The 121,896-nt window shown below is 37.7% G+C and overlaps 12 protein-coding genes and 1 long non-coding RNA gene across 20 annotated transcripts; 8 read left to right on the forward strand and 5 right to left on the reverse strand.

Annotated features, from left to right (window-relative positions):
* Positions 1-40,595: 40,595 nt before the first annotated feature.
* On the forward strand, positions 40,596-77,300 carry LOC6639070. Of its 2 annotated transcripts, none has more exons than XM_047012036.1 (5): positions 40,596-41,190; positions 65,003-65,105; positions 70,265-70,293; positions 76,428-76,765; positions 76,851-77,300. In XM_047012036.1, exons 1-5 carry the CDS (start codon positions 40,704-40,706, stop codon positions 77,217-77,219), a joined length of 1,326 nt encoding a protein of 441 aa, XP_046867992.1. In that variant the 5' UTR covers positions 40,596-40,703; the 3' UTR covers positions 77,220-77,300. The 2 variants fall into 2 exon arrangements, with proteins under 2 accessions (XP_046867992.1, XP_023037395.1); XM_023181627.2 differs by having other exon boundaries at positions 70,265-70,287.
* A 1,127-nt stretch (positions 77,301-78,427) lies between these two features.
* LOC26529483 (kelch-like protein 40) lies at positions 78,428-79,673 on the reverse strand. The gene is made up of 2 exons (XM_023180417.2): positions 79,553-79,673; positions 78,428-79,482 (listed from the first exon to the last, which is right to left on the reverse strand). Exons 1-2 carry the CDS (start codon positions 79,561-79,563, stop codon positions 78,519-78,521), a joined length of 975 nt encoding a protein of 324 aa, XP_023036185.1. The 5' UTR covers positions 79,564-79,673; the 3' UTR covers positions 78,428-78,518.
* Positions 79,674-80,385: 712 nt separating this feature from the next.
* On the forward strand, positions 80,386-84,526 carry LOC6639069 (WASH complex subunit homolog 5). The gene is made up of 6 exons (XM_023181729.2): positions 80,386-80,641; positions 80,706-80,808; positions 80,875-82,350; positions 82,423-83,810; positions 83,877-84,248; positions 84,323-84,526. Exons 1-6 carry the CDS (start codon positions 80,520-80,522, stop codon positions 84,474-84,476), a joined length of 3,615 nt encoding a protein of 1,204 aa, XP_023037497.1. The 5' UTR covers positions 80,386-80,519; the 3' UTR covers positions 84,477-84,526.
* On the reverse strand, positions 84,484-86,928 carry LOC6639068 (phosphoglucomutase). Its single transcript, XM_002062031.4, has 4 exons — positions 86,740-86,928; positions 86,387-86,633; positions 84,850-86,068; positions 84,484-84,780 (listed from the first exon to the last, which is right to left on the reverse strand). Exons 1-4 carry the CDS (start codon positions 86,815-86,817, stop codon positions 84,642-84,644), a joined length of 1,683 nt encoding a protein of 560 aa, XP_002062067.1. The 5' UTR covers positions 86,818-86,928; the 3' UTR covers positions 84,484-84,641.
* A 974-nt stretch (positions 86,929-87,902) lies between these two features.
* LOC6639067 (translocon-associated protein subunit beta) lies at positions 87,903-89,102 on the forward strand. Its single transcript, XM_015179054.3, has 3 exons — positions 87,903-88,020; positions 88,233-88,610; positions 88,679-89,102. Exons 2-3 carry the CDS (start codon positions 88,236-88,238, stop codon positions 88,874-88,876), a joined length of 573 nt encoding a protein of 190 aa, XP_015034540.1. The 5' UTR covers positions 87,903-88,020; positions 88,233-88,235; the 3' UTR covers positions 88,877-89,102.
* On the reverse strand, positions 89,101-89,705 carry LOC6639066 (probable trafficking protein particle complex subunit 2). The gene is made up of 2 exons (XM_002062029.4): positions 89,524-89,705; positions 89,101-89,465 (listed from the first exon to the last, which is right to left on the reverse strand). The coding sequence occupies exons 1-2, from the start codon at positions 89,608-89,610 to the stop codon at positions 89,133-89,135; spliced, it is 420 nt and encodes a 139-aa protein (XP_002062065.1). The 5' UTR covers positions 89,611-89,705; the 3' UTR covers positions 89,101-89,132.
* A 259-nt stretch (positions 89,706-89,964) lies between these two features.
* On the forward strand, positions 89,965-91,077 carry LOC6638882 (THO complex protein 7). The gene is made up of 3 exons (XM_002062028.4): positions 89,965-90,041; positions 90,099-90,222; positions 90,283-91,077. The coding sequence occupies exons 1-3, from the start codon at positions 90,032-90,034 to the stop codon at positions 90,980-90,982; spliced, it is 834 nt and encodes a 277-aa protein (XP_002062064.1). The 5' UTR covers positions 89,965-90,031; the 3' UTR covers positions 90,983-91,077.
* Positions 91,078-91,612: 535 nt separating this feature from the next.
* LOC6638881 (serine/threonine-protein kinase PRP4 homolog) lies at positions 91,613-96,783 on the forward strand. 4 transcript variants are annotated; one of them, XR_002724299.2, is made up of 10 exons: positions 91,614-91,977; positions 92,147-92,533; positions 92,622-93,669; positions 93,744-93,986; positions 94,073-94,305; positions 94,439-94,547; positions 94,615-95,151; positions 95,243-95,518; positions 96,038-96,190; positions 96,671-96,783. XR_002724299.2 is itself a non-coding variant. In XM_023179116.2 (8 exons), the coding sequence occupies exons 1-8, from the start codon at positions 91,958-91,960 to the stop codon at positions 95,444-95,446; spliced, it is 2,781 nt and encodes a 926-aa protein (XP_023034884.1). In that variant the 5' UTR covers positions 91,614-91,957; the 3' UTR covers positions 95,447-95,825. The 4 variants fall into 4 exon arrangements, 1 of the variants encoding a protein (XP_023034884.1); XR_002724300.2 differs by lacking the exon at positions 96,671-96,783 and having other exon boundaries at positions 91,613-91,977; positions 92,159-92,533; positions 96,038-96,320; XR_002724298.2 differs by lacking the exon at positions 96,671-96,783 and having other exon boundaries at positions 96,038-96,320.
* Positions 96,784-97,825: 1,042 nt separating this feature from the next.
* Positions 97,826-101,898, forward strand: LOC6638879 (glycerol kinase). Its single transcript, XM_002062025.4, has 3 exons — positions 97,826-98,518; positions 100,295-101,425; positions 101,480-101,898. Exons 1-3 carry the CDS (start codon positions 98,255-98,257, stop codon positions 101,693-101,695), a joined length of 1,611 nt encoding a protein of 536 aa, XP_002062061.1. The 5' UTR covers positions 97,826-98,254; the 3' UTR covers positions 101,696-101,898.
* LOC6638880 (nitrilase and fragile histidine triad fusion protein NitFhit) lies at positions 98,520-100,161 on the reverse strand. The gene has a single exon (XM_002062026.4). It carries the CDS (start codon positions 100,028-100,030, stop codon positions 98,609-98,611), a length of 1,422 nt encoding a protein of 473 aa, XP_002062062.1. The 5' UTR covers positions 100,031-100,161; the 3' UTR covers positions 98,520-98,608.
* Positions 101,899-103,077: 1,179 nt separating the features above from the next.
* Positions 103,078-105,838, reverse strand: LOC6639431 (BTB/POZ domain-containing protein KCTD20). Its single transcript, XM_002062024.4, has 4 exons — positions 104,610-105,838; positions 104,181-104,378; positions 103,796-104,113; positions 103,078-103,612 (listed from the first exon to the last, which is right to left on the reverse strand). The coding sequence occupies exons 1-4, from the start codon at positions 105,304-105,306 to the stop codon at positions 103,389-103,391; spliced, it is 1,437 nt and encodes a 478-aa protein (XP_002062060.1). The 5' UTR covers positions 105,307-105,838; the 3' UTR covers positions 103,078-103,388.
* Positions 105,839-106,906: 1,068 nt separating this feature from the next.
* Positions 106,907-108,424, forward strand: LOC124460674. 4 transcript variants are annotated; one of them, XR_006954683.1, is made up of 3 exons: positions 106,907-107,032; positions 107,686-108,213; positions 108,325-108,424. It is a non-coding gene; the product is annotated as an uncharacterized LOC124460674 (long non-coding RNA). The 4 variants fall into 4 exon arrangements; XR_006954684.1 differs by having other exon boundaries at positions 107,734-108,213; XR_006954685.1 differs by having other exon boundaries at positions 106,907-106,984.
* A 41-nt stretch (positions 108,425-108,465) lies between these two features.
* LOC6639430 (PHD finger protein rhinoceros) lies at positions 108,466-121,438 on the forward strand. The gene is made up of 7 exons (XM_023181663.2): positions 108,466-109,100; positions 109,184-109,378; positions 109,456-109,672; positions 109,730-109,919; positions 109,990-110,696; positions 111,331-120,827; positions 120,906-121,438. Exons 1-7 carry the CDS (start codon positions 108,529-108,531, stop codon positions 121,006-121,008), a joined length of 11,481 nt encoding a protein of 3,826 aa, XP_023037431.1. The 5' UTR covers positions 108,466-108,528; the 3' UTR covers positions 121,009-121,438.
* Positions 121,439-121,896: the final 458 nt, after the last annotated feature.

Consider the following 121,896-nt stretch of genomic DNA (forward strand, 5'->3'; position numbering starts at 1 on the left):
TGCTTTTGCAGCTGTTTGAGTTGCCAGTGCTTAACTTTTGCTTGAGCTCATGTTAATTGCCAACTAAACGTGCTCATTGGCCAATTACATTATCGTTCCCCCCAACTTTTGCTCCCCTCCCCTCCTCACCGCCCCTCTCACTTACTTCGTACTTAAATTAGTTGCCTGATACTATTTATACCACATAATTAAGTTTAGTTGGGTTTGGTTTCGATTCAAGTGTAGCCCACAAAAACCTAAACTAAATTATAGTTTATCTTAACTTTGCAAGAAAAACTTTTCAGCATTTGATTATATGGGAAAAAAAATAACAAAAAGGTAACACAAAGTTCTATATGCTTCTCATATCTCAAAAATTATAGAAGCTTATATCCGAAAAATGAAACCAGTTGAGTTAAGGGAATATTAATATTTCCTGGTAAGTCAAAACACTATTTCTATAAAGTCAAGGACTTTATAGTCTTTAAGACATAGCTCAAAATGCTAAAAGAGGATTTACATAAAACATTTGACTTATCCCTTTTTATCTTCGAGCAAACAGCAAGTAAATTCAAAGGATAGTTCAGGATATCCTTTAATGCAAAGCATTTGTTTTAACTTCATCATTCTTCATAAAGAGAATACATTTTTTTCTAATCGAAAATTTTCAAGCCAGAATTTATTTTGGAATACATTTGTTTTAATTAAAATCAAAGTGAGATCTTTTAAATTGCATAAATTATACTATTAGTAGGCAATTATTCTCTAACCCCAGCCTAGGATTTCATTTCAACAAATTTACTGAATATTCATAATTTCATCTGACAGTTTTATAACCCATTTCCACAATCACTTCAACTAATCAAAAAATAAAAGAAACGAATACAAATAAAAGAATGCAAATTGGTAGAGTTCTCCTTCTTTTTTTTGTATTCTTGTTATCTAATCTAAAATGAGAGAACATTACTTACCAACAATATATGTTATGGGGAATGAAGACTTTGTTTAACCAATATGAGACACACACACAGGGAGAGCGAGAGAGAGAGAGAGAGAGAGGAGAAGAGCCGAAACACAGGGAGACAGACAAAAGGCAACAGACCATGGCCAAGACCGAATCCAAGTTCAAGACCAAGTTGCTCCTCAGAGTCTACGGAATTGGACGACAACAACTTTGATATGGGGGCTGATGATGAGCTCTAATTTTTGAAATTATACCAAATTATTGCGCCGGAGAGTTCTGTGAAGTGGATATGTCAGTTTTTCACGTTGGCTTTTGGCTCTTTTAGTTGGTTTCGTTCTTGTTTCGTTTGGTTTCTTTTTCATCGTCGTCGTCGTCGTCGTCTTGGCGTTTTGGCCACATAACAAGTTAATTTTCATGTAAATTTTCGATTCATCTTGGATGGGACAGATGAAAGATACCCCCGAAAAACGTATAAAAAAGAAAAAATAAAAATAAACGAAACGAAAACCGGTTAAAAACATAATCACTTCATTTTACTGATTATATGCGCGTATGCCGCCTGCTGCCTGCTTTGCTTGGCTTTTGGTCGATTGGATTTGTCGTTGTTGGCTCAAATGAAAGAGAAGTGTCAATATTATTAAGTGATGATGTTCAATATGTTTTCAAGTTTGATAAACGAGCTAAAAGAGATAGACACACACACACAAAAGAACCGACTGAAAGAAAACTAAACCTAAGCTGACTTGATAAATTGTGGCTAAAGTGTATTTATGTTTGAGCTACCAAAAACAACAAAAACACACACAAAACAATAAAAAGCTAAAAACTAAAAACCAGCAGCTTAGACAAGGGCAAAAAATGTGTAGAATGAAACACACAAAAAAAAAACATAAAACAAACAAACAAATAAACAAAAAAAAAACCAAGTAGCTACAAACAAATGTAGCTAAAGCAAAGCACAAAAAACACCAAAACAAAACAAAATCACAGAAAAATAAAACATTGCAAAACAAAAAAAAAAGACACACAGAGAAAAAAATTGAAACAAATGCTAAATTATTAGCACACAAATCGCTGGCAGCGCGTCGTGTTAGGTCAGAGAAAGACCTAAAAAGAGAGGTGAGGTAAAAGGGCGGGGGCGATTTGCAGTTCTAGTTATTATTTTATTTTGCTATTCATATTCTCTTCTCAAATTGGGTACATTCAATGCGCAAATCTTTGGCTTCTACTTATACTAAATCCATAATATTATCTTAGGTCTTTAGGTTTTAACTTCAATATTTGTAGAATCAAACTATTTTGTAATTTCAAAAGTTTCAATACTTCGGTCTAGTCCAACAAACCGAAAGGGTATATAAGCCAAGACTTAGTCTGATATTCTTACAACTTTTTTCTTGCCAAGTCATACTATAGTCACAATAAAAACAAGAACAAATTGAAGCAAAAAAGCACAAAAAAAAATTCATAATAAAAAAAACTTGCAAAAATAGCAACACGTGCAAAAAAGAACTAAAAAAAAAAACGACAGCAAGAAAATGGCATGAGGAATGAATGTGGGTGGGGGATGGCAGAGCATAGAGGAGAGGTAGACTGGCAAAAGGAAATAGAGAAAAACACTTGAAAATGACGAAAATAAAAACAAAAAATGAAAATGCAACCGCATATATATATATATACGAGTATAAGTACACAGGAACACTAGAAATATGCAGCAGCAACTAGCATCAAGCATTTTGCTCCCTTATGAATGACACAAAAGATGCGAAGGTTGCCACAAAAGTTGTCCAAACATAATGTATGACTTGATGAACAACTTAAATAAACTGTACATCTGATATAGAACTTCAAATCAATGAAAAGTTTTCATCTAATATCCTTTTTGGTTTCCTATGAAGTCTGTAAACTTCAGAAGCAACTCATTGGCCATACAATTACCCTTCTTCGCATGGCCAAATGCGTTCGTCTCCGTCTTCAACGCCGTCTGTTGCGTCTGCTGTTTGTGTAACCATGCATTTATGATGATTTTAAGCTCGGAGGCATCATCAGCAATGCAACCCAAAGCTAAAGCCAGCCAGCTAGCCAGCCAAACCAAGCAACCAGGCCAGGCAAAGAGCCCGAGCTAGCGTTAAAACCAAACTAACTATAAATAAAACCGAAAGGCAACAACAATAGCAAAAAACAAACAAGTTGAGGGCGGCCAAAGAGAGGGTCGGAGGACACACACACACACACACTCATGCACACATGCGATTCTACTGCATCAGGCATCAAGCATCAGCTGAGGAAGCAAAAAAAAAATAAAAAAACAAAAAAAACAACAAGGAAAAAATAATAATACAAATAACTATAGATGCATAGATACGACGCGAATTGTTAGATGGACGCGAGCAATGAACAAGAAGCAGCAGCAGCAACAAAGCGAAGAGAAGAAGGAGAGATGTAAGGTAAAGGAAAAAGAAGGAAGTGGAGCCCAGGAACTGATGGCAACACTAGGTACTACTAGTAGACTACAACATTGTGGTCGCTCATCATCATTCGAAACCTCATCATCTGGCTTATAGTAGACATACATACCTGGGCGATCGCCATAATTGAACGAACGTTACCCACCTGAAGAAGGCGACACATGAGAGAAGAATAGAAAAGTTGAGAGAGAAGTGCACAGATGCGAAGTATAGAAATCAAAAGGACTTTTCTGTAATTTTATTTACATTTCTTTACCAATTTAAATATGGATTAGAAGTGTGTTATAGCTTAATGATCTTATGGATTTCAACTTTAGCTTTAGTTCCATAATAAATCAAAGTCATTAGCTAAAAAACGTTTTTTTAGACAAACGTTTGTTCAGTTATTCAAAAGTTAGTTTGCTTAGCTGATATATTGAATATTTTTCGCTAACTTATCATGTGTTTTAAACCACTGTGCTGCTGACTGCTCTTTTTCTTAATGCCTATGCCTTAGCCTGGCTCCATGGGCTTTTACTCCCTTTTTTGCTCTATTCCAATCCAATGGCTAAAACCTGATTATGAGTGGCTCCAACTGTTTTGTGGTTGTTGGCTTACATGCTGTAGATTCTAACACGCTGCGGACGACGTCGTCGTCGTCGTCACCAGCATCAGCATCCTCTTCATCATCATCATCCTTTTCATCATCATCATTATCATCATCTTTGTCTTTTGCTTTTGCTTTTACTGGGCAAACAAAATGCGTCTTTAATGCAAACATGCAGCAGCAGCTTCCTTTGAAGTGCAGCCCATCCACATTGCATGTGCGTAGAAAACTTTAAACAGGAATTTTAACAACTTGCTTTGTACTTTTGCCTTGTTGTTGTCGAACCAGCTAACCAGAGACGGAGACAAACAGAGAGAGAGAGAGAGAGAGAGCGAAAGAGAGGGAGAGAGAAAGAAAATCAGCGAGTGAACGGACAAACGAACAACTTGCCTACAACAAAACTGATTTATAAAGAAAATTTTCTATAAGCCCAAAAAGGAAGTGCATGTCGTTGCCACATGGGGGAGTTTGTTGCGGTGCAGTGCGGCTGAGGTGAGGTTACGTTGCATAGGTAAAAATGCAATAACAACAACGACAACAACAATATACATACATATACAATATATATATATGTATAAACTGCATGCCAAACAACGTGCCAACAGAAACAGCAACAGCAGCAAAACAACAGACGACAATCCAACTAGCCAATTAGAAGATTTCATATTTATGCCCACAAAGCATTTCAATTAGCCAACAAAAACACAAAAAGACAGCAAAACGAACTCTACTTAACTTGCTAGAACCTTTGATTAAGTAAAATTAAATAAAAACTCAAAGAAAGTTTCAAGAGAAATCCATTAAATTGCTGACTTCTTAAATTGAAATGTAAATTCTACATTTTTCTTGTACAGTTTAGGGAAAAAGCTAGGGAGTAAAAGAGATGGGAGATATATTATCATATTTACATAATTAACCATTTATTTAAAACGGTTTACTATAACTAGTGTTGGAAAGCGCGAAAGAAAACAAAGTTTACAAGAACTTAGTCATGTTGTATGTATGTAAAATCATCTCAAATATATTTTAGAGTCTGTTTAGTCGATGTTTATATTTTCTACTAGTATCAAATATCAGTTTTGACATAAAACAAAAAAAACAAGATTTTTATTTTGTCTAATATAATGGACAATATTGATTGAATTTGACTTTTAATGGAATCGATAATCATCTGTTATCACTGCAATGATTTTTCGCTCGAAGTAAAAGGCAAACAAAATCGTCCATTTACCACCTTGATATGTCATCATCATCAGCGACAACATCATCAACACTTGAGCAGTAGCTAAGAGGCGATAGTTTTAACATCTCAATGTCTCTTTTTTGTGCGAAAAATATGAAACGCACTTATCGCAGAAATATAGTGTAACAGACTCTCGAAATGACTTTGATGTGGATGATGATGATGGTGATGATGATGATGACGATGATGCTTCGGCAGGCAGGCAAACTGTGGCCCAGCAAATGTGGAACAGCTGTCAAAAAAAAAGAAGAAAAAAGAGACGAAAACCAAAAAAATGTTGTGTTGTGCAGCAAAAGTTGTAATGGATGTCGTCTCCATCTCGATCGGCAGTCTCTGTCTCGAGCTTGAGCCTCAGGTCGATTCATCGTTGCTTGTAATGCACTTTTAATTTATAGCCATAGTCTTAGCCCTGACCTTGTTTTCATCATTTAGTTTTTGGCTTATGGTTTCGCATTCGCATAATTAAAATGTTTGCTGTAAGTAGCAATTTTTTTTTCGTATATAAAACTAAAAATATGCTGACCACCCGTTGTGAGCCACAGACAGACATCATCTCACAATAGACTGAGATACTTCGATGGTAGACAGAAAAAAATAAGAGCCAGAGAGAGAGAGAGCCAGAAAGAGCAACGGGGGGAAATTGATTCGAGTTTTAAATCTTCTTCGTTTTTTTCTTCTTTAGTTAATTATCGGAATTAAAACAATAAAGCAACACAACTGTTAACTGCTGTCTGAAAGATGCGTTACAGCTGCCATAAGTTTATCATTCATTATGAAACAGCTGATTTAATGGATGCTCTTTGATGTGAACCGTCATTATTGGCAGGTTTTAACCACATTCAAGTTATGATCCAAGTTATCCGGCATGCCTACAACTTAATGTGCGATTATTTCATCACTTTTGCCAATTGAAAGATGTATTTCCAAGGAGCAAAAACAGTTAAGAAACTTGAGCATCATAAAAGAAAATGTTGGTCCAAATTTTTGTTATTATGATATGAAAAGAATAAGAAGAAGTCAGTCACGTAATGGTTAAATAGACTTGATATGTAGGAAAGATATGATATAGAAAATGTCTATATAATATTCATGCATTTAACTTGTGTGTTTCTTGCACTTTGTCTCTGTCTCTCTCTCTTTCTCTCTCTCTTCGATATTCATGTTGAGAATTAAGCATTCTTTTCTTCGACAGCCATTTAACAATAATAAACAATAAACGTACCAATAAATGACATTAGTTTTATTAAAAATAAATCCAACGAAAATGAAAAATAAAATAAAATAAAAAGTAACCACTGCCAACAAAGTTGACAGGCAACAGGCAGCAGCAGCGGCAACTAAAGCCAATCGCAGTCGATTTCGTGCCTTTTGGCCACACTGCCCAATGGGGTCCCCCGCCCCCACCCCGCCCCTTCAGAAAGACATCGCGAGAGAGAGGGAGAGACACCTGTGCTCCAATGTCTGTTCCAATCTGCTAGTAGGAAACGTGTTCGCACGCTGGCTTTTACCTTGGCTAAGCTCAGCGGCAACAGCAACCTGACCTTTCCAACAATATTCCATATAGAAACTTTATTGTGACGGCTGTGACACCGACCCCCAACAGAAGACAACACACCCACCCAACATGTTGAGATATATAAAGAGAGAGGGAGATACACAGAGAGAGAGAGAGAGAGAAAGATGGATTGGAAGGTAGGGCGTAAAAGAAAGAGAGAGAGAGTGACTAGAGTAGAGATAGGTGGGGGGCACAGAGAAATTCTACTTGCTCATCAAATTCTCGCATGTTGCCTGTCAAACTCCAACTCCAGTGACAAACACACACAAACACACGACCATGATGATGATGATGATGATGATGACGACGACATCATCGTGGGGCAACGCCATCTGCAGCTGCAGCTTCAACTCAACTGGCTCCCATTCGGCTTTGACTCCGTCTCCCCTTTTCTGCTGCTGCCAATTCTTATGAACAAATTCCACCAGTTGCAAAAATGCATTGAAAGAAATTATCTGGTTAAAAGTAAAGCCAAGCAGTTTTAGTGAATTAAGAAACTAAAAGAAAAAAACTGTTTAAAGTTTTTCTGCATTATCCTTAAAATTGGTCATGATTGCATAGAGCAAAAGTTAGTTAAAATTAACACAATTTACTAAGTTTGGAATTACTTCAATGCAAATCATTTGTCTGTTTTCGTCAATGGAATGCAAAGTAATTAGCTTTCTGTTATTATCAATTGGCACCGTCTAAAGATTTTCTAATCTTTCTTTTAGATGTTGCGCACAATATTGTCCAAAATTAAATCAATTTAATGTAGTCCTTAATTTACAAGATATTTTTGTTAGAAATTGAATGTTCGTTTTTCCGTTAATAATAATTGCATTGTCTTTTTGGTTGGTTTCTGATTGTTTGCCATTAACGCGTCTTCTAGGATTCAGTCTTCTGTCTCTTTTGGACGAGTCCTAATCTAATGATATCTTACATAATAACTTTTTATACTAATGAAGTCCTTAGTCCTTATATATAGTATGGATATGGTAAGGAATCTTTTAAGATCTGATCTGAATATTTTTCGTTTTACAGTAGTTAAAGTTTAACTTCCAACTATTTCTCTTAGTGTTTTCATATAGATGCTTTTGTTTGTTTTTGCTCGCGCGCCTAACCATAATAATGTTTTTATGATGACCCAAGGCGCATCAGCCTACCCGCCTATCTACCTCCCTGCCCCTCACACCCGCTCCCCCCTTCCAAACATGTCCCTCACTCACACACTCTACTTAATCCTCTTTCACTGCATCTAAAAAAAAAAACTACAAAAAATTAAGCAGCACACACACACATACACAGTGAGAAAAAAAAATTGTTGTCTTTTATTTTTGCAACTCGACTGCAATTAGGTGCAGTTGGCTTGCAACTATTCTTGGCATCGGCATCGACGTCGACCTCAACATAGACAGGCAGCGGCGCACAGGGCAGACACTTTGGCGTTTTTCAAGCGTAAAATTAATTTTTTTTTTCGGTTTTACTTCTTTATTTTTTTGCTTCCCCTTCTCTCTTTTTTTTGTTGGTTTCGTTGTTTGTCCAATGAAATTTGAGCATTGACAGGGGCCACCAAAATACAAGCGAGAAATAAACCCGCTTATTGGACGCCAGCATTTTCGGACTACAGAAAGATCAGCTACGGCTACAGCTACAGCCACAGCTACAGCTTTAGCGTTTTTAGCCAGGTGCTCCTCTCCAGGTAGCTCCCAAGCATTTCAATTGCCGCATCGCGTTTAAGATTACCTCAACGATTAGCCAGGCAGCTGGAAAATGCCAACTCTTCTCATTCCCATTCCGAAACTTGTTTATTAGAGATCGACCCAGTCCAGTCACCAGTCGCCCAGTCGCCCAAGACGTCAGTCTTGGTCCAGGCACGTGCCCAACATTGCCTCGAACATAACTCACGTAGGCTCCGTATCTCTTTCTCTCTCTTTCTCTTGGTTATAGTAAGTAAGTACTCACACTTATCATATTACAAAAAATGCTTAATGTTTTGCTCTTGACTTTGGCCCACAAATCACAAATTAAAAATCAAAGTTAACTAACTACTGCTTACACACAAAAACAAAAACAAAAATTCATTTCATTGTCGAAAAAAAACAACAATTTCTTATACACATAAATGTTTATTAATATATGTATATATGTTTTTCTGTTGTTTTGAGTAAAATTTTATTAAAGTTTATTTTTACGTCAGCAAGAAAACTTTTCCATTTTTGCTTAAAGCAAAAACAAAAATCCAAAAAAAAAAAAACAAACTTTTTATTTGTGTTAATCAGAAAACACAAAAACACGACAAGTTGTACATATGGGAATGAAGTTGCCTCATGGGATGGATGATGGTGGCGGCGGTGGCCAAGACCAGTAAGAGGGGACTATGCCGGGGGATGGTGAGGGGTAGGGGGAGGTACCAGTAGCTGGTAATAAATGTAGGTAGCTGCTGCTGTTGCTGCTGCAATCAACTCGGAGACACAGACTGAGGGTAAACAAAACTGCAAAATACTAAAATACCGTAGCTGAAAAACAGCATAGCATCAATATGTGTGTGTGTGTGTGTGTAGTGTGTAGTGTGTAGTGTGTGTGTCATATGGCCAAGACACACACTCTACGACAATGGCTCTACCCTAAACATTTATCAAAAGATCATGTGTATCTACGATCTAAACGATCTTAGACAAGAAATCTACCATATCTTTTAATGATTTAAGTGAATATATTCAGATTCTAAAACTAAACTTGATGTGAGTATTACAGGGTATTTTAATTTTGTAGGGGCAAAACTCAGGATTCAAAACCCAGAAAAACAAACAGTTTTCAGTTGCAGTTTTTGTAGTCAAAGTTGACTCTTTTACGCATTTTTAAGCGTCTCCTCCTGAACGGACAGACGAACCAATAGACGGACGGACGGACTCTGGGCAACGCCCTCACCCACATGCTCATCCTTATGCTCGACTTGGCCACCCTCCCATCTCCCTTCATCTCTTGTTTGCTATAACCAACTATACGGTTGAATGTCTGGCTCAAAGTGTGGGAACTGGTGGGCGTGGCCATTGGACATTAAACGGTATATTTTGCAGCTTTTGCTCAAGCTGCTTTTGTTGTTGCTGTTGCTGTCCGTTGATTTCATTTGAGTTTGTGTTTACTCGTTTCTACTTCTCTGTATACCCTTTCCTTAAACAGCGAGAAAGTACATTTACTTTAACAAGCAATTGACGAGACTTTTGCGAGTGTTTCATGGGCTCTACTTGCTCTTCAACTATAATTATCTCTCTCTCTCTCTCTGTGTAAGTGCCACGACAAGGATTAGAATGCAAAGTAAGTAAGGGTATAAAAACTATGTTGCAGAATGTGTGTATTTTGTTCTCTCTCTGCTTTTGCAGCAATTAATTGAGGAAAGACCAAAAAAGAAAAAAAAAAAAGGAGAGAAGAGGGAGGAGGCAAACAAACAAACAGAGACGTCATCGTCATCATGTGAACTGTGCTTGTGCCTGGTGCCTGGGCTTGGGCTTGGGCCTGTCTCTGGGTTTGGGTTTGGAAAGTGTCTTTGTGTTTTATATATCCCCCATATCCTGTGAGCTTGTCCATTAATGGGCTCCCTAATCAACTTCAGCTTAACTCAGTCATGTCTGGCTGCTGCTGCCTCTACCCTTCTCTCCACCACCCCCTTTTAGCCCACCCTCAATACAGTCATAGTCGTCGTCGTCGTCGTCAACCCAGGCAAATTGATTCATTAGTCAAAGTGACTCTTATTTAGTCAAAGTCAGCAAATGCATTGGTTCATCGTAATTCCCATCGTTCTTTCTATCTTTTTCTCGATTTCTCTGTGTGTGTGTTTTATTTTTTGTACGAATTCGCATTTATTTATCGCATTGCATTTGATTTGCTAATTAAATATTCTATTTATGCTTATTAAGTCTATGGCTAACCGGTTTCTAGCCAATCTCAAATCGAGCCGCTTTCCCATACCCTATATCCCCGCCGATTACCAAGGGTATATTAGAGATTAAATCAGCATTAGAAACAGAATATGTCTTTATATATTAATACATATATCAAAGAAGAGGCTGTAAAATCTGATCTGATTTTTATTATTGAAAATTTATTCAAATATTTTCGGCAATATCGTTACAGGAAATTTCTAAGTCGACGTTGTGTTTTAAATATTTCGTATTAATAGTTTCTGATTGTGATACAACGAAATCGATTTAGGCCTATGAATTTATATTTGTATATTTTGTTAGCTCTTGTTTTTTTATTACCAATTTTAATGACAAATAAATGTTCGATTAGAGCGCGACAAAAAGCAGCAGGAGGTGGGACTTGGCCAAAACTTGAAACAAACTTGTTAACCCTTTGCCGGGTTGGTGAAACGCAAACTGGAGAACCAGAGACAAAGAGAGGGAAAAATCTCCCACGCCATGGTAAATCATTGGCCCGCCCGGACCGGCCTAGCCCCGGCTCCGGCCTAGCCATTTCGATGACTTCACCCCCTACGCAATTTATTTTGCCATTTTGGTTTCTTTTAGTTTTGATTTTAGCGCTTTTTATTTTTCGCTGCGTGTTGCGTGTAAAAATGATGAAGCTTAAAGATTGTTTGGCAAAGGAGGACGGGAGCAGGAAGCGGGGGGATGAGGTTGGCAGACAGGATGGGAGGGAGTTAGCTAAAAAGACTAATGACCAACATTGGCCAACTATAGGGAAAGGCCAATTAGTAGGATTGCGAAATGAAAGTTTTTCCCCTGGGGTGAGATAGAAAGAGACAGAGAGAAAGAGTCAACTAACAGAAAATGGCAAAAGACACAGACAATCCTAGTTTTTGCCTATATTTGTTGTTTTCCAATTCCTTGTTTGGTATTTGTAATTAAACACACACACAGACACATCTTGTGTGTGTGTGTGTGTGTGTTACTGCCATAAAATGTTTAAGCGTAAATTGGAAAAAAAAACGAATAATACAAGATCATCAATAAAAAAAAAGAAACAATTTGAAACAAAGCCTACACTTTGGCTTCAACTCTTGCCAAAAGGATTTAATTTGAAAATAAAAACCTTTGAAAGGGTTTGAAACTAAAAATACAATATTAAAGAAAGTTATCATCAACTTTGATACGATCTGATCACTTTCACTTTGCTTGCTTAAGCCTTTTGCCCAACTGTACCTTTATCTATATGGCCATCTATATACACTCTTATACATACAACAATAATAATAAAGCCTTCGCTCGCGTGGGGAGAGTGGGAAAAGGGTGGAAGGGGATTGTCTGGGCAAGTCAAAGTGTCACCTTTTGCGGTTCAATTCTCAGCGTCCGCTTGTCAGAGCGTAATTTTATACGATCAGCTTTCGATTTGCCTGCCTGCCTGCCTGTGTCTGAATCTGAGGTTAAAAATGAACATGGTCCAATGCGAAACATTGGCGATAAGTTGGTAGATTGGGGATTGGGGATTGCCAGCCAACGGAAAGGTCCCCCCCTCCGCCCAACTCAACTCAATGTAATTTTGTGGTTTTTCGTACCAAAAAAATAAAAAAAAGAAACGAAAATGAAAACAAAAACCCAAACGAAACGAAACATTGCAATTGATATGGCCAAGCAAAAAGGGGAGCGTATGCGGATTCGATTGTCAAAGCCAAATGGCAAAAATGCGTGTGTTTCTGTGAGTGTGTGTGTGTGTGTGTGTGTGTGTGTGTGTGTGAGGTTGTCAGTTGGCTGTATCTTCTCTCCCTTTGCTCCCTTCGCTTGATGCGATATGAATTACACAAGTTTCCTGGCAAGGTTTTATGGTCGTTTTCCTCTTTATTATTATGCAGCCTTCACAGTGTTGTTTATGTGTGTGTGTGTGTGTGTGTGCGATATAATATAATAATTAAACGAATTGCCAAAGTGTGTCCGCAACAGACGTGCGTCGTTCGTCAGACCCCCTCTAGCACTGTGTGTGTCCCCCTCTCTCAACCTTGTATAGCTCCCCTCCGCATTGTCCCTATCCAACTGCAGCGGAAAGAGCTAAAAGCGCTGGGACGTGTTCTGTATGCACATATTTGTAGCGTGTCTTAGAGATGGTAAACTAAAGAAGAATAAATAGCTCAAAGAGAACATTATACAATAGGATAATAATCCTCTACCATGAATGTGGAATCATCTTAAAAGTCTTGGGGACTAGATTTGGAGACTTGCCACTGAAACCTCCTTTGGACAGATCCCAAAACCAGGATGAAGTATAAGGAGTCGATTTCAGGGGAAAGAAAAGCCCATTGAATTGCCTTTCTTAGATCTTGGATTATCAATCAAAGAATTATCCTAATTGTTTCAATCATTCGATTACCTATAGAGTAGAAACAAATTCGATTACCTCACGTTGTCATCGCTAAAATAGAAGTGTGAATTGTCAGAGTGTGAATACGTTTGGGCTGAAAATAATATGAATAAGTATGTATATATATATTAACGTATATGTACATATACATATATAGAAAGCCCAGCAGGACATCATCACAGCAGAGCAAGTTTTTTTTCAAGCTGGCGAAAAAAACAAAAAAAAACACCAAGCAAAAGGGTTTAATTTTTTTTCCTGGCTTTATTTCACATCTCCCTCTTCATCTCTCTCTCTCTTTCTCACACTTGAGGTGTCAATTTCAACGCCCTTCTTTTGTTTGGCCAAAAAAGCAAAAAAAAAAGAGAGAAAAAACCATTGTACATGGTTCTCTATATATGAACAAATATGAATATTACCCTCGTTTTATTAATTTCTGCCAAATTATGCAAAAATGCTAAACAAAAAAAAAACAAAAACGACAAAATAAAAGGGGTAACATACACTGTACGAAATTCTCTCTTCCAGAGACGCCTACAAATGGATATTTAACATGCCTCACACACAAGGGCGATAAATTAAAATGCGAACATACAGAAATTGCCTTCTTTGACTTCTTGGGCTAGGGAGGGGCGTAGCAAATCAGCACCTCTTACATACATACATATGTATTTTTCCTATTTTTGGGTGTGTACATATGTCTATATAGTGGGCTGGTACGCAAAAGGGGGCGTGGCTTGTTGCATTTGCATCTAGTATGCATGTGTGTGTGGATGTGACATCATGTGGCTTGCTTGGATGCAACTGACAACTCAATAAAAACCGACTAAAACGATGAGAGGAGCAAAATGTCGCTATTTTAATTTCGCGCTCGCACGGATGTGGCTAGCAAACTGATGACGATGTCGACGATATTGATGATGGTGCTGATGATGATGATAGTGATGATTCAGTTGATGATGTGTATATTGCCATGTAGTATTAGTTTTTTTTTATAGCTTTTAATACCAAGAAAATGCAACTTTGTTGGATATTGTTTAGACCCATCGAGCCAAAAAAAAGTCTTAGAAAAAACGCTGAGTTTAGAAAATGATTTCCAATGTAAACAATTGACTCTGTTTTCTTTCGTTTCATTGAAATTGGCTAATGGCCACCTGAAATATCACAAAAATCAAAGCCATATCCCAGATAAAAGAGCTTGAACTCTCTAGAAAAATATATGATTCTCAAAAAAATGGCATTAAGTCTTGGAAAAGAAATTGTTAGAAAACTTTTCCGCCCATTTCAATTGAAAAGAAAATTTATCAGCTACTAAAAATCGAAAAATGAGTGTAATTAATAGCAGAAAAAGAACCAAAAAAAATGCATTCTCATCATTAACTCTAGCTACGTGTATAATTTACAGTCATTTACTTTTGGTCTAATGCATTTTCTTTTTTGGTTTTCGCATTCTATTTAATTAAACGTTTAAGTTTGAAATTAATTTTAATTACGAATAGATGACGATATCATCAATTTGATGGAAACAGCGGCACAGCGGCACACAGCGGAAGCAATTGCAACTGCAACTGCAACAGCAACTCGAAACGGAATGGCAACAACTGAAGCATTTCCATTTGGCAATTGAGCGCGATTTTTTTGTTTTCTGTTTCTTTTGGCTGGCTCTTTGGACTTTTTATATACCCTTTCTCCAAATAAAAAGAGAGTTCGGTCATTTCTGATTAAGCTTAATGGCTTTCTCATCATCAGCAAGTAATGGGTAGGGTAAGAGTATACAATTGTCGTTTCGATTTCGAATTTAGCTTGGTTCAATGGTTTCTTTGCCTGCCTTTTGGTTGGTTTGTGGTTGCACTTTTATGCATCCCTCCGCCTCCCTAGCCCACATCCTGCCTGCCTCTCCTTCACTGGCTTTGGCTGGTTGGCTGGTTGGTTGGTTGGCTGGCTGGCTGGCTGTCTGGGGGCCTGTGTTTTACTCAATATTAATGAAGTCATTAAGAAGCGACATCTTCCTTGAGATCGCGCGTAATGCGAGCGAATTATTATTAACAACGTTCCAAAAGCACGAAAACAAGCTCCGGTTCCGCCGCAATCGTCCCGGTCTACCTCCAATTCCCCCCCACACTCCGTCACGCAGTTCAACTTGAGCTCTCTCAAGTGGCGTGTTCACAAAACCCGCCAACGGCATCAATAAACAAAACCCAAAAACAAGAAAAAAACACACACACACACAAAACACAAAAAAGCAGAATTAATACACAAGTACCAACCAAAAAAAAAAATTCACAAAAAAGAAGCAAAATCAAGGAATATACGAGTACAAGGCGGCTTTCATAAATTTGCATGTCGCCCCTGTCGAGAGGCTGAGGCGAGGGCCTGAGTCTCTCTGTACGGGGGGCGTGACAACAAGTCAATTCGACAACTCTGTGGCTCAAAATGTGGCACAGCAAAACTCGAGCAAGACAACGGAAGAATTATGAAAAATGAACGACAAAAATACAAAAAAAAAAAACAAAAACAGAAAACAAAAATCTCGAATTTTGTGTTAACCTGGTATTAAGACAAGGCAATAAGATTTTCAGAGGATTTCTTTAAAATATTCATTATGTCTTTATACCTGAAGCGGATATAATTATTACAGCATTAGGTCCTTGCAATCTTTTCTAATACAATCTATTAGTCCTTTTCTCTTTGAACAAACTTCTATAGTTTGATGACTCATTGGCCATAATGTAAATTTAAAGAAAAATTGTTTAAGGATCCTTTGGTTTATTACAAGTCCATAATACCGCCCAAAGAAAAGAGTAAAACTTAGAAGTGCTGTTCGCTACATTAAAAGTAAACACCAAGATAGACACCAAAGAAAAAAGAGCTGAAAAAAAAAACAAAAAGGGATTTTTTTTTTTTGCTGCAAAAGCGCTAAAAATTTTTTGAACGCATTAGAAGATTGCTGCTGGCGGCTGTTTGTACAGAGCTGTGGGTTGGAGGGTGGGACACACAGAAAAAGGGAGTCAGAGTGGGTTTTTGGCTATCATCCGCCTTTGGACCTTACTGCTAATGCTGGTCCTGGGCCTTTGGACACCAAAGTGATTGCAATTTTTGCCAGATTGAGCAGATTTTCCTTTTTATTGGCATACAGAGAAAATAAGAAAAATAAGATGGCAAAATAATAAAAAAAAGAAAAGCGAAATGCAAATGCAAACACAAGACGAATAGAAGTAGTCGCCGAAGTAGAAGAAGGTTTACTTCTTTTTCATTTCTTTTTTTGTGCTTTTTTTTGGCGAAAAAAGGAAAAAACTGGGTTAATAAGATCGCCTAGTCATAGACATGCTGGTTGCTGGTGGATGGACGGTTGGTTGGTTAGCTTGGGTTGGCTAACATTAATAAATAGCTGCTTTTAGCTGAAACTAAAAGCGACTCATTTATTATGCATCAAAGATAAACCTTAACTGAGATTAATGTCTCACTTCAAAATGAACGACAGAGGCAATAGAGCAAAAATGTTGCCACCGTTTCAACATGGATGTGGGGGCTTGCTCTGAGGGGGGGAATGTGGGGTGTTGAGGCAATTGAGTATTAATCATCACACAAGCTTTAAATGCGAATTCTGAGAAATTGTTTATTGTATTTATATTCCCTACTCAATCGTTGGCAATTATGTCGACAAGTGATTCCCTATCCGGCTTGGTATCAATTCCAATTGCATTTAACTTTACTTTTTTGCCTCCCTTTTTTCATATCTGTGAGGCTGCAAGTGCAGCTGCAGAAATGTTGCAACACGCAAACCTCAAAAGTTGTTGAAATTGAGTTAACCTTGGCTCTTGTTTGGTTTTTTTTTGTTTTTTGCTAATTTGAATTAATTTTGTTGTCAACACATAGTCATATAAGGATGTGAACGCTTAGCACGACAATGCGAAAAGTAATTGAAGGCAATTTTCCAAGGGGACTACTCGTAAAGGTAAACTAGTGCTGGATCAGACTTACTTACTTTGAGTTGAACTGAAAAAAAAAGAAAAGAAACAAACAAAAAAAAAACCCTTACAAATATTTTTAAGAAATTGCATTTCATCAGTTTCTTCTGGTAATGAGAGTCAATTAAAACAGAAAAATATCAAAGGCAGTTCAATATGAACTTTAAATACTCTCTCTAAAAATATTAATCGAATAACACTTAAATAACAAGCAATATCGATATTACAACAAAACAAATAAGATAACTCACCTTCACCAGTCCATCTTCTTTTTTTCTCACACACATACAATTAAACGAAATTCACCTTGCTTACAACAACAAGAAAATTTTATAATTTTCTAATGCTTTCATTTTGAAAAGTACTCAACCGATATAAGTTTAATTAACACCAAAATAAAAACGCTAAACCGTTAATTTACTATTCTATTTACACAACTTCGATATTAACCGATTTTGAATGCGAATTAAAAAATATAAAACACGTGCAAAGTATTGGCGAACGCACTCGACAAGCGGCAAATTAGAACTATTTACGGCGAGAGGGCAAATATTTACGGCGAGCAGTATTAGAGAGAGTGTGAGTGGGGGGAGAGCATGCAACTGCGTGAGAGCTTAAGATCGAGAGAGCGGTATGTGTGTGTGCATATGCGTGGAAGGATAAAACAAAAGGTTTGCCATTCTTTACCTCATGACGTCACAATACCATGTTAATCAACAGGCAACGTAGCAAAACGTAAGCTTAATGTTATCTTCTCTCTGATTAAGCTTGAACACTTATCGATAATTTATATTTGTAAGTAATATTTCCCTATTTAAATTTTTAGTACATTATTTCATGAAAATAAAAAGTAATAAATAAAATATATATTAAATATGAATAAAAACAAAAATTAAAATTTGTAACTTTTTAAATGGGACATCAATGAGTTTTTCCAAGTTTCCAGTTGTAACAGTTTTCCAATATGTATCGCTTGACAATAATATCGGGTTTTTTTCAAATATCCGGTATCCGATTCCTTTTCATTCCTAAAATGGTCTTAAATGTATTATACAAAATTTAATTATCAAAGTTATAAACTAGTGGCAAGTTATATAAGGCTTTAAGGATTCGAAATCCTATTATCCGAAAATTGACTACAGATCTATCATCTTTCTATATGAAATTATAACCACTTAAACCATCAGCTTACTTTATTTCTGCTTTAAAACTAACACAAAATGCCAAAACTATTAGCATTGTTGCTCAAAACTTCAGGCAAAAAACAAAATAAACTGTATTTAGTCTCTATGTAGGTTGATCTCCTCCTACTCTCTCCTCCTGCCGCCACCGCCTCCGCTAGTTGATTTGATCAAGGCGTTAAATATATAGTATCATGATTTTTTCATAAATCAGGGGCATATTTCTCAACACTTTTAAACCTCTCATTAAAAACCATTAAGAAAAATATTCCAACTGCAAGAAATACATAACGAAAAAAAAAAAAGAAAAAAAATTATGGCGTAAATGATACCTCCCCAATTTTCCCACCTTCCTTTATTCCAATACCTGACTCAATAAGCGTTAAGAGCCAGATCGTTGTTTGGTGTTGTTGTTGTTGTTTTTGGTGTTGTTTTTTTCCTCCTTTTTGGCTCTTGGTTTCTATGTCATTTTCTTGTCTACAAGTCGAGTTTAAGCGTCAAATAAATTTTCGTCCACGAAACCAAAATTTGTGTTCTTTGCCTTAGCATTTGCAACAATTTGTTATTGGCCATTTAAGCCGTTTGTTGTTGGCCCCGTTGGCACTAGCTCTACAAAAATCTGTTGAGTGTTAATGACATTTTTATGTTTTAACGCTTGAAAAGTTTCCAGTTCCAGTTTTTCTCTCTCTCTCCCAGTCTCTGTCTATTTTGGGTGGCGTGGCCTAGGCCTGGCTTTGACTCCAGTTCTCTGGCCTCTGTGCGGGCTTAATGTTCGAATTGTTTTTTGTTTGTTTCAGAGAGAGAGAGAGAGAGAGGGAGTGAAACAGAATGGGAAAGCAAGTCCAATTGAAATGCTGGTACTTGCCCCAGCACTGGTGGCCACCATGTGCTCTAAAAAGAGATGAAAAAACCAAATGAAATAGTGCTGCTAGTTTGAGTTATTGGCCTATGTTTTTGGTTATGGGGGCATTTTGTGGTTTATTTTACGTTAACATAAAAGAAATGACAGGTGAGTGCCATGCCACATTCTATGCTATAGCCATGCTAGGTGTGAAACAAGGAAGGTGAACCCTATTTTGCAATGCTTTTGTGACCGGGTCAAGCATCGAGGCCTTAAATTCCCTGATGGGGAAAACTCTGTGAGAAAGGTGTAGGTTCCCAGTAAAAAGCGACTTCTTGTTAGGATAACAAATCGGATTTATTTAGCCAAACGCTAAATATATTATAGTTTCCATTCATCCATTCAAACACACAAACACTTTGCCACCTTTTGCCATTTCTGTCGCCGCTGCTAATTCAATTTTATTTCGGGTTGCGATGATGGAGTTTCGTTTTGTTTCTACTCCATTTTTTTCTTTTTTTTTATTCCACCAACTTGTGTCAACATTAATTAAATTTCTGCGCACATTTGCAAAACTTTGTGAGCAGCTAATTGGATTTCGGTTGCTGCATCACCAACAGCAACAAAAAATAAAAATTATAATACAAATACAAAAAAAAACTAAAGGAAATTCGCATGCAACCGCCGACTAATAACCGCTGAAGCAAAGCCAATTGAAGCCGCAAACAGGAGGAGACGGCAAAGCCGGAGACGAAGCCGCCAAAGTCGCGACGTACAGAAAGAAAAAAAAAAGCCTTTCAATTTTTGTATAAATTTGTCGACTTTTAAATATCCTATATAAATGTCTTATATATTGATGGTAATTTATAAGAGATTTATACTCAGTTCCACTCTTAGATACATTTATTTTAAAGGTTTTATATCCCAACAATCCAAGATCTATGAAACAAGAGCTCATGCAAACAATTATTATCAGACTTAAGTTATTTAGGGTCAAATTTATCAATCATTCGCTTTTAGTAGTTATAATTCCCAACTAGTTGGAGCACTGCTTTCTTAGAGTCGTTAGAGCAGTTTGTTATTTACAAAATATACCCTATAAATGTACAGGGTAAACCAATTCAAAAGCCAAAACGAAACGAAACCAGTTGGCTGTGCCAAGTTTCCTGCTGCCTTCCTTTAGAGTGAGGAAGTTTTGTTGAAGCGAACACAAAAAAAAAAAATACAAAACAAAAACCGAAGAAAAAAGGAAATGCTCCTATTAAATGTATTCCTTTGTTTTTTTTTTTGTTTTTTGGCTTCAGAGGCTGAAAAATTTTGTGTGTGCAAGAGAGTTTGGATAGGGGCAGGCAGGTGGTGTGACTGGTGGTTGTGCTGGTGGTGCAGTGCGTGAAATGTTTGCGAATATGTCAGCAATTAACAAGTGCAACGACTTTCTGCCATCTCTCACTTCTATGCACTTCCGTTTTTTTCTCGATAGTAAGAGCTCAGCAACTAATAACACTTAAGCTAAACCTACCCACCTAACAACCTCAAACCGCCCCCCCACAACGCAGCGAATGACAAAGACACAACATCGTGTGGTTGGCCCAAAAAACCGTTTGGCAAAACACAAAAACAAAAACCAACAGCTACTGAACGTTTCCTTTTCTGAGTCCTGAGCGAAGGATCCAAAGAATCAACTCCAACTGCAAGTGCATCAACATCCACAAAAGATGCAGTTGCCATTCCTCTACACTTACCATTTTTGTGCGTTTTTTTTTTGCAGTTTAATTTTCTTTTTTTTTTTTGTAGACTTCAGTCAATGCACTCTCTATGACGTCGTCGTCGTCTGACTGCACAAAATGAAAAAGTTTCAAAAAAAAAAAAAAAAACAAAAAAAAAATACAGCAAGGAGTAAAAAAAAATAATAAAATCCAAGACCCAAAAGGAAAAAAAAAACAAAAACAAACTTGAAACAACGAAATGTAGCCAAATCGTTGAGGATTTCATGTATACCCTGCACTAAAAACCAAAAACGAAATCAAAGGGAACATATTAAGAAATTAAAAAGAAAATATAAAATATTACAAGGTTAAAACATGTTTAAAATTTTACCATTATTAATATTTTAAAAGTGAAAACAAAAATGTTGCAGTTAGAAATTATTGGTAAGAAAACATTCCAAAGGAAAACTTGCAGTATTTTTATGATTTATTAATTGAAAATGCAATAGAAAGTATTTAAATCAAAAACTTTCTTTGACTTTCCTTAACATTCTGGCAATGTTTTCCATAGTCCATCGATGGCAGATGATCCATAGATCTATTTCTACATCAAAGCTATTCCCATTAGTTTCCTTATTGAAAATTGCAAGCAACTTTTGCAGCCTTTGCCATAGTTTTTGCAGGGTATTTAAGAACAGCAATTTCAGAACCAACAAAACAACACAAAAAAAAACCAAGCCTAGGAAAAAAAAATGGAAAAAAAGCTCGTTGCATTTTTGCAAAAAGTAGAAAAAAAACAAAAACAAAAAAAACACAGAAACATACAGAATGATTATTAACGCCTGTTGGGTATGCCACAGGACGATGTCTGCAACCGCCTACCGACTCCCGACTGTAGCACCTTCACCTTCCCAACTCCGTTATCCGTCCAAAACGACTCTGGGCTCCGACTCGCTCCCATCTCCTCAGCTAGGACCAGCAGCAAAGCAAAGCAAAGCAGAACAGACCAGACCAGACCAGAGCAGGCAGTGCTAGGCTACTGTGCAAACAGTTTTCGTCATGTTGTTGTCGTTGCATGTGTTTTTTTTTCCTCTCAGGTTTTTTTTTTTTTTTTTTGGGTGCATTCGCCTGCAGCAGCTTTTGGATGCAAAATGCAACCGGGCAAAAACAACGGCAAACATGTCGCAGCAATCTAGAGAAGGAGTCAAAGAAGGAGAAGATGACGATGATGATGACGACGACGACGGCGGAGTAGGAAGTCCAAGTCATGACTGCTGCTGCATCTCCATCTCCACTCATTAGGCGTTTGCTGCTGCTGCACTTGCTTCACGGTCTCCTCTCACTTCTGTCTGCACTTCATCCTGTTCCCTAAATGTGTGTGTGTCTGTGTGTGTGTAAGGAATTTTTTTTTGGGGCGGAGGGTAGCCAGTGCATCCTGAGGCGGACGTTACGTGTCTCAGGCAGTTGCAAATTACGCTCTCAGACTCAATTGTCTTGAGCCTTTGGGAGCTTTGCAATGTACCCCAAAAACAACAACAACTACAACAACAACAATAGCCTGCATTTAAACGCAATCTTTTGCAATGGCTAGACAGACAGGCCACAGACTCCCAATGACTCCCTTCCAACCCAGACGTTCCCTTGGGATGTGTTTTCGGTTAAACAGGGAGGCAGAGGGAAAGAGAGACGAACGTATATACATATAAATGGCATTTGGTAGGCGTGGCAGCAAGGTGTTCTAAACAAAAACAAAAAACGTCTAGTCATCGTCGCGACTTGCACTTCACTTCCAAGTGAAGAAAAACCTCTAAAAAAAAAACACATCAACAATTTTCGTGTATATGTGTTCATTAGAATTTTCATGATGCTGAATGCTTGAACGCCTTGAAGTAGGCAACACTTTTTACTGCTCCAATGTACTTATGAAAATTATGCTTACAACAAACACCACCCTCCCGCCCACCATGGTACAGTTGTGTGCGATCTTGATAAGATTTTCCAACCCCCCAAGGAAATCAGTAAAGTTAACATAAACCTGCAAAGTGCTAATCAATTTGGAATCATATTCCACTTAAGAAGCATTATAATTTATGACTTGTTGCCTGATGAAACAATTGAAACAATCGGTTTAACAGTCATTTATTACTTATCCTGCTTGATAAAACAATAGATTTTACCGTTCGTTTATTACTTATCCTGTGTTCAACTGGTCAAAAAACAAATAATCCTTTTAGATTGGAAACTTGATAAACGTATTCATATTCATTTATTACTTTTTGCATGCTTTATGTTTTTTTTTAGTTCTCTACAAAAAATGCTTGCTTTGAGAATTGTTTTTCACTCATAGGACATTTTAAAACATTTTCCAAATGTTTCAGAAAGCCTATTCTTGCATTGGTTATAGCATACTTTAGAGGGCAAATCTGGAACAACAATTCTAAGACTGCTTATTGCATACCTTAAAAGGTACAATTCAAACCATTTTATAGAAACCGATCTGCTTATGTGTTTTATATCACTAAAACTCTTACTGATCGAAAAATTAATTAATTATTTATTTATTGCAAATTATAACACATAAATAAAGTGTATTTTTTAATATGAAATACATTGTAGTAAGCAAAAGATAGAACTATGAAAAAATCCTGCCTAAAGTCTCTTAATATATTCAATTATTCTCCTCCTAAATTGCTTTTTGGTATTGATTGTAGCTAGAAAATGTTAATTTTTAGTATTTTTTTTAAGTGCTTCTAGTCATTAAATAATTTCATCATTGATCAATGTTGGCATTATATAGTTTAACTGATTATTATTATATTTTATGTTAATGTTTTCAGCATTCATTTTGAAAATTTTTATGTAATCGCAATCTTTTGCGTTTTTTCTTTCATTCAGATTAATCCCCATTTAATAGCTGTAAATAAATTTACATTAAAGCTATAAAAAACAAAAAAACCAAAAATAACAACAAAAAAGTATATAAATTTTAAATACGTTTTTAATGCTCTTTGTTTTTTTGTTTTTCTCTCGTATTTCAGAACTCGCCCATGGTTTTATGAGGTACGTTTGAAGTTTCGTAGCATTTTAAATAAGTATTTATCCATTCAACACAAAAAAAAAGCGGCTTACGATTATGAGCCAAGCCCCAGCCAACTACATACATATATATATATATATATATATATATAATCAACCTGCACAAAATAAAGGCAAATAAAATCATAAACGAATCTATTATGACAAGTGCGTGGGTTGTACAAAGCCTATAGAGGTTTTTTTTTTCTTCTTTCCTCTTTTGCGGTATTTCAACAAGAGCCAAAACGGAGGCTGATGAGCTGTCCAAATTATGTGAAGTGTGTTTGAAGTTTGGTGTGTGTGTGTGTGTGTGTGTCTGCCCCCATCATCATGTCAAACGGCAGCCACAACATACAAAAATAAGACAACAATACACAACAAAAAAACCCTAACGATAAAATTAATAATAAGACCAAACAAAAGCGCCAAAAAGCCTTATGCCGCAAAAGGGCCCAAAACAGCCACGCCCCGTAAGGCAAACTGAAGAATGTCTTATTAGAGTCTTTGCTTTTTGATTGACAACTATCTGTTGAAATATCAAATTATAATTTCATAAATTGACGAGGCAAAATTTGTGTAGAAGACGGGTAAAGAGGGAGACTCCTATATGTATATAAATCAGGTAATTGCCAGATCTATTAGGCTATGGGGCGGACAGAGATTTTTCAAGTTGGACCGACAGATTTGAAGGTCAATGACAACAGACATAATTGATTACATATTAAACTGTTAAAAGGTGGGGAGATACAGACCAAAAACAACGTTAAAATTCATTAACCAATATGGAGAAAACATGTTTTAATTTCATGCTTAAGATAATTCCTTAGACCCCAACCCCAACCCCAACCACAAACCCAAAAACCAAACCCCACCCGGAGAATTTTAATTGCCACAACCTTGGCTTGGCTTGTGTGTGTTTATCTGTGTGTGTGTGGTAGTTCATGAACCACCAACAACTGCAATATGCTATTGGACTTTGACTACTACATACATATGCTTGACTGGGTTTGGTTAGGTGCCACATAATTCTCCTGCATTGCTGCACGCGCCTCCAGCCAAAAGCATTTTCACACTACCAACCCCATATAAATCTATATAAACATATATATGTATATATATATATTTACTCACTCTTTCATTATATGATTCCGATATCCAAAGTGAGAGAAATCCAATCAATGCTTTGACCATTTTCAATTTGCTTATATGGGCATTTGGGGGAAACGGATATTTGGTTTGGGGGCGTAACTCCAATTTTTATTTATGCTCATATGTGGGATTACTTTCTCGCTAGAACTTCTCGAAATCAATGTAATAGAAGAAAAAAGAAAAAATGTAATTGGCTCAAACTATCAACTTGTTCTCTTTTTGGCACGTACGCGATTTAAAGTTGCCTTCAGATTAAAGGAGAAATCGAGGCGAAATTGGCGCCCAACGTGAGCATGGCAAACTGTGACTGAGAATGTAAACATTGAAGAGCTTCTCTTTTTGCAATAATTGACGCCCAACATGTGGGCTAAATTTATTGTATTGTGGAGTTAATCATTCAATAAGTGATTAAACAAAATCGCTGACGTTTGATGTTTCAGGTAGATAAATTTCAAATAGTTATGATCAATTTAAAGCAAATAAATATAATTGGCAAAACAAATTATATCAATTTAACTTAAATTAGCATTTCCATGCAAATGAAAAAAGAAACAAAAAATAAAGATAATAATTATTAAAAAAAAAAAAGAGGGGAAAATTAGAAACTTTAGAGGAAATCTGCTCGTAGATTTAACTATTTTCTGAGGTATGAACTGTGAAATTTATAGCGCAGTGGCAAGGAAAATCATTAAAAACTTCAATTTTTGTTGTTGTTTCTTTTCATTTTTACCTTTTTACAATTTCCTCTTTTAGTCTGTCATAAATCAATAAAAAAAAAAAAAAAAACTAATAATAATAATAATAATAAAGGGGGGGGAAACCTTTGTGAGATGGGCTGCTAAGACTCCTCCTTAAATGGTTTTGCCAAAGATAATGCTCCCTCTCACTCTCTCTCTCTCTCGTTTTGTCTCTGACTCCTTTTGTACATTCTTTCTCTGGGGCTTTTAATAATTATACGCAAAAAGCCAAGCTGCAAACTGTGCAGAATTTTTAGTTTACGAGCACATAAATGTAATTGGATGCGCAAAAATAGTGGCCATATATGACTAGATAGAGAAAGAGAGTGAGTGAATGAGTGCGGGAGAGAGAGAGAGAGAGAGAGCCAACGAGTATGTGTTTATAAATTTAACAGAGATGCCGCTTATACCAAGTGCCTTCGCCAAGTTCCCCCCGACCCTTTCGCTTCGCAACCTCCTGCACCAAATGCAATCTTCACTGTCATTTTGGTCTAGTGTGCAATTTGCCGAGGCAAAAACTTTGCGCATGGGCAAAGGCAAAACGTGTCATCATCGATTACGCAGAGCAGTTGGAGCAGCAGCAGTAGTCGCCAGCAGCAGAACAAGGAGCAGGAACAGGAACAGCACTAGGAGCCGCTGGCCTATCGCTTTGTGTTATCGTTGACGTTGGCAATCCCTCGGGCGCGTAACTCAAAGCGACATCACTTGACACTAATTAATACATACGCACCGACCTGGGAACTGGGTATGGGCTACCATCATACACTGCCACAAACTCTCCGACTGCCATCCAACTGCCACCCACTTGGTATGTCGACGCGCTCGTCGCATTTCAATCAAGACCATGTCAGTTAGTCAGTCAGTTGTGTCGAGTCGAGACGAGACGAGACCGAGAGTCGAGATTTTGACTTGATAAAGTTGTTTGAAAGTGTTGCAGGTTTGCACACACACACACACACATACTCACACTCACACACACGCACACACACTCACACCACTCATATAGTTGAGTGCCTAACTGGCACAGCTGCTTCTGCTTCTGAATCTGGTAGTGGCAAGAAGGAAGTGTGTGCCATTGTAACTAGGCGATGCTTATCAGTTTGTCGTCATCGCTGCCGTCGCGGTCGTCACACGCAGCCCCCATTGAGAATAGGAGAGCTTGTTGATAATGTTTACCGTTGCATTTCCTATGCCTGATTAAGGCTAGTTCACTTCGTGATGGTAATTGAAGAAATTGCTGGAAAACGAACAAACTGAAACTAAAGCAAAAACAGATGCTACACCACAGCACACTACATCACATTGGGCGCCACATATTTAAATGGATGCCTTTAGACCAGAAATATGTAAGAAAATGACTTCATGTGAAATCATGGCATTTTGCTTAGTTGTTTTTTTTTTTTTTGCCTACCATGCTAAGAGGCATGACAAATCGGACTTCCTTAACTGCGAAATGGGTATAAACTGTAGAAATTAGTTACAGTGGACTTAATATAGACGAATTCCCTGAAAATATCTAAGAATATGTATAACTGTGTTTGCCACGTTGGGCGCCACTTTGTTTATTGATTGTCTTGTGCTTTCACCTCTCTTATTGTTAGTGAAATTTTTACTTATGGATTTTTATTTCTCCATTCACCCAAAAAAAGAGGTGTTAACTTAAATCGAATGAATTTCATATGTAGATATTTATATTATCTATAGACACAAAATGGTCGTCACTTTATATTGTATGAGTGACAAGTTCTCTTTTCAATTTTATCTATACTCAATGAATTTTATCGATGAATTTAAATTTAAAATACAAAAAAATCAATTCAAAAGCAAGTTAGTGAAAATAAACACACCTCATTCAAAGAAAATTAGAATGTAAATTTTAGTAAATTTTTGGTTTTATATACCACGCATAAAATGTTGAACAAGTTATTGAGAGAGTGAGCGAGAGAAGCGTAACGAATTCTTAGCTTGGTTTTTCAATCAAGCACATTCCAATTGTCCCAACTGACAGTCACCTATTGGCCATTATTTCGATTTCTTTCGATATATGGAGGGAGCCGCAGCCAATTCTGGAGTCGAAATCGTGCCTTTAAAATCTAATCGCAATGGGAAAAACAATATCTATGCTAATCTTACTACAAGATCATTGACAATAAAATGGGAACAAGAACCTGTAAAACAACCATGGAACAACCAAAAACAAAAAAAAAAAAAAAAACAACGGCCAACAACAACAGAAACAACAACAAATAATGAGCCGTAATGAGCAATGGGCTATGGATGGTCTCTCTCACTCAGCCCCGAAATACACACAATTAGCCAAATTTTTTTTTGGTTTTTGCCAGCCTTTTTGGAGGGATTTCGGAACAAATTAAAACAAAAAACTTAACAAAAACAAAAAAAAAAAAATACACACGAAATTAAACACACATTGAGAAGGAGGAGGAGTTTTATATGGTGAGTGTTTTTTTTTTTTGGCTTTAGTTTTTGTTTTTTTTTTCGGTTTCTGCTGTAGTTGTTGGAAGACTAAATTGCTGGAAAATTACAAGAAAATCGTGCAACTCTTGTTTGCCACGATAAGTCTAGGTCCTAGGCTATCCCCCCACCCCCTTAGCCCCTTTGGCCCGCTTAAGCCTCAGCCGGCTGGCCATAAGCTCTCTTCATTACTCTCCTTTCTCTCTCATTGAACAAATTTAAACGTTACATGCGAGTAGATTTCAACGCGATCATCGATTGGGGCACCCACACACACACACACACACACACACAACGCCATGGGGCATGATGCAATGTGGCTGCAACATTTGCCCTCAGGTGTTTGCTCATTTTATTTTGTTTGGTTATTTTGGAAGCTTTTCACTTTTTTTTTTCTTCTTTTTTTTAACTTTTGAATGATTTTACTTTGAGCATTTCTGTTTTTTTTTTTTTTGTTTGTGTTTGTTTCGTTGATTTCAATCGATTGGATTTGGCGTAACGAAAACTCACACAAAATAACTGCAACTGTCATTTTCGATTCGCGGCGGCGACCTGCTGGGCTTGCCGCGAAACAACTGCAACAACTGCAACACTGGCAAACAGCAACATTTTCTTTACCTGTCAAGAGGCAAAATGTCAATTTGCGTTGTTTGCTTTTAACTTGAAATTTGTGTTGTTGTTGTTGTTGCTGTTGTTGCTGTTGTTTGGACTTTTTGGTGGAATTGCATTCGTTGCGCCTTCAATTGCCGCAATTTACCTCTTTCCCAGCATCCCGCCCCCTTCAATACCACCCCCCGCATCACTCCCTTCAACTGTCTTCTTAGTCAGAGTGAGCCTCACTTCTATAAGCACCTTTTGACTTGAGCTTTAGGCGCGCCTATTGAGTGTTAATTAAGCATTTATTCAACTTGAAGTGTCAAAGTTGGCTTTAAAGAGCCGAAAATTAATGCCATTGGCTTTTCCTTTGTTATCAATTGAAAATTTTGTTTTTTTTTTTGCTTTTTTTCTTATTCAATTCGATACGAATCGATTCGATTTTAGGCAATAGGGCATTAAAGTCCAAGGCGCGCTACTCGCCATCGATCATTGTGCGGACTGCCAAAGGGGGCCAAAGATCTCTTCAAAAAAGAAAAAAAAATATACAAAAAATTTCAAAATTTTTTCGATGAATCATTTTTACTTCTATACAAACAATATGAAGTTATTGTTGTCGTTGCTTATTTTGTTTAATTGGTTAATAAAAAATACAGAGGGAGAGAAAGAGAGAGAGAGAGAGAGACGGAAAAAAAACGAAAACGAATGTTAGCCTCTTTTAATAGCTGGCAATAATAAGAGGAGGAAATGCCAAACACAAAAAAAGACCGCAACACAATTTGCATATATTTATTGCCAGAAATTTGACAGTTAAAAATGGTTTATTAGTGTCTAAAAACCCTTAAAGCTCACTCAAAAATAACCCAAAAATAACTTTAAAAAAAAACTTGCTTAAACAGGAAAATCAAATTAGAAACAATTTACTACTTTATAAGCCGCAGAATCAGACTCGTTTATATGAGCCTTCTATGCTGAAGACAATCAAATAAATCATTAATTCTTGGCAAAAAGCTTTTTTGGGTGTTGGCGCCCAACGTGAGAGCACACTTTAATATTAGTCAATGCAAAGTATTTGATTTTTCTTAACAGTCTTAAGTTTCCAAAGTTTTCATCCATTGTGAGAGTTAACTTTAGTTTGAATAAAAACTAAAAAGTGTGTTCAAAATTTCAAAGTTTTTAGTAATCCTTAAGTCCTCAAAGAATCAATTTTTACTAAAAAAAACATATTTTTCCATTACTTTTAGCTGAAAAGTAATTTGATTACAAAAACAACAAAGCGAACCTGTTGGCATATTTACATAAATCTCTCTTTAATTTTGGCTTACAAGTGTTTTTTTTAGATGCAATTTTCAACTTGCAAACTAAACTATAGAGTAAAACTATTTTCAATTTCTTTTCGCTTTTTGTTCTTCTTCATCATTTCAGAATTGCACTAGCAAAAAGCGAAATTGCTCAATTTATAATCAACTGTCTGTCTGACTGTCTGTTAAATGTCTTTATGGCTTGAAAAACTTACTTTCCCACCTTGCACGTTTCGTTTTTCATAACTAAACTTTTCTTTTCTTTAGTTTAATCCGTTACGAAGCATCATAATTTTCTCACCTTCAGCCTTTCAACCTGATTCTTTCTCTTTCATCACACTTTCTAAGAGCCGCCACACTTCAAAAGGTGACAATTACTTTCAATTTTCCGCTAAACTTTCAACGAATCGCCACCAAAAAGCAAAAAAAAAAAACAAGAAAAGAAAAGAGATATCCATTTATATGTTTGTATCTATGTATTTCGTTCATCTTGAATTCTGCCAGAGCAAACGTGATGCAAAACAGATTTCAACTGCAACATCTTAGCTACGGATATTCCTGAGTTTCACCCCAAAACGATAGAGAGATGGAGATGGAGAAAAAATCTTTTTGCCACAGTCACAAATTTTTTGAACTCTTGCCCTTTATGTCGAGCATTTTGTGGCCTGCGGCTACAGCAAGCTGGATAGGCAGGCAGGCAGCAGGCAGCACACTCCATCGAACGGATTGCTTGAACCTGACTGCAATTCGAAATGTGCAGCAGCCGGCAGAAAGTGTGCAACATGATCAGAGTTGCACACAGACGGCCAAGACGACCAAGTCGACGACGACGATGATCGCCTCGCTTCGATTTGTATCGCTGGTGCCACCATCTATCTCTCTCTCTCTCGCTCTCTCTCTCCCCATTGCACCTCCTTCTCATCTACATCATCAGCATCTTTCACCCTCTTCCTGCCATGAGATTCCATTGTGGCTTGGTCCGTGCCGCATGCTTTATAGATTTGTAAGTCCATGCCGGCATCGTTTTACATTGAAGTTCCAATATTTCATAATAAGTAAGACTGAAACTCGACGAGAGGGAGATGGAAATGGCGACCTACAGCAGACCAGCTCAACTTTAGGGGGCCATTAAAAGCGAAAGTCATAAAATCATACACAACAAAAAAAATAAATATAAAGAAAAAAAAAACTTCAGAAATCCCCCCAAAGAAGAAGAAGAAGAAGCAAAGGCAAAGTTTGTCATATGCAAAATCCAAAAAAAGAAAAAAAAAAAATAACAAAATTTGTGTGTCGATTTGAAACAATGGCCAGCCTTAAAAACAAAGTTTTATGGCATCTTCCAATCACGCGAAAGGAATTACATTTCCAAATCACATATATAAACACACATACATACATACATACATATTTATTCATCGATATATGTTTATGAGGCAAAACTTTTCGCTAGGGCAAATCAAGTTTCATTTGAATTTGAATTTTATGTAATACTTTTTTTTGTTTTTAGAACTTTTGATTTTATTGGTCACACGAGGCGCATTATAAGCCCCATTGATTGGTCGTCAAAAGCATAAAGCCAAAAAGCGTTTCATACACGTATTTGGAATGTTGTTCACCCATCAACATATTAAACAAAATTCATCATTTGCCATGACTAACATTAGCTAAATTTACAATTCTCATTGAAATTTACCAGAAAATATATCACAGGATCTGCACAGAATTATGCTTAACGTTTAGAAAGTTTTTGTCATAAAGATTTAGTCTTTACCTAGGCTTAAAGTGGCACAATTTCGAGTCAATATTCAAAATTTTATATCTGTATTTTATGGCTAATTTGTAGAATATTAAATAACATAATTTCATGTGACTTTAAGAAGAATTCATTTTATTTTGAGAGATTTTACCCATCAAAAGGTATATTGGAAAAAATATTTCATCTGAATCTATATAAAATGTAATAGAAAATATATATTACCTTAAAAGTAACTTCAAAAGAGTCTTGAGGTCTCAAAGTTCATCCTTCGGATCATCCTTCGATGATCTTCTTCAGGGTTTTGTTATTACATGTTCGCGTCTTTTTACGTGGAGTTTTCAAACCTTAAAAACTGTAGAATAAAATTAAACCCAAAAGATCCCCGATAAAGATTTCTCTATGTTTGGAAACTATTTTTTTTAAAACACATTTCTTAAATCAAATCTAGAGCTTTTTAAATACAGTAGAATCCGGTTATAACGTCCTTTCGGTTATAGCGACTAAAATTTGATGAGTGATTGGTTGGTACCAATACAAACTTATATGAAAGGGCCTCCGGTTAGTACGTATGGCGGATATAAAAACGAAAATCGTCGGTCCCTTAAGCGTCGTTATAACCGGATTCTACTGTATACCATTGGTTCAATTAGTTTATTTACTATAAAAGTAAATTGTAGATTTTTTATGAAATTATTAGACAAAGAGAACTCATTTCGCTAGGATCAGAATAAAATATTAGAGAATGAAAACTTAGAAAAAGGCACAAAAAATGAATATTTTTATTGAAATTTCCAAGGACTATGGAATTTAAATTTGAAATTTTCTATTTAATAAAGAAAATTAAATTGCTTTTTGTTCAATTGTTTTTCTTATAATTTTTAAGTGACCTAAGTGAATTGTAAAAGTTACATTTCATTTTCTCCCACCACTTTTAAAACTAAAATAAATGAAGTAAGTAAGTCGTCTCGCCGACTTAGGTATACCATACACCAGTAAAGCAAATATTTCAACTTTATTAAACAAATGCATTTTCACATGCTTCTTACAAGCATATCTTAGTATCTCGCTCACTCAATCATACGAGCACCCTAGCGCCCCCACCAGCCAACGGCCAACTCCGGCCTTATGTAAAAACGTTTATATGCATAACTCGACTGTTTTTTGTCCGATTTTGATCAAATTTGGTATTTTGCTAGATATTAGTATTAAATTTAAGTGTGCCAAATTTGATTGCATACGGTAAAAAAATACGGGAGATAATCAAGTTTTTCAAATTACGGGGGCGGAGAAGGGCGTGGCAAAATTTGTATGCATTTAAAATGTGTGCATTTACTAAGCGAATATACATACCAAATATGGTGTCTCTAGCTGGAATAGTTTTTGAGATAAACGCTTTTTTTAAATTGCGGGGGCGGAAAGGGGCGTGGCAAAAATTTGAAATAAACTTGATCACTCTATATACTACACGAGTCTACATACCAAATTTGGTGACTCTAGCTCTTACAGTCTCCGAGATCTAGGTGTTCATACGGACAGACGGACGGACGGACGGACGGACGGACGGACGGACAGACGGACGGACGGACGGACGGACAGACGGACATGGCTAGATCGACTCGGTTGTTGATACTGATCAAGAATATATATACTTTGTGGGGTCGGAGATGCTTCCTTCTGCCTGTTACATACATTTTGGCGACTTTAATATACCATTTCACCCTATGGGTGTATGGTATAAAAATAAAATGAAATTTTTACAATCAATGCTGTTAAAATCCAAGACAAGGCACAAGCAATTAATTTTTTAACTGACTCTCTTGTGGCATTCACAACGATCTTAGCTCTTTCTTGAATAAAGACTTCAAAATCATACCAAAAGGTAACCCTCCCCCCCCCCCCCCCCACACACACACACACACACACACACACCGCACACACATACCAAATCGAGGCAGTCAGTCAAGCGGGTTTATGCCTCGATTGCTTGCAACATTTGCCAGAGTTAAGAGCATTACATGGCTGCACATTTTGCCAACGGGATGCAATGCCGGCAACAATAACAACAACAACAACAGCAAAAACAACAACATCTCGTCTCGTCTCGTCTCGTGCATGTGCAACACTTATAGCAACAAAATTAAAGGCAAATCGTAACCAATCACAAAGATTACCCCCATCCATACCCTCCCACACTCACACACACACACACAAAAGTTGAGGCGCCCCCGCTTTGGCAATCTAGGGAAATGTGGGATATATATATATATAAATAGAAAAGGAAAGACAGAGAGAGAGAGAGAGAGAGAGCGATGGGTTACCCAAAGGCGCCTGTTCCATTGGTATTTTAAACACTGCCAAGGCGCATAATCAAAACGCTTAAATTATAATAACTTTATTAAGTCTCGACTCTCTGACTATGTTGTTGTCTATGTGAGCATAGACCCAGGCATATCCCTCCTTTCTTTTCTGACAGTGGCGTAGATGTACCCAAGGGTTTTAGTTCATCTAAGTTAGACATTTAATTTAGTAGTTTAGCGTGAATTGGCAACAGAATTTCTTTATTTTTAGTGAAGGGAATTAGAAAAAAACTCTTTTTTATTAAACTAAGTAAACCTGAATTATTTATGTTTTACATATAGAGAAATCTATTTAGTTTTCATTTTCAATTTAAACATTTCATAAGCTTTTTTCATGCTTTTGTCTACTGTATAACTTAAGATTGTTTCTGTTAATTTGTCAATAGACATATGATAAAGTTATTACTATCAAAAACTTTGTCAAAGATTTATTTTCATTTGCACTTTAGGCGGATTTCAAACAATTTTCCCATCCTAACAAGCCAAAAAAAACACAGATAAGGTCAAGACCAAATTATTTGGTAACAACACTTGACTCAGGTTAACTAAAAAAGACGAAAAGTGCTTCAAGACCATAATATACTAAAAGGATTTCAATCAAAGCAAAGCTTAAGGTAAAGGAAAGCACTTTGGAAAATGTGATTGAGTAGGAGGCAAAGGATGTTTAAGCTTTAAAGATATTTCTTTGCGAGACATAACTACAAAATATTACTTGACAATGTTTTTGAATTGGTAACATTTTCCGTAATATGAAATAATTTATTATTAGTTGTTTTGCCCCCTAGACTATGTCCATGGTTGTTGTTCTTTTATTCGGTCCTGGTCTAGGCCTGTGAACAGGTGTAGTGGAAAATGAAAGCAACAACAACAACAACAACAATAGCAAACAGGTAAAAATTGTGAACAAAAACCCAAGCAATTGTCTGTTGATGGTTGCCGTTTTTTTCATCTTTTGGTTTTTTTTTTTTTGTTCCCCTTGCTTTTTTTTCGAGTGGATTTTACTTTGTACACACTCGAAGCTTTTGGTGTATCTAGTTGCTGTTGTTGTTGTTGCTGCTGCTGCTGCTGCTGCCTGCTGTTTATGATTGTTTTTTCATTTTCTCAAGTGATGAGTAGGATATCTGTCTGCTATGGCAACTACAACAACTCAACCAACCAGCCAAGAAAATCGACCGACCGACCGACCGACCGACCAAACCAAGCAACAACTCCAACAACGCCAACAACCGGCAACAACAATTCAAGCAACAAGCTATTTGCGACTCACGACTTTTCATGCAATTTTGAATTTAAAATTCTTCACACACTCTTTTCATTATGTGTTGTTGTTGCTGTTGTTGTTACTGTTGCTGGATTTTATTCCCTGAGCCTTCAGTCGGCTTGGCCCGCCATCGAAGTTGGGCCACAAAATAAGATGCTACTCTTGTGGCCATCTTTGAAGTGGTTGGTTTGCCTTGTAATGGGTGTGTGCGAGTGTATACATATATATATATATGTATATGTATGTGTGTGTGTGTGTGTGAGCTTAAGAGACGCCTCACGCGCCATTCAAGCCACTTACAGTGGTTATAGAGTCCAACGATGGCTCAATACCAAAAACATGTTCCACAGTAAAACATTTTGTTATCACACCATTTAAAGCCAAAAGTGACATAGCTTATCTCGAAAGAGTAACAAATTTTAAAGACATCTCTAAACTTAACTCTTAACTAATTCCCCCATTCATAACTCAGTAAACCGTTTTAGAGTCACAAGAGTAAATTATTTAAACGTTTCATATTCAAATCGTTAATCTTACAATGAGTCTTAGTAAGCCATTTAAACATCACATATATTACCAAAGTATTCAACGCAACGCAAGGAAACGCTGAAGGAATATACATATATCTAATGGGAAGATATTCATATGAGATATTCAACGATTTAATGAAACTTGTTGATGTTTTAAAATTTAAGTCTGACTAAAATTACGCGACCTTATGGTCTATAATTTCCCAAAATCATAGAATATTTTAAACTATAGCTATAAATTGTAGAGTAAACCTTATTAACGTCGCATATAGACTTAAGATAAGCATCACCTGCCAACCTATGTGATAGTTCACTTAAGCCTTTCAGGACAAGTGTTGTCCTTAGGCAACATCAACTAATCTGTTTGATTGTGCCAAGATTTCTCTAACTTTACATCTCACTCTCCACTATTCAGATATAAATTCAATAGATTAGCTATTCTTTAAGTAAAAATGATAACTCTAGAAGTATACCATACCCAAAGAGATAATCTTAAAGAACTTTTTCGAAAGAACTGCAACACAAGCAGAAGTTTTTCCTAGTACGAAATCGTCCATAAACTTCAAGATCAAGTATTTAAAACTAAAGATCAAACGATCAAAATGTCTTAAAGTTAGTTGAAAAACTTTAATCTTAAATATGAATGTTAAGTATATCGTTTAATTTGCTGTAGTTGATAAACATATTTTAGTCATATCTCAACTACTGTGCTCCATGCGTACCTACACACATACACACATACATATGTACGTACATTTTTCTGTCATTCTGAGAGAATTTTTTTTTGTGTTGGTGTTGGCCAAAAAGCATGACGATGACGATGACTGGCCGCTTGCCCAACTCTGATGGCTCACTGTGACTACGTCGATGTCTTGGTCTTGGTTTTGGTCTTGGTATACTGGGTACTGCCGTTTGCCACTTGGTGGTCCAATTCAACGAATTGACTATAATCAGTCTAGTGCCAAGTACATTTCAAGTGTCTACTCCATGCACTTCTCCTCTATGCATGCTGTGTGCGAGCGTGTGTGTGTGTGTGTGTGTGTGTGTTTGTGTGAAAAAGGAGGAGGTGCAGCCGGTCGGCAAGTTCCAAGTAGTTTGCTCTCATATGCAAATGGGCTCCCTGAACCACTTCACTCACTCACTCATTCACTCACTCGCCCGCTCGCTCATTCCACTTCACTCCACTGGCTGGCTCCACTCGAATACACGTCTTAAGAGTGCCGTGCGTCGGCGCACAAAATTAATTTATTACAATGCAACAAATTACATTACTCATTAATATATTTAAGCCAAGTTTACGCATACATAGGTGGTATGGTGGTGCAAGTGGCCAACAGTGCTGTGGAACGAGCTGTAGCAGGTTCCTTGGGCTCTGGGCGTCGTTCCCAATAAATCTGTAATTTGTAATTAATGTGAAAAATTGCCCAGCCAGACATCAAACAAGACTAAATTGTTATTCCAGTTGACCAACAGTGCAAAAACAGCAAAAACCTGCCCCTAAACTGAGCTTATGTGTCGCACTCGTTCTCATTTTCATTCATTTTCGGTCCACACACACCAACACACACACACACACACACCAATACACACTTGTGGGTCAAAGCCATAACTCTTCCACAAGTTCGGCAGTTCGACGTGTGTCGGTATGTTTCAAAAATATAAATTAAGTCACCTGACTAACGCAACATGCGTGTGCTTAAGTCTCCGCGAAACCAGAGAACCAAACAAACTAACAAAAAAGTAAATGTTGGTCAAGTCACCAAAGTACACGAAAAAAAACACATGTAATGAATGCACTTAGCGACCTCCAAAAAAGGTGTCGGATGGGTCAACATTTACAACTTTCAGAAAAGCGGTCATAGAAGAAAAGTTATAGCTTCAAAATTTCCTCCACTTAAAGAGCATTTCTTCCGAGGAATGTTCAATATGAGACGAGGCACGAAAAAAACTCTTTCAAGTGATCCAAATTATTATAACTCATAACTTTTCTTCAAAAAAATGACCTTAACAATTTTCAAGTATCCAACTTTAGAATCACATAAAACAGTCAAATGAAGCAGATCTTTAAAGGAGTTGATTTTGTATAGTTGTCAATTTAAAGATACTGTAAACTTGGTCAATCTTTTAGTTATAATTCCCAACTGGTTTATACTTAGCACTGCAAATATTGCAACTCTGATGTTATTTAGCAAAATCAGCTGATACTAGAACTAAACGGTTATATAGATTGTCTCCGATTCAGCTTAGACGAAAAGTTTAGGAAAAATAGCGACAAAATTCATTCAAAATTTTTAATTTTGTTTTCGATTCGAAAATACTCCTTCAAGTCCGCATTAGCTGATAGTCAAAACAATCGATTGAAATAATGACTTGAAGAAATCTCTAAAACATTTTCAATTATTCTAAATTGGATTTGTTAATAATATTTCTCATTCTGATCTTTATTTATTTACTACACTCAGTATTAATCGCAGAATATATATAATATTTAAGGCGTTTTTTTTTTTGGAAATGGAAGATATATGAAATGAAACTAGTTGTAAATTTTCGAAAAGTTTTGAAATTTCTTTTGTAAAGTTTTGTGTGATTTTCCCTCCCCCCCCTTGAGAGGGGAAACACAGTTTATCCATTAAGCAAATTTATGATGTTGTAAAACATTTGCTTCCGCCAACACAAAAATGGAGAGGAGGCGGATTCTGAAATGTCTGTCTTGATATGATTGATAATATTTCGGAAAGTTCAATAACTTTTTAGATATCTAAAGAAATCAAAATGACCGCAATTCGCAATATTTGTCCCCCAACCCAAAAAAATTCTCTGACCATATCTATCTATCTCTGTCTAACAATTCGCTGCGGTCAAAAGTTAGTTCAATTGCTACCACGGATCGTTTCAGTCAACAACAACAATTTTGTGTACCCTACAAACTAATGGGGAAAAGAAAAGGGTTATACTAGTTAAGTCAAAAGTCCATGTGATAAGCAGATATATATATTTTGATCTATAGAATGTCGAAGAATTTGCAACGCTTAATTGTTGCTTAGTTTATGAAAATTTTAAACGGTTTCTTCAACTTCCTCCCCCCTTCCCTTTTGGGTAGTGGGTATCTTTTAAGTCGTCGCCATGGGCTTAGATTATGGAATTTGCTTCACTTTTTTTTTTTTAATTTTTTTGTGTGGTTGCCCAAAAGGTAAAGAAAACACAGCTTGAGTGAGTGATTCAATGGAGCAAAACGTGAGTTAAGAGACGTGATACAACAACAACAACAAAGAAATCGCCGTTTATACGCCTGATGAGCGAAACTGAGCGAACGAACGATCGAAAGATTGAACAATCCAACGATCAGACGGTTCGGTTTGGCCTTTTTTGACCAAAAACGATATAACATTTTTGTGTGATATTTTTTTTTTTTGGTTTTTTCTTTGACGGTTTCTGTCTGTTGTTTAGCTTTTCTCAACGAATCAATCACAATGATTATGATAAATGATTTCGGTTATTCACTACATTCATTGTTTGATAGTTGAATAATTTTTTCTTCCCCCCATTGATTCAGTTTTTTCCGCTCTCTCTATCTAGAGGTGTATGTCTCGTTTTTTTGATTTCGCATTATTACACTGTATAATAGGCGATCAGCGGAGTGGGAGTCTGGTCTGTAATTGCTATTTGTGGGGGCGGAGGAACAGAAGGAGAAGAAGGAGGAGGAGTTTGCTTATAAATCACAATGGAAATGTATAATTTCTGTTAGACGATCATCTCCCTCTTTTGATTAGCACATTTGTCTGGCAAAAAAAAAAAAAAGAGTTTCACTTTTTTTCTTTCTCATTTTCGTAACGCTGACCCATTGAACTGTATGCGTTCAATTGTCCCTCTCTCTTTGTCTATGTCTCTCTGTCCCTCTCTTTTTCTTTGGCCATGTACTTGCCATTTCACGATAGTCTCTCTCATATCTCATAACTATCTGGTTTTTTTAAATTTATCTATTCGCCGTAATCTTGTTAGAAGGAAACTTCATTAGTGTCAGCTTCCTTTGGACATTTGATTAATGTTGTTTTTTTTTTTGTTGGCCCGATACTTCAGGGGGACGACCACCAGCAAGTGAGACAAACTTGATTTGCCACCAAGCCAAGCCAAGCCAAGCCAACTAACTGAACCACTGACTATGTTTGCATAGTGGGGCCACGCCCATTTCATAATTAAATTGCAATTTAAAGTCTTTATATAAAGTGATATTGATGGCAGATGGAAACAACAACAACAGCAACAGCAACATAGGCAAATTAAAAGTTGCCAGGATCAATCAATAGCAAAAGGGGTTCAATATTTTGTGTAAATTTTTAATGGCAATTTCTTAAAATTTGCTCATTAAAAGTTTTTTTTTGTTTTTCTTTATATTTAATAAACGATTTCCCAATTAAATATTCAATTGATATTCATATTTAATTAACATATAACGTAACATTTGTTTTGGGCAGGACAACTTTCGAAAATATTTCGAACTGGCTTTTGAAGTTGTTCGGCCAGCCAGCCATAATGTCATAATATTTTTCGAGATTTTAACCAGTTTGTTTTTCATTTTCTTGCAGATAGTTTTGGTTTTTGTTTTTATTGGTTTCGAGACGACGGCAATTGATGTGGCTGTTAAGTACCCAATTGGGCCAAAGGAGCTAATCGATAGAATTCGAGAATCCTTTGAAAATGTTTCCACGTCTGCCCGCTGTAAGCGGTGGGTCGGCAGACATTTATCAGGATGATGATGCCAGTACCACAATGCGTTCAGTATTCCCAAATTCACGACTCGATTCGCTGGCCACACATCATCAGAGTAGCGGGGATCCTTATAATCATCATCATCAGCAACATCATCAGGGCAGTTCGGCTGAGTCAGAGATGCCAGGACAAATGCCACCGCCGCCTTCACCGCCGCAAATGCCAGCGCTACCCGACTATAATCCCCTGCAGGATGATGATAATTGGTGGGCCAATGCCATCGAGGTGGACACATTCGATTCACCATTGGCTTTCGATGCCAGCGAGAATGGCCTGTGGAATGGACATTTTGTACCGCCGCCGCCACGTCCGCCCTTTTTGGATGAAAGCGTCGCCGCTGATGGCCTGACCACCTGTGATCTATGCACGTGGGCATGGCAAAGGAATGCCTACTCTTTGGATGGTTCATCGATAGGTGAGTTTCCCCTCTCTCTCTCTCTCTCTCTCTCTCTCTTGCATGTATTCTTTGTTTTTTTCAATTAAAAAAAACTTTACAAAAACCCAAATCCACTCCTTCATCGGATGCTTCTGCTGCTGCTGCTGCTGCTGAAGCTGCTGCTCCTTCTTCATTGTTGGCAAGACAATAATCTTTGTGGCTCGGTACATCGGATCGATCGCTGATATCAATTTATCAAACTGATGTTGGGGCGTGCGTGGCTCTCGATTGCTTTTCGGCAGGGAGCACCCCGTCTACCCCCCTTTCCGCTTCATCTCTTGGCTTTAAGCTTCAGCTCCTCCTACCACTTGCATTTGCAAATTTAATTTTTAACCATAACTCTTTGTGGCAGCCTTTTTGCGCCCCAAAGATCCACCATATCCGCAGCAGATCCCGATCATCGCCAGTCATTTGTCTCTGCGCAACGATGATGCCATGAAAATAAAGAAAAAAGGAGGCTCACTTCGCTTAGAAAACCACAAGAAAATATATAAACCAGTGGGCGTTGTCTCTCTCCCTCTCTCTCTCTCTCTCTCTATCTCCCTATCTCTCTCCGGTGGGGCTGGTGGTGCTCGCGGCTAGTGCTAGATAGCTATCGAAACATTACCAATGGGTTGCCCACTGGCTTTTTGCTGTTTTAATTTATTTTGTGTTAAAATGAAAGACTACAAACAATAGTAACTATTAAAAAAATACATATCAGTTTTAAAGCTTAACGACAAAAACAAAATAGATGTAGATTAAACTAAATTATAATCTTTGATGCAAAATTTATTACGAAACGAATCAAAGCTTTAATATTGTATTCCATTTTAAAATAATTAAGTGAAAAACTCATTATATATTTAATAACTTGTAACTTTAATAAGAATTCCTTGATCAAACAGTCAAATAATTTAGAAGAAGCTTTTTAATATATATATCTAGTAGTAGCAGGATCGAATTTAGGTTCGAGTCCTTGGGACTCCACAAGAAAGGGACCTCATAAAACGAAAACGACTGCCAACAGAAGGAGAAATCTTAAATGAAGATTTCTTAAAAGTTTCCAAAAAGTTTTAAAACCTCCAACCATTTTTTTAGCCTTGAAGTCTCCGTTTTTTTTCAGATTCGAGCCTGGATAGCAAAACATAACGGTTCCTTGTCTCTAAGAAGAATAACTTAACGTCAGGCATAAAAACTAACTTCATTTTAGATATTAATCTCAAACAATTTTAATAACTTTGAGAACTATGTTAAATATTTCCCATTTTGTAGTCTATACAAATGGCAAATTGATATATTTTTTTTATGGCTTAAAGAAAATCAGCAACGTTGGAAAATCTATTAAACAAATTGCCACAACCTCAAATCATTGGCTCATTCAATTCAATTAGCTTTCTCATTTTAATAGCTACCTTAAAATAAAAGTAGAAGAAGATGAAGAAGAAGGAGAAAAGAAAAGGAATATCAAAGAAAACGAAAAGAAAACAACTGTAGGCGATCTTAAAGCGACCTCCTGAATCTTATTGTCAGTTAAAACTGCCGCTTAAAACTACTGACCCAGTGCCAGTGCCATTGAAGAGACGATAAGTAAACCATGGAGCTTGCCTCCATTAACCAAAAACTCCTGCCATTCATTGTGTCGAGGTGAAATTAAATTAAAATGTAGGTGAAATCTAAACTTGGAAAATGGCAAATGGAATAACTGGCATTAAAAGACAAGAGTCGTGCTCATGCTCACCATCAATGACACCAACAGTCACACACACACACACATACAGGTGGACTTGGCAACGATTCAATGGTCAATTCAATGATGCCGACTAACTGGCTTCTTATACTCCTCCTCCACCACCTCCTCCTCCTGCTGCAAGGTATCAAGTAAAAGAAAGACATAAAACCAAAGGTAGATTGTTTAGTTTGGCAGAAGTTCCCTTCTTGGTTTACTTGGTCAAAGATCATAAAACCTTTTTTTATGAACTGACAACGACATTGATGACAATCCACTAAACAAAAACAAACAAAAAAAAGAAACCTCTCCGCCTGCCACTCTCTATAGAAGAAACTATAGTAAAACTAACCATCGCATCGTCCCCCATTTACCAAGGCGTCGTCTGTTTACTCTAACACCTAATGTTTAACTAATTTCAACTAGGCAGATACACATACATACATACATACATGTACACCTTCTATATAATATACTTTTACGACTCGGATACCATCGAAATGTGACTATTTACCTAACTGGCCTACCTGGTCAGGGGCCCCCAAGCGTTCGGTAATGAAGGTACCCCATGTCTTAGGTTTCGCTTCATAATTATTTTATGAGTCAAGCCAACAAACAAACATTGGACACATAGTCGTTTTCGTTGTCGTTGTCGTTCTACTGTTTAAATTTTGATTAAAACCCCGATGTGTCTCATAGATAAATGTCAGTGTAACTGTTTGCTGTTGACTCTTTCCGCCATGCACCATGATGACGACGACGACATAGATGATGATGATGTTGATGATGTTGATGATGGGATCGTGCCCCAAACTAGTTACATTTTGCATTTGCATAGGCATACACACACACACACACACACACACACATTAAGAGGGTACTTACACACACACTTAGATATGGATCAAGGGGAACACTAAAATACGTTTCTCATTTTAAAGTTCTTTTATTTTTCTTTCTTCTCTTTTTTTTACGATATTTATTTAATTTGGTCTTTATTATGGTGTGTGTGCGTGTGTGTTTGTAAAATGTTTAAGAAATTGTTGTTATGTGTATAAATATACTGTTAAAAAAGATCTCTTTAAGATAACATCAGAGATGAAACTATTTCAAATATTGTTGAAAAGATAGCAACTTTATTTCGATAATCAACCTGCTGAAGCCTAAATATTCCCCAAGTTGATTGCTTTAATTGCAACGAAACAAGAGAAGTTAAAGTAAAATCTATAAATATGTATAAATATCATAAATATTTGGAAAGGTATAACATATTAATTAAAGGAAACGAAAATTTTTATATATGCTTCTTAAGTCCTTCTTTTTGTTAGGATATTGGTTTCGGTTAAGTTGTGCCTACAAAAATTGAGAAATTTTGATTCGATATCCTTTTGGCAACTACTTAGTTTTACTTTTACCCATCCCCATTACACTATAATTTTCAAACAAATTTTTAAAAATTTTCTATGGTGAAAAATATGTTGCATTGTGGATTCATTAAGGAATCATGTTTCTAATATGGCATCTAAATTGTCACAAAATCATCAAACTTTTGTCTTAGTTTCTTTTACTTCAAAATTCTTAGTTGAACAAAATATATTCTTTAATATGTTAACTTAACCTGGTTGCTTTTGGGCTAAAGCAATTGATAAACTAATGCAATCAAGGAGAAATTGTAGAACTGATAAAATTGGGAACAAACATAATAAGTAGGCTAATGAAATGTTTGACTTGGTTTAAAATATTAGTTGGAATTGTAAACTTTTCTCCTAATTTAACCACAACATATTTTGAGTCTTAAGTAAAAATTTTACTTTAAGAAAAAAGTAGCCTGTCGAATGAGCACTATATCTTTACTTAAACACGACGTCTGTGAAATATTTTAAGACTTGAAAGGATTATTTAACATACAAATACGTTATATAGAGAGATATTTATTATGGCAACAAAGTTGGGGATAATTGACTAGGTTCTAGATACTCTTCTCTTATATCCAATCACTAAGGTGTAAGAATGAGAAGTTTTCGTCCATAGTTTGTCTTCCAACTTTTTTCCTTTCAACGATCCTCTGATCATCCAAATTTAGGTTCTTCTTTTGACCCATGCATCATGGAATTTAAAGTTTTCATTTGGCCATATAGAATTTAATGGCTATAAAATAAGTGACTTTAGCCCACTTAGAAGCTTTCTTTTCTAGCAGCTTGACTAAACCAAAATAATCATAAAATATTTATCTAAATTGTTTTGGCTTTATCATATACATATGTATGTATGTATGTGTATGAGAGCCTACTTATAGATACAATAGCTTGCCTTTCCACTTTTCCACCTTTTCACTGAGTCATGGCAAATGTCTGTATTTTTTTGTTTTTTTTTTACAACCCCTTTCCAAAGCTATTAAAAATAACAACAAAATATATATATATAAAAATGAAGTAAGTAAGTCGTCTCGCCGACTTAGGTATACCATACACCAGTAAAGCAAATATTTCAACTTTATTAAACAAATGCATTTTCACATGCTTCTTACAAGCATATCTTAGTATATCGCTCACTCACTCATACGAGCACCCTAGCGCCCCCACCAGCCAACGGCCAACTCCGGCCTTTTGGAAAAACGTTTATATGCATAACTCGACTGTTTTTTATCCGATTTTGATCAAATTTGGTATTTTGCTAGATATTAGTATTAAATTTAAGTGTGCCAAGTGTGATTGCATAAGGTAAAAAAATACGGGAGATAATCAAGTTTTCCAAATTACGGGGGCGGAAAAGGGCGTGGCAAAATTTTTACACATACAAAATGTGCGTGTTTACTAAACAAATATACATACCAAATATGGTGTCTCTAGCTGGAATAGTTTTTGAGATAAACGCTTTTTTTAAATTGCGGGGGCGGAAAGGGGCGTGGCAAAAATTTGAAATAAACTTGATCACTCTACATACTACACGAGTCTACGTACCAAATTTGGCGGCTCTAGCTCTTACAGTCTCCGAGATCTAGGTGTTCATACGGACAGACGGACAGACGGACGGACGGACAGACGGACAGACGGACGGACAGACGGACATGGCTAGATCGACTCGGTTTTTGATCCTGATCAAGAATATATATACTTTGTGGGGTCGGAGATGCTTCCTTCTGCCTGTTACATACATTTTGGCGACTTTAATATACCATTTCACCCTATGGGTGTATGGTATAAAAAGCAAAAAATAAGTAGAAGAGACAAAACATCTTTGAGCACATTTTGTGCTATATAAATTATCAGCTAGCTGTAAAGAGAACGAGATTTTCCATTTGGTCGATCTTGTGGGTAGCATTAAATCGAATGGAGGCGTGTCCACGCAATATATTAAAAATGTTGTTTTATATTTTTTCTTAAACGGCAATCCAGAAATAACAGAAGACGGGCTTTTTTTTATATTTTGTTTGAGGCTCATAAATTAAACATAAACTTTTTGGAATCATAAAAATTTTATATAAATATATATTTTTGTGTGAAGCTGTCATTTTTTGATACTCTGTAATCCATAGAGAGCAACTATCCTGCCCCTTTGGTTAGATGTTCATGAGAGAAGAATGCAGGGTATCACTTAGTCAGCATTGCGAAATGCCTTTGCATTGTTTTCGTCTTTATTATTGAAATTTCTGTGTTTGCGCTTCATTAAATTGAAAACGACTGAGAGAAGAAGAAATTTGTTTATTTTCTTTTATACTCAATTGGGTTTTCTTTTACACAAAAAGTTTCTGCCTAATTGCCTTAGTTCGCGACATTCAAAATTAGGGGCGTGGCACAAAAGATTTATGTTTGCACTTACTTACATACATACATATATTTGCTGTGAAAAGTTTTTGTTGTCGAAAACTAATTAAAATTCAACTTGAGCAAAAAGTTTTTGGCCTAAGCAATAAATATTGTAAAATATGTACAATAGGCCACACGCCCACGCCCATTAACCTCCCACCTACCCCCCGTAAACAAAATATAAAATCTTCTTGATTTCTTGAGAAAATGGCAAAGCATTTTCTTTCACTTTCCCATTTGTCATTTGAGTGCGAAAATTTCTAAAGAGATGGCATTGATATTTGGTTACTTATTTGCAAAACTTTTCAAATATTTGTCATGGCTGAAATGGTGGGAGATTTTTTGAAAAAAAGTTTTCACACAACCGAGACTAATTACCAGCTTAAGATTAAGTCAGTCTTCAAATTCAAACTGTGCCACTTTAATGGCAAAGCCAACTATAAAATGTAAAATGAATGGCCAGACATTTAAGCAAAGTCTGAAATAATGAGAATCTAGTTTCGAGTTTAGTTATTTTCCCCCTTTTTGGGAATCGGCGAAATCAAAGTGAAATTGCAGCGAAATTGTAACGAAAGTGTGATGAAATCCTATTGAAAGTTATGCAAATTTCGAACAAATCTTGATCAAAACCCAAACGAAACAAATTTCTAGAAATATCATCGAAGTGCTAAGAAAATTTCATTAGTTTTAAAAATCATTAGAAAAATTCCATCACAATTTACAGTGAAATTTCAAAGAAATCTTGGCGAAATGTTACCAATATCCTGATGGAATAGAAAGAAGGAAAAGAACCATATATAAATCTTTTCGTTTCCCATAATTAATATTTTTTACCTTCGACGTTAACTTTCGAAAAATTTATGATACTTAAATGAAAGTTTTTCTTTAACTTCTCTCGTTCTGTTGATATTGAATTTAATTTAATTTCACCTCTCAATTCGCCCCGATCATTTCCCTACTCCCTCATTTGTTAAAGAATATGATCAACAGCGCGCTAACAACAAACACCTGAATATTATGCCTACATAAACAATATGTGGAAAATGAGAGGGAGAAAGAGAAAGAGAGAGAGAGAGAGAGAGAGTCAAAGAAAAAGAAGCATTTATCATGGGGCATTAAAACTCGAAACAGGAACTGACTTGGCCTACCTGTTCTCCGTCTCAATGGGGTGCCCTCATCAGTGGAATTAGACGGGGGCTATAAAATGAAAGAGAGAAAAAGAGAAAAAGGACAAAAGGTGAAATGTTTGGACCAAGAAACGAGTGTGATAAACCTAATGAGCCTGGCATTTTGGCTGCTATATGCTCTGCTAATCAACATTTATACCCTGTAGAAATTCCGCTTAAAGTCATTCTTGATCAATTGTTAGTCAAGAATTTCTTAAAATTTCAGAAATACTTGCAAACTATTTGTGAGGAGTAAAAGTAATATAAAAACCGCAATTCATTCAATTACTCTTCCTTTTAATACTGGGTATCTTCAAGTCGTGGCTTTATTTGAATTTAAAGAATTTCTAACCATAGATAACAATCAAAAGAAACGAGCTACAGAAAGAAAGGGCAACATCATATAATAGTTAGCCGTGTGGCATATAAAACTGTTGTCACTTCATAGCTTCCAAGACTAGTCTAGGGCTGACATTTAAAATTCAATAGCAAAAGAAAAGAAAATTTCAATTTCCAACAGTCCAAAACAAAACAAAAAAACGAGACAATCTAAAAGGTTTTCCATACATTCCCCGTTGAGCCGAAAAATGATATCAAATTCAATTAAGACATTTCAACATTAAATGGGGCCGCTTCAGTTCGAGGTGACTCGATGAAATATCGAAGAAATATTTATAAGTCGAGTGGATGAAGAACTTAAAAACAAAAATTTCCAACTAAATAATTACATAAATGTTTAGTAGATAATTTGTTGGCATTGTTATGCAAATGCAGATTAACACGAAAGCTAGAAAGACAGAGAGAAAATGAAAAAAAAAACTAAACAAAGTTGTTCTTGTGTTTTCTCTCTCTCTCTTTGTCTCTCGTTAATTGAGACATTTTGCCGCTTTTTATTTTTTTTTTTTTTTCGAATTTAAATCGGTTTCGATTGTATGTAAATCTTCAAACCGTACCGAAAACTATTTCAATATGCAAAGAACTTTTGCATATTAAATGAGCTTACTATTCATAATTCTTTCTTTTTAAATACCCTAAACATAAATTTAGAGTATATGCATTTTGTTCTACAAATAAAAAGAAACTTTTTCGAGCATTTCGAATCAAAAATGAATACTTGAATAATTAAAAAAAAATCGAAGAACTAATACGAAGTATTCGTTATTGAAAGAAACTTGAATATTGTTAAATTTCTTTGATATTTAAACTCAATTAATGGCTAAAATTTAATTAAAATTTTAAGAGAAAAACATTATCTATATATAATTCATATATACATATATAGGTATATAGAAAGATGTTCTAGTTGTAAGTGTAGACTATTTGAGAGTATGAGAACTTCCTTATGACCAACACTTGATTGTTTTGTTAACTTGGTCGGTAGAGTAGTCGCGTTCTTTTTTTTTGTTTTTGACAAATGACTTGGGTTTCATTTCTTACCCCCAGCCCTCTTTCACCCACTCTCTAGTGGATAATTTTAATTTGCTTGAATTCTCAACAGTTCTCTTTGTGTTTTTTTTTTGATGATCCCTTATCGGACTCGGTTTAATGCCTAATTTATGTGGCATTCTTTGGAAAGTTGGTTGACTTTATATTATATGGCCCTCTAGCCGCAATTCTTATATTATATCATTATGATATTTTTGTTTGTAACCTAATTGTTTTTGGCAATTAATCAATGTTTATGTGGGAGCAAAGAAAAGTTTGTCTTACACATGCCATAAACAAATAAATAATAATTTACGTTGACATTACATTAATTCAATGCAATGTCTAGGCCAGAAAATACATACATACATGTACATGTGTGTATGTATGTATATTTGATTTGTTTTCTCCTACTTCTTGTTTCATAGAAATCACCTAAATTGAATTGAATTGTGTTTCCTTCCTCACTCTGTTTCTGTTTCTTTCTCTATGTCTCTGTCTCTGTCTTTTTGCATAATTGAATTTATTCTCAGTTGTGACAGTCAACAGATTTTGGCTTTTTACTTGACTTTGCTATGGCTGCCAATGGGCATCAAGCCAAATAAATCTGGAAGCCAAGAAAACAGAATCTTGCATATTGCGGAGAAGTGCACAAAGCACAACAAAAAAAAAACAACCAAAGAGGGCATAAAAAATCAATGCTAGTTTAAGAAGAAAAGGCATAGACCTTGATTTATCCTCCAATAAAAAGAAAATACAAAAAATGTAAATACAAATTTGTGTTAGAGTGAAAAGTTTACAACGATATTTTGTTGCAAGGGTTTCATTTCTGGCTTCTTTTCTTCATTGCTCTCTTTTTACTCTCTTCTGTTTCAATTCAATGCAATTATATTTTCTAGTCTATTGGTCGGTTCATCAAGAATATATAAACTAAAATTGCAATTGGCCAACCGAGGGTATCAAAATAAGGAAGGAGTAATCAAGTTTGGAGAGAAAAGAAAAAAAAACTTGGCAGACAGTTTTTTGGCATTCATTTTGGGGGAAAATTGAAAAAGTTTTTTTTTCTATATAAAATTTGGTTTAATTCTCAACCGATTTAGATTCAAATATTTGCTTCAAAGTATTCTAGTTGGGTTGAAGAATAGAAAATTTGTATAAAATTCAGTTTTCCTCTATCTCAGCTTGAAAATATAAAAACATTTAGCTAATATTTTATCAAAAACAAAATATATTTCAAAGAAAAGTTTCAGAAATTTCAAAAATTACATAATTTAAGTAAAAATTAAAAAAAAAAAACTTTCAATAAAGCCAACAAACAACTACAAATCTTAACAGATTTGTAAAATTTATAGCTATAATGCTGTAAGATTTAATATTTCCTCCATCCTCTCCTTTACCTGCCTGACTTTTGGGTCGTGGGCTAAAAAGAGCCCCGACCAGACGAGACATTTTCCCCCTCTAGTTTGTGTTTTTTTTTTTTAAGATATATATTTTTTTTCTCCAAGCATAAAAACCATTTAACCATGCCAGAAGAAGACGATGTAGCTAAGCCATTTCTCACCCACAAAATGCTCACAAAAATTTAATGCTGACTGATGTTCATAATTATCCGCGCATGGCTTTTCAATTAAGCGAAATTTATGTGCATTTTTTGAATGCTCACGGCTCATTAGTAAATTAGATTTCATAAATACATATACATACACAATGTATGGAGTGAAACTAAAAATATATATCTATCTATCTATCTACTATGTAATGGCAACACTTTGTAGTGCATTATAGGGGGAGGTCCCTCAACAGATCGTCCGCAGGCCGATTTGGCAGGCCATCAAAAGAATTTGTCGCCTCGATGCAAAATTTCGTAAGATGATGCCGACGCTAATGAGCTTTGCTGTCGAGAAACATTTTGAGTGACGAAAATAAATAAAAAATTGATTTTTAATTTTTCTTTTTTTTTTCTCAAGTGCAAAACAAATAGAGTTCTGCCACCTCTGTACCCCCCCTTCCTCATTTCAAACACCATCCAAATACTGTGTATATGTTTATGCTTGGGGTAAGAAAAACTGAGTCTACAATTTCCTTTGATGTGGCTGACTGAGACAATGTTTTCAGAGGTCTCTTTGATCTAGATAGATATTCTATACGGTTAGAGGAGCTTCCCCTTACACCGCCACCACCAAAGACCCCAAAGGCTTTAAGTAAATGAGGGTCTAAAATGGTGGAATGGGTAAGGAGGCTCTGCATAATTTATAATTAAAAAGTGAAACTATTTTAATCAGCATTTCAGCAATTCTATTAGCCCGCATCTTTAGTGTCTGTGCGTGTGGTCCACATTATGATTATTATTATTATTATTATTATTTCTCTCTGGCAGTTTTTGTTCTCCCCTTTTTCCCTTTTGGCTTAATTGATTACAAAAAAAAAAAAGGAACAAAAGATGAACAGACGACGCCACAATAAAAATGCGAAATGTAAACAAAGTTAAAAATATTATTACTAAGGAAACATCCCACACACACACACACATACACAGACAGATACTCACACACATATTGCAATATCTTACTAAATGCACTAACAAAGGAATGCACAAACATAATTTCTTTTAATCTCTTGCATTTAACTTTACTCTATAGAAGGAAAGTCAAGTTGAGATAACATTTTCTAAAGGTAAATTCTTCAAAATACAGTCAAATTGACTACCAAAAGTATGCTCAGGGTTTCTGAATTGAACTATTGATTTAACATATCACAAATAAATCGTTTAAATGTGCAAAACTATTTAGATTACACTTGATATTTCATTCATTTGTTTAACATAGAGAACTTGACTCCCAAAAGTATGCTATTGTACTTTTAAAACGTTGAAAATTTGCAGAATTCCGTAACTTGTCCATTTCATTCAAGTGGATTCCACTTGAGAGATGAGTCGTAGTAGTACTTGTTCTACGAAGGGTATGAAAACTGCGACTTGATTATTGCATTTTGTTTTCTTCTTCTTTTTTTTTTTTTTTGCGCATAACCACAGATGATTATGAAAAATTCCATGAAAATAGCTTAAGAAGTTTTTGTTTCCCCTGTATTTTTGTGTGTGTTTTGTTTTCTGCTGTTTACTTTCTATGGTCTTTGGGGGCCGAGTATAGAGTTAAAACGGAGAAAAAACCAGAGAGAAACACACACACACACACACACACACACACATATATATGCACACTTACACCAACAAAAGAAGAAGAAGAATTCCCCCATTTCCGCCTTATAATTTGAATATTTTCAAACAGACGCCTGACCCCATGATATTGTTGGTGGTAAGGGAAAGGCATAAAGATAAAGAAAATAAAACAATGCTGCGGTTATTTCCTTTTTTTTTTGTTTTTTGCCCAGTTTTATTTTGCATAAATTTTTCATATAATCGAGAGATTAGTCATGAATTTATATTGTATATATGTATATATATACAAATTGTGGCTAGGTGTTAACATAACAATTTCCCTTCAATCTGCTATCAGTTGGCCCACAAATGGGTAGGGGGCAGGGAGAGGGGAATGGGTTTTATTTTTTTTTGAGGGGCCTCATCTGCACAACATTTTTAGCAATTTCCCGTACGGTTTTGTCGTTTGGTAATAACTCTTCGAATTGCGTTTATAGCACATAAATCTGTCAATAAATATATTTATGGTGATTTTTTTTGGGGGGGGGGGGGGGGGGAAGTGGGTTTTTTTTTGTCGATTTTTATGCTCTATTTATGAGAGAACCTGCTTAACTTCCATTCTCATAGAATCAGCAACTTAAATTTATTTATTTGAATTTATTTCGCCACAACAATAAAAGAAGAAAAAGAGGAAAAAAAAACGAACCAAGTTAATGGAGGGAAGTGGTTGGCCAAAAGGGGATGGGTAGCTGAGGCGAGGGGTATCCACACATAATAAGGAACAGCTGCCTTTTGTCATTGTTTGTTTGTTTGTTGTTATTGCCATAAAACATTCACAAAGTCAAATACAAGTCCTTTTTGTTGCTGTTACTCTTGGTGTTCTTGTTGTTGTTGCTTGTTGTTTGGCCTTTCATTTTTATTGTGCTACAAATTGCTGTAAATATTTGCTGAATATTTATTTAGAATTGTTACCCTTTATGCTGTTGTTGCTGTTGTTGCTGTTGTTGCTGCTGGTCTCAATAATAACCAGTCGTTTTGTTTCAAATCACATCAAACCGAAGCAAATATACTCTACACACAAAATAACTTCTTGTTACTTCTTGTCTGAGACAACTTGAATTTATTATTTAATATATCTTAAAATTGTTTAACATCCCGATTTGTTGTCTATCGATAGGTCTATTAATCGATGATAAAGAAATAATATCGATCTTTGGGCCGATTTCTATTAAAAAGTTTCTAAATCAATGGTTAAATGTTTTCCACATCAGACCATTCGTTGTTCATCAATACTATGAATAACTCCATCGATCGATGATTAAACAAAATCATCTATAGATCGCCCGATTTGTTAAATATAGATAGCTTTAACCATCTAATAATGATTAATTGAATTGTTATCAATATCAAGAATATCGATAATTCAATAGATTCATAGTGAGAGAAAAGCATTAAGAAGTCAGTCCAAATGTTATCGATTATTATGATTTTACTTATATAACTTATTTTTTATATATGTATGTAAGTATTTTCTTTAATCAGTCACTAACACTTTATAGATCCTGGTACACTCTTCTAACCACAATGATTTGTAGGGTATGGAAATAGAAGTGGAAATTTGTTAGTATATGCGTCCAGGGTAGGGAGGAAAAAACATAAATTATATAAAATATGTTGTTGAAATAATCAAGCGGTTAACTTAATTTGCCATAAAAGAACAACAACCGACCGATAGAGATGGTCTCTTTGAAAAGGTTCTTTGAAAAACGGCAAAAAAAATAGAAACAACACTTGAAAAGAAAAGGGTTCAATTACTTGTAACTACTATCGTTGTAACATTACCCTATGAAATCAAAGTACATTGACCAAAAGGTTCATAGGTTAAATTTATTTCAAATCGAATACAAGAACACAACTGTTAACTATATTTTAACTATCAATATATAGAATGGCTATCGAGTAACTAAACCTAGAAGGAAAACCCCAAAGCGATTCCCTTCTAGACTGAAGCACTTAATTTGTGGCTTAAATGGCGCTTAAGTCGTTCAATGTATTTCAAAAGAAATCTAGGAAAATTTTTGTATATAATTAAGAGATTTAACCACAATTCATATCAGTCACGCTCTCATCGCCAGAGCTCAGTGGGTCGGTGCTGCAAAACTCATAATTAAGACATTCATTCCGGGTTGGGTTCAACCTTTTTTGGTTGGTTTCGTTATTTTTGGAACGAATTTTTCTCGTTAGAATTCCAAGAATTACCTTCGTTGGCACCCAGCAAATCAAGTCAAAAAAAAAAAAAAAAAAAAACCGAAAATGTGTCGTAGCAGCAAATGGAGACCATTTTGTTAGGTTGTTGGGTTAGCCGATTGGTTAATTCGGTTTGGCAACGTTTTTCCTTTAGCCTTTTGTCGAATTTTGCATGCCATTTGATTAATTGCCATGCAAATTATGGTGTAAATATAATAACATTTTATTCAGCTGTCAATTCTGCAGAACACAGAGGACTAGAGAGAACAGAAAACGAGAAAACCAGAAAACAAAAGCCTAGACATGGGCACGACGACGATGATGATGACGATGTCGACGACAACGACAACAACGACAACGACATGCAAAAACTCAATTTGCTTTTTGGGATGGATGGAATGAAGCGAAGTGAATGCCATTCGCTGCAGAATGAGAGAGAGACCCATTGCTGGGTATCTGGACAGGCACGACTTTGGGCGCTGACTAATCTGCCCTGAAACACCTAGGCACAAAATTAAGACATTAGTCAAAAAAGCACATATATTTTTTCATGTTGTTGTTGTTGCCGCTGCTAAATATGCTGCAGAGTTAATCCCTACAAAAACAAAAAGAAACAAACTAGAGCCATAAGCTTTAGCCGCAGGTAGTTCCAGGGAAATGACCAAACCGAGAGTGGAGACCATTTGAGTGTTGCAAATTAGTTGACACGTCGAGCGAGCAAGTTCCCAGTTCCCTTAATTCCCCCCCTCCCCTCCCCACACAGTCATTCATTGAAGTCGGCATGAATAAAGTCATTTATCCTATATATGAGACTGATGAAAAATGTTTGGCCCCTGCTTTCAGCTCCTCAATCCCCAATTCCCGATTCCCCGTACTCTTCTTTTTTTTTCTTTCTCTCTCTCCCCTCCACTTTGCCGCAATGTTCTCTCTGCTCTATAATTAGCCTAATAACGGCAGGCACCCAGACCCCTGTGGGACTTCTTTTCCTCCACCCCCACCCCTCGCCGTTCCCTCATATAGACCGATCTCTCGGTCTCCGTGTGTTCTTTACTATGTATAATGACTTCAATTTGCCCTGAAAGCGATTCCTGGAAATCAAATACAGCAAAACGGCAAAATGCCATGCCATCCTATAAACCAAAAAAAAAAAAAACTAAAAACTCCAACTCTAACTCATATATGTATATACATATAGTATGTTGGCATATGTGGCCATTCGCTTTGTGTTATTATTTTCAACGTATTTGGGTTATCGGGGTGAGTAAGTGAGTGAGTGAGTGAGTAAGTGAGTGTTTCTCTCCTCTAACCTTTGAGTAATTTGCATTTTTAAAGGAACTAATGAATAGAGTTGGGCTATTCACTGATTCACATACATTCATATGTACATACATATATCCAATTGCTATGAAAAAGTAATTAAAAGTAATTACACAAACAAAAAGAAACTACTAAAATTGCCAATCTACACTAGCAGTTATAGTTATCGAATGAGAATTCTATAGAAATTGAAAATTTAATTGCATTTACTACTTTTATTATTATGGACACGATTGAGTTTGATAAAAAGAATTGCACCTCAAGGCTTTATGAATAAATTTACTGATTTGTTTGAAATATTTAGATTAATGCCACAATATTTAGCATAGCAGATTTAAGTCGCCAAATCTATTAGAAAAACTCACAAAAATATGACATTCAGCATATTTTTATACCCTTGCAAAAAGGGTATTTTAATTTTGGTCAATATAAATAATATATCTGTTAATGACCGTGCCGAATTTGATCAAGATCGGGTGACTATATCATATAGTTGATCGGTGGTAAACAGTGACTTTGATCAATATCTTCGTAATTTCCTATGTTAAGATTCTAGCCGTCCTTTCGCAAACACTAGCCTTTTTACATAAAACGTTTTTCTACTTTGATGGCTAAGAGTAAGGAAAGAGTTACCAATAAAGTTGCAAGGGTATGCAAACTTTGACGCGGTCGAAGTTAGGCCCGGCCCTCTGGTTTTTTTTTTAATTTCTTATCTTAAAATAATTTTTATTGAATTGTCTTATTTTCTAATAACAAATAACTTATATTTTGGGAAGAAAAAAATACCCTTGCATATGGATCTTTTCTTTAATCGATTTCGACTACTTTTATATCCTATTTTTAGTATAGGGAAGAGTAATTTCTGAGTCTTCTGTCATTGGTCTTTATTCCCAACCTTTGATCCATACTAACTAGTTCTCACAGCTAGTTATGACTCAATTATGGGTAAAGTTTTCTTTTAAAAGCTGCTAGAATTTCCTTGCAGATGTTATTTTCAGGTTAAAGCTAAGTGAAAGTCTAGATAATCATTATATGCACCTGCTGTTTGTTAGTTAGTTATTTTTAAAAGCAAACATCAAATTTCCTAAACACCCTTCAGTAGGTAAGAACACAAAATAAAGTCATTAGAAAAACCAAAGAAACAACAAAAACCTCACTAATGATGGTAACAGTAGCTCTATGTACTTGCTCTCTCACCTGCCAAATTGGTAACTTGAATAACATTGTTATATTGACCACAAATTAACAGTTGTAAAACAAAAGAGAACAAAAAAAACGAAAAAAAACACAAAAAACAAGAAATAAGAGTGTGAGAGAGAGAAAAAAATTGTTTAAAAATACTCAACATTGGCGCCGACGTTGTCTGCAGTGCGTAATTACGGTGCACATTACAAACACACACACACACACACACAAACACACTATAGAGTCGCATTTGCACTTAATTGTGGCGCTTAATTAGACCAAAAAGGTGCACACACACACACACACAGAGGACCAGACAATGGCCCAAAGCGTTAAAAAGGGGCAGAGACAGCGACAGAGAGAGAGAGAGAGAGAGAGAGAGAGGGAGACGGGCAAGCGAATTGGAGTGTTGAGTGACGAGAAACTCACATGCAATTCAATTCAAATGTATTTACATATATGTTGCCTCCCTTCAGCCCACACACTCACACAGGCACACACACACACACATACTCATCACACACTCATCAACCCGTGCTCTACGTCTGAATTTGACAACTCAATTTCACTTAATTGTCTGTAATTGTTGTTATTGTGCCAGAGACAATCTTCCCAAGGGGATGAATGAAATACTATTATACATGAATATATGCAAAATATATATCCCAGGAGATTCTATAATTAAAAATATAATTATAAATATAATAAAGTGATGAAAATAGAATGTCAAATTCTTTCATCTAGAGTCTTTATTAGTTTTTTTAGAGTTATAAAGCCTCAATGCTAGAACTAGTTAAGAATTACAATGAGATAAAGCAAAAACAGTAAGCAAAAGTTAACAATTTGAAATGCCTCAATACAGAAATTTATAGATTTTTATTAAACTAAGTTTAGTTGGCGGCATCTTTAAGGCTATTTGCTTAAATTTAAATGAAATTGATCAAAAAGGACTTCAATTTCTTTTACACACACACACGCAAATTGCTCACTTCTCGTTGGACTCCCTCACCGCCCTCATACCCCTTTGCCTTGCGCAACAAAAAAAGAAAAGGTAAATAAAACAAATTACAAAACAAGCAACAAAAATTAGCCAATTCTTAATTCGTTTTTTACTCTTTTTCACCCTTCATTGTATTTTTTATGTGAGTGAGTATTCGTCTCTTTCGTCCCGTTTTTTTTTTTTGTTGTTTTTTTGCAAGATTTTGCTGTAGTTGTTGTTGTTGTTGTTGTTGTTTTTTGTAATTAAGTTGAACCCCACGAAAAATTTCACGAGAAATTCTTTGACGTTGGCAACTTCTGTTGAAAATTTTCGGCATATGTCGCATATTCGGGTACTCAATCCACATTTTGTATCTGTATCTTGTATCTTATGGCGCCGCCGCTGGGGGTCCTTCTGTCTGTCTCTGTCTCTGTCTCTCGCTCCCTCTTTCCCTCTCTCTCTCTCTGTCTTTTTCTTTATCGCGTTCTCTGTTTGCTTGCGCGCCTGCGCATTCAATTTTAATTTTTATTTCATTTTCAAAAAGTCTGCAAAACAAAAAAAAAAGTAAAATAAACGCACTTTTATGGCTTGTATTTTGCTGCTGATTGTCGTTCATTTGATTATCGCCACTGTCGCCATGTAATTTATTATATTGGCTTTAACCTGGCCCTCCGCATTTTGCCTGTCTTTTTTTTCTCTCTCTCTCTCTCTCTCTCTCTCTTGTTATTTATTTTTATGGCTTTAACCTCTTGGGCAACCAAAAACGCGAGCCGCATTGCTGACATTATTTAATTTGTCATTTAATTCGCAAATTTTTGCAGGCAACTTGCCGGTTTCTCGGTCAGGCCTTCCGTTAGCCCGGTGGGACAACTTTGACTTGGTTTTCTGTTCGTATGTTTCTTTGGCCATATGTTGTTGCCAAAAGAAAGTTGTCATGTAATGAAATAACTTTGGCTAACTTTGACTTTTGGCCCACATACAGACAGATTCGACTTCCGCCAAATTAGTTGGGCTTCACTGAGCCCCTTTCAAAATTAATATTCAAGACGATTCTTATTTTTCTATATATTATGTCAAGATTCAATGGAGAGTAACAAAAATATAGGCCAACAATCATTTAATCTGTCAATTTACACCCGGCCAAGTTAAAACTAAAAATTTCCATTCAACAATTACTTAAACAGAGTCAAGAGAGCCTGTGGGATCGGTGAGGGGGGGCTTTGTTCAGGTCCTCCAAGCCAACCCGGCGATTTCTTCTTCTTGGTTTTAGAGGACTTTAAGGCTTACTTCTTGGCAATTGGTTGCATTTGCATTGCCCCTGATTTGAGTCCCCATTAATTAACATGTTCTTCGTAATGAACTTGTAAATTAAGAGCTTTACATGGAGCCACAGGTAGCCCAAGGTGTTTTTTGTTTTAGCCTTTCTATTAGTAGCCTCTTATTACCAATTAGGGAAGTCGTCAAATACAACTAAACCTAAGCCAAAACTCTGCTTGGGAACCATCAAGATGGACAGAAAGAAAGTATTACCCTCTAGAATGCAAATATTAGTTAAAAATTCGATAAAATAAGTAAATCATTGAATTTTATCAAATAAATAGTTTCCTTTTTTTCTATGCGTAAAAAAACATTTCTCCTTTAACTACATTTTTAACTCAAGGCCAAGTGCAAATCGCTTAAATCCAGCAAACTGCTGTCGGATGCTGTCTTTTCGATCTGAATATAACTTTAGGAAAAGCCTCTCGTAAATAGTGAAGCGAAAGACAAGACAACTTGAACAAGTTTTCAGTTAGGGGCCCCAAAGAGAAATAGAAAGAGTAAGAAAGAGAGAGGGTGAGGGAGAGGGAAAGGGAGAGAAGTTAACTAAATGGACGGTCATCTCCCGTTTTGGGGGCCACGCGGATCCCTTTTATTTATGCCAACAGGTGTGCCAAGACACACAGAGACTGACTCATTTAATTCAACTCAATTCAACTGAACTCACTCTCGTTTCTTGATTCACTCACTGACTGACTGACTTTGGCTCTCTGATCTATTTAAGCCTAATTGGCAACTCATTAAAATAATTTCTGGACAATGGGCAAAAACAAAAAAACAAAAAAAAAACAAAGAACTTCTTGTAATAGTCTCTCTCACTCTACTTCCATCTGCATGATTCTGTTGTTGTTGTTCTTTTTTTTAGTTTTGGCATAGAACATGGGTTTTTGGTTTAAAGTTTTCTTGGAACAAATATCTCTTGTGTGTGTTGCAGCTGTGCAAAAAGTTCGTTTTTTTTTTCCTTTAGCTGGAACTTGCCAAGGCAACGCCAGCAGCAGCAGCAGGAGGTTGAGTTTGCGAGATACATCCATCAGATACAAAGAAAAAAAAACCTATATACATAGGTATATATGAATTTAAATATATATACTTGTATTACGGAGGAGTCAAACCCGCAGAATCTCCAATACAATTTTCTCCTCTCCTCTCGTCTCGTCTCTTCCTTCGATTTTGATTCATTTGCGGCCTGTCAGCAATTGTAATAATCGATCTGTGTACGAAAATGATTGATGAATGTGGCCCCAAAAATTACTGTTCCTACTTGCTTGGTGAACTCATTTTGATATCGGCCATCAAATATAAAGCGACATAATTTTGATATTTTGCGACATTTATGCGAGCATTATCTCATAGCGTTTTCTATATGCAAATTTCGACACCAACATCTTAGCCTCCATAATCTATCTCTAGCTCGAGCTCGAGCTCCTCTGACTCCTCCATCTCCTCCATCTCCATCTCCAGTTTTGGCTCCCACCTGCTGCTGTAAATCATTAAAAAATTGGAGCTCTATATGTAGGTAATGTTGCCGCAAGCATTGCAGCTGAACATTTTATGGTTGCAACTGTGCGACAGTTTGGGTTTCGTTTTTTTTTTCTTTTTTTTTTCGTATTTTAATTGCCTCGCAAAAATGCCGAAAATGAACAGCACTAACAACATCCAGTGAGATACTTTCCAGCAGCTCGTTTTTTTTTTGTTGTTGTTATCTAACTACCTATCGACAGGGCGGTGGTTTTTTTTTTTCTGTATGTTGGGCGTGGCCGTTTGGCTGCATTTCGTGTGCCCAACTGCTACCAAACTTCACTACTACGACTCAATTAACAGTCCACACAATTAAATTAAATGGTCGCATTTGTTTTCAAATTGAGCAATTAAGAAATGATTTACTATAGCTACGTATTTTGTTGCCCATTTTTGGGCATGGCATTTGTTAGCCGATGGAGGAGGGTGTGGGAGCTGGAAACGACTAAAATTTAAATTGAATTCCATGTAATTAGTTTAAAAAAAAAAGAAGTATCAAATCAACAAACTCAATTACTGTCAACAGATGAAAGCTTTTGGCATAAACTGATGATGGATATCAATACTTTTACGACTTGAATCAATAAATCATTTTTGGAATTATACGATTCAAGTCTTACTATCAAATCGACAAGTGTTTTTTTATACCATGCATTCCTAGGGTAAAATGGTATATTAAAGTCACCAAAATGTGTGTAACTAACAGGCTTTTATGACCTCATAGAGTATCAGCATCTACAGCCGAGTCGGTCTAGGCACATTTGTGTGTGTCCGTTCATATAAAGACCTAGATCCGAGATCTTTACTAACGCTGGAGCTTTGAAATTCCAATTGTGAGTTTATTAAAGATCATAACAGCAAAAGACAACAAATTTGGTGTGTAAATTTGATTAATAAATGCGCAGATTTTGCTTGTTTCAAATTTTTTCCAAGTTCACTTTGGAAAAAAATCAATTTCCTTCCACAATTTTTAAAGTATAGCAATTAAATTTAGGACACTATTTTTTCATATTAATATCTAACGTAATTTAAAATTTCACATAAATTGGACTTGAAATACCAAAGTTATGGCTAAAACGTTTTTACTAGGTCGGCCATAAAGGCTAGGTTGGCCGTGGACTAGTGGCTAGTATGCCTGTAGTAGCGAGTGAAATAGCGTATCCATGCTACTTTTAACTTAAAAACATTCATTTGGTTTTTGAAATTTAAAAAAAATTGTTTCACTGGATAGCAAAGTCGGCGAGATGACTTGCTTAGTTCACTTCAATTGAGCTATAAATCTATATATACCTATACATATATATCTCTATGTAGTCCATAGAAGAATTTCGCAGAAATTCATCGTCAATCAATTGCAGAAATTGCAGAGAAATTCGTTTCAAGTGCTCTTTCCAAAGGATTTGAATGACGAAAAGCTTTTACCACATTAGACTGCCGAGTTGAGTTTGGTTAGGATTAGAATGTTAAACTAATATAAGTATATATCCTTATAGATCGAATAGAGGAATCAATTGACAAACATCTTGGTTCATGTGGTTAAGACACTAAATTTTGGTTTTGTTTTTCTGTCAATTTCCTTTGTGCATTTAGAACATTTTGACTTGTTTTTTTTTCTTTTCTTCCTTCTGCTTTGTTTGTTTCTTTCAATTCATTCATTCTCGTTAGTTCAATTAACAAGTTGAAGTTGAAGGTTTGTTGTTTTTTTATTTTTTTATTTTTTTTTTGTTTCTTCTTTTGCTTGTGGTTGCTGTTCTTGTTGTTCTTGTTGTTCTTGTAATTCTTGTTATTCTTGTTGTTGTTTAACACTTTCAGAGGCGCCGCTTATTAACGCGAGTTTCCTGTGCCATCCAGCCACGCCCACATCCTCAATTGAAACGAAAATTACTTTTCATTCAACTTACTCATTTTGTGTTTGTTATTAATTACACTGGACTAAATGAGTTCTCGTTTTTTTGTTTTCGTCTGTTTCTTTTTTTTTTTTTGCCAATTGAATTATTACACCTAAGACAAAGAGAAAATGGCGTAAGAGAAGAAGGCTAAGAAGATGGCTAATGGCGTTTGTTTTCTTTCCTCCTATCTCTCCTTCTCACCCTTACTCTCTAAAGCAGCAGCGTAAATATTTAAGCAACTGACAATGAGATAACAAACGAAAAGGTGGCCAGAAGCCAAAAAGAAAAAAATTATACGCGCGAAAATGAGGTCAATTTGGTTTTTTTTTTTAGTGTAATTCTCAAATCTAATAAAAAAGCAGGAAGGATGAAGCAAAAACAAGGATGCCAACCGATGATAGGGTGAGGTGGGGGTGATAAAAGGGAGTGAAGGGTAAATGTTAGCAGTCCATTCATCTAGACAGTTAATATATATGGCAAGTAAATTACTTTCATTTTCGCTTGTTATATTACGATAGAGTATAGAGAGCCAAAGGCAAGCAATTTACGAATTTCTCATAAAGTTTGTTCAAAGATACTGCAAGAAATTGAAAAATCATAAGATCATGTATGCTTTATATAGAAGGAAATCAAGCTACAAAGTTTGAGATATGTTTTCCTTTTCTCCAGAACTATGAAAAGCTAATGTTAAAATAATAGTGCCTAGACAGAGCACAATTTAGTTCTGGTTAAACTTTCAAATAATAATAAACAATATTTATACCCCTTAAAGTATGCTAAACTTTTCGATTTCAGATATTTGACCACAATACATAAAAAAAATGTTATTTTAGGTTAAAGCGATTTCCTAGATGACTTATTGCATACTTTTGGGAGCCTTAGATCTGGAATAGTTTGTAAATGAAACAGTTTGTTGAAAGGGTATTTAGAGTTCACCATGTTTTTCCATTAGTTTACGCTTTTTCACCATCTCTCTGTGTCAGCTACTGCAATAATTTCGTTTCGGCTTTTATCAAAAGGATGTGGCGAGAGACTTTATATGCCATTGCGCTCTCTCCCTCTTTCTCTCTCTCTCTCTCTTTGTCGTTGTGTCTTCTTTCCTTCTTTTACAGACAAAACTGAAATATTTATATGCGTGTTGATTTCTGTTTGCTGAATGGTAACCTTTTGCCATTGGGGCTCGGGTTTCGTACCCCTAGTCACTTTCAGATGCCCACTTGAAGATAAGGTCGCGCACACAGAGAGAAAAAAGGGTCAAAAAGCCTTGAGGGAGACAGAAAGAGATAGAGAGAGAGAGTGAGAGATACCGATATGCCTCCCCTCTTTAACCATTGCTCGCCTCATTTAACTGTGCCCATAAATATTCTAAATCACCAGCGGGGGCAGCAGCAGCAGCAGCAGCACGAACTTCATCTCGTCGTCAACTTCATCATCTTCATCATCATCATGATGGTCACCATTGACGTCGTCGTCCACATTGTCGACATCTCGTTCTTATGATAATAAAGTTTGTAATTAATTTTGCATCGTTAAATGTTCTATTCGAGGAAGAACCGCTTTTTCTCTTTCGTTTTCCTAGTTTAATTTCAGAGTTTCGAGAGCAATTTTAATCGTCTCGCCTAATTGACTTTACTCACGATGCTTGAATACGAGTTCGAGTACGTTTTTCGTACGTTTTACAGCTAGATGAACAACACCTTTTATTTTTTGCCATCTGCCTGACTGGCCAGCTAGCTGCCTATTCATATTCATATTCATAACATTTTATGAATTCATCATCTTTATCGCCATCGCCCCATAAAAATTGCATAATCATAAAAAGGCAAAAAAAAAAATAGAATTACATTGGCTTTGAGTTTGGGTTTTGGGTGGGGTCCCCACATTCTACTCCAGTTATCGAGTTGTTGTTGTTGTTGTTGTTGTTGTTGTTGTTGTTACTAGCCCAGCCTGATTATCCAGTTTTATTATACTCATTATATACACCACTCATATAACTGCTACACATATTCTTGGTTGTCTTCCGTTTACATTACATATATATATTAATTTTTTTGCTTTTCTCTCTCTTTTTTTCTTGCAGATACCGCTGGCGAACTTGGATGGGCATTCACCCTAATCATAGTTTCAATCATATCGGCTATTATAGGTGCTATTGTAATGGTCATAGTTCTAAGATGTAAAAGGTAAGCAATCCATTATATACAAAAGACTTCTTCCTAGCTTGGCTTAGGGCTAAATTCTGAAAACCAAAATCCAAAAAAAGAGCTATTTAGCCTACATTTTCCTGTTTACTTTTCCAAAATGTTGTACAAGCTGAAGCTAATAAAACGAATTAACTTACTGAGAACTTATAAAACAAAATTAATTTTTGGCATTTTCCCTTTTTCTACATCTTTTTGAAGGATGTTCAAATTTGCGATTAGAAAAGTTGAACAAGTTGAACAAATGAAACAAGATATTGCTTTCTTATACAATAATTTTAATACATTTGTATGTTTTTAAAAACAAAGTTGAATAAAATTGGCTAAAATTTAAAAACCCACCTGGCGGATACGCAATATTTTTTGGGTGTTTTTTTTTGTGAATTACAAAATTTTCTCAGACCACAACTGCAAACAATTTTTAGCTGATATCACTCAATTTAGCCCTGAGTTTCTGATTTAAAGTTTTTCGAATTATAAATAAGTTCGCCAAGTTTTAGAATACAAATGTTTAGTCAAATGAGAAATGAGCCAAATTTTTGGCGTTAAAAAGTTTGCTCAAGACCAATTTATTTCTTGCAATTTATTTAATTACAACCTAAATAGTTTTAATAATAGTTTTTATCTCATCTTTGTAATTATATTCGACACATGTGGAAGTATTTGAGTTAATAATTTATAAATTATTTCCATATACATAAATTGTAGAAAGAAAAAAAAAAACATGTTTATCGCTTAAACAATTATATGGTTTATTATTTGCAATTTATCTGTTTATTAATAGTTTTCAATTGCATTAATAAATTTCGAATTTTAAGTCTCAACAACTGTTGAGTCAATAGACAATTGCTCCTTTGGCATTTTAGCTAGAAAAAATGCCATAATTAGTCATGATAAAGCCAACATTAATGCATGTGTATGTATGTATATTGAATGTTTTCTACATACATACATGTACATAAGCAAGTACATTCAACTCTCTTAACCCATTGGCGACCCCAGCGATCCGTCATGTGCCGCGACATTTACAACACGCCAGACAAATTGAATATATGTACATATATAGATAGATATATGTGTGTATATGGCAAAAATATCTAAACTGTGGGATCTCTCCCGTTCTCTGTACTCTGTAGACTTGCCCACACACACCACAAGATTCAAGGCATGGGCAATAGCAACGGCAATTCAATTAAACGCCCACCAAAAATACAACAAAACAAAAAAAAAAAAACACTGCAAAAATCCAAGTAAATAAAACCTTTTAAGTGAAACTAAGAATAGCGGCAACAAAATAATCGACGCTAAAAGACAAAGGAACATGAAATTGCTTTATTACTTAATTGCTCTTTAAAGAAAAAATAAATATAAAACACACACACACACACACACACACACACACACTTAAAACAATAGCAACAACAACAGCATTTTATAGCCAAAAGGCATTTTTATCTTTTTTTGGTTCCTCAACTCAAGTCTATTCAAAAGACATAGAGTGGGTCACACACCGAAATTGCGACAAGATACATTTAAATGGGCATTCATTTAGCATTGTAATACGATGAGGGGGGTGGGGGGAGACAGGGTAGCAATATGATGAGGGCGAGGGCGGAGGCGTTGTCCCGTCCAACCAACTACAACACACGCGAGTGCCAAATTAACAGAAATTTTAGCGATTGCCAGTTGTTGTTGTTTTTTTTTGTATGTAGTGCTTCCAGCTTCCAATTCGAATACGAATACGAATTTGAATTTGAATGAACTGCCTGCTTGTTGCCTGCTGCCTGCTACCTGCTGCCGTTAGTCTGGCCGCATGTCGCGTCCAATTAAATTGTCATGTCGCGTCTTATTTGGCGGCATGTTTGCATAAAATTAATTTTGCGCAAAATAATTTGGCAAAGCCAAATCAAGCGAAAGAAAAACAAACAAGTTAGAATTTGTATAAATCGTTTTTAGTTCAAGTTCGACCATCTATGATACCCTCTGGCACCCCCAACAAAAAAAAACGAATCAAAAGACTTTAATGAATGATTATTAAATTTCTAATTTCTAATCATAATACAAATTTTGCACAAACTCTTTCATCTAAACTTGTATTCAAAGATATAATTGATGTTTTGTATAAACTGTTATACTATATAAAAAGTACTCCACATATTCATAAACAAGCTGTTATACACTATAATGTATTCCATAGAATGTCTATTCATTTCATACTCGAACTGTAATGGACATTCTATAGAATGTCTTTCCGTTTCATACCAAAACTTTTATATTTAATGATTTGTAAACAAAAGTTTTTAAAGAAAAAATATCACCTTAACTTCTTTACAAACTTTTAGGTAAATTTTATAAAAAAAAACACAATATCTTAGTTTCTTTAAAAAACATTTCAAAAACTATCGAAACCCAATTTAACCATAGAATTGTCATACAAACTATTATACGCACACACTTAAAAAAGCACACAAAACTATGATGGAAACTGTTCTAATAATTTGTCATACATAGTTAAACTGCCGTTTTAAAACAGTCATAGAAACTGTTGAAATTGTTCTGCAAACTGTTCTACAAACTGTTCTTCAAGTGATTCTATTGACTGTCTACAGAAACTTTTATACAAGCAAAACAAACCAGTAATTAGATTACAGTCTATAGCTAAGAGTACAAAGTCTCTATAAAGTCACAAGTGAAGCTACACAGTATATATCACAGAATAACTGGCATAATTTTCACATAAACTGTTATACAGTAATAATAAACAGATTGCTTAAGAAGCAAATCTTTTAACTACTTTCTCAACTGTCAAAGTGTTTATTTGTTATTCAAATTTTACAAAAACTGTTACACAAACTGTTATACCAACTGCTATATATAATACTTTAGAAGGTATAATGATAATCGAAAAAGTCGCCATACAAACACAATGAGCAGTGGTTTTTCCAAACTGTTATATCTAGCATTTCTAGTCGAGTTCTTGTTCCCCCTTTTTTTTTTGCGGCCTTGTCGAATGAATACCCAATGCTACCCTATATTGTGTTGAAAACCTTGCCTTGTGTCCCACAAATCAAGTGTATTAGCAGTTTTTGGTGGGGCAGGTCATCTCGAATGCATTCTCACGGTGCTTGTCATTAGTGAGATTGTCCCCCTTCCCGTTCATGCCACCCACCTCCCCACCATACAGACGATTTGCCCTCACCTGATTGTCAAACTGTTTACCTTCGCCATCAGCTTAGTCACTCAATTTTGTTGCTGTTTCTGTTGCTGTTCTTGCCTGATTTTCGCAACTGTGTTGAGGCGACTGTGTAGTTTGTTTGGACCATGTCACGTTGTGCTCGTGGACGTGTTGGCTGCCAAATTAGCAGCAATTACATGTAATATCGGTTACACTTAAGTATATATATACATATATCTATGTAGATATTTATTTTGCATATATGCTGATGCTGATGTTGATGCAATTCTCGATCGGCGTTTAATGGCGTTATAAATTTGCTCATGGCACATGTCCCAATCGTATTGCCAACTGTCAACTTGCATTTGTTGTTGCTAGTGTTTGTTTCTAGCCTCTGTGTGTGTGTGTGTGTGTGTGAGTTTGAGTCTCATTGGGGAGTAAGTTCAGTTTAAGTGGCACCTGCCATTTCAATTTTTTCGACAATGTTTACTCAATGTCTAGACATGCTTTAATTTTTGTGTCGGAAAAATCTCAAAGTGACCAAATTGATTGTTGACATCAACATCGAGAGGGAGGGGGGGTGCGGAGGGAGACGACTGACAGAGACAAACTTGAGAGAAAGTAGATGTAAATATTACGGTAATTGCTTCACTTTCATGGAATGTTAATACCATATACTCAGTATACTTGGCCACAACAACTTGAAAGATCTAAACTTGTTCCTATTATTCATTAGCTGCATTCAGTTTAAAAATATTAATTGCACAAGAAAGTGCATACAATCGATTCGAAGGAAATGTTTTTTTCATTTACTCCCCCCTCTACCAAAACTTAATACTGCAACATTCTATCTTAACTGCTCATTCTTATCTTCTTTTAGACTCGTCTTTATAGTTTTTCTTATGGCATTTTTCAGTGTGAATTCACAATTTGAGTTAATAACTTTTCAATATCCAGAAAAACCAGACTTTTTCCAAACACTTCAAGGTTCTTTAGCTATGTTGATGTTGTTGTTGTTGTTAGTTGTTGTTAACTTGTTGAAATTGTTTTGACAAAAAGTTAAATAAAATAAATCTAACCGTTTCATGACTCTGAACTAAACATAAAAAGGCGTGTTCAATTAGCGTGGCTAAACTCGATCAAGGTGAAATAAAAAAAAAAAACAAGAGAGAAATCGTAAAACAAGCTTGGAAAATTGAACATAAAACAAAGCTTGGCCAACAAAAGGAGAAGAAAAAAAAATGGAAGAAAAAAGCGTTACAACCAAAAAAAAAAAAAGAAATACAGTTGGAAAATTAGTGCAGAAATGAACGGCAAACGGCAATCCAATGCTTAGGCCAGGCTTGTTCATTGAAATTGAAAAATCGAATGCAAAAAAAAACGAAAAGAAAAAACTAAAGGATGGAAGAAAAACTCAAGACTCAAGTTCGAGTTAACATTATAATCGATCAAGGCAAAGCGAGGGGAAAATATTTGCAGCTCAGCGCATGCGGCCGGGTACTCAATCAAATTGAATTCAGACAGTGGGGACAGACGTCCGACAGTCAGAAGTTAATTGATACGCATACAAATCTATAAGCATTTAGGTATCAGGTTCGTGCTCTCTCAATATGACCCAGAAAGCAACAAAAAAAAAATAAAAAACTAAAAATAATAATAATAAAGAAACAAGTGCAAATAGTTAGTTTAGTTTATGTTATAGAAATTTACTTCTAGAAAGTCAATCCGGTTTTCTCTCTCCCTCTCTACCCCTCTCTACCTCTCTCTCTCTCTCTCTCTAGTAAATCTGTCAATATTTGTGTAGTTGTTGTTATCTGCTTGGCAGTAAATCCAAAATGTCATGCCAAATGAATGTCACACGCAAGTTTGTGTCCTAAGTCTTTCGTTTTATGCTTTTGATTTTTGTTCTTGTCCATACACAAATTCTTTCAATGTTTAACTAATTTTCTTGTTCTTATCTTTACAGAATTAAATCGGCGAATGCAAATGGTAATGGTAAATATTTCAGATAAGTAAAATTATATCGCAAATGCTAAGCAAAACTTTAGTAAGAGCTTAAAGATAATAGTGCGTCCTTTTTATATAATGAGTAGTTGAAAACTGTTATACAATCGGCTTTTAGCATTCATATGTTGCACGAAACACATGGAAGAAGAAGAGAATCACTAGAAGAGATTATATAAAAAAGCTATTATACAAAAATGTCATACGAATCATCTTTACCATTAAATGTGCGTAAGATAAAACAGTAGCAAAAACAAAACGGCTCAAAAATGTTATATAAAACTGTTATACAAAACTTTTATATACTCTATCTTAACATCTAAGTATGAACTTTAAAACAGTAGCACACAAAAATGATCATTATGCGTTATACAGAACTGTTATACAAAAATTGTTTCACAAATTCTTGTACACAAAGTAACTACTTTTGGACATAATCTGCTCTAATCGTTGCTTAATCTGTTATACATGGATTCCAAGATTAAACTAGCACAAATTGTTCGTAAAATTGTTACATCGAGTGTTCTACAAATCTGGACAAAGTGTTATACAAAATGTTCTATAATATGATTTGAAAGACATTTCTTTAGGCAGTTTCAGCATGTTAATAGAATTTTATAGATCCCTTTCAATGTGTGTGTTTGGTCATAAAGTTTGTTAACCAAATCGAACCTTTTCTTCTTCCCTAGTTAGCTTAGTTAGGCATCATTAGGGTATGCGAAGTTCGTTGCCTTAATGATTAGTTTTCGACATTAGTTTTGCACATTCAGCAGTTGATCAATTAGCCAACTCATCTCATTTCCTTTAGCTAGATTCTAGTTTTTTTTTCCTCCCATTTTTCTATTTTTATTTTTATTCATTTCTGAGATTTTCCCCCATTTTCTCATTTCCATTTTTAATTGCATAATTTTGCTTTTGCATGCAATTCCAATGAAGAAGCCAAAAGACGAACGAAAAGAAGCAGAAGCATAAGAAAGAAGATGCAGACAAGTGGCAACATTTTAATTTGTATGTTGCTGGATTTGTTTGGCTTTGGTTGACAATGCATGAACTTCATGTTCGTGCCACAAATCTAAGATGCAACTGCAACTACAATTGCTACGTGCTTTCACAGTGAAACAAATAAAACTAAAAGGAAATTTGTCAACAAATTAAGGCACAAAAAGGCACACAGCCCCAAAGCGAGAGAGAGAGAGAGAGAGAAACACGTTTAAAAATCGTGCTACAAAAACAAAAAAAAAAATTTGTCAATTTTTGATTTAGTTGCTTGAAAAGAGGGTTTAGTTGTTGTTTGCATAGATGGATGAATGGTTGAATGGGTGGATGGATGGTTGGATGGATGGATGGATGGATGGCTGTTGGTGCTTAGTGGGGTGGGGTGGGGTGGTTTGGAGTGGTGTGGTGTGGACTTTTGGGTCCTTCCCGCTCGCTTTCACACAACTGAAAGTTGGCGCCAATTTCACTGTCGCTTCTCATGACAATCGGACATGCAGGACAAATTGTTGTCGGCATTTAATGTCACAGCAGCCAATTAGTTGTATCCCAAAATGAAAATGCTCGTTTCGGGTTGTTGTTTGTTTTTTGTTTTTGTTCGCCGTACGCACGGCTGCAAGAGCAACAACAAACAAACTGACAAAAAATCAACAAAAAAATCAACAACCAGCAAAAGAGAAACAAACAATTGCCGCAAAATCGTTAAACTGTCAGCAAGCGTTTAAAGTCTCGTGATTATGTCCAAAGTCAAACGTCGAGAGTTGAGAGACAAGCGCCAGTTGCCAGTTTCCAGTTGCCAAAAGCTGTTTTTTTTTTTTTTGTTGTTTTCTTCCTCTTGGATTTTTTCATTGTTTTTTTGAGTTTGTTGTTTTGTTTTTTATTTTTGGTATTTTCGAAAATGTCAAATGGAGAAAATTTTCAATTGCCCAAAAATGTGCATTTCAACATTGAACAAGAATTGAGGGGAAAACTTTTCGAAAAATTAAAGAACTTTTAATATGGGATAATTGAAGATAATTTAATATCCGCAGAATTGAAAATTCCATAAAATATACACATACCTCTATATATATTCTTGATCAGCATCATCAATCGAGTCCAGCAGTAGTCTGCCTTCGGCCAAAATAGAATATCTTTCGAATATTATCCAATATATTATCAATTTCAACAACTTTTAAACAAAAAAATGTGAATTTTTTCATAAAAAACTGAAAAAAAAAAAAAATATATATATATAAAGGAAAAAATGTGTTTACCAGCTTGTAGAAGTAATCAAGATACCATTTAAAGGATATGTAATAGATTTTAGTTGTTAGACTTTGATGAAATTTTGATATGTTCCAATTGTTTTGTGCCACATTAGTTCTATATTTCAGTGTTCTAATGGAAGAATAACAAAGTTATAAAAATATATACATATATTCAACGAAAAACTTCAAAAATCTGAGACCATCTCCAAAATCGTCAAACTTGTGTTTTTTCGGGGAAAGTTGTGCTATTTATTTTCTTAACTAAAATATTGAATACTAAATACGTATATACCTATGTTGTAGCATCAAAATCTTTGATTCATATATCGGGATTTCCCCTTGTTAAATTATGAACCTTAAATGTCAAGATCATCGTTGTCTAAAAATTATGGAGTAATCCTTAATATTAATCTTAGATGCTAATATGCTTAAAATCTACAACGATTGGAAGTCCATTTGAATATATTTTATATTTTTGGTGACGAGAAATATAAAATAGATATAAATTTTCTTGACCCTGTCATCGTAAATGTAAAATCTTTTTAGTATTGGATTTAAACAATAAAATAAATCTAATTGTAACATTTTATTCAATTAAATTAATAATAATATGTTGGCCCTTCTGAATTCCTGACTAATACCACAGGCCGATAATATTTTTGGTGACGGTTAAAAGGTTGAAAGGTTTTCTTAACTAATTCGGGTATTTTGATTCTGGGTTTTTGACCATCACATCCAGATTTTGGATTGAAAAATAGGCACCCAAAAGTATGCTACTTTTCTGCATTTTTAAGAGATTTTAGAATTTCCTGTACGAAAAAAAAATAGCTCTTGTTTGCAAACATTATTAATAATAACAATTTTTTAAGTGCATAGGATTCCAATAATTCTTTAAAATTAAATAAAGCGATTCCTTCGAATCCCTACAGCATACTTTTTGGTTCAAATTTCACTCATTTTGGAACCTTATCCAAAGTGTAAGATATTATGCGTTATAACAAAGAAACGTCTTTTTGAAATTTTGTAAATTACTTTTAAAGCATACCTAATATATTAATAAGTTAAAATAACAATGTTTTTAGTATAATAATTTAACTATAAAATATTGCGAAATCCTGACGTGATGGGCAAAAACTTAGATCAACACCCCCAAATCACCTATTGAACCTAAAACACTTTTTCATGATCTCAAAAATGTCGGCCTGTGTAAATTAATGAGCTTTAAAAATGTTTAGCTTACGACGAATTTGACTATACTCTAACATCCTGGCAATAAGATTGGTCCCCCCTTTGTTTTTAAGCAGGATAGCTGAAGCCAGGTGAATGGAGTTATAAGTAATAATAATAAAGCCTAGGTTAACCTTAGCCACATCCGTTCTGCTTCCTGTCTTTCTTCTTTCACGACTTTGGCTTAAGTTCTGCCTTTCACTCTCATTAAACCGGGCCAAAAAGATGTTATGCAGAGAGTGGAGCCGTCTCGGCCATCTCCAGCTAATTAGTGGAATGCATACGCAACCAAATGACTTTTATACGTATGGTTAGCTTGGGGTTTCTTTTTCTTTTCAGTTTAAGCCAATTTCCCAAGTTATGCACATGCATAATGCGGTCTCATTTTACGAGTATGCTTATGATTTATGTACTTCATAGAGAGTTAACTCTTCCAGCTCTTGGAGCTCTTTGACTTTGGCTCGTTTGGACATTGGCGATTATTAACCAAGTTAGCCAGCGAAAAAGAAACGCCAAGCGACAGCAAAACGTTATCGTATGTAGGTGCTCATATGTGTACATGCATTTTGTGCATGTCAGAGACACAACGAACCAATATAAAATGCATACAAGCAAACAAACATACATACATACATACACAGAGACCACATCTAACTTCAACTACAGAGTTGAATTCAAAGTTGGTTTTAATGGCTGTTTTTGTGCTGTGTTAACGATAGTTTGCCACAGCTACCGCTAGTGCCGAGCACCGAGCACCGAGTGAGCAAAATCTACGCACAGTGATTACAAAATTATTGCAATTTAAGAAGAATATAATGGAGTATAAGAACCCATGCAAACGAACCAGCTGAATTTAGAAATGTTGAGTAAACAAAGCTTAAATGTTTTCCATAGGTACACAACTTAGGAAAACAATAGTTATCAACTAATACTTGAAATAGTTTTTGACTTATTGTTAGATATATGTAGATATATATGTATATAAAATGCCTAACTTTTCGCCGATTCTGATAAGGCATAGAAAATTGTGGAAAATGCTTTTACACATTTCTAAAAACAAACTATCTAAAAATCTTTTAAAATCTTTTAGGCTATCAATGACAATGAGGTAATAATTACTTTACTGCAAATAATATTTAACATATTTTCAAGTCCAATTTACTTATAACGTAGTGAAATTTAATGTAGTTAAACGTCAGTAAATCGGTCTTTGATATCGATATTAAAAAACTGATGAAGTTCGATATTAAAAATGCTAAATTATCGATATGCAAGAGGTGGAAAGGAAAAATCGATTTTGGATATTGAAATTCGATCAAATTCAGAGAGTGATTTGGTCTCATGTCTTTTAAGCTAAACCAAAAAGTCACAATTGAAATAACCTTATATTGAACATCATTTATATAGAGTTTTTAACTTTTGAAGATAGAATAATATTCCTAGAAACCTGTGAAAACGTAAACTTGAAACGTAGTAGGAAAATAAGCAAAATATTTTGAATTCAATCTATTTGCATGGAAGCAACAAGCCCGAAAATTCTTTTTATTTGAAAAAACTTTTGTCTACGCGCATTTGTGTACCACTGTGCACAGTCATTACAGCTACTGCAAGAGTAGCACCTCTACCTAGTGCCTCTGGGTCTTATCTTACTCAGCTTATCTGCAGCCAGGGGCAACAAATGGCAAAATTTCTGTTTAACAAAATATTTCGCAGCCATTTAGTTTTGTACATAAACCAACAAAAAGAAATAAAATTAAATAATATATATGTATGTATGCATGTATGTATGTATGTATGTGTATATAGAGGTAATAACAAGCATTTGATAGTTGGAATTCGTTTTCGTTTTTGTGTCTTTCGTTTTGTTTGTTTTAACAAATGGCAAATATGACATGTGTAATGAAGTCTTAATAGTTGGCCAGATAATGTCCAAAAAGACTTTGCGGCAAAATGTCACCAGTTCTTTATTTGTTTTTATCGTTAAGGTGCATATAATTAAAATAATGTTACGCATACGACACATTGGCCACATATGCAAAATTGTTTGAATTTAATTAGAATTGCACAATTTGACATTTCAATGGGTAATTAGCGAATTATTTTGTGCACATAACCAAAATGATGAGGAAACTTTTCAATTGCAAAAAAAAAAAAGAAAAATATGTGATAAAAGTCTAAACCAATTGGCATGGATTTTTTTGGCTTATAAACGAAACGAAACGAAACGAAACCACCTCTCACCTAAGATTCACATATGCTGATAAGAAAAGGATCTCTAGCAAACAAAAACCCAAAAAAAGAAAAATCAACCATTTGGCATTTTGTCCAATCGCCAACTGCAAGTATTGGTTGGTTGGTTGGTGGTGCAGTGGTGCAGTGGTTTAGTGGTATTGCACTTTATTTTGCCACCTCGCTAACCAGTTGACAGCCATTTAATTTACGCTTTGTTTGTTTCTGTTTGTTGTTTTGTTTTTTTTTTTTTTTTTCATCGTTTTGCTTTGTCTGCGGTGAATGTTTGATTTATCGCTCGATTATAGAAGAAATATATGTATATGTACATATGTATAAGTATATGTATCTTGTATATATAAGAAACTGCAAAATGTCATAGCCACTTGAATCTCTCATGTATGTATTTGGTATGCTCTTTCACAGGTGGTCGCCCTCAGCCTTGGTGGTGTCGCAATAATCGGAATGGTAATGGTCAAAATCGTTCACCCATATCGATAAAACATTCAGCGGATAGCATACGCCGTCCCACAAGCAATTCAGGCGTTTGGACCTGGTTAGGAGGCAGTCGTCGCTCATCGTCCGGTGGCCCCGATCAAATTGGACCGCCATCAACATCACCGGCCGAGAATCATTATACCCACATGGATGATGCATACAGTCCGGTGGGTGTTAGTGAAGCTCTCTATGCCGAATTGGATCGCGAATCGGTACGTTCGGCAAATCCGTCGTATCAGAATACCGCATACAGTCAATGTGGTGAGGTGAGTAATCCCAAAAGAAAGAAGCCACAGCTAATCTCAACCAATAACTTATCCATCCATCCATCCATTCATTTATGCATTACAGAAATACAATTTCCAATCGCACGAACAAGACATTCCCATGGTAGTATCATCGGCTCCAAGTAGTGCATACTATTCGGATCTTTCCGTAACAGCCATGCCTGGAGGAGCCAGTGGCAGCGGTGGCAATCAGGGAGCCTATGAAATTGTTGGTCTTAATGTTATGTCCCAGCCTCTGCCCAATTGGGATCATCATGGTGGCAACAGTGGCGGCGGTAGCGGTGCTGGTGGTGGTGGTGGTGGCAACACCATTCCAGGTGGTAATGGTCTTTCACCTGGTGGCGAACCAGTGGCCATGACACAACGTCGCATACCCAGACTGGCGGCCATCAATGAGACCAGCACTAGTACAGTGCCATCGGACTATGTCTAAAGAGTTAGACGAGTGGCAGAAAGAGAGAGAGAGAGAGAGCGAACGTATCCTTCTCTAGAGAGAAGACATCAATGGGGGGGGGGGGGGGAAACACTTTCTAAAAGAAGAAAACGAAATTAGTAAATGTATTGTGAAATGTTCAGCGAGCTTACGTTATATATTATATTTACACACCATAGATTATAGATATATCTATACATATATATATATATATATATATATATATATACATATATACCCCATATATTTGAAATGATGTATAGTTTTGCATATACAACATCTAGTTTTTAGTGTCGACTTTGTGTCTTTGGTTTAAATGTCTGAATTTTTCGAATAAATAGTGTCTAGTGTTTTTTTTCTTTTTCTTTTTTTTTTTTGTGTATCGTTAGATTCTATTGTAGTTTTAAGCAACGATTTAATCGTGGGTGATATTTAGCCTAAAAATATGCTATATTCTTATGTTCTTATGTACTTTAAAAAAAAAAAAGGGAAAAAAAAAACATTTTTGAAAAATGTGTAAAAAAAAAAACAAAAATATGAAATTGCAAAAAATCACATAAATAATACAATACATCTATATATAATATATTGAAACATATTTATAATTCACAAACAGACACACACACACGAGGCAGCTACATATGTATACAAACATTCAATATTTACAGCAAACAAACAAAATATATATACATACATATATATATACATACATATATGAAATTTAGCTCACAGAATATATATGTATGTATAACAATCTATCTATTGAACTATATATTTAACAATCTAGCAGATGAAACATATTTACAACGATTTTGAACAAAAACTACAACAACAACAAATACAACAACACTCATCCATATCATTTTAATCAATAGTATCTACTATATTAAAAAGAAAACAAAAACACACACACACACACATTCATACATAAACATATATAATTATATACATATATAAACGATTGTATTACACCTTTTTTTTAATATAGCTATATATACATATATATATTTATTCGACATTAGGTTTTTTTCCAATACATTTTGTACATTTTGTTGTAGTCGAAAAACATTATATACATATACATATTTACATATGTATGTACCTATATACACATATGTACATACATATATTTATATTTGTTTCGAAAACAAAGAGCAAACAAAAAATGAAAGAAAAAAAACAACAACAAATAAAATTCTAACAAGAAATAAATTTGTATATGAATATTTATATTTTTCAAACCCAAAAATATGAACAATATCATTTATACTTTCTCAGTGGCGGAGTATGGAAGAAATTTCATATTTTTTTACGTAACTTTCTTGGGATGGGAATCCCATGAAGATCAGCGGTAGAAGAAGAAGTTACAACGTCACAATTTTGACAACGTTGATTATTAGATTCATTTTCAATTCCTAGCTGCTTGGAACATTCAAATTTTTCGCGGTAGGTTAGTAGACAAGAATTTCCAACAATTTCATAAAAATCCTTCTTTGTCATTTTTGTATAGTCTATAGTATCCAAAAGACGATTAATTAATAGCTGATAGCTGTTACTTTTGTCCACTTCCATCTCAGGCTCTTTATTCTTTTCAATAGACCGATCCTCGACTTTAACGTCAGTTTCTTCATCTTCGGCATTTAAAGATTCTTCAGTTATTCGTATATCGGGTGAATAATGGGCTGATATATAATTTTCAATCATCATGAAACGCTCTGATTGCGACATAGCTTTAGACACACTTTTAACATATTGTTCAAAAACACTTTCTGGCAATTTCATGACCTCGAAGAGGTTTGCCCCGTGGTTAAATTTTTTGGGATTGTTATGAATTTCATCCGTAACCAATTGAATTAATCGTTTCTTGAACAGATTATGACCAAGCTTAAAAAGGGAAATCAATTCCCCGATAGCCATAGTTTGCAATTTTTTTTCAAAAATTCGAAAGCACTCTTCTACGATAGATGGTACCAGGAATCGGTCGCCAAACTCGAAAAGTTTTTCCAAATTCGGGAAGCTATAGGTAGCCATCTTGTCTGCATCGTACGTGTATATGTATGCGAGAAAATTCTCGAAAACATCCAATCGAACATCCTTCAGGGGAAACTCCACAGATTCGGGCTCTTTCTCGAACTGGATTTTAAAGTATTCTGATGCGCATGCCAAAATAACTTTGTGACACGAAAATGTCTTGTCCTCAACAATGATTCGGCAATCTGCGAAATTTTTACTTATCAACAGATTGTGATATACTGGAGCCAACCTGAATGTTAATTGAATAAAAATATCTATACTTATACATATATATATTTTTTATTGTATTAAACACAAACCATTTATCCATGTTGAAGATTTAGTTTAAAGTGGCTGCAAAAGCCGGCGGAATTTATTGACAATGTTGGTAAACGTAAAATGTCCCTGTCAGATGGTTTTCTTTAGTTTTCCCTGTTTTTTGCCTACCAGTATTAAGCTGTATGTTTTTAAGTGTCGTTACAAATTTAAAAACCAATAATTATTTAGCAAAGCTACTCGGTTGCAAAAGGTACATAAATTTGTTACCAAACGAAATGCAAGAGCACGACCTCGGGTGCGCCTTGGCGATTTTTTTCATAGTTCTTGTGTAATTAGCGAAGAAATTTATATTTTTGTGGGATTATAGCGAAAAGTAGCTGTTTTCGGCTAAACAAAACTGACAAATTTTAAGATAGTGTTGCCAGATGCCACGTTTCGGACACACAAATACGCGCGCTTTATAAAACTTTTGCTTGCACTATTCCCTACAAACAATTCCATAGAACAAATATAGTTCAGAATACAATATTCAGATGCCAGAGTAACCAAATATTTCTCGTTTTTATAACACAAAATACTGTTCAGTATACAATATTTCTCGATTTGCAAGTTGTGTGCAATAATAATCTGGCTTACATATGCCCACCTAGGTTAAACTTAACAATGTTCAAACTTAACCGCCAAAATAAACGCAATTCAAACAACGCGCGCCATAAAAACAAAACAAAAGAAGCAGGCTGGCAACGCTAAAATCTATAGAAAAATAGCGTTTTGCCAACACTAAATCTAGCTTTAGTCGATTTATCCACTTTTGAAAACTGAAATCTCGAGTAGCAAGTAAAAATATTTTCACCGATAAAACCAAATTTTGCAGCACTTAAGTTTTGATTAGCTAAATGCACTGTACAACACATAAACGACATCATTTGCGAGCCAATGAAACAAAAAAAATTGTAATTAAAATAACAGGAAACATAAGCACTTAGCTATCTGCCTCTGCCTCTAATTATGACAGAATTTCTGGCGGAGAACAATGCGTGTGGACAAAACCTGCTTAATATCGTATCCGTTGGCAATTCCATAATCGCCGAGGTTCTCCGCCTTAAGGATTATGTTCCATCAATTTATCGGTAAGTTATTAAAGTTATATACCATATAGACAGATAGATAGATAATGCATATTTTTATCAACAGCTTGGAATCAAAAGCTGATAAGCAGAAATATGGCGAAGTTATCTTGGACTTTAGCTACTTCAAAGACGCCGAGGCCATTGAGAAAAAGATTGAGGAGAGTCGGGTAAGATGCATTCATTGTGTATATTGAAAGTTAATAGGATAACTTTGTGTTTTTAATGTACTGCAGGAGCTCAGTGAGCTGGATGATGAAGTGCGTTCATCTCATTTGCCATTAATACAACGCTTCTATTTGGCCTTTCAAAGTATCCATCATTATGCCACCGATTTGCAACAATTTATTGATGAGCTAAACACGGGCTATTACATCCAACAGAATCTGGAAACATTGCTACAAGATGAGGAGGGCAAACAATTGCTATGCGAATCGCTTTATTTATATGGTGTTATTCTGTTAATACTTGATTTTCATATATCAGGTGATGTGAGAGAACGTTTAATGATTGCCTATTATCGTTATGCCACACCGAATGGCGATGCCTTAGCTCCTGGTTGCAGTGGTGGTATTGTTGGAATGGGAGGAGTTGGCGGCGAAAGCAATATACACGATGTATGCCTGCTATTAAGATCAACTGGTTATCAACAGCCATCGACAGAACTATCCTCAAATCATCATCATCTGTCAACGAGTGTATCAAAATATCCTGAAGCATATTTTTCACGTTTTCAATTTGATGGAACATTCATTGATTTGGTTATTGCCCGTTTACGTTGCGATGATATCTACAATCAATTGGCCATTTATCCACATCCATTGCATCGTTCTACAGCCTTTTCCACTCAAGCAGCTATGCTATATGTTTGTCTATATTTTTGCCCCCAAATGTTGCATACACAAACATCACAAATGCGTGAAATTATTGATAAATTCTTTCCTGATAATTGGATCATATCCATATATATGGGCATTACTGTTAATCTATTAGATGCCTGGTCTGATTTTAAAGCTGCAAATTTGGCTATAAATCAAGTTGTTAATCCCACAATGGGCATCAAATCCATATTGCAAGCCAATAAGGAACAGATGTTAAAGACATTGCAAAAATCTCAAGATATCCTGCATGAGGGAATACTCAATGATGATTTTGTTCTGGAACATGCCAATAAAATCATTATACTAATGCGTCAAGCAAATGTATTATTACGCTGGTATTCCCTACATACAACAAAAGCCGTATTTATTATTAATCCATCGGCTGGTCATCATCATCATCATCAAGTGCAAAAGTTATTAACCAACGAACTAAATGTGGAGAAACAGCAAATCTATCAACTTTTATTGAATTGCAGTCAAATGGAATTGGTTGTTAAAGAATTGTTAAATGATATACATTCCTCGAAATCTGAACGCTTCTTGAAGAGTCGCGGTGAGATAATCGAAAGACTTGGCGAATTGAGTGAGGCATTTGCCGGCTCTCGTCCGTTAACGAAAATCGAGGCGAATAGCCATCTACAGCAATGGTTTGGTCAAATGGCTAAGCAACTAAACAAATTGGATTTGCAAAAACCACAAAAATCAGGTAGATTGATCATACAAGTGATGCAGGCATTGGATGAGGTACAGGAATATCATAATCTACATGCCAATATGTTGGTTAAACAGCAATTACAAGAGACACGGGATTTGCTCAATAGAATGGCTCAGGTGAATAGTGTGTATACATATATAGTCTATTGATTGAATCTCTTTAAATGATAATTTGTTGTCCTGTTGCAGCTGATCAATCTGAAGGAGGATCTGGAGATACAAATCCAAATGATTTGTGATTTTAGCTATGCCTGGCAATTATTGCAGCGGGATTACACTGCCCACATGCAGGAGCATATTAAACGTCAGCCACGTGCGGTTATTGGCATTCGCGCCATATTCCTTAAATTGGCCAGCACTCTGGAGGTGCCGTTAATGCGTATCAATCAGGCAAAGAGCGAGGATCTTGTTTCGGTTTCAAATTACTATAGCACCGAATTGGCCAACTTTTTGCGTAGAGTCCTACAGATTGTACCCGAGACTATGTTCAATATTCTAGCCCGGATTATACAATTGTTAACGAATGTGATTAAGGAGTTTCCCACACGTCTGGAGAAGGAGAAACTACGCGAATATGCCCAATTTGAAGAGCGTTTTAAGGTTGCCCAATTGACCAATTCAATTGCTGTATTCACCAAGGGCATACTGATGATGAAACGGACTCTGGTGGGTGTTATTGAATTGGATCCCAAGCAATTGCTAGAAGATGGCATACGTAAGGAGCTGGTCAATCATTTGGCAAATGCCTATAATTTGGGTTTGATATTCACCCCAGAGAAGGGTAAATCTCCGGTTCATGTGCTACAGACGAAACTTCAGCAATTGGCCAAAACGATTGAGGGTTATCGACGTTCCTTTGAGTATATTGAAGATTATTTAAGGGTTCAAGGTCTACGGATATTGCTGGAAGAGTCACAGCGTATTATTAACTATAATGTGGAAAAGGAATGCAATTCATTTTTGAAAATCAAAATCCAAGAATGGCAATCAGCCTATCAATCGCCAACAATACGCATTCCAAATTTTCCGCCACTTCAAGGTGATGCCTCACATTCTCAAAATTTTATTGGCCGCCTGGCCCATGAGATATTGCGTTGCACTGAGCCACGTTCCACCATCTATCTTGATCTCAAGATGCGCTGGTATGAGAAACGTACGCCACATCATGAGATATTGGCCGCCTCACCGTTCTTTGCCCTGCTGCGTGAGGCATTGGCTCCAGCTGGTCTGGTGGGACTAGAGCGTCTATATAGTCATATGTTGGCAAATGAGTTGAAAATAAATCTAGATAAATTACAAAAGAATCTAACCCAAGATCGCATGTGGTGTGAGACATTAGCTAATTTAACCAAAGAGCTGGAATCCCGTGAATTTCCTGGTGACATTGCCGGCAAGCAGCCATCAAAATACTATCAATCCTATTGCCAACGTTGGCTCAAAGTGTGGCCAACGATATTGGATTGGATCCTAGCGTTGGGCCAAAAGCAATTATTGCGTCAGCAAATAGCTGGCGAATTGAGTTTCAGCAGTAAATGTGATGCCAAATTATTGGAGAATACCACCGATACATTGAATAAGTGAGTGCATATAGAGAGTTTAGAGTTCAGTTTGATCAAATATATCATTGTTTCTTCTATTTGCAGGGCCTTCCTTTTGGATCTTTCGATTGAGCGTAAACTATGCTGTGAACAGGGAGTTGGTCTTTTAACCGAATTAAGTGATATTCTACTCTATACGGGCAACTATGAGCCATTGGAACAGGTTTTCTGTTTCACCAAGAATACGCACAATGTTTCGCTATTTCTAACACTCTTCACCATCGCCCATGTGGGTCGTTTGCAACATTCTGTGAATACCGATTGCCTTTTACCGCGCACAGCCAAAGATGTGATAGATTGTTGTCCATTGATAATGGGTCTATTGACAGTATTGCACCAATTCCATAAAAATGTTAAAATGCTTTATATAAGCTATTTAAGTCAATATGTTGTCACCCTGGCCGAGGTCCAATTGATGTAAGTTGTTGTTTTTTTTTTTCTTTTGTTTCTTATCTAATAATTAATCGCTAAATATTCTTCTCTTTCCTCAGTGATTCTAAAATCCTGTCTTCTGATGTGGTCACCATGCTACATTTTTTGCAATCATTTCTACGTTTGGCTCGATTGCCGCTTAGCGTCTTGGAGCAACGTATTCCTAATATGATACTCAGTGAATTCGAGTATTTGGCCACGCCCATTAAATGAGATCTTGGACAATCAAAATACTTTAATAAATTCGAAAACATAACAAATAAGAGGAAAATGTTTGAGGAAGAAGTTTTTAACAATGACGGGGATTAAGTGTAACTGGCGAATCGCGTGTAGATTTCGCTTCTGTTTTTTCTTTTTTTTTTCCTGATCTGCCTTTATTTATGTAATAACAGTGGGTGCTTGTCGTCCAGTGAACTTGGGCAGCTGTGAGATTTCCAAAGCAATGTCAATCAATGGCTTCAGCATAACACTGGCCTGGCCAAGGACATTCTCCTTTTCATAGGAATCAATGTAGAGGCTACAGAGCAAAGAGAGATTTTAGTGACAACTTTTTTGACTAGATTATGATTGTGATGGCAAAACTTACCGCACTGTGGCTCCAGAGCTGCCAGTGCCACTCAGACGCATCACAATGCGACTGCCATCTTCGAAAACGATACGCAGACCCTGCTTGGTGGCCACCGACTTATCCACAGGATCGGTATAGCTAAAGTTATCGGCTTCGCGAACTTTGTAGGTTTTGCCGCCACTGCTGAAACTTCTGCCCACGAATTCAGGTGAGGTAATGGTCTTCTCTGTGGTGGACATCATCTCATTGCATGGATCCAATTCGCATTCCTCGTAGTCATAGCGAGTGAAATAGTTACGTCCATAGACCGACCAATGTTGCTTCAATATATCCTCAATGCCCTTGCCGGTGTGCTGCATAACGGATATCCAAGCGAGGACAGCCCAAATGCCATCCTTTTCGCGTATGTGATTCGAGCCAGTGCCGAAGCTTTCCTCACCGCACAAACACAGACGACCGGCATCCATTAGATTACCAAAATATTTCCAACCGGTGGGCACTTCAAAGACCTCTTTGCCCAATTTCTTGCCAACCAAATCGACAGCCGAGGCGGTGGGCATACTTCTAGCGAATCCTTGGACACCATTCTTTTGGAAATATGGTATGGCCTCCAGATAGTGGGCAATCACAGCCAATGAATCGCTGGGCGTAACAAAAAAGGCTTTGCTGCCAATGATCATGTTACGATCACCATCACCATCAAATGCGGCGCCAATATCATAATCACCCTTGGCCACTGTCTCAACCAAATCCTTGGCATAGGTCAAATTCGGATCCGGATGTAGACCACCAAAATCGGGCAATGGTGTGGTATGAACCACTGATGCTTCACTTGCACCCAAACGATTTAAAAATATCTCTCTCACATACGATCCAGTAACCCCGTTCATCGAATCAATACGCATCTTTAGGGGTTTGCCCGTGCTCTTGCCACTTACGAAATCCTTGAGTTTGGCAAAATCAAATATCTCCTCCATATGACGGACATAATTGGCCACCGCATCGATCACTTCGACAACGAATTTCTTGCCGCCAATATCATAGCTAGTCTCACCCACTTTCGAGATATCAATCTGTAGTTGGGGCACCAATTTGTAATTCTTAATCTCCGTTGATAGTTTATAAATATTATTGGTGAAGGCATCGGGAGCTGGGCCACCGTTTTCACAATTGAATTTAATGCCAAAATCATTCTCAGGACCGCCAGGATTATGGGAAGCGGTCAACACAATGCCACCTAAACACCAGAGAGAGAGTGAGGGAGAAACAGTTAATCGAGAGATTCGTCAACCTGGGTCACCTCTAGACAAATTTTCGTCATATAACATAATTAAATGAAGATTCTTATCAATTAAGCTCATCAAGATTGAGAAAACAAAACGTACAGTGAAACTGCCTATAAAGGAAAACAATAATCTTTAACGCGAGATGCTAGACTAACTAGATACACTAATAATCGGCATTAAATATAGAACTAGAACTAAAAAGGAGTTAACTTAATTTCTATATACTAGCAGTCTTAAAGTATGAAATGGAATCTTAATTTTTTTCATACCCAATGCCTTGTTATGACGAATCAAACTGGAAACGGCCGGAGTGGACAGTATGCCATTTTGTCCTACCAACAATTTGGATACACCATTGGCCGCCGAGATGCGTACAATCAATTCGGCAGCCTCCTTGCAATAGTAACGACCATCACCGCCCACAACCAAAGTGGAACCGGCCAGGGCAGCTCCATTGGCATCCAAAATGCATTGAACAAAATTTTCCGTATAATTGGGCTGAGTGAAAACCTTTACCTATGGAATCGAATATATATATACATATGTATGTATGTATGTACATATGTTAATAATGTGTTCATTTTCCTTGATATTGTGAAATATTATTTAAATGGTAAATTACCTTTTTGCGTAATCCGCTAGTGCCAGGCTTTTGACCCTCATAGGGTTTAGTTTGCACAGTTTCCACACTAAGCGACATAATGCACGAGATGGAGAAGGATAATGCACTGGAGTTTTCCTGCTGCTGGTAAAATTCCAACTGAAAATCAAGCTGACAAGCTACAACTAAGCGAATTCGTCCCTCACTCACTGATAACAGCGATACAAGCAGCGCTGCCGGTAATATTTTCTTCGTATTCGGCTACACGGGCAAAGATAAGCGCTATCTAACCTATGTGTTGGCGAAAATGTTGGCAATTATTTTAAAGGGGTGTGTTAACATATTATTTTTGGCTTTTTAGTTAATCAATCTAAAGGAAAGTTACCTGCTTTACTTTGGTTTATCTGCAATTAAAAGCAATTCAAATATATGACATATGCAAATTAATGTACAGGCTCGCTTATGTGTAGGGTGCAAGGGCATTCAAGGGCATTGAATTTGTTGTTCGGAGCCGGCATATAGAAAGCCTAAAACTAAGCTAAGAATGGTATTTAAACAACTGTTCGACAAAAATTGGGGTCTAATGCTAGTGTTGACTTCATAAGCGAAATTTGTTTAAACAAATAAATAACATAAGTTTCAAAATTTGTTTACATCTTGTTTTCAGTGCTGCTATTTATCGATAACCAGCAAATAGCTAAAATTTTAAAATTGAAATTGCACGGTTCCGAAAAAAAAGGTTTACCACTTTCTATATTATAAATACTGAAGAACTAAATAATAGAAAAAAGCAATGTTTAAACATAAAAGTGCAAAAAAACAGAATATATTTAAATATTTAAAAAAGGCAATTTATACAGCCTGTAATTAGTGATTAGTAAAAGTTGAATATATTCTGCACTTTTTCAGTGATAAAGCTAAAAATACTAATACTTTTAGTATTTTTCATAAGACAAAGGAATTAGTTAGTGTTCGAATAACTAAATTACTAAAGTTGAATTATAAAATAATTCAATTGGGTTGTATGTACACAAAATTTAAATTTTGTTACAACCGCCAGATAATAAATATTTTCTACATTGCTAGAATTTTCGATATTCCGACTATTTGTTGTCGATATTTCGATAGTCGTATCGATAACTGGTGAAAGTACTCGATACATCGACAACGGTCGTGACGTGGAAACGAGCGAAAACGACAACAGCCGATTCCGAGCCGTGGCGAGCGCATTTACCAACTTTGCAGTAAGAGTCAATCATTAGTTTTATAGAAATACTCTTTAACTAAATAACCAAAATTCAAGTAAGTTATATCAAAACAAAGCTAAAATAATAAATTCATTATTCAAGGCGAATGTGCATAACATTTCATTGAAAATAACAATTTAATTGGGCCTCTCAATCATATGGCATTGGCACCGGGCCCTTCCACGTCAACAAAAACAGACGAAAAAGTGAAATCTTATTAACCTTAATATTTTCCCCTTTTTCTTGTGTTTCATTGACTCTGTTTAGGCCATGTTTAAACAAATCCTCACACTGTGTGCCCTTTTGGCCTTCTGCCAAGTGTGCCTGAGCGAAGATGAGACACGCGCCCGTCTCCTGGTTTCGAAGCAAATCCTAAACAAATATTTGGTTGAGAAAAGTGACCTACTAGTCCGCTACACCATCTTTAATGTGGGCAACGGGGCTGCCACGAATGTACAACTGGTCGACAATGGTTTCCACCCCGATGCTTTCGAAGTGGTCGGTGGCCAACCCGCTGCCACAGTGGACCGTATTGCTCCACAAACGAATTTCACTCATGTTGTGGTAGTGCGTCCAAAGGCTTTCGGTTATTACAATTTCACAGCTGCTGAAGTATCCTACAAACCCGTCGAGGAGGCTGAAACCGTAAGAATTCCCTTGTGTGAACGACGTTTCCTCAGTTATTTAACTTTCTCCGTCTCAATTGATTGTAGGTTCAGTTGGCTATCAGTTCGGAGCCTGGTGAGGGCGGCATTGTCAACTTGAACGAGTACAACAAGCGTTTCTCATCCCACTTCTTCGATTGGGTGGCTTTTGCCATCATGACTCTGCCCTCATTGGCCATTCCATTGGCTCTGTGGCACCAATCTAAGAGCAAATACGAACGTTCCGGCAAGAACAAGAAGCATTAGAAGAGCAGTCCCATCCAATGGGTGCATGATGTATAAGAAGGTCGCCAAACACTCGACTGAGATTACAGCAACAAAAACATCTTTAAATTGATTCCACATTATTAATTTTTTTTTTGTCCATTTGAACACACACACACACAAACACATCTGTCGTCGTCGTTGAATCGTTTTAGATTTGATTGAGAAGAAAAAGAAACGAATTGAATAAATTCTAAATCAAATTTAATCTAATCTTTTGTTTTCGTTTTTTATCAAATTAGGATAACAAATATTTTCGTCCAAATATTTCAGATTTCTTCTCAAACATTGTTGACTTGATGGGCGTGTTTATCTTGTAGAATGCATTCATCGAATGCTTAATATACGTTTCATACATTTCGTTAAAGAAATTCTTGATGCCTTCATCGTTTTTATTGTCGTGGACAATAATGAACCGTATCTGGCTGGCAGTGATGAAGGCCGAGACAAACCATTGATTAAAACGGTCTATGGACTTTAGCTGCATATTGGCCGTTTTCCATTTATGTTCATCGACTAGATCCAAAGCGGCATGGGCTATAAACTGACTTAAATGTCGATGGTCTTCCTTCTGCAAAAAGCAGGAGAGGATTCTAATAGGCAACTAATCGCAACGGCCATTAACTCACCCTTAGCTCTTTGTTAACGGTGCTAAATTCTTTCTCGTAAATGGGATTATCGTTATGGCCCACAATAACAAAGTAATATGTAGACATTTCTTCAGATATTTGTGAAAACAAACTAAATCATAAATGTTGTTTTTCTTTTTGTTGCTTTCCTTGCGGCCAGTGTGGCCAGACAACTGTAAGAGCTGGGAAACAGGTTGACTAGAGATGAGCGTGACTCACACGAGTAGCAGTGACTACTTACGAAATAAATAACTGAATCAAGACAAAGAAAAAAAGTTAATGGTAAATAATAATGGAAATTAAGATAAATCAAACGAAAATAAAACAAAATTTCGATTATTAAGTTTTGTATACTAAATTTTTAAAATTACTTTTACAGCTAGTTCACAGTCACAATTCAGTCACGAATCACAATATTTTGTTGTGATTTTTAGTGTTTCGCAATTGGTCATACTGTTTGACGTGCTCAGCCGGCGGCAAACAACAAAATCGAAAAAAAAGAAAAAAAATGAATGACGGTAAAAGTTTATAAACATTGGCGTTTAAATCAAATAAACATGTATTTTCTTTATTAGAGGAGATCATCAAGCAACGGCTGCTTATCGATGGAGATGGAACCGGCGATGATCGTCGCTTAAATGTCCTGCTAAAGCAATTCCTAAAGTGGGCCAACACAAAGAACGACTCACCAGAGACTAAGTGGGTGATTGAATCTGGCCAAAGTAGCATCCCTTATACTAATTTTCTAATTCTTTACAGTCAGATGATGTACGATCGCATGATGGCCCAATATGCCCAGTGCAATCTGTACGCCCTAAAGAACGTGCAATTGCGTCACATGCTCAACGAGGAGCGGGAGAACTACAGTAAGTTGACCGAGATGCATCAAGAGAGCATCGAGATAGCCAAGAAAGAAATTGATGCCAGTAAAACAGAGTTAACCCTGGCCAAGCAATTGCGCAAAAACAAAATGGAATATGATCTCCTGGCGTCCCTAATTGATGAGCAGCCCGATCGAAGGAATGCCGAACACCAGATTGAGACCATCAAAAAGGAAATTGATAGTTTAACGCATCAAAAGGTGAAAATGGAGCGTAAATTTCAAAAGCGACGCAATGATTTCACACTCCTCATGTTCACCATACACGAACTGGAAAAGGAACTCGACCAGGATGACAATAACAGCACGTACACCTCTTCATCATCTTCATCCAGGTCGTCGCTGGCCACAAGTGAAAACGACTTGAGTTCTGGTGCCGATTTACATAATAATGGCATTATGGCCGTAAGCGAAGACGAAGATGATGAGCTTAATAATAGTCATAGCAATGCAATTAAAATGGAATTACCATCCGTATCCACCGAAGATTCCAAAGCCATGTCCGTCGAAGAGGATGCCGTGCTGGAGCTCAGCATCGACAAGTTTGAGCATGATGTGGACGTAGCGGCGGTCATTTGAATGTACAAAACAAAGGTCAAATTCTAACACTTTTAATTTGACGAATTTTTAATATCCTTACTTTTAAGTGAAATAAATTTAATTGTTCCATAGTACTCTTGATCCTGAAATATGTTCATGGGCGTAGCAGGGGGGTGTTTTTTGTATACCAACTGAGCTTAGCTTCATCCTCTCGTATGCATCTGCTGCAACAAAAGTCGTCTTTAAAAATACATTAACTGAATACATAATTGTTAATGGAATTTAACACTAAAATGATTTAATTTTTTAATTGAGCATTGAAAGAATAGCAATGAAAGTCGCAAAAAACAAACTTTTACAACCATACATCTTCAACTTCAACTATCGTTAAAATCTACAAAATCAAACTTTCAAATTTTAATAATTTATATTAAACCAAACAAATGGATTCCCGCATAGCCTAAAAATATTTTAGGGTATTTTAAATAAAAGTTTATTATTTAATAAGTAGAAACACAGCAAATGTATACTACAATACCTACATATGTAAAGCATAAACATTAAATCTAGTGACTCACGATATCATCCCTAACTAGTTCAGCTACGGAACAGAGTGACCGTATTTTTCATATTCGCTATATAAGTCGTTCAACTTCCTTAGTATTTTCGCCAGTATTTCATATATTCTGATTCAGATGTCGAACTTTTCTCTTGTGTCGTGTTTTTGTTTATCAGCCAACTCGTAATTAACTAAAATTATACGTATAAAAGAAATAAACAAACAAACCGCTGCGCTCGTTGCACCGCACCTTTACGACCCTCTGAACGCACCATATAAGTTGCCCAAAGTATCCTCCAGGAAAAGAGAGGATACCACGGCAACTTACCACCCAACAAAACGAGAAAAAAAAAAAATCTGGAGAGAAAAGTTGGCCATTTCATTAAACTCAAATTGTCAATACTAAAACATTGTCAAGAAAGCCTTACCAAAAATTACAATTGAAACGACCAACCATGACGAGTGATGAAAAAAGGTAAGGGAAAAAAGTGAAAAAAAAAATTTAGTAAACGTTTAACAAATAAATTGGGGGAGCTTCATTTGAGGTTAAGGTTTGTGTGTGTGTGTCTGTGTATGTATGCATATGCTGAAAACCTCTTGAAAATCGTATATCTCTTATAAATATATATATATACATTATATAGTTACGATTCCAGCGAGGGAAGCGAAACGGAAGAGCATCAACGTCGTTCATTAGCGGCCAAACACAAAAAGTCAAAGAAGCACAAGAAACATAAAAAATCATCATCGAGCCGGGACAAGGATAAGGACAAAACCTCCCACCACAGTCATAAGAAGCATAAAAAGTCTAAGAAACGTCAGCAAAGTGACTCGGAAACGGAACACCGAATCTCTGAGAATGGCAAAAGGCATTTGGTAATGGAATCCATACAAAAGGCCAGCCGCAATGGCAATTCATCCAAGGCAACAGATCCTTGTAGTCTGGTAGATGAGATAACTAAAACTATACAGAATAAAATCCAACCCAATGCAGTTCTCGAGGTGGCCAGTTCGGGCAGTGATAATGAAGCGTAAGATCTATCCAGATAATTATTTTGTTTCTACCTTTTGAATTATTCTTCAGTTAGACAATTCATTTTTTTTTTTTGTGTTCCTCAGCTCATTGGATGTGGCCAGTCCGATCATCAGTCATATCATTGAGGATGAACTCAATCTGGAGGATTTGATGAGACAGAAGGCCATGCTGCAGGCTTGTTTGGGTGCCTATATGTCACCAGATCGTCCGGCGCCGCCTCCGACGACGCCGCCGCCGGCAAAGACATCCAAAGGGTCGGGATTGGGGGTGGCCATGGCGGCAGCTGAAAAGTTGCCACCGCCGTCGCCGGTGCCGTTGCTGCTGCCTGCAACTAGTAAACATGTTTATAATAAACAATCTAGCGTCCATAACTCAAATGAATCCGATGTTATATTATTGGATGATTCTAGCGGTGGTCAGCGCACACCTTCGCCCCCCACAGAGGAGAAGCGACAACGCCATCATCGCCTATCCCCAGTACCCGCGAGAAGAACAGCCCCACAGCCAGGACGACAAGAGCGACGCTCCTCCAGGGACAGGGAACGAGAACGAGAACGGGAACGGGACAGGGACCGGGAAAGGGAGAGGCAAAGGGATCGGGATCGAGAAAGAGACCGCGATCGTCTCCGCAGTCGTACACCGCCACGACGACAACGGAATCACCACATGGAGGATTTGCGGCAAGAGATCAATCGTGACAAGCAACGGGAACGAAGGGAGCACAGTCGAGAGCGTCGCCCCAATCAATCAGGGACAGCAGCCCCAATGGCGGGACGACCGCGTGAACGGGAAAGGGAACGTGACCGGGACCGTGATAATCGCTTTCAACGTGCCCAGCGTTCCCATAGTCGCAGCAAATTCGAATCCGATCGCCGGCGTGAGCGAGAACGTCAATTGGAGCAGCGAGATCGAGGATCTGGCCGTGGTGGTTCACAGCGGGGCGGCAACCATGACAGAGCCAATAATTCCGATCGTGATCGGTATAAGGGCTCGTTGAGCGAGGGTCAGAAAATGCAGGAAGACAAGGATAGTACTGACGAGGAGATCAATCTGGACATTGACATTGAAGATGATGATGATGAAGAGCGCATCATTGAGCAGCGTCGCAAGAAACGAGAGGAGTTACTCAAGGTAAGCCGCAAACAACCACAAAATACATAAATAAATTTAAATTTAAATGTTTGTGCTTTGACAATCTTTACCAGAAACTGGGTACTGCCTCACCCGATCGAGTATCACGTAAATCCAACTCCTATGAATCGGATAGTTCGGCAACTCCCCGACGTTCACGCACACCCATGAAAGAGGAAGAAGATGATCCCATGGAGGAATCCAATCATCAAGATGACAAATCAGATCATCTACAACCCGATCAACCGCAAAAATTTAAAGAGAAACGCAATGAATGGGATATGTTTGCCGATCAGGATGTTGATTCCAATTTCGATGTGAGTCGCAGGCTTGTAAATTTCTCATAAATTTTAATTACACAAATTAACCCTTAACCTAATATCCTTGACCTTTTCTTTTCCAGTCACCCAATACGATTATCCATAGCAAGCATCAGCATGAGAATCCTGCTCTAACAGACAATTGGGACGATGCCGAAGGCTATTATCGTGTACGAATTGGTGAAGTTTTGGATAATCGTTATCTAGTCAGTGGCTATACCGGTCAGGGTGTGTTCAGTAATGTGGTACGGGGTCGAGATCAGGCCCGTGGTCAGGCAAATGTGGCCATTAAAATCATACGCAACAATGAGATCATGTAAGTTTTGTGAAAGAGATGAGAAGAGATTTAGCTTTAGATGAATTTGTAGCCAGTTTTCAATTTATTTTTTAATGTAAACAGATTTATGTAGAAACATTTGTACATTTTTTTTTATTGCATTACTTTGCAGGCACAAAACGGGTTTACGTGAATTGGAGATTCTCAAGAAACTAAATGAAGCCGATGCTGAGGATCGTTTCCATTGTCTACGATTATATCGTCACTTTTTCCACAAACAGGTAAGATATTATTAGACATGAAATAATTGTATCCACTAATCGTAACTCTCTCTTTCGGTTATTGCAGCATCTTTGTATGGTATTTGAACCGCTGGCCATGAATTTACGTGAAGTACTCAAAAAATATGGCAAAAATGTTGGCCTACACATTAAGGCTGTACGTAGCTATACGCAACAACTATTTTTGGCATTGAAATTGTTGAAGAAAACTGGGATCTTGCATGCTGATATTAAACCGGATAATATATTGGTGAATGAGAATAATTTGATATTGAAATTATGCGATTTTGGTTCGGCATCGGCAATAAGTGATAATGAGATAACACCATATTTGGTATCACGTTTTTATCGATCGCCAGAGATTATATTAGGTATACCATATGATTATGGCATTGATACATGGTCAGCGGGTTGTACCATATATGAACTATATACGGGAAAGATATTATTCAGTGGCAAGAGTAATAATCAAATGCTTAAATTCTTTATGGATGTGAAGGGTAAGATACCGAATCGGATAATACGTAAGGGACAATTCCGGGAACAGCATTTTGATCAGAGTTGCAATTTTCTCTATCATGAGATTGATAAGCTGACCGAAAGGGTAAGCAAGAAATATGCCTGAGCAAAAAACGAAAATTAGATACAAATTAACTTTGATTTCTCTCTCTCTCTTCCTTCCTTTTTTTTTGCAGGAGAAAATTGTGGTAATGCCTGTGGTGAAGATTACCCGTAGCCTGCAACAAGAATTAATTGCTGATCAGAATTTACCCGATGATCAGCTTCGTAAAGTAACACAATTGAAGGATCTATTGGAGAATATGTTTGCCCTGGATACCACAAAGCGTATATCCTTGAATCAGGCCCTAATGCATCCATTTATACAAGAGAAGATGTAGACAATTAAGACGAGATAATGATGATGATGATTGGATGGGATGGGATGAGATGCCCCTCCGTATAACTAGCTAGTAAGGCACAGTTCTACTTAGCCTGTAGTTAAATTATATTCGTTAAACACTTTCGACAACCTCCCCTCTCCCCCACCACCACCACGATATATCAATCAATCAATCCAATCACTTTCCTTCTATATTTATATAAATATACATATATCTGTATGTATGTAGGCATGTTTCTATATATATGTATATATATAAATATGTACGCATTTACATTTATATAAATGTATATATACATAAGTTCGTGTTTCGGTGGCGCGTTTTGTGAAAAAAAAAACAGTTTGAGAAATTAAAACAAAAAAAAACCAAGAAAAAAGAAGTTAATAGAAATGTTTACTCAATTAATTTTTTAACGACTAAGTATTTCCTGCATGTAACACATTCACACACACACAGATACCAAGCACACACACACACACACATCTCCTCACACACACACACACAGAGAGAGAGAGAGAACTTTCTACCTCTCCATTTAGTGCAAAAATTTGTGAAACATTTTAATTAATTATTTTGCTACCATTTCAGTGTTGGCCGATTTTTGGTATCAGATATACTATATACTAGACAGAAAGAGAGAGAGAGACACAGAGTGAGAGAGAGGGAGAGAGAGAGAGAGAGCTGTTCCTCCCAACCCCCCTCCACAAAATGATTTATATAATGGGCCCTTGCTCAAACCTGGTAATAATTTATGTGTATACCCTGGCAGGGGGTAAAAAGATAATGGAGTAATTTAATATGTTATTAGAGCCAGGTCCTGGTTGCCCTGTTTCCCACTTCACCCAAAACAAATTTACAACAATTATAGTTCTCATCTAATATATATGTATATGTATATAAATTATATATATAGCAATATCTTTTATTTTTAACAAAACATTCATTAAACATAGGTTTTAAGGTGTTTTTTTTTTTTCTTTGCGCTTTAAAAACAAAGTAAAAATTTTTAGAGAATTTTATAATTTTGTGTAGATCTACTATATAAACGAATTTTTTAGTCTTTCAAAATTTGTAAGAATTAGGTTTCAAATAATAGAATTTTTATTCGAAGCAAATAACAAGTTTCTGACAAAAGAGAAAAGAGGAAAGAATCGCCAAAGTGATCAATAAATAGTTACAAAATTGTTAATGCTTTCAATTTTTCTTTCTCTGAACTTGCAGCCTTGTTGCGGTTAAAGGACTCTCAATGCCCGATTCCCAACAATATTGTTTGACATCCTGAGTCTAACTCGGACGGGTAAGTAATATAAAAGTGGATATATTGGTTAAACACAGGTTAGTTAGTTTTAATGCTCAATATTAATAGTTTTTAATTGATGAAATAAATACAAGTTTTGAGTTTAAGTAGTTCTCCTTGGGGATAGATGATCCTAAAAAATATAGGATCTTTGGAGTGATGGAAAAACTGCGGCTGGATTTTTCCATTGTTTAATTTGTGATATTGGAAGTTCTGGGATCACAAGACGCTCGACTTATTTGGAATGATCGTCCTGGACAAAGTTAGTCATCTAGAACTTTACCGAAAAAGAGAAGAGAAGGCTCTTAAACCCGTCTTTAGCTTTATATACATTTTGTTAATCAGACAATATCAGAAGATTTCAAAATTTTTATTGATATATTTCAAATGTTCATCGATTTAGTCATGAGTAACTCGTTGAAAGCTTTTTTCTCTAGATGCATATAAAGAAATTATAAAGTGTCTCCATTTTGGTTGGTCCTATTAAAAAATAACCAATCATATTGGAAAACAAAGGCAATATATAGACAATTCTATTAACATTTTCAATAAATAAAAATACATTTCAGATATGTTGCTACATTGTTTGGTAAATCAAACAGTTATTAAAAAAGGTGAGGCAATATTTATGGTAAAGATTCCAGTAGAAGAATTCCGTCTATTTTCGGCATAGTAATTAAATAAAGATTGACAAAAATTGATATTTCTCTTGGCTCGCGTGCCATTGGCATTTGACTTTGACCGCTAAATGCCCGCTGCATTTGAAAAAATTCCGTTAGTTTACCCAACACCGATTTACGATCATCTTTTTTATTTATCGATAGTCTGGTCACACGACTGACAATATCGTGTATTTAGGGGTGTTTCAAAGTGTTTGTTTATTTTCAATCAGAACAAACATTGCAACTAAATGACTAAGAACTGAAAAGTGATCCCAGATGGCTTACACATTGAAAAGTGTTGAACAGTAGGTAAATATCTAATAAAATATCAAACGATAATTTTGTGATAAAGTTGATCACGTTTAAGCTGACTGCATAAACAGTTTTTTTTTTTTTTTTATCGTTTGTTGTTGTGGTTCAGCCATTCGCATTATCATATCGGGGTTTTTATACGCCTTTCCGCCTGTTTTCTGTTATTGTTGTTGGAAACCAGTTTTTGCTTTTGTTGTTGCTTCTGTTCCGCTTAAGAGCATAGTTAGTTAGTTGCACCTACTAACAAGCGTCGATATAAGATTACCATACACACACACACACACCGTAAAGGAGGGCACGTCGCCGCCGTCGTCGTCTTTGTTTGCCATCACCACGACTAAAAAACGCTGCCTTATCTCTTATCGGAAACATTTATTTAGTCGTCCCCGTCCCGTCCCGGCATCTTACCCCTTCCGATTCCAACATCTAGCATGTCAATTGAATAACATACACACTTATATATAGGCAGTGCCAAAGTCAACAGTCAATATACATAGAGAGTTTCAAGATCGTGTCAAAATAATTCCTAATACTATGTCATCTGTGGAACAAGTGGTGGAGGGAGGAGGTGTGGAAGGCCCCTTTGTGGGCGCCATTGATGATGGCACCACATCGGCACGTTTCATTATATTCCGAGCTGGAACCGATGACATTGTCTGCTATCATCAGATTGAAATCCCATCGATATTTGCCAAAGAGGGATGGTGCGAACAGGATCCCAAGGTGATAGTCTCCACGGTCAATGAGTGCATTGTAGGAGCCTGCAAGAAACTCAAACAATTGGGTGGACAAGTCAAGGTAAGGAGTAACAAATATTCCTTTTCGTTTTATTATTGTTATTTAAACATATGGAAGATTAGGAGATGGGGGATAGTAGAAGAGTTATGGCTAGCTCTGTAGTTCTTTTAGATGCTGACGATACATTTGCGCCTCATCGATTCTTTCCTGCAATGTACGCGGTGGCTTATTCTCAGCACGTTCATCCAATTTCACATAGATCTGATCATTGTGACCAAAGTCACCATTACGTCTTGGCATCACATGGAAATGGACATGCGGCACTGTCTGACCCGCCTGGGCACCATCCTGCACTGTTACCGTTGCCGAAGTGGTCTTATAGATCTTCTCCAGGAGTCGCTGAATCATGCAAACGGTTGCAAATAGATCCGTCATTTCGGCACAGTTCAAGCCGCAAAGACGAGGCGTGACCCGCTTAGTGGAGACCAGCACATGACCCTCGACCACACAGCGTAGATTGGTGAAGGCATAACAATGTTCGGACTCATAGAATATGGTGCGCTTGTCCACCGTGTTGTCGGCAAATGCTCGATCTTCACCAGCTTCCGTATCACTCAGATTGTAGGCTGTTAGGCTATAGAGATCATTGCGACGATGCTCAAAACATGGCATGGCCTCATACAGCGCGGGCAATTCATTTAGATTCACCTCGGCAGTAGCTATGGCCAGCGGCTCCTCGCCACCGCAATCGGCCAGGACTTTACCCCACGGCGAGATGATCATACTGTGACCCCAACTCTGACGTTTCTGATTGTGCCAACCTTGTTGGGCCGCAGCCACCACAAAGCATTGCGTCTCAATGGCTCGAGCTCGTAACAAAATCTCCCAATGGGCCTTGCCCGTGGCATAGGTGAAGGCAGCCGGATATGTTAGCATTTGAGCACCCAGTTTTCTTAGCAATATGGCCGGCTCTGCGAAACGTAGATCATAGCATATTTGTAGACCAATATTACCCGCCGGCGTCTGCACCGGTCGCTCCAGACGTTCACCCGGCGCCACTGTATCAGATTCACGGAGTCTGATCTCCTTGGTTGTGGCATCGAATAGATGCATCTTGCGATAAACTGCAGCCAATTCGCCTTGATCATTGACCAGGACATGGGCATTGTATATTTTACGTTTCCCATCCGCCGGCTCTTCTTTCAATTCGTGTATGCCGCCCAATGAGAGCCATATCCCTTGATCTTTGGCCAATCGTTTGTATTTATTCATCAGCTGGCCATCAAGGGTTTCGGAGAGGTCCAAAGTCTGGCCACGATTCTCGCCCACAAAGTCACAGCATTCCGGTAAGAAAAGTATTTTCGCCTGCTTTGCCTTGGCCCTGGTTATTAATTCTTCCACTTGGCAAAGATTCTCCAGTTTGTTATTGGTTGCTCTCATTTGGCCAACGGCTATAATAGCCGATCCTCCAGCTGATGCGGCTGCTGCATTTGACTGCATTCTGGAGTAGGTTGTGCTCATCTGGCGGTAACTGAGGGTTCGTCGACAGAGAATTTTGGCCAGATTTGACATTTGGGAGGAGCTATTGGAGACGACGGACGGGTTACGTCGTCGTCGGCTTTTGTTATCAGCAGCAGCAGCAAGTCGGTGCTTATTATTTTTTTCCTATTATTTTTATTGTATACAATTACAATGTTATCGTAATCGATTAATCGGTCTATCGAAAGTTTATGCAGTGTTGTACATTTACGATATGAAAGACAGTTACTTTTCTTTACGATATTTAAATTTAAAAATTTGTTATAAAGAAATAGGTAAAATCTTCTATAATTTCAGGATATTGTGGCTGTTGGTATTACCAATCAACGGGAATCAACTGTTGTCTGGGATCGAAATACCGGCGAAACTTTGGCCAATGCCATCATTTGGCTGGACAATCGGACCACAAGCACCGTGGAGGAACTGCTGGAGACGATACCAAATAATGCGAGAAATATTAACTATTTACGTCCGCTCTGCGGATTGCCCCTCTCGCCGTATTTCTCCGGTGTAAAGCTACGGTGGCTACGTGATAATGTGCCCACAGTGCGCAAGGCCATGGAAAGCGGCGATGCCATGTTCGGGACCATTGACACTTGGCTCATGTACAATCTGACGGGCGCCCAGAATGGTGGCGTCCATAAGACAGATGTTACCAACGCCTCGCGCACCATGCTAATGAACATCGAGACATTGCAATGGGATGACAATTTGCTAAAGTTCTTTGGTCTGCCACGCAAAATACTGCCCGAGATATGCTCCAGTGCCGAGCATTTTGGTGATATATTCGATGGTGTGCTCAAGGGTGTACCCATAACAGCTGATCTGGGGGATCAGCAGGCAGCTCTGGTGGGTCAACAATGTTTGGCCAAGGGCCAGGCGAAAGCCACCTATGGAACGGGCTGTTTTCTACTCTACAATACGGGACCCTCGATTGTTCATTCTCAGCATGGCCTTTTGACCACGGTGGGCTATCAATTGGGTCGCAAGTCAGCACCCTACTATGCATTGGAGGGAAGTGTTTCCATAGCTGGCGCTGCATTTAATTGGCTCAAGGATAATATTGGCCTCATCCAGAATTGGGGACAAATCGAGCCCATGGCCCAGACGGTGGACAATTCGTTGGATGTGTACTTTGTGCCAGCTTTTAATGGTCTATATGCCCCATACTGGAATCAGGATGCACGCGGTGTCATCTGTGGCCTCAGCGAGGAGACAACCAGCGAGCATATTGTCCGTGCCACCTTGGAGGCAGTGTGCTTCCAGGTGCGCGATATTCTTGATTCCATGCACAAGGATTGCAAAATTCCATTGGCCAAGCTGATGGTGGACGGTGGTATGACAGTGAATCAATTGTTCCTTCAACTGCAATCCGATTTGGTGGGCATTCATGTACTACGGGCCAAAATATCGGAAACCACGGCTCTGGTAAGCAAAATAATGCTTTCCCTTTCTCATCTAATTGTTTCTCTTGTTTTCCAGGGCGCTGCCATGGCCGCATATAAGGTGGTCGAGCCACGTTTCAACATGGAGGCTCCATTATCCAAATCTGGCCCAAGGGAACCAATAACACCCACAATTAATAGCCATGAACGTGATTTACGTTATAAGAAATGGAAAATGGCCATCGAACGCTCTTTAAATTGGGAGACTTCTACATTGGCCCAGGGCGAACGTGAAGCCTTTGATGGTGCCTAAGAGAATCCTCATGCAAAGAGGGCAGCGGCAACTAACCATGGCAATTCGAGTATTTTAAATACTTCAAGAATATATATACCTATATACCATATATAGAATGATACTTATATGTGTATATTTTGTTTACGCTTCTTCTCCTTATATTTTTGTTTTATGTTTACCATGTTATATCCAAGCAAATAAAAAATTTGTATTTTTGGGAATTTGTTGTCTATATATTAAGGTGTCTATCTCTATCTGTTGCAACATCGTGCATCTCTTTCACTTTTGTATGTTACCCATCGAAAACAAATTTGAGATTTGTTGTTGCTTCCTTTTTCTAGACACTTTGATTCTATTTAAAGTCTTTTTGACGTTCCTAAATTCGATCCTGATAAAGGTTCAATGAAATAAATACAATAATATACAATTTCCATTAAAATAAATAAATAAATCAAAGGATAAAAGAATATCTAATAAAGGAAAATCAAGTCGAACTAAAAATTTAAAAAGGTTTTATAAAATTTACAACCGATTAATAATGTTTTTGATGTCAGTCGTCTCAAGGATATATAATATAGAACATGTCTTGGAAGAACAATTTAATAAAAAGCTGAACCATTTTGAAATTAGAAATCCCAATAAAAAGAACTAATGTTTAAGGCTTAACAGTTGATTCCAGTTCTGTGAAATCTTAAATAAACCAAATACATATGTAGTAATTCGTTTAAAAAAATTTAACAAAATTTGCTTTTGTTGTTTACTTTTGCCATTTGCAAGAAGCGAAATTTTTTGTTTAAATCGTTTTTGCTCTAATAGTTTTAATGTAAAATTTGTCCTCTAAATACACTCCAGTATCAGTCTTTAAGGATTCCTCAAGTACTACTTTGAAACGTGTATGAGATTCCCCAAAAAAATATTAATTTTCTAATGTTTTCCCTACTCAAAAAAAAAAACCAAATAGTTTTTGATGGGGTTCGATTTTGGAAATTTAGCAGAGTTTGGGGAAAAATAAGTAAACTGACTATACATAATTAAGATCGGAACACGAATTTCTCCATTTTTAGAATAAATTTGAAACTAGTTTCTTAGGAAAACCTAAGCAAGTGGAGAATTCTACTAAGATGGAAAACTTTTTACTAAAAAAATAAAGTTTCGAAGGGAAAAACTTATTAGAAAAATAATTTCAAATTACTTTTGGAAAACAATTTAAGACCAAAATCAAAAGCTTGAAATCTACATATATAAATTTCTATTGGCTCTTATCTGGAATGCGGTTTAGGAGCTGAAAGTGTTCCAAGTTGATCTAAAGGTCAAGAATTTTTTTAGTCAGATTTGTTGAAAGATTAAAAGCTTCTCTAAAACACACTGAGAAACGTGTAAAAAATTAACAACTACGCATATAAATTGTTGTTTGTATGGATTCGAATCGAAATCGTATTTCGAATCGTTTTTTTTTTGTTTTTTCTTCGTATATTTATTGCATAAATGTATGTGCTTTAGATGTATGTATATGTATATATGGTGTATATATAATATATATAAACTGTAGAAAAAAAAACTGTAGAAAGCATATCGTCCTGTGCGACTCTTGAGTGCTGTGCGCATTACGTTTCAATATTCGTGGCATTCCTTTCTGGCAGTGTGTGTCTATCGTTTCTTGTGTGTGTCTGTGTGTGTTCAAAGTCTCTTCGAGTGATCCATTTGCGCCGATCTACAGCTGCTCGGCACCTGCCGCTGCCTGTTCCAATTGATTGAGCATCACAATGCCACCGGCTGCCTCATCGACAGCCACCACACCAGCTGCAGCAGCGGCAGCAGCAGCGGCAATTGCAACTGGTTGGCCACCGCCGCCGCCTCCCACTCCGACACCGCCGTCTGCATTAATCGCATGGGGATTAATTGGCATGGCTATAAGTATTGGTATGGGATTGCCACCTAAAATGAGGAGGAAGAGGAGGAGGTGGAGGTGGAGAAGGAGAGTAAAAGGGAGTGTCATGGGTTTTTGTTTTTTTGGGTGGGGTGGGGGGATTAGGTGGTGTGGGAGAGCAAGGAAAAGCAATCTATGAATATATTGATAGCCCATTGATTTGCGAGAGAATTTGTGTTCATCTCACGTACTGGCATCCAATTCCAAGGGCGGATCAGCATTTGCCTCGGCGAGATTTGTAACTGATTTCGATTTGACACACTGGAAATCAACATGACGACTCTTAGCCTCCTCCTTCTCCCAGGACATGTGTATAAATGGACGCTGGACATAGCTATAGATCACTTCGGCCCTGCCGCCGGGACGACGACGGATCTTCTCTTTGTGCGTGGGATAGCCTTCGATGCCGCAACGTATCTTCTTAAGTCCACGATCCTTCATCACTTGTTTGGCCACATCGCGATTTTCGATATATTTAAAGAACCGATGCATGGCAGTGCTATGAACAGCTGGAAACGATTCAGAAACCATTAATCAATCTCTATACAACAACGGGCAATAGATGGATGCACTTACTCTGACAGTATTCCTCGCCCATTTGTGGGGGAAATTCCTCATCCCAGTCAACCATATCGTCTTCAAGGAGTACAACAACATGACATTCGCGATCACCACGTTGGGCGGATGCTACCATTAACGGCAGGATTAGATCCTCCAGGAATAGTTCGAATTGTTGACGGGCTCCCTCATTGCTTAGCTCATGAAGCAGGCCTCCTTTTTGGTTGTTGTTGGTTTGGGGAATTGGGAAAACAAATAGAAATGAGAACAAAACAAAAAAATAAACCAAAAAAAAAGGGGGAAAAAACATGGGCGAGAAAGAGATGACAAGAGACAAAGAGTGTTGGAAAAGAGAGAGAAAGAGAGAAGAAAAAAAGGCAAATGGCCTTAACTAAGTTCCCACACTTCCTCCAGCTTCCTTCTCCTTGCAGATTTTAGTCTACTCACTTAGATTCTGACATCGTACGGTGGTGGCATCAAAGGGTATCAGCAGATAATCGCACGCTTCTTTCAGTTCCGGCACCGACACAGTGGGTGGGCAGCGTATTATACCCGTTTTATAGTACTCCAATATGGCCCGAAATACCAAATGTGATATCCCATCGGCCACATCGTAATCGCCTCGCTCATTGGGATGAACAAACTGGAAGCCGGTGCCAAACATTGTGCCCAACATGGTGGTGGGATGGGCAGCCAGCAGGGCTTGTTCCACCGTAAAACGGACACCATCCACCAGCATCGATATACGATCTGGCGGGCCAATTAATCGAGAAGCCGCCGCCGCCGCGGCTGCCGCTTGACTGCTAGTACTAGCTAATGATGCACCACCACCACCAGCACCACCACCGCTACCCGACATATACGATTTGCCAACATCATGTTTGGGTACAGCGCCTCCTCCACTGCTGCTATTACCGCCGCCTCCTGGTCCTCCGCCAGCACCGCTACTCCCACCTCCTGCCGAATTGTTCATGCGACAGCGACTTTTTAGGATACGCCGTCTACGCTCCTCTCTGGGTAAATCGAGATTATCTTCGCTACTGTCGCTGTATGTGTCCTGCTGTTGTTGTTGTTGTTGCTGCTGCTGGCTCTGATTGCTATTGCTATTGTTGCTACTACTATTTGAATTGGGTGTAGTTGACATTTTGCTTGGGTTTTGCCTTTGTATTGTTAAAAAATGCTTCTTTCTGTCACTCCTTCTCTTTCTCCTTCTGAGAATAACGGCAATTGTTGCACTTCACGAGCGAGGACTCGCTGTTTTTATTTTTCTTTGTTTTAGCTCTGAAAGTGTATTGAAAATTTGCCACACTGTGCAGGCTTAAGACATAAAGCAAAGGAAAATTTTCTATTTTCTTTTTGTTTGTTTTCTTTTTTTTTTGTGAAAAAAAATAGGCGTCAGTCAGCAGAACATACAAACACACATACACACACACACACGGGGACGTACGGTATACGTTTATGTTTTTGCACAGCAAAAAAAAAAAACAAAAAAAATCCTTTTCGATTCTCGTTGTTATTTTTGTGAAAATTTAAATAATTTCCATTGGGCTCTCCCTGCTTCTTGGTTCGCTTCCATTTGCGTTTTGAATGGAATCTTTCTTCCTTTTATTTCTATTTTTTGTATAACAACGAAACAGAGACAGAACACTCGCGAATTTAACAGTCTCGCTGGGTTGAAGTCAAAACAAAATGACCGATTCACACATATTCTGTAAATGAGTATTTGTTGGCGTTTCGCGAAAAGTAATTCGTCATTATTTTAGTACTGAGTTTTAATTTATGAATGTCAATGTAATAATCTACAACAAATAATACTTTATCAAACATCTATACAATATGTAAATAAAATAAACTGAATTGCTTTGCCGCTTCAGATTAAAATAAGCATACCCCACATTTAAGGGGTACGAATTGAACTGTTAATAACATAACTAATAGAGATGGTAGCGTGAGTTCACGTGATTGGAAATATTATGGTTCATATTAATATTTAATAAGCTTGTAAATTTATTGCAGATGTCGGGGTTTCATATACTTACCATTAAGCACATTGGCTACGCATAATTAGAAGCACAACTTGTTTGTTTGTGAATTTAATGCCAAGAAAACATATTTACATTATTTAAACTAATAATTTCGAACAATTTGAATGAAATATCGAAGCATATTTATCTGGAAAGATGTAGTTATAGTATTGTATACGTCATTTGTGTATAATAATATATTCCCAAAAACTATTAATTGTCTTAGTTTACTAAAATTTGCAATCCACATTAGCTTTCAAGAAAGATTCAATCCAAGACATATTGTAAGTATGCTAATTGAACCGTCGAATGTGTCGGCAAAAACTAAATTATATTTTTGTGTTAAGATACATAGCAATATAGTTGATGGAAAACTTAATACAAAAGGGTTTCATTGAAACATTCGGCCGAAAACTCGGTAACCGGCAACACTAGGTCGGCATGGATTTATTTTTAGAATGGGAAAAAAAATTTGCAAATACAAAAAAAGAATGCAAATTTAGCAAAGTTATTAATTTATTTTCCCATAGTAATGATTGTATTGTATTATAATTATTATAATTTATTTAGTAAAAGCGTGATCTCAGCGAATTCATGTCACATTGTTGTGACCATATCTATAGGGTTGCGTTTAACTCAAATAGAGTTGTTGCACTTAATCGATTTATCGCACATATACGTGCAATAATAGCGCAGCTATCGATTTATCGATAATTTATTTACAACCCTAACGCAAGATGGAGTCGAAAATTAATGGCGACAAAAAATAATTTTTTTCGCGACAGAAAAGAAAATCAGGTACAAAACGAAAAAGAAAATCAGGTACAAAACGGAATATAGAATCAGGTACTAAACGCAAATGATAGTAAGCTACAAATCGGAAAACACAATTAAGTGCGAAACAAAACTGTGAAAATGTAAAATAATAATATGCCAAACAAAGTAGAAGCAGCAGCAGCAGCAGCAACACCAAGAACAACAACAACAATGTGAAACGCAATGCAAGAATTTGCAATTAACAACAAAGTCTGGGATAACTTACAGCAAAATATGCAATAACAAATATAATAAATAGAATAGAAAAAAAATACAAAAAAACGTAGAAAAAAGTGCAAAAAAGCAGCAGAAGCAATAGTGATGATATGAGAGAGAGAGAGACCGCCAACGAGGGAGAGAGAGAAAGAGAGGGAGGCTGGCCCGAAGACCAACAAAAGCTGACTACTAAAACACTCAAGCCACCTGTTTTTCTCTCGCTCGCACTAAGGACAGCAATAAGCGCGCCCTTTTGGCGAGCGAGTGAGACAAAACGAGTGAGCGGTTGTATGAGTGTCAAAGCAGTCAGCTGTTGTCCGAGAGTGGCCAAGCGATTTTCTATTTTATTTTTTTTGTGTGTGTTTTTTGTGTATATTTACGATAATAATATATATATATATATAAATTCTTTATCCCACCAACTCTCCGAACCACTTTTTTCCCCCCAAAAAATATCGCACAACTAGAGAAACTTACAATTTAAGTAAAACTAATTTGAAAAAGAAAAACTTTAGTTAAGCAAACAGATAAATAGAGTGAGCCCAACACAGAAAGAGAGTGAGGGACGAGCGAGCGAGCGTGCGAGCGAGAGAGAAAGAAAGACAGAAGAAGAGTGCGTGCAAAAACATTGAGAATAAAAACAAAAAAAAAAAAAGAAAAGAAAAGTAAAAAAAGAAGAACAAAAAATAATCGACCAAAAATTGCAACGAAAGAAGGAAGTAATATAAAAACAAAAAAAACGTGTGTGAGTGTCACCCAAGAAAGAGAGAGAGAACACAAAATTAATCTCTCGAGAGGGGCACCAAATTGAACCAGCAAAGTGGCGTCCCTACTCAGGATACGGGCTGGGGCAGCAGCAGCGGCGTCGTCCATGTTCCACTACAACAAAAAAACCAACCAAACCAACAATCAGAGCAATCACACCACAACCAGGAGAGCGCCAGAGCAGCAGCCGCCGCCGGTGTGGTGTCGCCAACTGTGGCCTTAAGCATGTAGTAAGTAGTAATTGTGACGACTTTGCAATCAATTCTCATATATATGCTATATATCAATTTTCCCTTTAATCCATGGATATAATTCCATTCAATCTCATCTATTTTTTTTAGGTCTTGGACGCTTAATTTCCTGGGGTTCTCTCACTCTTAACTTGCTAATAAAACAGTAGCAAGCACACGTCAAAGAAGTAGAAGAGAAGCTAAGCAGAAGCAACAAAAACAACACACACACACATACACACAACACAACCACACACACACCATATACACAACCAATCCAACAACAACAACAAACACACACAAAGCCAATGAAAAATGTCACAAAGAGGTAAACGCGGTACTCAGCCAACGCCAACGCATCATCCGCCCCAGGCGCCATCGCTGCATATATCGCAGCAGCAGGTGCCATTGCCACCGCCACCACCGCCTCAAGAGCAAAAGCGTAAGGATGTTGAGCCACAACCACCGCCCACAAAGCGACGTAAAGGACGACCGCCCAATGGGGCAACAACAAATACAACCGCAACCGCATCAGCAACAACAACAACGACGACAACACATGCAGCAGCAGCAGCAACAACAAGCAACAAAGAGCCAACAAGTGTTAGCCACGATAATCAAGATCAGACGTCAGATGCTGCTGCAAATCATCCTCCCAGCAAAAGTAAATCCACAAAATTGGCAAAATCCTCAAGCAAAACTAAATCACAAGGAGCTGGAGGTGGAGCAGGGGGAGCAGGCAGCGGTGGAACTGGATCGGCAACAGCTAAAGGAGCCACCACTAGCTCGAGCACTACAAGCTCATGGCAAGCACGTTCTGTGGCCGATATTAAAATGTCGAGCATATATAATCGTAGTTCGACTGAAGCTCCAGCTGAACTGTATCGGTAAGATTCCACCCAATCTCTATCTCTCTCTCTACATTTCAATATATTTATATTTTTCCATTTTTTGTATTTTGTTTTAACAGCAAGGATCTCATTAGCGCTATGAAATTGCCCGATTCAGAGCCATTGGCCCATTATGAGTATTTAATTGTTACGGATCAATGGAAACAGGAATGGGAGAAGGGTGTACAGGTTCCAGTCAATCCAGATTCTTTGCCCGAACCCTGCGTTTATGTGCTGCCTGAACCAATTGTATCGCCAGCGCATGACTTTAAGCTGTAAGCTGGCTAAAAACAACACCAATAACTTTAATTCAAATCTAATGCATTCAAATTGCATCTTTTTCTTTTTGTAGTCCAAAAAATCGCTTCCTGCGCATTACCAAAGACGAGCACTATTCGCCGGATCTGCATTGTCTGACGAATGTGGCTGCCTTGGCGGAGAACACATGTGCCTATGATATTGATCCCATTGATGAGGCCTGGTTGCGTCTATATAATGCCGATCGTGCCCAATGTGGAGCATTTCCCATTAATGAGACGCAATTTGAAAGGGTTATAGAGGAATTGGAGGTGAGTATTTTTTTATATTGCTTATAGCATTATATAGCATTTATATATTGCTTTTAGGTACGTTGCTGGGAGCAAATTCAGGTCATACTTAAACAGGAAGAGGGTCTGGGCATTGAATTTGATGAGAATGTCATATGCGATGTTTGCCGTTCACCCGATTCCGAGGAGGCCAATGAAATGGTATTCTGTGATAATTGCAATATCTGTGTGCATCAGGCTTGTTACGGCATTACAGCAATTCCATCAGGTAAGATTGACAAGAGAGTTTTTAATTTAAATTCATTTTAAATTCGAACTCCAATTGTGTGTTCCTTTAGGCCAATGGCTATGTCGCACTTGTTCGATGGGCATTAAACCGGATTGCGTTTTATGCCCCAACAAGGGTGGCGCCATGAAATCCAACAAATCTGGCAAACATTGGGCCCATGTCTCATGTGCATTATGGATACCCGAAGTTAGCATCGGTTGTGTGGATCGCATGGAGCCGATAACAAAAATCTCAAGCATTCCGCAATCACGTTGGTCTCTCATCTGTGTCCTTTGCCGCAAACGTGTTGGCAGTTGTATACAATGCTCGGTTAAGCCATGCAAGACAGCATACCATGTAACCTGTGCATTCCAGCATGGCCTGGAAATGCGAGCCATTATCGAGGAGGGCAATGCCGAGGATGGTGTTAAATTGCGTTCCTATTGCCAAAAGCATAGCATGAGCAAAGGCAAAAAGGAGGGCAGTGGCGGTAGTGCGGGTGCGGGTGCGGGAGCTGGTGCTGGTGCTGGTGCAGGAGTCGGAACTAGTGGTGTTGGTGCTGGCAGTTCATCAACCACAAGTAGAGCAAATAAATATGGCACTGGAGTGGGAGCAAAATTAGGCTTGGGTCATCATGGACAGGATGATGGCAGCAGTCATGGATTGGCTGGCATTGGCGGCTTAAGTGGCGAAGAGCAACGAAGACGTAAAGCACATCGTAAAAATGATTCCATGACCTCCGAGGAAAGGAATCAGGCTCGTGCCCAAAGGTTACAGGTGAGTGGAAATATGAGAATTATTAACTGTAAATTATATAGATTCCAATAAGAAAATTCGTGCAACTAAGATTTCCAAGTTAAGTCACCTCATATTCTTTATTGTGGAATTTTTCCCACTTGTATTCAGTTTGTTTTATATATAATATTTGCGGATATGATTCGTCATTCATTCATTGATGCATTACAGAAATTGCATTTTTTATATATTATTAATTGTTTTCTAAACAAACAAAAATGTTCTTATTAGCATGTTGTTATTCTATTCTTATACGTGTGAGAGAGATAGGGTGATAGATTAGAAGAGCAACGCTATATATGAAAGAACATTTTTGGCGGTTTAGAAACTTGAGCTTCGTCAGGTTATGAAAGGAAATTAAAGATATAAAATTGGAAAAGCTTTAGAAGCAACTCTGAGATTTGGAATAAAGTTTCACCAAAGATTTGAAAGAGATTAGAACTAGAACTAGTTGATTAAGAAGTAAAAGCAAGTATAGAAGTATTAGCAAAAGGATTAAAGGAGCAGCAAAAAACACAAGCACTAAAATCTTCTTAATCTCCTTAAATATACATTTTTATTTTCTATATATATTTTGTTATTTATTCTTATTTTTTTGCTTTTGTTTTTTTTGTAGGAGGTCGAAGCCGAATTCGATAAACATGTCAACGTCAATGACATCAGTTGCCATTTATTCGATGTTGACGATGATGCCATTATAGCCATCTATAATTATTGGAAACTGAAACGTAAATCCCGCCATAATCGTGAGCTAATACCACCCAAATCCGAGGATGTGGAAATGTTGGCACGCAAACAAGAGCAACAGGATTTGGAGAATCATAAATTGGTTGTTCATTTGCGGCAGGATTTGGAACGTGTACGAAATCTATGCTATATGGTTAGCAGAAGAGAGAAACTATCACGTTCATTGTTTAAGCTGCGAGAGCAGGTCTTCTATAAGCAGCTTGGTGTACTCGATGAGCAGCGTATTGTATCTGCTGCGGCGGCGACATCATCATCGGCAAAATCGGATAAATCCTCTGCCGGTGCCGCTGATAAACTAGAAAAGTCAGAGACTAACAAACCGCCATTGGATTTAGAGGCTGTTATCTATGCCAATGATGGTCCCACATTATATGATCCCTTCTACAGCTCATCGGCTCTGAGTGGAGCGGAGGGACGACCAACTGTGCCGGCACAGTATCGCAATTTGGAATATATACTCGAGCAGCTTATGGGTAAAATGGTGAAGCAGAGTTCTACTGGTAGCGGCAATAAACCGGGCAGACCGGCAGGTCGACGGGGATCTGCCTCACAATCGCCCACCAAGCGTAAGCAGCAGCAACAGGCAGCAGCAGCAGCTGGCAAAGGTGGATCAGCTGCCACTTCTCCAACTAAGAAACTCAATAATGGTGCAATAAATTCCTCCTCACGTACATCTTCACCTGAGAAGCCAGTTAGCCATCACGTGAAGGCTACCGCCGGCGCTTCATCATCATCAATCACCTCAGCCATTAAAACGCCTTCTAGTAAGCAAAATAATTCCGGGAGGCGTGCCTCAAAGAGCGGTACGGCAACGGCGGCGACGTCGTCCCAACAACAACAACAGCAGCAACAACAACAGGCGAATAAAATTCAGCCACATCAACAACAACAACAGCAGCAGCAGCCGCCACAACGGACAACTGGTGGTCGCCATAGCAGTGCGTCCTCCCATACGTCAAGCGGCAGTTCATCATCGGGTGATTCCAGCTCGCCGCATGGCTCTAGCTCATCCTCAAATAGCGCTTCCTCAAACAGTGATTCAGGCAGTGAAAGTCCCGGCGGTAGTTCCTCATGCAGCAGAAGAAGAAGAAAAGCAACAACAAATACAATGGAAGCCACCTCAACCGCCGGTGGAGGAGGAGGAGGAGGAGGAGCTGTTGGTAAACAAAGTTATAGTCGAACCATGGAGCAACGGCAAAAGCAACGTCAACAACGCCAGCAACGTCAACGGCAATTGCAAAATGAGGCGTCTAAGAGTACAACTAAAACGGCTCCAGTTACCACCAATCCAAACAGTAGCAGTAGTAGCGCCGCTAGCAGCAGTTCCAGCGATGATGAGGACGAAGATGATGAGCCTGAGAGAAGGAAAAAGAAAGATGAGAAGCATCAGCAAAGGGGAACAACAGCAACAACAACAACAACAAAACGCCAACAACAGCAACACAAATCAGTACCTAACAAAAGCCAGCCAACTAAGTCAAAATCAGGAGGAGGTGGGGGAGGAGCAACTGCATCGTCGTCAACGGGAAGAAGAAAATTATCCTCTTCGACAGCGGCGACAGCGACAGGAACAACAACAACAGCGACAACAGCAACAACAACGCCGGCGAGGGGATTAGCACAAATGGACAAAGATGCTGCTGGTGCCAGTCTCTCTAGTGATGAAAGCGAAGAGTTAATGCCCCTAAAGACAACGGAAAGAACCGCTGCCAGTGGCAATAACTTGTCCGCGCATCATCGTTCCACAACAAATGCCATCAATTCGGCAGGCGGAATGGGAATCAATACGGCAACAACAACAGCAACGACAGCAGCAAGTCGGAAATTGGGCCAACAAATCTATTCCGATTCGGATAGCAGTAGCAGTAGTGGCGGCAATTCCAGTTCCAGTTCAAGTCGCACCACATCCTCCAGTCAAGGACGCAACGAAAGGATAACAATGGAGAGTAATATAAGTGATTCACAGAATCAACAAACGATACGAACTAAGGCGGCTATGAAAGAATTTGTGCCGGGAACAACACCAAATGCACCAACATTACTAGCACCACCACCGCCACCACTACCACTACCACCACCACCCGCTCCAGCACCTGTCCCTGCGTCTGCATCATCGACGACAACCGGCCAAGCATCTAGAAAATCCTCGAAAGAATTGACAGCGAAAACGAAAACGAATACAAATGCCAAACAACAACTGCCGTTTCCAGCCGATTTACTTGTGGTTCCTCAACGACAGGCAGCCAAAAAAGCCTCCGAGAATATGCGTTCCACGAATCTCGCCAGCAATGCACTTAATCAACCCGATCCAAATGAAAGATTACGCGAACCCGATAGTCCTGCCACCGGAATGGGTAGTAAAAGTAAACTCAAATCGGATGGTTCTACTGGCGGTGAGAGAGGTAGGCCACCCAAGGATCACCATCAACATCAGCAGCAGCAGCAGCAGCAGCAACAACAACAACAGCAGCAACAGAAATCCACACCAGCGGGCACAACAACAGCCGAGCGAGGTAAACGTGGACGGCCGCCAAAGGTGCCAAGAGAACCACCGCCGCCAACGACAACTACGGCGACGGCGACGACGGATAAAGAGAAATCAACTACACCTGCATCTCTGGCATCAACTGCGGATGTCAAATCGTCATCATCATCATCGTTGTCTGCGGCTGCACCCAAGTCGAATTTCGCTGTGTCCTATGTACCCCAAAGACAGGCAGCCAAAAAGGCAGCCGAGCAATTAAAGAGCAGTAAACCCATCCAAGAGACATCTCTACTCTCTGCCGAAAAGGAGCAGACAACAGCTGATAAAGAAAGAGATCAGGTAACTAACACCTCACCACTTAAACCATCGAGAAGAACTTCATCGCATAAGGAGACGACGTCAACATCAGCGAATCGAAGACGTTCCAAAGGTGATGAAGAATTGTCGCACCAGCATCAGCAGCAGCAGCAGCAACAGCAGCAACAATTGTTGCAGCAGCAGCAGCAGCAACGTTCTCCTGTTAAGCGCCGTGTGGCTCCACCCAATCTCTCTAGCTCTAGCTCTGGTGGTGATAGTGATAGTTCTAGTTCCGGATCAAGTTCGGGCTCTGGCTCAAGTTCCAGCAGTGGCAGTGGCTCCGATGATTCCGATAGCGAATCTAGCGATAATGATACCAAACATTCACCAACTAAAGAGACTGCCTCAGCCTCAGCTACAACCGCCACCTCATCATCCTCCTCCATAGTGCCAAAGCGTTCACCACGCAAATCGCTAGACAAGCCACCAGCATTAGGTGCATCTTCTACTCCCATACAACCACCAACAGCAGTTGCAACAGCAGCAGGAGCAGCTGGAATGCCGCGAACACGTCAGAATTCCACCACAACCCATACAAGTAAATCGCCAAAGAGAACATCCCATAAGGGTGAGAGTCAAAGACGTAAATCCTCCATGGATGAGCAACAGCAATCACAGGCTGCGACTGCGGTAACACCAAACAAACGTTCCTTACGCAATTCCAAATCACGACCACCATCACCAGTGGCAGTGACAGCGAATACAACGGCCACACCGACCAAATCCTCGCCAGAGAAATCATCTAGCAATCGTCGTAAATCTCGTGCCGATGAGTCACCCAAAAAGGCGGCATCAGCAGCAGTTCCAGCTAATCTGGAAATGGAGATTAGTCAAAGAAAGGCTGCAAGTGGAGGCAGATCGATAAGTGCATTGGACAAATTGTTGGATCGCAAGCAACAGGAATTCAATGCCCGGCCAGTGACACCAGCGGCACCTGCTCCCATTCTAGCGACAGCAGCACTGCTAGAAGAGGACAGGCCAAAGGATAAAGAGAATCGCAAGGAATTCTTGTTGTTGGCCAAGGAGAGAGAACAAACACCGCCGCCGACGACGACGACGCCGGCGTCGGAAACATCGACGACAACTCTACCTCTATCTACAACTCGTTCATCTCATCGAACGAGAGATGTGGAATCTCCCTCTGATCCACAGCCCGATGTAGATCAAGCCTCTTCCATTGAGTCTGGTGAAGTGCCCATGGATATTGATGAAGAGTTAACCACTGCGCCCACTCATACTCAACTCTCTGGGAATGCCAGCAAGCTGGCTGACATCATTATCGATGATGAGCGACCACCGGCCGCACCGTTACCCGCCTCACCCACACCGACACCGACATCGAATGATGACGATGATCTATCCGATGGCAGTGCCGGTGACCGTGGACGTTGGCGGCCACGCAGACGTCGCCGCCGACGTAGTCATCCACGTAGTCATGACGATGATGAGGAGGAGGAGCATACTCATCACACGCAGCATTTGCTCAATGAAATGGAAATGGCCCGTGAGCTTGCCGAGCAGCGTAAAAATGATTTACTGGCAAGTAATGCTAGTAAATATTCAGCATCGACTTCATCTCCAGCTGTACAAGTGATACCGTCAGAGCCACCAGAGATTATTGAATTGGATTCAAATTCGGCCAATTCTGGAGGAGATCAACAGCAGCAGCAACAGCAGCATCAACTACAACAACAACAACAACAACAGCAGCAGCAGCAGCAGCATTCGCAACTCGCGCATCCACGTCATCATGGTCTAGGCGAGCATCATCCACAGCAAATGCAAAGAAACACCTCAATGCCAGCATCTGTTGTGGTTTCCTCACCAATGAATCCTGTGGCAAATACAACTCCAGCAGCCGCACAATTGCCGCCAGCACCCCCGTGTGTTTTGGAACCCATTGTGGATACCATATTGGAAATGGAAGATAGCAAATATGCCAATAATTATCCATCGAATCTAACCAGCGTACTGAATCCACCAAATCCTGGACAATTGGTATTACTTGGGTCACAGCTGGTGGAGGGTGTGAAACAAATATCCGAAGAGGATAGCATTCAAGCAACTCGTAATCTGCTAGAGAAATTGCGTAAAACGAAGCGTAAGGCACAGGAGGAACCACCGCCGGTTGATCTATTGCCACCGACGCCAGCGATTCCTTCGGTCTTTCCATTTCATAATGCTGCCGATCCTGAGGATATTATTCATGCACAAAAGGAGCAACAGCAGCTGCAGCAACAACAACAGCAGCAACAGCAGCAGCAACAACAACAACAGAGTTGCCTCTTCGGTGGCAATTCGTCACATTCCGCACCCAATTCGGTGGCCAGTTTGACCATTAAAGATTCACCAATGACAGCAAATAGTGGCAGCTATGCAAACAGTTTAACCAATACCCCCAATGCCACGCCCAATAATCTAGGAGGCGGCGGCAGCAGTGGCCAATATCAAGTCAACTATCAAACCAATCAACCATCACAAGGCGGAGGTGCTAGTGGTGGCTTATCCAGTTGCTTTTTGGATCAAAAGTCACCACATCAACAACACAAAAACACGCCCCTCTCCTCGACCAACGGTGGAGGCGGTGCACCAGATTTTGTGGATTTGGCAGCGGCAGCAGTGAAAAATAATCTCGTTGCCTATGCCAGTGGTGGCGGTGGTGGAGTCGGCGGTGCAGGCGGTGCCGGTGGTTCAGCTAGTGGTGGCCAGCCTGTAAATAATAGCAAATTGAGTGACTACGATGAGAATACACGAATGCAGTCACCATTTGGCACCATGCAGCGATGGAATGAGAATGATTTAATAGCCGCCAGAAGAAGCAGCTCACCCAGTTCCGTATCCGAATCGAATGATCAGCCACCAGCTTCAGCTCCAGTACTGCCCACAGGAGCAGCAGCAGCAGCAGCAGCTGCAGCCCAATTGGAGGCCGGTTGCAAAAGCTTTTTCAATAGCTATGCTGCCGCCGCCGCCGCCGCTGCGGCTGCTGCTGCGGCTGCAGCTGCTGCTGGGAGTGGTGCATCAGGTGGTGCAACAGCCACACCACCAACAGGAGGTGCTGGCACAGTTGCTGGTCCACCTAGTGGTCCCCCATCAACGGGTAATGCTCATCCAGCCTATAATCATGCTCCACTAGTCAATGGCATCGATTCGATGGCAGCCATGTATAATAATACCGCTGCGGCTCCAACTACTGCCCAGACGACACCCACGCATAACCAGAGGACACCGAATAGTGGGCAATACAATGGTGGAATCTATTCAAGTATGGCTGCCATGATGCCGCCAGCCGAAGCCACAACAAATCTCTATGGCAATGGTGGCTATAACTCGGGAACTGGTTATGGCAGCATAATGCCAGTGCCAGCAACAGTCCCAGTCCCGATACCACCGCCAGTCAATGTGACCACAACACCGAATCATCAATTTGTTGATAATCAATTGCCGCCATATCCGATTGTTGCTCCCACAACGACCATGATGCCGGCCCCAACGCCGCCTGTTCCGGTGCCAGTGCCCATAGCCACTAAAGATTCACCAGTGGGCAAGAGAGGCAACTCCGGATCATCGAAACAGAAGCAACAGCAACCGCATAGGAGTCCACAATTGCCAGGTAAATCGCCACAGGGCAAATCCCCAAGGCAAGCGGCAACCGCAACACCAGTTTCGGTAGTAGCTGCTGCCGTGCCGCCAGTTCCACCGCCACCTGCTGCAGCAGCAGCACCAGCAGTGGCAGCTGCCTCCAAATACGATCCATTGACCCATACATTGCAAGGGAAACCACGCCAACGGGCTCCACGGGGCAGTGGATCGGGTGCGGCAGGTGCAACAGGCAGCGGACGTGGACGAGGCCGAGGACGAGGTCGTGGACGTGGCGGAAGTGCGAATAGTGGCATGGCATTGCCATTACCATCACCCATGGCCGATTATGGTAGCAATACGCATATTGTCAACAATCTGGTGGGCACTCCATATGAGTTTGAGCTCGATGAGCTCACTGGACCGGGAGTGGAGAATCTGCAATCATTGAGAAATCGTCGCCGTAGCTTTGAATTGAGAACGCCGCGTGGACAGCAGCAGCAGCAACAACAACAACAACAGCCGCAGCAGCAGCAACATCCGAAGCCGACGCAGCAAACGCCATCAACTGCAGCCGGAGGAGGAGGAGGTGGAGGCGGAGGAAGTGGAACAACAACAACAACGACTCCGAATCCTTTGCTTCATCCTGTTTTACCTGGCCCCGTTGACATGAGAACCTACAATCTGGACTTTGAAGCACCGCATAGCACTGCCTCACAAGAGGCATATCAAAATAATCTATTGGGTGCCTTTGATTCTGGTACCGCGGATCAGACGCTGAGTGAATTCGATGAAGAGGATGAACGACAATTCCAATCGGCCCTGAGGGCAACAGGAACCAGCACTACCTCACCGGCGGCAGCATCGGCAGCATCTATGGCCGCCACACCATCATCAAGTGGTGCTGGTAGTAGCGGCGGCATTGGTGGCGGAGTAGGCGGAGTAGGAGGCGGCGTAGTATCCACGCCTTCAATGGCCACAACGGCCACAGTTCCATTGGTTAGTAGTCTGCATTTGCATTCCACCGAAGCGAATCAAATGGCGCCCAGTTTGGTCGAGGCTTCCCTTGTGGAGGCCTCCTTGGAGGCAACATCCGAAGAGGTGTCCATTGATTCGGACACCACAAGCTTGACGGCAACCAAACTGAAGGTGAAAATCAAAGATCCAGCTGGACTGGTTACCACCATAACGCACAACAGCAGCAGCGGCAGTATCACCCATCATCATCATCATCTACAGCAGGCCTCACTTATTGGCCAGTCGACGAATCTGAATGCCCAGTCGACCATGTCGACATCGGTGGCCACCACAGTGGCCTCCTCGTCGTCTGTTGTCAGCGGCAATTCGCGACGTATGCGCAAAAAGGAACTCCTCAGCCTGTATGTGGTGCAGAAGGATAATCTCAATGATGATAGCTCTTGCGGCATGCTTGGCGGCACTTCTGATAGCCTTGGACAGACGATCGACAAGTCGGGACATCAGGATATCGAAGTGGAACAGGAGCGCACAAAGCGATTCAAAAAGAATCCAAGCAATCGGGAATTGCGTTCGCAAGACACCAGCGTTGAGGATCAATTGATTGGCATCAGTGATATATTGAATCCTTCGATTGGTGGCGGCAACAATGGTGGTGGCTCCAGTGGTGGCAACGGCGATGGTCGTCGCCGCAGTGCATGCAGTTCGGGCAGCAATGGCGATGGCAGCGGCGGCAATGGCAATGGCAAAACGGGAGCCGCTTCCAGTGCGGGCAAACGTCGCGGACGCAGCAAGACCCTGGAGCAGAGCAGTGAGGATGACAATGGTGGGCATGGTCAATCGGCACCGAAGTTGAAAATCAAAATTCGTAGCATACCGGAACATATCATTGGCAGTGGTCTCGGCAATACCATGGGCGGCACTAGTGAGAGTCATAGCTATAGATACGAGATGACCAGACGTGCTTGTCCGCCCAAGAAACGATTGACCAGCAATTATGGTAGCACACCAACTCTCGAGGAGATCAAACGCGATTCGATGAACTATCGCAAGAAGGTTATGCAAGATTTCGACAAAGGTGAACTGGATCATGCGAATAGTAAGCGGGATTCGGGTGGAATCGCCACCGATATGGAAATAATGATGCCTCTGCCGCCGCCCACCAAAAAGGCCAAATCCTCGAAACCGAAAAAGGATAAGAAGGAAAAGAAACGCCAGAAGCACCAGCAGCAGCAGCAGCAGCAACAGCAAGTGATATTAAATAGCAGCTGTAGCACCACCACAACCACCATGACAACCACATTAATTGAGAATACGGCAAGTGCATCGCCGGGTGATAAGCCCAAGTTGATATTACGCTTTGGCAAACGGCGAGCCGAAGCAACAACAACCACAACAACAACAACAACGAATATCAGTGGGAACAGCAACACCAACGTCGCCAGCAGCACCACCAGCAGCAGCATGGAATCATCCATAGAGGCAGCACCGTTGCGTTTGAAAATTGCACGCGTCTCATCGGGCGGTGGCTATGTGATTGGGGCAAAGAAGACCGAAGAAACACCCGCCTCAATGGTGGTGTCCATGTCACCGGCCAATGAATTGCCATTAATACCCGCCTCACCGCAGCTAAATAGCTTTACGCCGCATTCCCAGAATGCGAATGCATCGCCGGCATGTCGTATGGGCAAGGATACGGGAACACCATCGCCGCCTTGTTTGGTTATCGATTCGAGTAAAAGTGCCGATGTCCATGATTCGACATCATTGCCAGAGAGTGGACCGGGTGTCGGTGGAGTTGGTGGTGGTGGTGTTGGTGTTGGTGGAGTTGGCGGTGGTGGTGGTGGTGCTGCACCATCGACGCCAAATTCATCGCTTGTGGTGCCGTTAAGTGTCAGTGTGGGTAACTATGAGAATAGTCAAAATTCATTGCCATCGGCGAGTGGTTCAGGTTCGGCGTCCAGTAATTCCTGTCAGAGCAATAACAACAACAACAACAGCAGCAACAGCAATAATAATAATAATAGTAGTAATAATAATAATAATAACAATAACAGTAATAATAATAATAATAATGGCAGCGGCGGTGGAGCCAGCACCGGCTCGGGCGGGGGCAGTTTACTTCCATTGAAAAAAGACTGTGAGGTTAGATGATAATCTTAAACGAAAGATCGATTAGAACAAAAAGAAGAAGAAGGACAGAACGGAAACGACGAAAGAGAGAGCAAGCAACAGCAACAACAACAGAAACAGAAACACTTCCAATTTTTATTTCCATACACTTGCTATCCCACTCGCACGCGCATTTTATTCAAATGCACTCTTGCTCTTTAAATTCTCCATCTCTTTCTTACACTCTATTCGCTTTCTTCACTTTCACTTTAAGTCATTTGTTTCCTATATATATATATACATATATGTATATATATAGAAACTACTTCTCTTTATTCTTCTCCTTCCCCTCACCTTCCTCACACCAACCACCAGCAATTGATTTTTTTTTTTTTTTTTTTAGAAATTGTACAGTTAGTTTATAAGATTATCCTCATACCTTCCGCCCCCCACTCCCTTATTTCTTCTAGTTTTTTTTAAGGTGTTTTGTCTTTGTTTTTGATTGTTTTATACAAATTTTTCTGTAACTTTTTCATTGTTTTTTAATTATTTTCCAAAAAAATTATATATTTGTCGGCTTTCTTTTCGTGTTTGAGAACTATTCTGTCTTTTTTTTTTTTTTTTTTTGTAAATTCGTAGCGATAAAGGGATAAAGGAAGCGGGGGAAAGAAATAAGAGAAATTAATTGTAAATTGTAGCAAGTTTTTTTTTGTCTGTAAAATAATTGTGTATTAAAACAAAACGAAACAAAGGAAAAGAAGAAAGAATCCAAAATGCTCCCGGGAACGCCTGTAAAATGCCCCCAAAATACAATTCAATGATCGGATAAAGCCAAGCATCCATTATATATATATACTTATATATATATATATATATATATGTACAATCGGATATATGTATATATATATATGTATATATAAATATACATTA

This window comes from Drosophila willistoni, assembly GCF_018902025.1.
Source record: "Drosophila willistoni isolate 14030-0811.24 chromosome XR unlocalized genomic scaffold, UCI_dwil_1.1 Seg144, whole genome shotgun sequence".
In the NCBI taxonomy this organism is placed as follows: Eukaryota; Metazoa; Arthropoda; class Insecta; order Diptera; family Drosophilidae; genus Drosophila; species Drosophila willistoni.

What these genes read in the sequence shown, in the direction of transcription:
- LOC6638881 (XM_023179116.2), top strand. Translation starts at nt 91,958, where the DNA reads ATGACGAGTGATGAAAAAAG. An exon ending in TCGGGCAGTGATAATGAAGC is followed by an intron (nt 92,534 to 92,621) that starts GTAAGATCTATC and finishes TGTGTTCCTCAG; the next exon opens with CTCATTGGATGTGGCCAGTC. An exon ending in TTGATAAGCTGACCGAAAGG is followed by an intron (nt 95,152 to 95,242) that starts GTAAGCAAGAAA and finishes TTTTTTTTGCAG; the next exon opens with GAGAAAATTGTGGTAATGCC.
- LOC6639070 (XM_047012036.1), top strand. Translation starts at nt 40,704, where the DNA reads ATGTTTCCACGTCTGCCCGCTGTAAGCGGTGGGTCGGCAGACATTTAT. An exon ending in TTTGGATGGTTCATCGATAG is followed by an intron (nt 41,191 to 65,002) that starts GTGAGTTTCCCC and finishes TTTTTCTTGCAG; the next exon opens with ATACCGCTGGCGAACTTGGA. An exon ending in ATAGTTCTAAGATGTAAAAG is followed by an intron (nt 65,106 to 70,264) that starts GTAAGCAATCCA and finishes TTATCTTTACAG; the next exon opens with AATTAAATCGGCGAATGCAA.
- LOC6639067 (XM_015179054.3), top strand. Translation starts at nt 88,236, where the DNA reads ATGTTTAAACAAATCCTCACACTGTGTGCCCTTTTGGCCTTCTGCCAA. An exon ending in CCGTCGAGGAGGCTGAAACC is followed by an intron (nt 88,611 to 88,678) that starts GTAAGAATTCCC and finishes AATTGATTGTAG; the next exon opens with GTTCAGTTGGCTATCAGTTC.
- LOC6638880 (XM_002062026.4), bottom strand. Translation starts at nt 100,030, where the DNA reads ATGTCAAATCTGGCCAAAATTCTCTGTCGACGAACCCTCAGTTACCGC.
- LOC6639068 (XM_002062031.4), bottom strand. Translation starts at nt 86,817, where the DNA reads ATGTCGCTTAGTGTGGAAACTGTGCAAACTAAACCCTATGAGGGTCAA. An exon ending in CTAGCGGATTACGCAAAAAG is followed by an intron (nt 86,634 to 86,739) that starts GTAATTTACCAT and finishes TCGATTCCATAG; the next exon opens with GTAAAGGTTTTCACTCAGCC. An exon ending in AGCTCTGGAGCCACAGTGCG is followed by an intron (nt 84,781 to 84,849) that starts GTAAGTTTTGCC and finishes TTTGCTCTGTAG; the next exon opens with CCTCTACATTGATTCCTATG.
- LOC6639069 (XM_023181729.2), top strand. Translation starts at nt 80,520, where the DNA reads ATGACAGAATTTCTGGCGGAGAACAATGCGTGTGGACAAAACCTGCTT. An exon ending in TATGTTCCATCAATTTATCG is followed by an intron (nt 80,642 to 80,705) that starts GTAAGTTATTAA and finishes TTTTATCAACAG; the next exon opens with CTTGGAATCAAAAGCTGATA. An exon ending in ACCACCGATACATTGAATAA is followed by an intron (nt 83,811 to 83,876) that starts GTGAGTGCATAT and finishes TTCTATTTGCAG; the next exon opens with GGCCTTCCTTTTGGATCTTT.
- LOC6638879 (XM_002062025.4), top strand. Translation starts at nt 98,255, where the DNA reads ATGTCATCTGTGGAACAAGTGGTGGAGGGAGGAGGTGTGGAAGGCCCC. An exon ending in AATTGGGTGGACAAGTCAAG is followed by an intron (nt 98,519 to 100,294) that starts GTAAGGAGTAAC and finishes CTATAATTTCAG; the next exon opens with GATATTGTGGCTGTTGGTAT. An exon ending in TATCGGAAACCACGGCTCTG is followed by an intron (nt 101,426 to 101,479) that starts GTAAGCAAAATA and finishes CTTGTTTTCCAG; the next exon opens with GGCGCTGCCATGGCCGCATA.
- LOC6639431 (XM_002062024.4), bottom strand. Translation starts at nt 105,306, where the DNA reads ATGTCAACTACACCCAATTCAAATAGTAGTAGCAACAATAGCAATAGC. An exon ending in CGTACGATGTCAGAATCTAA is followed by an intron (nt 104,379 to 104,609) that starts GTGAGTAGACTA and finishes ACAACCAAAAAG; the next exon opens with GAGGCCTGCTTCATGAGCTA. An exon ending in GCCCTTGGAATTGGATGCCA is followed by an intron (nt 103,613 to 103,795) that starts GTACGTGAGATG and finishes TCCTCATTTTAG; the next exon opens with GTGGCAATCCCATACCAATA.
- LOC6639066 (XM_002062029.4), bottom strand. Translation starts at nt 89,610, where the DNA reads ATGTCTACATATTACTTTGTTATTGTGGGCCATAACGATAATCCCATT. An exon ending in CCGTTAACAAAGAGCTAAGG is followed by an intron (nt 89,466 to 89,523) that starts GTGAGTTAATGG and finishes TGCTTTTTGCAG; the next exon opens with AAGGAAGACCATCGACATTT.
- LOC6639430 (XM_023181663.2), top strand. Translation starts at nt 108,529, where the DNA reads ATGTCACAAAGAGGTAAACGCGGTACTCAGCCAACGCCAACGCATCAT. An exon ending in GCTCCAGCTGAACTGTATCG is followed by an intron (nt 109,101 to 109,183) that starts GTAAGATTCCAC and finishes TTGTTTTAACAG; the next exon opens with CAAGGATCTCATTAGCGCTA. An exon ending in GGGTTATAGAGGAATTGGAG is followed by an intron (nt 109,673 to 109,729) that starts GTGAGTATTTTT and finishes TATTGCTTTTAG; the next exon opens with GTACGTTGCTGGGAGCAAAT.
- LOC6638882 (XM_002062028.4), top strand. An exon ending in AACGACTCACCAGAGACTAA is followed by an intron (nt 90,223 to 90,282) that starts GTGGGTGATTGA and finishes AATTCTTTACAG; the next exon opens with TCAGATGATGTACGATCGCA.